This window comes from Equus quagga, chromosome 15 (genome assembly GCF_021613505.1).
Source record: "Equus quagga isolate Etosha38 chromosome 15, UCLA_HA_Equagga_1.0, whole genome shotgun sequence".
Lineage (NCBI taxonomy): Eukaryota > Metazoa > Chordata > Mammalia > Perissodactyla > Equidae > Equus > Equus quagga.
The window spans coordinates 87,669,936-87,814,114 of NC_060281.1; the positions used below are offsets into that span (position 1 = coordinate 87,669,936).

The 144,179-nt window shown below is 41.2% G+C and overlaps 3 protein-coding genes across 7 annotated transcripts in view; 2 read left to right on the forward strand and 1 right to left on the reverse strand.

The window, feature by feature from the left end:
• The first annotated feature begins 27,909 nt into the window (after positions 1-27,909).
• DRG1 (developmentally regulated GTP binding protein 1) lies at positions 27,910-48,515 on the forward strand. The gene is made up of 9 exons (XM_046641376.1): positions 27,910-28,038; positions 28,815-28,938; positions 30,385-30,560; positions 36,337-36,406; positions 38,987-39,156; positions 41,945-42,075; positions 43,226-43,393; positions 43,875-43,997; positions 48,221-48,515. Exons 1-9 carry the CDS (start codon positions 27,997-27,999, stop codon positions 48,318-48,320), a joined length of 1,104 nt encoding a protein of 367 aa, XP_046497332.1. The 5' UTR covers positions 27,910-27,996; the 3' UTR covers positions 48,321-48,515.
• A 9,534-nt stretch (positions 48,516-58,049) lies between these two features.
• Positions 58,050-103,211, reverse strand: EIF4ENIF1 (eukaryotic translation initiation factor 4E nuclear import factor 1). 5 transcript variants are annotated; one of them, XM_046640065.1, is made up of 19 exons: positions 103,193-103,211; positions 101,937-102,059; positions 88,979-89,052; positions 86,770-86,897; positions 83,899-84,185; positions 83,422-83,623; positions 78,975-79,150; positions 73,368-73,503; positions 72,982-73,161; positions 71,996-72,228; positions 69,154-69,225; positions 68,507-68,690; positions 67,477-67,556; positions 66,990-67,132; positions 64,328-64,406; positions 62,375-62,507; positions 60,681-61,025; positions 60,232-60,396; positions 58,050-59,622 (listed from the first exon to the last, which is right to left on the reverse strand). In XM_046640065.1, the coding sequence occupies exons 2-19, from the start codon at positions 102,030-102,032 to the stop codon at positions 59,381-59,383; spliced, it is 2,955 nt and encodes a 984-aa protein (XP_046496021.1). In that variant the 5' UTR covers positions 102,033-102,059; positions 103,193-103,211; the 3' UTR covers positions 58,050-59,380. The 5 variants fall into 5 exon arrangements, with proteins under 5 accessions (XP_046496021.1, XP_046496020.1, XP_046496019.1 ...); XM_046640064.1 differs by lacking the exon at positions 103,193-103,211 and adding an exon at positions 102,881-103,016; XM_046640063.1 differs by lacking the exon at positions 103,193-103,211 and adding an exon at positions 102,725-102,852.
• Positions 103,212-115,370: 12,159 nt separating this feature from the next.
• The window catches only part of SFI1 (SFI1 centrin binding protein), a 77,213-nt gene continuing 48,404 nt past the window's right edge, over positions 115,371-144,179 (forward strand). Inside the window, 7 exon segments of the mRNA XM_046640061.1 lie at positions 115,371-115,396; positions 115,398-115,466; positions 122,684-122,857; positions 124,335-124,406; positions 132,590-132,700; positions 134,053-134,147; positions 142,949-143,066. Of these exon segments, the coding sequence (XP_046496017.1) occupies positions 115,371-115,396; positions 115,398-115,466; positions 122,684-122,857; positions 124,335-124,406; positions 132,590-132,700; positions 134,053-134,147; positions 142,949-143,066 (665 nt within the window).

Here is a 144,179-nt window from a genome sequence, read left to right on the forward strand (position 1 = left end):
TTCGGCCGCCTGAGGCCGGGAGCATCCCCAGCGCCCGCAGCGCAGCGAGTCGCCGAGCGCTCAGGCCATGGACCCTGCCGGCAGGCCGGGGCGCTTTGTCCCCGGCCGGCCCGGGGATGCTGCAGCGCGCGGTTTGGACACCGAGGTTCGTCCTCTCGTGAAGCGCTGCCGGCCTCCGCCGGGCAGCTCTACTTGGAGCCATGGGCTGCAGGCACCGCGTGTGCGGGCGGGAAGTTCCCACAGTTGCAAAGAGGCAGCAAAGTATTTGTTCCAAACTTTCCACGGTTCCAAACTGAGCGCTTCCATTAAGAGAAGCGGTGTGCGGGGGAAAAGCATTCTGGGTATTAGCATGCAAATGAACGGGCCTGGCTTCCAACTCCGCTCGGGATTCCCACCGCCGCGCGCCGGATTGCGCTGCGCCGCGCGCGCTGGGGGGCTTCCGGGCGTGGCGCCGCAGGAGGGCCCGAGTTCGAATTCCAGACCTCGGCTCTCTGGTCTTGTGTTCTGGTCCCAGTCATTTGGCCTCTCTGACCTTCAGTTAAACGGTCGGTTTTTAAGACGTACACCTACGACAGCAGCACCTGTCCCATGCGGTGAAGAGGATTAGAAAGCCATGGCTGCACAGCACCTGATTCTGTGCCGGGTCTCTCTCCCTACACAGCTCCGCCCTTTCTAGAGCGTAGTAGGTGCTAAACGCCTGTTGGAGAGAATAAATGAAGCTTAGAGAGTTGAGGAAAGTTCTGAGTTTCTTGGGCAGATTCCTGGAACCGCAGTTTTGTGTTCGGTGGGTGCTGCTGGGAGGAGCCACAAAGAAAGAGAAAAGGGATCTGATTATTGAGTGCCTGTGCTATCCACACATCCTCTCTCCAAGTTATAGATTTTCTTATTCTGCCGCTGAAGAGACAGGAAAATGAGTGACTTGCCCGAGGCCACACAGATAGTGGTGGAGCCAGGAATCCAACCGGTCAACTGGAAATTAAGGTAGTGTGCCCCTTCCTTCCCAGTGGCTTCTGAACTCCCTCAGTGGCTCCATGTGAACCAGAAACTGGCTCTCAACCTGCCGTGCTTTGCAAACAGGGTGCTATGATGAGCAGAGGCTTCATCCCAGAGGGTTCACCCTGTGAAGATGGGTTCACAGAGTGCTCTCAGGACCCTCATCCACAGTGCTCTTAGGAAAACAGGGAAGGTGCATCAGCCCCATTTTGCAGATAGGAAGCCTGAAGCTCAGGGGGCTTGAGTGGGTGGCCCAGGATCCCACCCTTGGGAAGAGGCCAGAGACAGATCCAGGTCCCATTTCTGACCCCAGGTGGGAGTTTTGTTCGTGCTTGACACCTTGGCCGTGTAATTATGAGGGAGGCGTGTGATCTCAGCTTCATCCGTAACCATACCTTCAATCTTGCCCATCCATCTCTTAGGCTCCCAGGATTCCATTCTGTAATTTCGGGATACAAGGCATGCTTACAGGACATACACCTTTTTTTTTTTTTTTTTTTTTTTTTTGGTGATTGAGGTGAAATTCACACGGTGTGAAATTAACCATTTTAAAGTTTGTAGTTCAGTAGCACAAATTACATTCCCAATGTTGTGCAAACAAGACATCTGTCAAGTTCCAGAACATTTTCGTAACCCAAAAAGAAAATTCTGTACCCATTAGCAGTCACTCCCCACTTCCCCCTTCCTCCAGCCTCTGGCATCCACCAGTCTGCTTTCTGTCTCTATGGACTTACCTGTTCTAGATATTTAATATAAATGGAATCATACAATATTTGATCTTCTGAGTCTGGCTTCTTTCATTTCGCATAACATTTTCAAGGTTCATCCACGTTGTAGCACATATCGGCACTTCATTCTTTTCTATGGCTGAATTCCAGTGTATGGATATACCACCTTTTCTTTATCCATTCATCCATTGGTGGCTTTTGGCTATTGTGTATGCTGCTGCTATGAACATTTTATGAAGTATTTGTTTAAGTACCTGTTTTCAATTCTCTTGGGTATATACTTACCAGTAGAATGACTGGGTCATATAGTAATTCTGTTTAACTTTTTGAGGCACCACCAAACTGTTTTCCACGGTGGCTGCACCATTTTACATTCCTACCTCACACGTCTTTTTATAAGTAATCTCAGAGCTAGTCAAACCTCCCATTTTATGAATGAACATGCTGAGACCCAGAGAGGTTAAGTAACTTGTCCAAGGTCACACAGCAGGATCCAGGCTAGAACCAAACTTTCCTGAGTCCCTGGCCTTACACCCGCTACGAGCCTCCCACCCTCCTTCAAAGACCTGAACTACCTGCCTGAGCTTTTATTGATTGATTTGACAAACCTATCCAGTGAAAAACTAAGTTAATCATGTTTATGAAGCTCCTTCTTTTCCCTTAACATCTGTTGAAAGAACTCATCACCATGTTCCCAATTTCCAGTCTGCACCTTGGAAAGATGCAGAGCTCACAATCCCTGCATCTGCCTCCTGCCACTGGCCCTCTTCTGTTGCCATGGAAACCACACACCTCCCTTTTGGCTGTGCACCAGCTGGACAGCGAACTGAGCATCCTTGTCTCCCAGGCTAAGTGGAGCTGTCAAGGTTATTCACTCACTAGATCCATATTTGTTGAGCACCTACTAAGCACCAGGCTTTTTGGGGGGGTTTTCTTTGGTTTTTGCTTTAGATGCCAGTGATACAGCAGTGAACAAGCTAGACCATGGACTGTGCCCTCAAGGAGCCCACGGCTTAGGGGAGGAGACAGATAAAAAAACAAAGAAATAAAAAAGGCTCCCCTTCCCCGTTCTTCAAATTCTCCCATCCTTCCAGGCCCTACTCAAATTCCACTTCCCCTGGGGCTCATGCTCTCTACGAGCCCAGATCCAAGTGATAGCTCCTCTCAGCTCTCACGGCACATTTCCCTTTTTTTTGGTCTGATTGCAAAAGTGATATGTGCATTGCAGAAAATGTAAAAAATATGTGAGAACACAAAGAAAAATAAAGATTCCCCTATAATTTCACCACCGAGAATTAAGTGCTGCCAATATTTTCTTCTGGTCTTTTGCCCTTTTTACATATGTATAATGTTTTTGTTTTTAACATAACTGAGTCTTATTTTACATACTGCTTTATAATCTTGTCTCATAACAATGTGTTTTCCACAAACACATTTCAAAGTTCCCAGGGTGGGGACAGGACGTTGATAATAACGACGAACATTTGTTGAACACTGGGCCAGCCGTGGTGCTGACAGCATTCCTTGGTTTACCCTCTGTAATCCTGAAAACACTCCTATGAGGTACCTATTCTGGGATTCTCATTTTAAAGATAAGGAAACTGAGGAATGGCCAGGTGAGGAAGGGACGGGGATGGCCCAAAGCGTGTTAAGACAGAGGGGCACCTGGACCTCGGCCTGCCCCTGAGGCCTTCCCCACCAACCCAGGCCAGGCTTTGTTGAGTGAGTGGCCATGAACCAGGAACCCAATGGGAGGAGGTGATGGAGAGAGGCAGGGGAGAGGGGCATCCTCATTTCTGCCAGACAACAAGAAACCATCCCATTGCCTTTATGGAGCTTGCTTAGACAGCATGTGAAGCCACCTCAGCTGCTTGGCTGACTCTCTTCAGTGCAGAGCTGTTTGCCTCCCAAATAACGAGAGCGACAAGATCATTCATTGAGCAATTGAGGCGCCTTGTGCGAGAGCAGAGCTCAGGGTTTGGAGCCAGACAAACCTGAGTTCAGATTTCTGGCTCTGACCCTTGCTAACAGTGTAGCTTTGGGTGAACTGTGCCAGAAGTTTCCTTAGTGCCCCCAGCCTTCCTCTGAGGGTAGGATCATTGCCCCCCTCCCCCTTTTTTTTGAGGAAGATTAGCCCTGAGCTAACATCTGCTGCCAATCCTCCTCTTTTTGCTGAGGAAGACTGGCCCTGAGCTAACATCTGTGCCCATCTTCCTCTACTTTATATGTGGGACGCCTACCACAGCATGGCTTGCTGAGCTGTACCATGTCTGCACCCAGGATCCGAACTGGCGAACCCCGGGCTGCTGAAGCAGAACATGCGCACTTAACTGCTGTGCCACTGGGCCAGCCCCATTGCCCCCTTTTCATAGGTGAGGTAACGGGGGAGTTAGGTGGTTCGTCCAAGCCTGCACCATGAAGGGTGGGGTCCAAATTGAGCGCAGGCCTCCCTGACTCCAACAGCCGTGCTCTTTCCACCAAACCCTGGGCCTCTTTTCTTTCTTGATAGTTGGGTTTCCTTTGTGACTGGGAAGAGGGTGCAAATCCTCTGCCTGTTCTGGAGGCCCAGCTCTTTGAGCTTCATCAAGGATCCTTCAAGAGGCGCAGGCTCAGGACTTCCTGCCTCCCGCCCCCAACTGAGTTATCTCGGCCCCTCTGTGCTGTGGTCTTCAGGGCCTGACAGGGACCTTGTGGGCCCTGGTTTATCAGCAGCTGTGTTTCCTGCCTCTGTCACCAGCAGGACTTTAGCTCTCTCTTTTTCAGTTCACCAGGAACAAAAAAGAAAAATATCCTTCATATGCAATTGTTTTATAATTTATGTTTATTTATTTATTTTTAATTTTATTTTTTGAGGAAGATTAGCCCTGAGCTAACATCTGCTGCCAATCCTCCTCTTTTTGCTGAGGAAGACTGGCCCTGAGCTAACATCTGTGCCCATCTTCCTCTACTTTATATGTGGGACGCCTACCACAGCATGGTGTGCCAAGCAGTGCCATGTCCGCACCCAGGATCCAAACTGGCGAACCCCAGGCTGCTGAAGCAGAACACGTGCACTTAACCGCTGAGCCACCGGGCCGGCCACTGTTTTATAATTTCTATATTCAAATCTATGAGGACTTCTTTTTTGTTCCTGATTAACAGAAGGAGAGTTAGGGTGGCCCTGGTGACATGGGGCAGGAAACGTGGCAGATGATAAACCATGGCACACATGCACCACAGCCCTGCACATATACACACGTGAAACGCAAATGACCAACTGAAGAAAATTGGCTACATATGACAGAGAAAGAGTCAATATCTTAATAGAGTTTAGAAAGAGTTCTTAAGATCAATTAAAAAATAAACACCTTGAAAATTAGGGTATATTATTTCTTTTATTGCTTTTTAACCATTCTGTGAATTAGAAGATTTTAAAAATAAATAAATAAACTTAAAAAAGAACTCCCTACTGCACAACATTGTGAATGTACTAAATGCCTCTGAATTGTGCACTTCAAAATGGTTAAACTGGTGAATTTTATGTGATGTGAATTTTACCTCAATTTAAAAAAAATTTTTTAGGGCCTGGCTCTGTGGCCTAGTGGTTAAGTTTGGCACACTCTGCTTTGGCAGCCCAAGTTCACCGGCTCGGATCCTGGGTGCACACCGACATCACTTGTCAGCCATGCTGTGGCGGCAACCCACATATAAAGTGGAGGAAGACTGGCACAAGTGTTAGCTCAGGGATAATCCTCCTCAAGCAAAAAAAAGAGGCAGATTGGCAACAGATGTTACCTCAGGGCTAATCTTCCTCAAAAGAAAAGAAAAAGAAAAAGAAAATTTTTAAAAGCATACCCTAAAGGAAAAAATATACACACAAGCAGGTAACTCTCAAAAGAGGAAATACAAATGGCCTATAAAAACCAAATACTGGGGCCGGCCCGGTGGCGCAGCGGTTAAGTTCGCACGTTCTGCTTCTCGGCGGCCCGGGGTTCGCTGGTCCGGATCCCGGGTGCGGACATGGCACTGCTTGGCAGCCGTGCTGTGGTAGGCGTCCCACGTGTAAACTAGAGGAAGATGGGCACGGATGTTAGCTCAGAGCCAGGCTTCCTCAGCAAAAAGAGGAGGACTGGCAGTAGTTAGCTGAGGGCTAATCTTCCTCCAAAAAAAAAAAAAAAACAAAAAAACAAAAACAAAACAAATACTATTTCCAACATACTAATAGGTCTCTGTTTAAATGCAGCTTCCTCAAAGAGGCTGCCCCACACACCCTAAGTAGTTAAATCCTTCTGTTACGTTTCCAATAGTGCCCTAACCTTTCCCTTTCCTCTTTCACAACACCTCTGACACACTACTCCTCAAGGTAATAATTACCTCTTAAATTGTCTTCTTTCTCTCTAGACAGAGGCCCCAGTGGCAGGGACCCCTGCTGTGTTGTCCTCACAGTATCTCTATTGCCCAGCACAGTGCATGGCGCTCATAAATATTTGTTGAATGAATACATGAAAGAATCATTTTTGGCTATCAAATTGTCAAATATTTTGCTAACTGCCGTTATGGCTGGCGAGGGCCGGGAAGGATGCAGTGTTCTCGTACCCTGCTGCTGGGAGCATACATTGGTGTAACTTTCTAGAAATTGTCCGGCAATATGTTTTAAAAGCCTAGGAAGTACTTTTACCCTTTGATCCAGCAATTTCATTTGTAGGAATCTGATGAAATAAGGACAGCTGTGCTCCAAGATGTAGGTTCAAGAATGTTCGCTGGAGTGCTGTTTCTAACAATGAAAACTGGAAACCCTCTCAATGTCCAACGGTGGGGGTTGGTTGCATGAACAAAGGTGATGGTGCTTGGGTTGAATTAAGCTTTTAGCTGAAGATTCCGGGGTGGTGTATGGTCCAACCAGCAGCTCCTTTTGAGCACTTTGTAGTCCGCACAAGCAGACTATGAGAAGGCAGAATGGTCCCAGGGTCGCTCCTGTTCCCCAGCCCTTGGTACAGGACACAGAGCCTGGTGCACTGTCGGTACTCAGTACGTTTCATGTTTGTTGAACTGAACTGACCTCAGTGGAGAGACCACAAGACATGGGCAAGCATGACCTCCCATGGATGTCCATGCTGGGTCTCTATCTCAGCTTTTCTCAGAGCACTGCCCCTCTCTGAGCCTCAGTTTCCTTACCAATAAGCTAGTTCAAAAATGGCACTGTCATTAGTATGGTTTACCACAGAGGTAGTCAGCCTGGCTTGGATGCAGCCAAATTCCACACAAACTGAATCTGGCCCTAGCACTCATCCTTGGATTAAATAAGATGAAGAAAGAGAAAAGATTCCTTCATTTTTAGTTTTATGTTTGTTTTGTTCTTTTGGGGAGGAAGATTGGCCTTGAGCTAACATCTGTTGCCAATCTTCCTCTTTTTGCTTGAGGAAGATTGTTGCTGAGCTAACATCTATGCCGGTCTTCCTCTATTTTTTGTATGTGGGATACCACCACAGCATGGCTTTATGAGCTGTGTGTAGGTCCTGGCTCAGGATCTGAACCTGAGAACCCTGGGCTGCTGAAGCAGAGCACACAAACTTAACCACTACACCACTGGGCAGGCCCCATCCCTTTTATTTTTAGTCTTTATTTTTTTCATAAAGGATTATTTGGAAAATGAAGAAAAGCAGAATGAAAAAGAAAAAAAATACCCACAGCTACACCACCCAAACAGAAGTGCTAAAATGTTGGTATATTTTTGTCTAGCCTTCTTTTTTTCTTTTTTTTATTATGGTGAAATGCACATAACATAAAACTTACCATCTTAACCACTTTTTTTTTTTTTTGAGGAAGATTAGCCCTGAGCTAACATCTGCTGCCAATCCTCTTTTTGCTGAGGAAGACTGGCCCTGAGCTAACATCTGTGCCCATCTTCCTCTACTTTATATGTGGGATGCCTGCCACAGCATGGCTTGCCAAACGGTGCCATGTCCACACCCGGGATCCGAACCAGCAAACCCTGGGGCTGCCGCAGCGGAACATGCGCACTTAACTGCTGTGCCACCGGGCTGGCCCCTTAACCACTTTTAAGTGTACAGTTCCATAGTTTTAAATACATCCCGAATATTGTGCAACCATCACACCACCATCCGTCTCTATAGGTCTTTTCATCTTGTAAAACTGAATCTGCATACCCATTAAACAATAACTTCCCATTCCCTCCTCCCCTGAGCCCCTGGCAACAGTGGTTACGGTTCTACCTTGTCACTATGATTTTGAATCCTCTAAGTACCTCATGTAAGTGGAATCATACAGATTTGTCTTTCTGTGACTGGCTTATCTCACTTAGCCTGATGTCCTCCAGGTTCATCCATGCTGTAGCATATGTCAGAATTTCCTTCCTTTTTAAGGCTGAATAATATTCTATTGTGTGTATAGACCATATTTTGCTTATCTATTCATCCATTGAAGGACACATGAGTTTCTTCTGCATTTTAGCTATTGTGAATAATACTGCTATGAACGTGGGTATACAAATAGCCTTTTTTTATATTCCACTGCATAGGTTTTAAAAAAATACTAATATGTATACAATTTTATCCTGCTTCTTAAACGTACCATCAGTATATCATGAATACATTGCATGTTAACACTGGGACGGTTAACATACTGTAGGTATGTTTGTGGGGCTCTTTCAATTTTCACCCAAACACTTCTATAGTGTTTTATTTTATTTTTATAATAAAAAGGGATGACTTTTGTAATTTGGAAAGCAATAAAGAATCCATAATATCGTGAGTGCTTATCAAGTCATTACATAAACATTACAGATAAAATAAGTGAATATTATTTTCATTGGCTGCAGAGCTTTCCTACTGGGTAGATGGTTGCACCTTGATTCCTTAATCAGTTTTCTATGTTGGACATTTAGGTTGTGTTCTTTTTCTTTTTCTTTGCTGTTATAGTCAACACTGAGATGAAATCTTTGCACATCAAATGTAGCAGAAATCTTAAAATGATCATCTAATTTGATAGCACGTTGGACTGGAAATAGAGAGAGAGAGTTTTTGGGGCCAATGGTATTTTCACAAGGAGTTTTCTACTGGGGGTGGGAGATGAATAGATTTGGACAGGGGGTTTAAAACAACCGAAATTGGGGCTGGCCTGGTGGCGCAGCGGTTAAGTGCGCATGTTCTGCTTCGGCGCCCCTGGGTTTGCGGGTTTGGATCCTGGGTGCGGAACATGGCACCGCTTGGCAAGCCATGCTGTGGCAGGCGTCCCACATATAAAGTAGAGGAAGATGGGCACGGATGTTAGCTCAGGGCCAGTCTTCCTTAGCAAAGAGAGGAGGATTGGCAGCAGATGTTAGCTCAGGGTTAATCTTCCTCAAAAAAAAAAAAACAAAAAAAACACACCAAAAAACCCCGAAATTTATTCAGAAGTCCAAAACTTAGATTTTAAAATAAAAATTATTATATAAATTCCTGGAGTTTAGCTAAATGAGCCTCAGGTCCACCCTGGCTCAGGAATTTGGGGCATCAATCCAAACGGGCTAATGGTCATTCACCTCAGACCGGGGCTGGGGTGAGGGGTAGGTGGGGATACGAGCAAAAGCTTGTGATCCACAGTCCATATTTACAGAAACACTGCCAAGCCCCGTGGGGTTCCTTACTTGGGTTTCTCCCATCTGTGCAGACCTGTCACTGCAAGATTCATGTGGAGAACCTGGAAAGTCAGCGTGATGGAGTAAACCCACATCCTCAGGCCTTTAGGTCTCACTTCATTCTGAAAATCCATTTCTAGGAACTGAGATACCAAACAATAGGAAGAGCATCAGCTTCTTGTCAGAAAAGAGGTCTGAATCTACTTCCAGCTGTGAGATTTGGGGTAAATTTCCTCTACTTCCCAGAACCTAAGGGGTTCTTACAGAGATTCGTGAGAATATTATTATGCATATTGTAAATGCTTAATTAATTTGTTGTTGTTGTTTGCAATTCAGTGTTAAATGCTGTGATGAGAGAAGTGCAAGGATTAGAACTCCCATCAGGGATGATGGAACCTAGCCTGGGGGATCAGGGCAGGCTTCCTACAGGAAGCCACGGACAAATTCTGAGTTGTAAAGAAGAAAGGCCCTAGAGTTTTTCTTTTCTGGCAGCTAGACCTCTCTGAGGTCTATCCCAATGCCAGGTGATTCTTTTTTTTTTTTTGACGAAGATTAGCCCTGAGCTAACTACTGCCAATCCCCCTCTTTTTGCTGAGGAAGACTGGCCCTGAGCTAACATCCATGTCCATCTTCCTCTACTTTATATGAGGGACGCCTACCACAACATGGCTTTTTTTGCCAAGGGGTGCCATGTCCGCACCCAGGATCCAAACCACTGAACCCCAGGCCATCGAGAAGCAGAATGTGCAAACTTAACCACTGCACCACTGGGCCGGCCCCGCCAGGTGATTCTTAAACCTGGCTGGGATGGGAGTGGGGAGGAGAGAGTGGGAGGGGGTGGTGGGTTACACGAGATTCTGGAGGCACCAGCCCCCAGTGGGAACTGCTATTCCATTCTGTGTGAGGCACCTGGCACACAGTAGGCTCTCGGTCTTCACCTTGGGCATGATGATTCCTGGTTTGCTGATGCATGGCTTGTGCTCAAAAAAAACATAGGACTGGGAGTTGGACCTTGGAAACTAGCTGGAGTCTCTAGGCCCTGTGACCCTAATTCAGTTCCCTCACCTGTAAAATGAGAGAGTTGACCTTGATCAAGGGTCTCAAATCGTGTGCTCCAGGGCCCAGGGTAACTTGGTGAGGTGAGGAGGCTGAGTGGAAACTCCAGGGCCGAGGAAGGCATCGCAGCAAAGGGGCAGCCAGAGTCCAGCCAGTTGTGGGTATGTGGGCCCAGTGTTGTCGGGTCTTCCTATTTTACAGAACAATCTAGAAATCTGGAAATCTCCCATTTTTAAATGTTTGACAACTCATCCCAACTTTTCAATAAATGTTGTGCTGGCCAAATAAAACAGGCCAGTGGGCCAGAGTGGGCCTCAAACCTCCAGTTTATCATCCCTGGAATGGCTGTTCTCAGAGGAGTCCTCTGACTCACAGTTGCCATTTTATGTGACTAGAAATTGCTTTCAGGATTCCCGGGTGGGCCTTTCTCTGCCAGTGGGATGTAATATATGACCTTGGGCAGTGAGGTCAAATGCTTTGAGCCTGCAGGCTGTACCCCACCACAGAAGCACTCTGAGATGGAGCCTGGGCCTTGAGACAAGTCCCTGGTACCCTCCTAGAAACTCAGTGCTTTCTTAGAAATTCCTAAAAAGCCCTCAGGGTCTCCCACCCTTGGCAGTCTCATCTGATTCCCCAGACCCAGGGTGGCCGACAAACAAATTGTGGTAAGTCAGAACCTGGATTCACAGGAAGTAAGCCTGGACTGAGCCTTAAGTATCATCTACTTCAATTCCTTCATTATACAGACCCAGAGTGGGAAGCAATTTGCCGAAATCCAGGAGAACCCAAATGTCTGCAAAAGGGGCAGTGGTTACTAGTGAGCACTTAGGAGCCAGACAGGCCTGGGTTCAAATCCTGACTTTGTCGCTTGCAAGCTCCTGATGTTAGGACTTTTTCTAGATAAATAAATCTGTTCCATAATCCCCTTCTGTTTCTTGCCTCTGTACCTTTGCTTATGCTGTCCCTCTGTTAGGAATTCCCCCTTCCCTACATTTTTCACTTCTGAAAAAAAAAAATCCTGCTTCTTTTTTGACAGTCAGCTCAGATTTCAAGTCCTCTCTGAAGACTTTCATCCGTTTATTCATTTGAATAGGTAATACATTCACAAAGTTCACGTGGAATGAAGTCTTTCTCAATCTGTAGCCTTTACCCCAGCATCTTCGACCTCTCCTGCCATTAAACTGCCACAATGCCCAGCATGGGGTCTTTCAATGAAGGGGGAATGGTTGTGAAGATTAAAGATTTTTAAAAAAATTTTTTCCTTTTTCTCCCCAAAGCCCCCCAGTACATAGTTGTGTATTCTTTGTTGTGGGTCCTTCTAGTTGTGGCACGTGGGACGCTGCCTCAGCGTGGTTTGATGAGCAGTGCCATGTCCACACCCAGGATTCGAACCAATGAAACACTGGGCCGCCTGCAGCGGAGCGCGCAAACTTAACCACTTGGCCACGGGCCAGCCCCTGGTTGTGAAGATTAAAATTAATCTATGGAGCGAAATACTACGCAGCCAGTAAAAACGAAGTAGAAGAATTCTGGAAAATCTTCAGAAATTGTTGTTGAGTTAAAAGAGTAAGTTACAGGGCTGGCCCCGTGGCCGAGTGGTTAAGTTCGCACGCTCCACTGCAGGCGGCCCAGTGTTTCGTTGGTTCGAATCCTGGGCGCGGACATGGCACTGCTCATCAAACCATGCTGAGGCAGCGTCCCACATGCCACAACTAGAAGGACCCACAACGAAGAATATACAACTATGTACTGGGGAGCTTTGGGGAGAAAAAAGGAAAAAATAAAATCTTTAAAAAAAAGAAAGAGTAAGTTACCACTTCCCACAAAACAGTAGCATCCTAATTTTGTCAGGAAAAAAGAAGGTAGACATAGAAAAAAGATTTGAAGACATGTAGCAAAATCTTACTAGTGGCATTTGGTGGGGGGCAGAATTACAAGTGAATTTTTTTCTACTTCCCTTTTCATTTTATTCTTCATTTTCAGAATTTTCCACATAACCATTTATTCAACTTGTAGTCATTATAAAATAACAGTTCTTTACACTGTTGAATCCCTTATGCTCTTTGACCACCCAATAACTCTGGGTGATCAGGAAGGTGAGGACCATTATTCCCATTTTAGAGATGCAGAGACTGAGGTTAGAGGGGCGTCTAAGACTTGCCCAATGTCTACAGCTAAGGCATGGAGCCAAGACTCCCAGATCCTCCCAAGTCCTATTTTTGCCTCTTTAGGGGAAACCCCTCAGTCACTTCCTGCGTTCTCCTGGCCATGCACATGTGGCATCGAAAGATTGCGCATGGGGCAGAGAGACCAGAAAAAAACCATAGACGTGAAGCAACATCTTGAATAGGGCAGGGGGAGCTTTGTCCAGTGTTGACTTCCCCATCCACACAGGCGTATGTCCATACCTTCACTGATACAAGCGTGTGTTGTCTCAGTCAAAGCTCTTTTGGAAGCAAACAGCAAAGAGCTGTTCACACTAGCTTAAGTGAACAGAATATAAATTTTCAGAAAGGGCACTGTCACATCTCACTGAATCCTAGAGTAACGGAGCCTCAGGAGGCCTGGAACGAGAGATGGGAAGGAGTCAGGAGCCCTGAGAATCAGAGCTCTTTGGTTGCAGGTAACAAGGTCAACTCAAGCTCTGTAAATAAGAAAAGACTTTTATTTGGGGCCATCCCAGTGGCGTAGTGGTTAAGTTTGCATGCTCTGCTTCAGCATCCAGGTTCGGATCCTGGGCGTGGACCTACACACTGCTCATCAAGCCATACTGTGGCAGCATCCCACATATAAAATAGAGGAATTGGGGCCGGCCCAGTGGTGCAGCGGTTGAGTGTGCACGTTCCACTTTGGCGGCCCAGGGTTCACCGGTTTGAATCCCAGGTGCGGACATGGCACTGCTTGGAAAGCCATGCTGTGGCAGGCGTCCCACATAAAATAGAGGAAGCTGGACACAGATGTTAGCTCAGGGCCAGTCTTCCTCAGCAAAAAGAGGACTATTGGCAGCAGATGTTAGCTCAGGGCTAATCTTCCTCAAAAAGATAAAATAAAGTAAAATAGAGGAAGATTTGCACAGATGCTAGCTCAGGGACAATCTTCCTCACCAAAAAAAAAAAAAAAAAAGGACTTTATTTGAAAGATATAGGGGGGTCTCCTGGACCCAAAAAGAAATACCAGCAGGCCCAGAAGGATGGAGAAGAGCACTCTGGGGACCAAGAAAGTCCTTTTCTCCATCGTTTGTCTTTGACATGCTTTTCTCAGGCTGCAGACCTGCTTCTCTGGCCTTGATGGGGAGCAGAATGTGTCGCTCCTCAGCTCCCCAGTGTCACATGTATAGTTCCAGCATACAGAAAGACTGGCCCTCTCACCAAATTCCTGGGGGAAGAACTAACTGGCCAGACTTGGATCTGCTGCCACTTGGGTCCACTCAGCTGGGGTTAAAGGCGGGATCACATGGTACAAACACAGCTGCCAAGAGCCAGCCCTCATTTCTTCTTTCCCCTGAGCATCCTTGCCCTCTACAGATTGGCTTTCTCAAAATTTTTCCAAATTTCATCATGTTCCTCATCCCAGCCACATTGGTGCCATCCCCTGTGGCCACGAGCAGGGTCCTGTCCTACCAAATGGCTACCCTGGCCCACACTGTGAGGAGAGGGCAGTTCTTGGAAAATGTGGATTGTTATGAACTGGTCATAACCTCACAAGATGAGGGCACTTCCTGATGCAATTACATTGTGTCATGGCTGCTAAGCTTGAAAGCATCTTCATAAATGAGGGACTGGCTTCGCTATCTTTCATTGAAGCCCCCCGAAAAACCAAGGTGTCTTTTCCTTTTAAGGACATCAGGACTAGAAACTTTTATGCACACTGACTAATTCAATTTGGCTAACATATTGAACACTTACTTTGAGCTAGACACTGTGTCAGGCACCTGACAGTCCAGAGATGGTCAGATATTATCTCTGCTCAGTAGATCCTGCTCTGGCCCCCAATATTGTGTTTATATCAGTCAAGCTCATTTAAAAATCTGTTATTTCCGACACTGCCTGCTTTGGAACTTTCATCTGACTGCATTAGGAGGCACTAAATTGCATGAATTCATCGGAGAGTTGAGATCACAGGAACTAATAATGTACTTGATCTCCTTACTCCGAATCATCATTTTTTAAAACAAAAATATTATGAAGGCCATTGATAGTGGTGAAATTAATATCCGGTTGGGATTTCCCAAGCAGCCGCGGAGGCCTGTCATTATGGAGCGGAATCTGGGCCAGACACACTCGTGATGTGCTCCAGCGTCTGCCTTGGCTTGTCGTGTTATTAGTGGTTCTGCTGAAGGCATGAGGGGAACACACTCAGTGTGGGAGGCAGACCCATCTGGGCGCAAGTCCCGATTCTTCCTTTTACTAGCTGGGTCACTGTGGATGGCCCACCTCCCGTCTCTGAGCCTCAGTTATCACCTCCCTGGAAAGGTGCACAGAACCGCGAACTAGCTGCCGTTACTTCCCAGAGGAGCCGGGATTTCAACGAGCAACGAAAGGAAATTTTCACATATTGCTTCATTAGATATTGTCTGAATTAACTACAGACAGCTTGTGTTTCTCTTATGATTTTTAAATTTTAAAACAGAGTTAAATGGACAAAGGCAAATTAAAAGAAGTTGCCTATCAGCTTTTAACACGTCCAGGCACATGCTGCTGCTAATATCATCTTGTCCTAAAGCTAAGCAAACAGTGCTACTGTCTCAGCTGGGTTTTTTCTCTTCTTTCTACCTCGAGCCTCTCACTCAGAAGCAGAGATTCTAGGATTTCTCTCTTGGCTGCTGCCAGGGCCAGCTATATAATTTGTGGGACCCCATGCAAAATGAAAACATGGGCTTCTTGTGTAAAAAGCAGAGAAAAAAGTGCTGTTGAAAGTATTAACATGTAAAGCTTTTCCTTTCTTCCGCAATCTCTCTCTCCACTTGACATGGTGTTTGTTATTTACTATTTAATGTCATTCTAAGGAAAGAAAAAACAAAATTTTAAACTTTTAGCATGAATTTTACCATTCATGTTTGTATTGTGCAATGCCAGTTTTAAATGCAAAAATTATAAGAGAACTTAACTCGTGTGTGGAATCACCCAACTTACACAATTTGCATTTTATAACTTGTACATGCATTTGTATTTCTTGCTACGGCAGTGGAAATGCTGCGCCAAACAAGCTCAACTGTTTTTATTTCACTTCTTGGTACATGGACAGTCTCCAACACTCTCTCTCTCTCTCAGCCTAGTGATGAGTAAGGAAAGATTGAAAGGAAAAGGAACTGTGGGTTGCCCTATCTTTCCCTTTTCTTCTGTCATCATTTGCAGCGTAAGTAGTTAGTTAATACAGAGAAGGCACATAAGTAAGAAAGAACATGATAAGGTTCCTTGGTCATTCATGTTTCTTAGAACATTAGTGTCTTCTTTCTGTGTTCATGCAAGTTCTGATTCAAATGGAAGGCATGGCCTCTCAGAGCTGTGCCCCCGTTTACTCAGTCTTAGAGTCACCCATTTACCTTAGACTGGCTTTGATCTCTTGGAACTCCCATGCAGCGGGGGTCCACTAGAATTCTGTGCTCATGGGACATGGAGAATGATAGGAACATTTTCGATATACAAGCATATATACCTACACTTAGGCACACACATATGGTGCTTATCTCCTCTGCTCCATTGTCCCATGGGACTTCATTTACAAAACTCCAGTTCAAAGATAAAATTATTAAGAATTTCAAGATGGTGACAGCAAGTACAAAGCCCTTCTGGGTGAGGGACCCTGTGGGACTGCATAGGTTGCAGACCCATGATGCCAGCTGGTGGCTGCCCCCTCCTCCAGCACAGTGGAACCCACACTGAATGGGCAGCAGTCAAGGGCGGAGAGCTTTGGATGGGGAGTTCGGATTCGTGTTCCGTTTTTGGTGGGACGTTTGATTAAGTATCTTTACCTCACCAGGTTCCAGACAAATCTATAAGATTATTTCCTTGCCAACTCCAGAGCCTACCCCACCTCCTCTTGGTCTCAAGTCTCAGCTTAAATGCCACCTCCTTACAGAGGCCTCCCCTGACCACCCTGACAAGTGCCACCCCCAATATCGTTTTTATCACTACCCCCTCTTTATTCCCTTCAAAACACTTTCTCCAAATTGTGATTACATATTGATTTGTGCATTTGCGTTTTTTTCTGCCTCCTCCACCAGAGTGTAAACTCTACCAGGCCAGGCAATCTGTTGGGTTGGTTTCTGGTTGTAGCACAGAACAGGTGCTCCGAAAATATCTGTTTGAATGAAAGTTCAACTCCAGAAGTATTTCCCCAGAGGGATTCTAATGAAACCAAGATTGTTAATGGACAGAAAAGTGCTCATAGTATAATACTGAGTTCAAAGAAATAAAAGGTACAAACCTGGATATAAAGAACGACCCCCAATTTTGTCTGGGAAAAAAGTCAATGCAGAGAAAAACGTCCGCAGGATACATGTATAAATGTGAACAGTGGTGGGATTATATGTGATTTTCATTTTCTTCTTTTTGTAGATCTGTGTTTTCTGAAGTTTCTGATTGAGTATTTATTATTTTTGTAATAAGAAAACAAGTTTAAATATAAACTAGTACATGTGCATTGAAAGAAGGCCTAGAAGGAAATGTGCAAAAAATAACAATAGTGGGTGATGGAGCTGTAGGTGTTTTATATTGTTTTCCTTATGCTGTGTATGTTGCCAACTGACTACAAGGGGACATTTTTAAATTATAATAATTTAAATGTAATTTTAATTAAATATGATTTAAAATAAATAAATAAATAGAAATTGAACAAAGAACTAAAGAATCCCACCTTTACCAGGAATGCTTTCGTTTGTTGGTTCTAGGCTCAATGAAGTCTTGTGTTCCTATGGCGACAGCTTTGGGAAAGAGGATGGTTAGGTGATGGTCGTGTGATTTCACGCTTGTCACAGAAGGGCAACATGGGACCATCCGTAGAGGTGTCGTATCAAAATCTCTCATTTTAACTCACTCCTTAAGGCACACACTTATATTCCATTGCTATTTGTATTACTGTTTTTTAATATATATTTTTAAATTTCAGAAGTAATAGTGTACAGACTTATTTAACAGGTGAAACCAATCTTAATAATCTTTTCCCACCTGCCTCCATTTATACCCCATTGACGTGACCAGGGTTGCAGCCTAAGTATCTATACTTTTACCTCTTTGCCCACACTCTTACACATATTTATGGGTAAATATAACTACATGTATATATAGGGTTTTTGAAACACAGACTTTAATTTTTTAGGACCGTTTTAGATTTCCAGAAAATCTGAGGCGATAGAGAGTTCCCATTTACTCTACACCCGCTTTCCCCTATTATTGACATCTTACATAAGTATGGTACATTACTACAATTATTGAACAAGATTGATACATTATTATTAACTAACATCCACAGTTTAAGATTTCCTTAGTTTTTACCTAATGTCCTAGATCCCATCCAGGATAGCACATTACATTTAATCATCATGTCTCCTTAGGCTCCTCTTGGCTGTGACAATTTCTGATATGTTCCATGTTTTTGATAACCTTGACAGTTTTGAGGAGTACTTCTCAGGTATTTTGTAGAATGTCCTTCTGTTGGGATTTGTCTGATGTTTTTCTCATAATTAGACTGGGGTTATGGATTTTGGGGAGGAAGACCACAGAGGGAAAGTGTCATTTTCATCATGTCATATCAAAGGTATATACTATCTACACGACTTACTGTTGATGTTGACCTTGACTACCTGGCTAAAATAGTGTTCATCAGGGTTCTCCACTGTCGAGTTACTCCCCCCATGCGCACTTTACTCTTTAGAAGGAAGTCACTATGTACAGCCCACACCTAAGTAGTGGGGACTTACGCTCCCCTTCCTTGTGGATGGAGGGTCTATATAAGTCATTTGGAATTCTTCTGCACAGGGATTTATCTCTTCTCTCCCATTTATGTATTTATTCAATCATTTATATCAGTATGGACTCATGGATATTTCTTATTTATACTTTGGGTTATAATCCAATACTTCTTTATTTACCCTGTTGCTCAAGTTTTCCCAGCTTTGGTCCTTGGGTGCTTGTATCTATAGGATTTTATATAAGGTTTCCTGTTTGTTTGTATTATTTCAAAATTAGGTAAACTGTACATATTACTCTATAAATTGATTTTCCACCTAAAAATAAAGTACATGTATATCCCTCTGAGTAAAATAATAAAGATCTTCCTCATTCTTTTTTAGTAGCTATGTAATATTCCATATTGATCATATATATAATGGATTCTGCTGTTCCCCTACTGGTGGACATTGGGTTGTTTCAGGCTTTTCAGACTCTTTTTTTTCCCCCCCTCCTCATAGCCCCAGTACAAGGTTGTATATCCTAGTTGTGTGTTGTTCTAGTTCATCTGTGTGAGCTGCCACCACAGCATGGCAACTGACAGATGGGTGGTGTGGTTCCGTGCCCCAGAAGCGAACCCGGCCACCAAAGCAGTGAGCACCGAACTTTAACCACTAGGCCATCAGGGCTGACTTTTATTATTATTATTATTATTTTTGAAGAAGAAGAAGATTAGCCCTGAGCTAACTATTGCCAGTCCTCCTCTTTTTGCTGAGGAAGCTTGGCCCTGAGTTAACATCCGCACCGATCTTCCTCTACTTTATATGTGGGACGCCTACCACAACATGGCTTTTGCCAAGCAGTGCCATGGCCACACCCGGGATCTGGACCGGCGGATCCCAGGCCTCCGAGAAGCGGAACGTGTGCACTTAACCACTGCGCCATTGGGCCGGCCCCTTACTATCTTTTTGCTAACTATAAACGATACTGCCGTAAACATTCTTGTACTTATTCAGGAATTATAGGATAGATTCCTCAAAGTGGGAATGCAGAGTTAAAGGGCATGTATGTTTTAAATTTTAGTAAATGTTATCATCTTATTCCCCAAAAGGATTGTGACAATTCACCTTTCCAGTAGCAAGGAATGCGATTGCCCTTTTTTTCCCACATTCTTTTTAGCACTGGATGTCATTTCTCTATTTTTATCAATACGATAGGACAAAATGCTCTGTCGTAGTTTCTCTAATTGGAATTTCCCTGGTCAGTAGACACGGTAAGCAGTTTTTCACATTTATTGACAATTCGGGTTTCCTCATCTTGGAACTGCCTGTTCATATCCTTTTTTTTCTGCTTTATCTCCCCAAACCCCCCAGTACATAGTGGTATATCTTAGTTGCAGGTCCTTCTAGTTGTGTCATGTGGGACACCGCCTCAACGTGGCCTGACGAGTGGTGCCATGTCCCCGCCCAGGATCTGAACCAGTGAAACCCTGGGCCGCCGCAGCAGAGCATGCAAACTTAACCACCGGGCCACAGGGCCGCCCCTGCCTGTTCATATCCTTTGCTCACTTCTCACTTGGACTGTTTATCTTTTTTTCACAACAATTTGTAGAGGCTTTTTTGTATAGTGGGAATTGTAAACCTTTGTCTTTCATATGTGTTGTAAGTATTTTTTACCAATTGGTATTTATTTTTGACTTTGTTTTTGGTATCTTCTGCAGTCCAAAAATATGTGGGGTTTTTCTTGTAGTTAAATTTGCCAAGGCCCCTGGATTTGCCTTATTTTAGAAGGCTTGTCTCACCCAAGGTTTTATAAATGTTTTCCTAACATTTCTTCTAACACTTTTAATTGTGGCCTTTTAGAAAAGATTTAATATTGTACCATTTCAGGTAAAATGTGAGACTCTTACAACAATACAATTCCATTTACACTCCCAATTTTGTCCTTTCTGCTATTATAATCTTATATTTCATGTGTATATACAAACCTCACAATACAATATCACTGTTTGTGCTTTAAACAGTTGTCTTTTAAAGAAAATAAGAAAACATAAAAGACAAATTTTTCCGGTTTTATTGAGATATAATTTTTAAAAATATTTATCTACATATTTATTATTTCCAGCGCTCTTCATTCCTTACTGCAGATCTGAGTTCCATCTGGTATCATTTCCCTTCAGCCTGGAGAATTTCCTTTAGCATTCCTTATGACTGGCAATGAACTCTCCCAGGTTTTGTTTATCTGAATGTGTCTTTATTTCACCCTCATATTCAAAGGATGTTTTTACTGGATAGAATTCTGGATTGACACTTTTTCTATTTCAGCACTTGAAAGATCTTGCTCCAGTGTCTTCCAGCATCTGTTTCTGATGAGAAGTGAGTTGTCCTTTGTATGTTTTCCTCCTGTATATAAATACGTCTTTTTTCCTCTGGCTGCTCTTTAGATTTTCTCTGTATCTGTGGTTTTCAGCACTTTGAATATTATGTCCCTAGCTATTTGTTTGTTTGTTTGTATTTATCCTACTTGAGATTTGCTGAGCTGCTTGTATCCGTAGGATGTTTTCTGCCAAATTTGGGGAATTTTAGCCCTTACTTCTTCACGTAGTTTTCCTACCCCCTCCTTTCTCCTCTCCTTCTGGGCTCCCATTACACGTAACTTACAGTTTGATACTGGCCCACGGGAAACAAAGATTCTGTTCATTTTTTTCCCCAACTGTTTTCTCTCTGTTTTTTAATTTAGATAATTTTTATTGATCCATCAAGTTTTCATTTACCCTGCACTTTTTAATCTTTTGTTAACTTCATATGGTGAATTTTTCTTTTCAGATATTGTACTTGTCTGTTCTAGAAATCCCATTTTTTATATTTTCCATTTCTCTATGTTCCCTCATTATGTCCATTTTTTTTCCTTTAAATTCTTGAACATGTTTATAATAGTTGTGTTAAATTCTTTTCTGCTAATTCCAAAATCTAGGTCCTCTTAGGGTCTTTTTCTATTGACTTTTCTCTAGATTGTGTATCTCATTTTCCTGAATCTTTGCCTTATTGTATGGTAAACATGAATGACACATTGTAGACAGTTTGGATTTTGTTTCATTCTTTTCAAGGGTTTTGAGTTTAATTCTAGTGGGTGGTTAAATCACTGGTGGAGCCTCTTGCTCCTATCAGGTTTGATTTTCAGTTTTGTTTGGGAGGGTTTATTTTGGTTTTGTCTTTGGTCCTAGGGCATGGCCCTTGCTTTAGGATTTAGTCCTTACTCCTAATGCATAGCCTTTTGGGGATCTCAGCTGAAGGCCCAAAATGTTCAGCACATCCACTCTGGCTGGGCTTGAACTCCAGCATGTTCCAACATTGAGCAAACTCTGGTGTGTCTGTTAGCTCTCAGCCCTGAGCAATTGTTCTCTGCTAAAACTCACAGAGTCTCACTCTGTACACACACAGCCCACAGCCCAGCCTTCTTTGGCCAAAGACTCAAGAAGAATTCCTGTGTAAACTCCCTCCTCCCACCCGTTGTTGTGGTACTCCCTCCGCTTCTGTACCCTGACCTGTGAGTCCTGCTGCTTCAGCAGCCCTAAATACCGATTTCTGCCTCTTCAGCTCAGGGAGACTGCTCCTTTGCTTGGGATCCACCTCTCTCCACTGTAGCTGGGAAATTGTCCTCAGGCAGAAAGCCAGGACAAACATGGGGCCCATCTTGTCTATTTCCCTTTTCTCAAGGCTCCTAGTCTGTGTTGCTGTTTTCCATCACCTCTGATCTCATCCAGTTTTATAGTTGTTTAGGATTAGAGGATTAGTTAGTGCCTCATCATTGGAGGTGGAAGTCCTTCTTTCTCTGTCTTTTTGTAAACATCTTTTTAGAGGTATAATTGACATAGAATACATTGTATATATTTAAAGGGTACAACTGATGAGTTTTGATTTATGTATATTCCCATGGAACCATCACTAGAATGAAGAAATGAAGATAATGAGCATATCGATCATCCCCAAGTTTCCTCTTGTTCTTTAAAATTCAAGCCATCTCAGCTGTAAAACCATCTGAACTGGTACTTCTAAAATGATCGATGCTTACTTTTCCAATCTCTATTATAGTTATCAGTCTATTTAGGCCTTCTTTCTCTTCTTGGGGGAATTGTAGCATTTTATTTTATTTTGTCAGGAAGTTGTTATTTCCTCCAGATTTCCCAATTATTTGGCGTAGAGTTACTCATAATAACATTTTGTAATTCTTTTAATTTCTATTATTAGTGGTTATATTTCCTTTCTTGTTCCTGATTACTGTTAATTATTATTTTTTCTATCCTTCACTCCTTGTTCAGACTTGCCAGGATATTTTTCCTTTCTATTTTATTGGCCCTTTTAAATCGTTTCACTATTTTTGACAAATTATTATTTTGTTAGTTTTAGATTTTAATTTGTTTTAGAATTTTCTTTCTACTTTATTTTGGTTTATATAGTTCCTGTATTAATTTTAAAATTTGAATATTTAATTCATTCAGCTTTTTTTAAAATAATAAAAACCTTTAAGACTACATAATTTCCTCTGAGTGAAGCTTTAGCAGTATCCTTATGGTTTGGGCATGGCTTTATTCATAAGATTATAGATGATTTGAAATTTCACTTTTTCTTTTTATTTAGGAGAGTGTTTCTTAATTTCTGAATGGTTACATTTTCCTCCTATCTTGGTTGCTGATATTTAGTTTTATTGGATTGTGTTCAGAGAATGCAGCCTATGTAATCTCTACTATTTGGATTATTTAGAAGATTTTAAAAAATATTCTTGTATTTTTTTTTACTACAATTCTGTGTTTTTTAGTATATTCACAATGTTGTGTATCTATCTCCACAGTCAATTTTATAACATTTTCATCGCCTCAAAAAGAAATCCCATACCTTTTAGCAGTCATTATCCCACCATCAGTGTTGTCCCAGGTAACCACAAATCTACTTTCTGTCTCTATAGATTTTCCTATACGGGACATTTCATATAAATGAAATAATACAATATATGGTCTTTTGTGACTGGCTTCTTTCACTCAGCTTAATGTTTTTAAGGTTCATACATATTGTAGCAGGTATCAGTACTTCATTCTTTTTATTGCTGAATAATATTCCATTTTATGGACACATTACATTTTATTTATCCATTCATCAGTTTATAGACACTTGAATTATTTCCACTTTTCACCTATTATGAATAATGCTGTTTTCTTTTTGTTTGCATTTATCTGATATATCTTTGGCCATCTATCTCTTTTTATTCTTTTATTTTTAATTATTCTTGGTCACATTGTTTAGGTGTTTTTTTCCCTTGTTAAGATTCAGCTAGATTTTTTAAAAATCCAATTTGACAATCCTTTTTTGAAAGGGGAATTCAGCCTGTTTATTGTGTGATAATGGATATATTGGATGTTATTCTTTTCATACTATTTTATGTTTACTATTTATTCTACTTTATTTTTTCCTTTTCCTTATTTTTGCTGCCTTAATCAAATTTCCCCATCCCCCCTGTTATTTTATTTTGTTTTTTCTCTGAGGAAGATTTGCCGTGAGCTAACATCTGTTGCCAATCTTCCTCTTTGTTTCCTTTTGCTTGAGGAAGATTAGCCCTGAGTTAACACCTGTGCCAGTCTTCCTCTACTTTGCATGTGGGTCACTGCCACAGCATGGCTGATGAGTGGTGAGGGTCTGCACCTGGGATCCAAACTGGTGAACCCCTGCTGCTGAAGGAGAGTGCGCCAAACTTAACCACTAAGTCACTGGGCCATCTCCATCTCCCTTTATTTTAGAAGCTCTACTAAGCTTTTCAATTCTATTATGGTTACCTTCCCATTGCCAACATCGTAATCAAATGTATATTTATTTAACATACCACAATTAAATAATGACCAAGTCTTTAGAATACTTTTATTTCTCTATTCTGCCCCCTCTCAATACCTTGATTTTGCTAAACTAGATTGACATTTCTAGTTCAGGATTTTAATTAGATTTCTCTTTAGTTCATTTCTTCTGTTTGGAGCATACTTACTTAGAACAAATAATACAAGTTTTTGGACACTTTTACAACTTTCTCGGAAGAAGGCTAAGGACAGAAAGTGAATTATCTTTCAGCAAAGTGCTATTTGCTTTCTACCCCAAAAAAGACTGCCCAGGCTGACCATATTCATGATCTCTGTTGAGCAGGATGTGTGTTGATGTTCAAGAATAATTTTCTCTTTCAGGATGTCCTTAGCATGTGCACTCTCCCTCCAGCCTAGGGGCACTGGTGGAGACTGCAGACGTGTGCTGTGCTTTCCTCTGCCCTGGCTTTGCTCATCTGCCTGGAATGTTTTTTTCTCTTTCATCTTTCTCCATCTTCCCAGGCCCATCTCTTTCAGAGCCCTTTTCTGACCCAAACCAGATGCGAGTGCTTCTTCCTCTGACCCCTACAATGTACCTTGTTTATATCTCTCTGACACTTACCTCATTCATTGGCCTTGTATTACTGAGGTTTGGGTATTTTCATACCTTCACCTCTCTCCTCTTTTCTTCTGGGAGTGAGGGGACAGGGGAAGGTATCTTGTCTTTGAATTCCCAGTGCCTAGCACAGTCCCTGGCAGATAATACATACTGAACTGAAAAGACTAGAATGGATTAAGGAATCATCCACGTGAATGGCAAAAGAAGCAGATTTTGATTTAGTGAAGACTTTTTTTTTTCTTCTTCTCCCCAAAGCCCCTCCCCCCCCAGTACATAGTTGTATATTCTAGTTGTAGGTCCTTCTAGTTATGCATAGTGAAGACTTTTGTGTACCTTTATTTTTTGCCGTTTGTAGAGAAGAATTGCCCTCATTGTGCCCTAGATGTGCACATTCTCGAGAATCCCCTTTCTAAAAGCAAAACGTGTATCACTCACTAATGATCTTAAAAACTCTCCTTCATCCAGGGCTTCCCACTCTCTACTGCTACAGTATCCCAGGAATTTTGATCTGTTCAGAAGCTAAGCTTGAAAAAGTGGTAACATGGATTTTTCATGTATCATTATCCTGTTACTGCTCGTTCCATCAACCAGATGCAAGTGTTTAGCTCTCAATTACTATGGTGTCTGTAATAAGGTATAAATGCTCATTTAGAAAAAAAAATTTTCAATACCTCTTCTGCTTCTTCCTTAATTTTTTTTTCTGTATCCTTGTTTTTGTTTCCATGTGTTTAATAAATATGTTTCAAGAGTTTGCTGTAGCTGCTCCCATGCTGACGCTGGAGAAATATACTGCTCCTCCCTCACTGGCTCATGGGTTAATGGCTAGTCAGATAAGTAAACAAGCAGAGTGATTTCGCTCTGATGGGGTGGGAGCCTGTGATTGGGGAAGGCAGAGGCGGTCCCCTACCCAATCTTGAGTACCAAGGAATGCTTCTCAAAGACTATAGGGACCAGAAGACTGTGAGGATGAGGGAGGTAGCCAGATGTGGGTGGTGAAGGAAAGGGTGGGAGAAGAGTATGCTGAGCATAAAAAATGAGTGTCAGAGAACTGCACATTTGTAGAAGTGCAATTATTTCAGAATGGTTGGAGTGTCCCTGCAAGAGATGAAGCTTTTCTGTCTTTCCTCGTTTCATTTTTAACTTTTTTTTAGAAATACAGTGCTAAGGCACTAGTGGTTTAGCCATATGGCAAAACAGGGCCTCTGTTCTGCTTAGTACCAAGCAGAGCTGGGCTAGCTGTGGCTCTTAGGAGCTGAGTTTAAAGGTCTGGCATTGGCCTCCCAAGCTAGATACTTCATAGGTGCAGAGACAGTGTCTGATTCACTCTCTGCTCTGTCCCCAGTGCTGGTACAGGGCCAGGCAGCAGTCGGAGCTCAGTAAATATTCGTTGGATGAATACGATGGCCACCCAGGACCCTAGGGAGATGACTATTACTCTTTGGCACACTCTTGACAGCTTGGGGCCCCCAAGGTAGGTCCTGGGGTGTCTTTGAGCAATGAAGTAGTTAACTTAGCTGCAGGCCTCCTATGATACATTTGCTAAGGAGAACCTCCTCACAGAGCAGTGATACCCTTGATATTGTCAGCCAATTAATTCCTTAGGTACTCCAAGTTAGGAAAGGCCTGCTGATTTGATTTTATCTGTCTTTTAAGACTGATCTTTGATCATATCCCATTCCAGCTGGACTTCCTCTCCTCTTCTTCCCGCCTCCATTACTGATGGTGCAGGATCTAATTACCTCATCACCTCTTAATTTATTTATGAAAGGGCTGAGGTTAAAGAAAAGAAGAACGAAACTCCTGGCCCCTTTGGGGACCTTTGTAAAAGCTTTTCTGTCCCCATTCTCTCCCTTATGCCTGATAAAACCTCCTTTTCTGTCTATGGCAAGTTGGAATTGTTCTATTTACAAATTCATCTAAATGAACTTCCCTCTCAGGGCTGAGTGGAGCCCAGCCGTGTGGGTTAGGCATAGCCTGCTGAATCCCGATGGATCAATCAATCAACAAGAATTCATTGATCTTGCAGGAAGCAGCTTTCAAAACCAGTGCACAGCTCCTAGACGTCCTGGCTCCTTCACAAGACACTTGGGTAAGTGGGGTCTTTTGAAATTTTTAATTTTATTATCACACAAATAATATATATATAAACATTCATGTTTTAAAAAATTTGAACGAAACAGAAATATGTGGAATAACAAGTGAAAGGCTTTCTCCCCCTTTCCTTACATCCAATCCCACTTTTAAGAGCTTGAGATTGTATCCTCTTATTCAGACCTTTGAACAATGCACTTTCATACATGTACACCTAAACATCTAATTTTAAAAATAACAAATGGGATCATAACGGAGGTGAGGTTCTGCTTTTTTTTTTTTTAAATGTCTTGGACATCCTTCCAGTCAGACCACAGAGATCTATATTTTAACGGCAAAATAGTTATTTCACAGCATAGAGGCACCATCATTTATTTATCCATGTCCCTACTGATAGGCGTTAACACAGTTTCAAAATTTTCAGTATTACAAGCTATGTTGCAAGTACTGGTTCTTCGGGAATTGTCCATTCAATCATGCATTTATTGTGGGCTCACCATGTGCCGCGCACTCTACTCGCACTTGGGGTTAAACAAAACAGACATCTAAAAACAGTTTTGAGTGATGGAAAGGGGGCAGTTTCTTTTTCAAAGAGGGCAAGACAGGCTAAAGATCAGACAGGCTGGTAAGATCGGTCTCTACATCAACACAGGAGGCTGAGGAGTCCGCCGGGGTGTCTCCCCAGCTGTGAAAACGGGGCTCCAGGACCCTGAGGTGCCGGCGAGGAAGATGGCAGGAGGACATGAGTGCGCCCAGGGTCTGAGGGCCGCGGTTCTGGAGAGCTGTAGCGACGAGCCCCTCGTCACACACCACGCGCCGGGCGCGGGGCCAGACGCGGAGCACAAATCCGGCGGGGCGGGGCCGAGCGGCGCGCGACCCTCGGCGCGCTCGGGGAGGTACAGACCCGAGTGGCCTCTCTGGCCCCCGCTCCCGCGGGCTCTATGACACCGCGCAGGCTCGCAGGACGGGGCGGGGTTGGTTGAGGGGGAGGAGACCGCTCCACGCTGTACATCTCGCGATGAACCTCGTGCGGCACTCTCTCGCGAGAAGTAGGAAGTCCCGCGCTTGCGTATTGCAGTAGCGCCTTGTGGCGGTGGCTGGTTAGCCGGCGGGTGTGTGAAGGGGGTCAGTCAGTGCGGCGGCCGCTGCGCCCACCGCGATTCACCACCATGAGCAGCACCTTAGCCAAGATCGCGGAAATCGAAGCCGAGGTAATGGGCGTAGCTGGCGCTTCACTGTGCGTCTGAGCGTTCCTTCTTGGGCCATGTCGCTCCTGCCTGAGCTTCCTTCAGGACCGGGCCCGCGTTCCCCGGCTCCCCTCAGTCCGGGCCCGCGTTCCACACCCCCTGCACCTTGGTCGGTACCCCCTTCCAGTGTCCGAACATTGTTTCTCTGTCTCTTCTTCTTTTTCTGCCAATCCTGTCCTCCTACTCCAGTCCCGACCTGCTCATCTATTTCAGTATCTTTCTTATCATCCCTCGACCACCCGCCCACCCTCCCCAGTCTCTACCTTGACGGCCGTCTTTCCCAGAGTATTGCTCCCGGGAGTAGGATCTGGAAGTAAATTGACACCTGTGGTAGCTGTTGAGTCTGTCTGGATTATTGTGTGATTCTGTTGTCTAAAGCGCTCAGGGCTCTTCCATATCGGGGAAGTGGTGACCGTGTATCAGACTGGGCGTACGAGGTACAAGCAGTAGAAGAGGCGTCAGCGGCTGTGTTAGTCTAATCTGTGGACGCTAATTGTAATGATCTTGGTCATGTCTCTTCTTCTTGGGCCTCAGTTTGCTCTGGAATGAGGGGAATGGGCTGGGCGACGGAGAGAATGGATTGTTGCTCTTTTTTAAGTCTGACTAAAGTAGATACACTGACATTAGTAGGACCTAGAAAGAAAAGATCGTTCTCTCTCGGAGCTGGGGGAGCGTTCATTCTGGATATCTTCCGCTGCAGGAACTGCTTCTGATTTATGGCTGTGATTCCTCTCTTATAGATGGCTCGGACGCAGAAGAACAAGGCCACAGCACACCACCTAGGGCTGCTGAAGGCTCGCCTGGCTAAGCTTCGCAGAGAACTCATTACTCCAAAAGGTGGTGGCGGTGGTGGGCCGGGAGAAGGTTTGTGTTTTTCATCATTTTTTTTTAATGTGTAATTTCTATCAGAATAGTACAGGTATATGGTTTAGAAATGATTTTGAAATTTCTGTCAGAGTAGATTTCTATTTTTTTAAGCCAAAATTCTTGAAATGTGTTTATATCCTTCTGCCATTTTAAAGGCAGATGAATATCGTCCAAGCGAACGAGGGTTTTATTTATGTATATCCTGTACTGATTCCAAAATAGATTACATTGGCTTATAGGAGTATGTAAATATATACAGTCAACAAGGTGAAAAATAAGGAAATTGTTGCAGAGGGAAATGAAGTTAAGAAGAATAAGCTGAAGCCACAGAGATAAGATTAGGACGAAAAGTAATGTCATAAAGTCTGTATACTTCCTAGAGAAGGGCCACAGATTTGGCTTTGAACTCGTTTCCAGCCATTGTAAAAAAGAAAACCTGGTCAATCACAAGTTCCCAGGATTTGTAAGGCAAAAAGAAACCCATTTTTTAGATCAATTATTATCTAATATTTGGGCCTTAAATACTATGGGTACTAGAAAGATAGATAACAGTTTTAGTGATAGAAGAATAAAGGTTTTACATCAGACACTCTATTAGACATTGTGAATTGCTATAGGGGGAGTTTTGTGTGCTTAAGTTTTACTTAAGCCGGTCCTGGTGGTCTAGTGGTTGAAGTTCGGTGCTCTCACTCAGCTGCCTGACTGTGTTTCCTGGTCAGGGAACCACACTACCCAGCTGTGCGTTGTTATACCACACAGTGTCAGCTGTGTGGTGGTGTGATGCTGAAAGCTGTGCTACAGGTATTTCAAATATTAGCAGGGTTGCCTCTGGTGGACATGTTTCATCAGAGCTTCCAGACTAAGACAGGCTAGGAAGAAGGACCTGGCCCTCACTTCTGAAAAAAATTGGCCATGAAAACCCTGTGAATAGCAGCAGAGCATTGTCTGATACAGTGCTGAAAGGTGAGAGTATCGTGCAAAAAGGGTTCTGCTCTGCTGTATACAGAGTTGCAAGGACTTAGAATCTACTGGAGGGTACTAACAACAGCAACAACAAAGTTCTACTCTAGAGGTGAACTGTAAAAAGTTGGAGAAATAGGGGGCTGGCCCCGTGGCCGAGTGGTTAAGTTCGCGCGCTCTGCTGCAGGTGGCCCAGTGTTTCGTTGGTTCGAATCCTGGGCGTGGACATGGCACTGCTCATCAGACCACGATGAGGCAGCGTCCCACATGCCACAACTAGAAGAACCCACAACGAAGAATACATAACTATGTACCGGGGGACATTGGGGAGAAAAAGGAAAAAATAAAATCTTTAAAAAAAAAAAAAAGTTGGAGCAATAGGTCCTAGAGGGATAGGCAACCAGAATGTGAATGGAATTACATGAATCTCAGCACTGTTTTGGGTAACTTTCATCCTCTTTTTGATATTTATTGATATTTTAGGTTTTGACGTGGCCAAGACAGGTGATGCTCGAATTGGGTTTGTGGGTTTTCCATCTGTGGGGAAGTCAACACTGCTCAGTAACCTGGCGGGGGTATATTCCGAGGTGGCAGCCTATGAGTTCACTACTCTGACTACTGTGCCTGGTGTCATCAGATACAAAGGTGCCAAGATCCAGGTGAGTCAGGCCTGCAGGCCAAGGAAGGGAAGAAATCCATTCTTTGATTCATTTAAAAAGCGCTTATTGGGAGCTCTGTGTGTGCCAGGCCTGATCTTTGATATACCAGGCCCTCACTGTCTAGCAGGGGAGATAGAGCAGTACATAAAGACAGTAATGCAGTGGGGGGGCTGGTCCCATGGCCAAGTGTTTAAATTCGTGTGCTCCACTTTGGAGGCCCAGGATTTTCCCAGTTTGGATCCTGGGCGAGGACATGGCACCGCTCATCAGACCATGCTGAGGCAGCGTCCCACGTGCCACAACTAGAGGGACCTGCAACTAGAACATACAACTCTGTACTGGGAGCGTTTTGAGGAGGCGGAGGAGAAGGAGAAGAAGAAAGATTGGCACCTGAGCTAACATCTGTTGCCAATCTTAAAAAAAAAAAATAATGCAGTGGGATAGTGCCTGTGAAAATGCAGAGAAAGAGGGAGTACTGTTTCACCTGAGGATGGGGGGGAAGGTCTGGAAGACAAGAAAAGTTTCTTGGGGAAAACTGACAATGGAGGTGAAAGTTGAAGTTCAAATAGAATTTCACCAGCCATTGAAGGTAAAGGGCAATTTCAGGCAGTCGTAATGGTGAACAGCCTGCTGTGCTGCGTGTTTAGGTGTGGGACAGAGGGTGGTAGAAACAATCTGGAAAGGTAGGCTGGAGCTGAATTATCAAGGGCCTGAGTGTCTGCTAAAGAAGTTGAATTTTACCTTGTACATAGCTAGGAACCATCAGAAACTTTTTAATAAAGAAGTAACATGATCAGACCCTTTTTAGAAGATAATTCTTGTTTGGGGGGCCTAATGAAGTTGGTGTCCTGAGAATTTCTTCTTAGATGATAGATTTAGGGCTTCCAAAATGGAGAGTCCCCTTGGATCTGAAAGGTGTGCATAAAGTATAATGGAACATATTCTGGTTGGCTGCACAGCTAAGGACGCAAGGTTCTGAATTCCATGACGTTTGAATCTAGGTTAGAGGTTCCTAAGCTTTCTTGGTTCACAGCACCCTTAGTGTCTCAGCAATTTTTTCATGACATCTTTTCTTGTCCCAGTCATTTTTTATGGTGCCCCAGGCCAAAAAGACCCCGTAATGATTCTCTTCATTCAATAGGTCCACACAACTTAAGTGTTTATGTTCTTATAGCCACAGTTATTTACTAATGGGATATGAGCACTGTTGGGTACCACATAACTTCTCAAGCCTTGGAATCAAATTGGATAGCGCCACATTTATTTCCTTTCCACACTGATTTTTGTGTGGATTTTGTGATTTTGCTTTTTACCATAGCAACTGCTCAGAAAGCCAACTTGCCGAAGATTTGGATCTGATGTAACTGAAAGCAGTGTAGTAGGATGTAAGGAAATTGTGAGCTACCTGGAGCTAGTCGTTCCCTCAGTGCCTGACATATATCATGAATTGCTCTTTCTCTTGAAAATTTAGACTATCCAGTGGCACACCTAAGTTCTCCATGGTGCCCCAGCGTGCCTTGGCACGTCATTTGGGAACTGTTGGTGTAAGCATTTGTTTTCCCTCCTGAGCTACACAGTGAGTTGTGAGGCGCAGTCGTGCTTCTTTATTATAGAATCTGAAGTAGGAAGGGACCAGTGTCCTGGTAGTATTTTCAATGGCTTTTTTCCCTGCTGGGTAGGTGCCCATGCAGAGACTGTGTTGGGACATGTACCTTTCTGGGACTCCAGGTCCAAATGTAGATAACAAGAATGAGGAGGGGCTGGCCCTGTGGCCCAGTGGTTAAGTTCGCGCGCTCCGCTGCAGGCAGTGTTTTTTGTTGGTTCGAATCCTGGGCACAGACATGGCACTGCTCATCAAACCACGCTGAGGCAGCCTCCCACATGCCACAACTAGAAGGACCCACAACGAAGAATATACAACTATGTACCGGGGGGCTTTGGGGAGAAAAAGGAAAAAATAAAATCTTTAAAAAAGAATGAGGACACTTGGTCATATCTGGAGCACTGCTTGATTCCTTCTAGTTTCAGAGTCTTGTTGATAGTCACAGCTTTGCCAGCTCAGAGAGTAACCTCTTTCCTGATGGGATGCTAGTAACACCTCTGAAGGGTTCTGAGTATGTCAGAATGAAGAGCTACTTAACTCCTCTCTCTCCATCTCTTTCCCACAAAGCTTTCATTCATTTCAGCCTCCTGGCCTTTCAGTGTTTTCTGTTCTCCGCCCCCCACCCTTTTTTGCATAGTGCTTGCTTTTCTGCTTATGCCCTCTGCCTGTTTTTCCTTCCCTTCTGACTTTATCCAGAAACCAAGTTAAGTAAGCATACTAGTAGATGTGCTTAGCTAGATTAAGATGACTGCCCCTTGGATATTTTTAAATGGCTGTTTTGCGGCAGAAGACTCAATTATCTATGACTTGGTGGGGGAGGTGTACAAAATTAGAACCACTTAATAAGAATTATAAGGAGGGAGATTTCTGGGTGTTTTTGTTTAGGAAGGAAGATCTTTTTAACAGTAATGGTGCCTAAAAATGGAATGGTACCTCTTGAGGTAACGAATTACTGTGTCTGGAGGTGTTCAAGTAGTGGCTAAACCACCACTTTTACCAGGGACGTTGTAATGAAAACTGATGTGTCGTACAGGCAGAGATTGGCCTGTAGAGTGGATATATAGTGTTTTAAAAATTACAGGGCTTGTGTTTCAGCTTGCCAGGGTCCCTAGGATTCCTATTGTCCTTTTTATGTAATTGACTTGCACATTTAAGTTAACTGCTTTAACCTCTAAAGGATTCAAGTAGGTTAACACCCAGTCCTTAAAAATCTTACAATTTGAGTTTGAGGTCTGTTAACACCCAGTCCTTAAAATCCTACAATTCCATGATTTAAAGAAATATTTTTTCTTATCTCTTAATTGGTTGTAATATGAAATTCAGCATAGGCTATTTTTATTGAATGAAATTTAGTTGCCACATTTAAATAGTTCAGTGTAACTTTAAAAATATTTCCCTCTCAAGAAAATTTAAATTTAACTTTTTACTTTTATAGGAGCCTCAATAGATTTCCCTGCTGTGTTCACCTGCCATAGTTAAAAAGCTCTTCCTTTTTTCTCTCAGTAAAATATTCTCTCTTTCAGACAATCTTTTATTTGATACTATAGTCATATTCTAGATGTAGAAGTTTTGGATTATCTAGATGGATTTTCGAGTTCTTGATGACATCACTTAGGCAGGCTCAGTATGCAGTAAGTCTCAGTATGCAGTGAAAGCTTTGCTGATGAAATACTTTTTTTTTTTTTTTTTTAGCAGAAAGGGATTTATTAAGTGGTAAAAGTAGATTACAAAATCTTTGGGAGGACTGAAGAGAGAGACTCTAGACTTAATTTCCAGAAACAACTAATGATGAATTGTTTTGTTCTCTTTTTTCAAACATCTTTATTGAGGTCTATTTCACATACAATAAACTACACATTAAGTATACCACTTGGTAAGTTTTGACATATCTATACACTGGTGAAAACCGCCACAATCAAGATCATGAACGTATCATCCCCAAAAATTTCCTTATGCCCTTTTCCTCCTGTCCTTCCTTGTCTCCTTCCTCTCCAAGCAGTGACTTATTTTTGTCGCTGTAGATTAGTTTACATGTTAAGAGTTTTATATAAGTCAGACTGTGAGTAAATATAAATGTACTCTCTTTTTTTTGTCTGGCTTCTTTCATTCAACATAATTATTTTGAAGTTCTCTTATGTCACTCACCCTACTGCCCCTAATGTTAACATTTTGCGTAGCCATAGAATAATTATCAGGGCTAGATTAACATTGGTGCAACAGTATTCACTAAACTACAGACCTTATTTGAATTTTTACTAATTTTCTCACCGATGTCCTTTATACTTTTCCAGGATTCTATCTGGGATCATCCCATGTTGCATTTAGTTCTTTCCCCTTATTCTCCTGCCATCTGTAATAGTTCCTCAGGCCTGTCCTTCATGACTTTGACACTCTTTTTTTTTTTCTAAAGGTTCGCACCTGAGGTAACATTTCTTTCCCATATTTTTTTTTTCTTCTTCTCCCCAAAGCCCCCAAGTACGTAGTGGTTTATTCCAGTTGTAGGTCCTTCTAGTTTGCTGTGTGGGACGCTGCCTCAGCATGGCTTGATGAGCGATGCTAGGTCTGCACCCAGGATCCAAACTGGGGACACCCTGGGCTGCTGAAGCAGAGTGTGCAAACTTAACCACTTGGCTGCGGGGCCGGTCCCTATTTCTCTTCATTTATGGGTTATAATCCAGTACTATTATTATTTTATTACTGAAGTTGTTTTAGCTTTGACCATTAGGAACTCCTTCAGATTGGCCTGTGTTCTTTCCATAAGCCCCTGTCTTTTTGTGGGTACTTCCTTATTTTCTGGCACCACATAATGTTCCAGGCTAATCTTATATTTTCCCTGCCACAGCCCTGGAATCATCCACTTCTGAGGGAGCTCTAGTTCATTTTAGTGGAGAATAGTGTTTAGAAATCAAGCTCTGTGCTTACTACTCCCCATGTAGCCTTTTAAATCAATGTTACTAAAGTTTCTGTGTCAAGGCCAGTGTATTCAAGATAAATTATGTTTTTTGAAAGACAAAGCGTAACTCAATTTGGTGTGTTGTATCAGTCTTAGAGGAGATAATGTTATTTATTATGGATTGAGGAATAGGGAGGAGCTTTTGAGTAGGTTCTTGAGCTGAAAAGTTGAACTAAGCACCTCCTGAATTAGTTCTTTTTCATGGTGGTCTATTTAATGTGAAGTATATTTCTATAATGTCAGCTATACTAATTTCAAAGGCTAGTTTTAAATAATGTTTTGATAAGCTGCAACTCTGTTCCCTGTCCATTCATGTGGATAATTCAGTATTTATACCTACATACATACAGTAGGCCCTTGGTATTTTCCGATTTTATATATGCTGTCTTAACTGTTTTTGACAGACTCTTAAGGGCTTATAACTGTATAACTTTACTGAGATGTGAATTTGAATTAGTGTGCTATGGAGTTGGTTTTGATTTTCTCATTATTAGGTCCATAGACTATGACGTCTGTGAAGGTTTACTTTACTGTATTTCCTGGGCAATTGAGCAGTCATTTTCAATGGGGACACACATCAGAATCACCCATGGAGCCTTTTGAAGTACAGATCAATATCTGAACTCTACTTTGGCCCTTCCAAATCAGAATCTGCAGGGATGGGGCTCAGATATCTGCATTTTTAAAGGCTTTACATGTGATTCTTAGGTGCTTGCCTGGTTAAGAATGATTGCAGAAATTTTTGTGAATTGGGGAATTTGGGAGATTTGTGAAGGTCTCAGTAAGTATCATGTGTGAATGTCAAGATCCAGCTATTATCTATAGTAAAGAATTTGTGTGGAGGCTCAGCCTTCTGAAGAGTGGGAGAATATTGAACGATATTAATGTACAATAAAGGATTTGACCCAAAAAACGGGTTATAATCTTACTTAGTTTATTAGGACTGTGGCCTAGGGCAAATCACTTAACCTCTATCTCTTAGCTAATATTCTTATCTCACAGAGTTGTTAGGCATTTTAAACTATATAAAGTCTATAAAAAGCTCGTATCTGACATTTGTAGATGCTTAGTAAAGTAATATTCACATGCTCACTTACAAGGAAGATTGGATTTGGAGCTCCTAAATTTTGGATACCTGAGAAATAAATCATTCTGTTTGATCTATTCAGATTTATAACAGTTTTTTCCTTTCTCTCCTTTCCCCTGTCCTTAATCGTCAGCTCCTGGATCTCCCAGGTATCATCGAGGGTGCCAAGGATGGGAAGGGTAGAGGCCGTCAAGTCATTGCAGGTGAGTGGTCCAGGGTTGCTTCTTGGGATATCATCCCTTTACTGGGTCCTGTTCCTTTAGATGGGGACTGTTGGGCTTGGAGATGATACTGCAGGGCATGATTTTACCTGACTTCTTACTGGAGTACAATGTCAGAACTTGAAGGGACCTCAGACAGTAACATTCCAGATCCCTGTTTGAGGAGAAACTAAGGACAGGAGAAGTGAAGTGCTATGGTCCAGCGTCGCACTGTTTGTGGCTGATTCAGAACTAGAACTCAGGTTTCTTGACTCCCACCCATGCCTTTCCTTCTTTTCTTTTTATTTAAAGTAAAATGTTGTAAAAGGCTAATCAAATTGCAACAATCTGCTACCCCACCTCCCCTCACCTCTACTGTCCTTCTGCATTGGCAGCTACTGTCAATTGTTCAGCTGTTCCTTCTGCTACTTACCTTCAGATTTTTAAATGTTATGCTTCTATTTCATGATTAGTTAATTTTAGATATTTTCTGTTGGTTATGGTAGAGAATTGGTTCTCTTATTTTCCATATCTCTTTTCCTATTCTTTTAAAGAAGTTATATCACAGGTTTTAGTTAACTTGTCAGTCATGGTTTACATTATTATGTAATGACTATGTAACTTTTGTTCAGTGCTGAGATAGGTGGTATATTATGACTTGGTTTCTTTTCTCTTGAAATCTGTTTTTGAAATTTGTTTTTCATGGAGTTAATAGTTGGTTCTGTTTTGTTTTGTTTACTTTTCTGTTTGCTAATATTTTTCAAATGTTCCAACGGATCAAATGCCTATCAATCAATGGTTTTTTTTTTTAAAGATTGGCACCTGTGCCAACAACTGTTGCCAATCTTCTTTTTTCTTCTTCTTCTCCTCCTCCTCCTCCCCAAAGCCCCCCAGTACATAGTTGTATATTCTAGTTATAGGTCCTTCTGGTCATGCTGTGTGGGATGCTGCCTCAGCATGGCTTGGTGAGCGGTGCCATGTCTGCACCCAGGATCCAAACCGGTGAAACCCCAGGCCACCAAAGCGTAGTGTGTAGACTTAACCACTTGACCATGGGGCTAGCCCCTCAATCAGTGTTTTTGTAGGTTGTTAAATACAGTTCCACATACAATCTTAATGATTTCATTCTCTCCCCTCAACACTGACAGTACCTTCCTGTACCCTTTGTCTTCATGCTTCAGTTTGGATTGGTGGTTCTCCACACCAGCAGTGTCCAGTAATGGAAAAGTTCTGAATCTGTGCTGTACAGTATGGTAGCCCCTAAGCATATGTGGCTATTGAGCACTGTAACTGTGCCTAGTGTAATTGAGGAAATGCATTTTAAATTTAATTTAATTTAAATTCGAATAGCCCCAGGTGGTGAGTGGAGTCTGTGGTGGACAGCTCTAAACTTTTTGCATGGCTCTCATCCTGAGATTTTCTACTGTGTTATTGTGTCGTGGGATTCCCTATTTCCTAGAGTGAGTGTCTTACTTTTTTTGGGTGATTTTCATGTTTTGCTGAAGCACATTCTTTAGTAAATTCTTGAAGAGGGGTGAATAACAGGTAAATTTTGCTATGTTTTCATGTTTGAAAGTATTTTTATTCTACCTTTGTATTAAGTTATTAATTTAGCTGTTTTTAGATTTATAGGTTAGAAGTCATTCATGGATGAATATCAGAAACATTATGCTTGGGGCTGGCCCATGGCTGGGTGGTTAAGTTCGTGCGCTCTGCTTTGGTGGCTCAGGGTTTCGCCGGTTCACATCCTGGGCAAGGACATGGCACTGCTCATAAAGCCATGCTGAGGCAGCATCCCACATGCCACAACTGGAAGGACCCACAACTAAAAATACACAACTATGTACCAGGAGGCTTTGGGGAGAAAAAGGAAAAATAAAATCTTTAAAAAAAAAAAAAAAAAGAAGCATTATGCTAAATTAAAAGAGCTAGGCACAAAAGACTGCACTTTGTATGATCCCATTTGTGTGAAATTCTAAAAAATGTGAACTCACCTATGGTGATAGAAAGCAGATCAGTGATTGACTGGGATTTGAGTGGAAGATTGATCACAAAGGGACACAAGGGAGCTTTCGGAGGTGATGAAAATGTTCTGTATCTCAGTTGCTGTGGTGGTTACACAGGTATATATATTTGTCATCAAACCACATTCTTAACATGGGAACAATTTGTTTTTAATAAATTATACCTCAATAAAGTTGACTAAAAATATACTAACCATATTATCTTATTCTTTTAGAATTCTTACTGTGTTAAATCTTTCTAAACTCTTTCAGGGATTTAGGTTATTGGCCTGGTTTGTATCTTCATTCTGACTTGTTTTTCTGCTAGTTTATCTAGAAGTTGACACATTCTAGATAAACTAGATACACTAGTAGAAAACAAGGCATACGGTGCAAATTGACTTCTGGCATAAATCTTTGGTAACCTTAAGAACTTCATGTGTATCTTTGTATTTATAAAAAAATCCTTTGTCTCTTTAAATGTTGGAGCTCCACCCCTCCTCCCACTTTTAAGTATTTGGATTAGTTAAGTCTTTAATGAGCTTTGCCTGGGTATATATATATTTTTTCAATTCTTCAGTGGCCCGAACGTGTAACTTGATCCTGATTGTTCTGGATGTCCTGAAACCCTTGGGGCATAAGAAGATAATTGAAAATGAACTGGAAGGCTTTGGCATTCGCTTGAACAGCAAACCCCCCAACATTGGCTTTAAGAAGAAGGATAAGGGAGGCATTAATCTCACGGCCACTGTAAGTGGAGAAGGTGATATGGGGCAGGCTGCTGAACTAGGGACTAGGGTGAGGAGTGGATTGAGGTACAGGGACCTTGACATTTGGAAATTACCTGGCTTCTTCCAGCACTAATTGAGGTAACACAGTGATCTTGTAATGACTGACAGAGTAGGACAAGAATCAGAATAGGACAAGAGTCAGTCTCAGCCTTAGCTTTGCAACTTCATTTCCCCTTTTCGGTTATCTGTTTGGGATGGTATCGGGGTATAGACCGATCTTATGCTTGTGTGAAGTGGATGGCTGCCAATATCATGTGTTTTCATTCGTTGAGTACAGATTTATAAAGCACTTACCCTGGGCCAAGTGTTGTGTTAGCCTCTGGCGGGGATGGAAGAGGGAGAGAGACAGATAAAAAACCCTGCTCTTATATTCTAATAGTGGAAAGTAGCAGACAGAATTAATGAGTGAATATAGTATATTAGATGATGATAAATCTAAGGATAAAAGTAAGCTAGGGAAATGGGATGGAGAGTGTTGGTGGGAGGGTTGCCATTGTAAGTAGGTTAATGAGAGAAGTCTTTGTGAGGTGACATCAAGGAGTGAACCAAATGGATATCTTGGGGAAGAGCATTTCATATAGAGGAAATACCCACGTGTAAGGCCCTGAGGTAGAGCATGCCTTTGCATGTTTGAGGAACAGCAGAGTGAGCAGGTAGGAGAGTAGTAAGAGATGAAGTCATAGCATGGGGCCATATAGACTTTTGCTTTGCAGGAGATGGTTAACTATTGGTTGGGCTCCAAACTATTGGTTCCTAACTATGGAGTAAACATGATTTGACTTAGGTTTTAATGGAATCAGTCTTGCTATTTGTTGAGAAGAGACTGAAATGGGTGAAGAATAGAAGCAGAAAAATTATTTAACAGGCTATTGAATAATCCAGTTAAGAAGTGATGGCTTTTCAGCGAGAGAAGGATAATCTGTGTATGACTCCACTCATATGAGGAATTTAAAATTATGGACTAAGAACAGTTTAGTGGATACCAGGGGAAAGGTGGGGTGGGGGGTGGGCACAAAGGGTGAAGTGGTGCACCTACAACATGACTGACAAACATTAATGTACAACTGAAATTTCACAAGATTGTAACCTATCATTAACTCAATTAAAAAAAAAAAAAAGAAGTGATGGTTTCTGAGACCAGGCTTATAATAGTGATAGAGACAAGAAGTGGTTGATTGTGGAAAGATTTTGCAAGTAGCTGGCAGCTGGCAGGAATTATAGCTGTAGTGGCTGTGGTTTGTGAGAGAAAGAGATGACTGAATTTTTTGTTCTGAGCTTGAAAAATGGGCTCTCATTACTAAAATGGTAGGACTTTGGGTGGAATAGGTTTGGAGGGGAGGGGAAGATCAGGATGTTCAGTTTGAGATACCAGTTAGATATCCAAGTGTTACTGTCAAATAGGCATATGAGGAATGATCTGGGCTAGAGATATAAATGTGGTTGTTACCAACTTTGTTTTTTATTATATAAGTTTCTAGGTGTACGGCATTATAATTTGACATCTGTATGCACTACACATTGATCATCACCACAAGTCTAGTACCATCCATCACCGTACAGTTGACTCCCTTCACACATTTCACATGCCCCCAAACTCCATTCCTCTCTGGTAATCACTAATCTATTCTTTGTCTCTATAAATTTTGTTTTGTTTTATTTTGTTTGTTAGTTTGTTTTGTTTTCTTAGAGTCCACATATGAGTGAAATCATACAGAGTTTGTCTTTCTCCATTTGACTTATTTCACTTAGCATAATACCCTTGGTGGTTATCAACTTTAAAGCCATGAGCTTAGCTAAGATCATTATGAAGTGAGTGTAAATAGAAAAGAGGTTCAAGTATTGAGTGTGGTGGCCCCCTCAATGATTAGAGGTTGGGAGATGGGAAGAATCAGCAAATAAGACCTCTCAAACAAAGAAGGAGAAGGAAAACCAGGAGAGTTTGGAATCTTGGAAGGCAAGTAAAGAAAGTGTTTCAGAGTAGAGGAGTGATCAGTTCTGTCAAATGCTGCTTCTAAGTCATAATTGAAGACTGAGAATTTCATATAAGATTGAACATTCTAGAGGTCCAGAGGATTTGACTGGCATAGGTTTAAGCTGTCCTGCCAAAAAGGTCTTTCCCATTATCCTGTCATAATGTTTGAATTTGAGCATTCGATATTCTTTCTATATTGGTTTACTAAGGTTGCCATAATAACGGTACCATGGACTGGGTGGCTTAAACCACAGAAATTTATTTTCTCTTAGTTCTAGAGGCTAGATATTTGAGATCAAGGTATTAGCAGGGTTGGTTTCTTCTGAAGCCTCTCTCCTTGGCTTGTAGATGGCTGTCTTCTCTCTGTGTCTTTACATGGTCATCTGTCTGTGTGTCTGTGTCCTAATCTCCTTTTCGTGTAAGGACACCAGTCACATTGGATTAGGGCCCACCCATATGACCTTATTTTAACTTAATTACCTCTTTAAAGATCTATCTCCAGACAGTCACATTCTGAGATGCTGGGGTTAGGACTTCAACATGTGAATTTGGGTGGGGGGCTGGGGACACAGTTCAGCCCATAGCACCTTCTTTAGAGTTTGGAAAAATTTTTAGTTTCTTAATATTTCCTACTAAAAGTGAGTTACTCTTCATCCAGGATAACAGTCTTTAGAATGAGTTTGCACCTTAGCTGGGATTATCCAGGTACCTCGATACATATTCTTGGGAGATTTTTTTGTTCCCTGACCAGTCATTTTCTTCTATGCCTATTCAGTGCCCTCAGAGTGAACTGGATGCTGAAACTGTGAAGAGCATTCTGGCTGAATACAAAATTCATAATGCTGATGTGACTCTGCGTAGCGATGCCACAGCGGATGACCTCATTGATGTGGTGGAAGGAAATAGGTACTGATCGAGTGTGCAGTCTGGTGCCTGAGTTTGAATTTGAAGCCTTGTAATGGGAACAACATTGGATCGTGAATCTGGCAGGCATTGATTCTAACTCCACTTGTGCTACTATTTCAAATAATACTGGGCCTTGGTTTCTTTAGCTGTAAAATGAAGGGTTGGTCTTGATTTCTGACACTTTTCTTTGCTCTGAAATTGGATTATGATGGTCACATTCCCCATTTCAGTTACTTGCTGAGAACTAGGCTGTCCCCTAAGCTCTGTGTCATGTGGTGGTTGAAGGGAGTATGTAGGTTCGCAGTCTGCTCTCGCGGAATTAATCCATCTGAGAAATCCTGTAGGCTGTCCTACAGAACTTAGAGCAGACTGGGCTCTGTTCTCTCTAAGGACAACCTAAGGGTACATAGCTAAAACCCTAATCTATGAAATACTGCTATTATTAATATTTGAAATTAAATAATTGAAACCACTGTTAAAATTATTCCTGGCATTTCGATATACTATTTTCTAGTTGCTTTCCTGTTCACTTGTCCCTGTTTGTTGTATGGATTTATTTGATCCTCATTTGAAAACAAACAAAAGCCAATACTTTGAGTTAGGCATTTTATAAGTGAGGCAGATGAAACCTGAGAAGTTGTATCTTGCCTAATTATTGGTAACTTTACCTGCCATATTGACTGGATATTAGGATTGTGACACGGGTAGATAGTGTGTTAAAAAAGTCTTTTTTTAATACTTTAAAAATTATCATGAAATATTTTATTAGAAATATATTCTTAGAATTCATAAGACACCTTTATGGGAAATCTATTCCAAAACTTGAGCAGGGACATATCTAGAAAGTGACAGAGCCAGGAGTAGATTCAGTCTGTGTGACTCCAAAGCTGTGTTCTTTCCACTGCAGCATGCTCTCACTCATTAGCTACATGACTGAGCCTAGGGCCTGAGTTTTGTTACTTCTTAACCCATAGTTCACTTTTAGGATGTTCTGCCTTATTTTGGTGGGAAGCTTTTTTTGTTTGTTTGGCTGATCTACCTCTTTGAGAGTCTCTGATTTGGGGTTCTGGGTGAGGGGGTGCTGATAATCAGACTAACAGTCTTGTCAACAGCTCCAGACTAATGTCCTGTTTTTCTTCTACTTCTGTAGAGTTTATATCCCCTGTATCTATGTGTTAAATAAGATTGATCAGATCTCCATTGAGGAATTGGATATCATCTATAAGGTGCCTCACTGTGTACCTATCTCTGCCCATCACCGCTGGAATTTTGACGACCTGTTGGAAAAGATCTGGGACTATCTGAAACTAGTGAGGATGTAAGTCTTAGTGGACAGGATATTGCTGTAGAAATTAAACCAGACTGTCCTAAAATGATAACTTGCTGGAGCTCATTAACATAATCTGTCTGTTTTTGGAGATATAAATACAGTCACGTGCTGCATAACAATGTTTTGGTCAATGATGGACCCCATATATAACAGTGGTCCCATAAGATTAGTACCATAAAGCCTAGATGTGTAGTAGGCTATACTGTCTAGGTTTGTGTAAGTACACTCGATGATGTTCGCACAATGACAATATAGCCTAATGATGCATTTCTCAGAAAGTACCCCATCATTAATTGACGCACAACTGTAAATTAATTCCTATCATCTGCTAGGCCGTATTGAGGGCGCTTCTTCCTCAAGTTGGAGGTAATCTGGATCTGATCTTCTCAGGGGTGGTGGAGGGTTGACTTGCATTCAACACATGAAACGTTCCAAGAAGTAGGCAACTTCTGCTTCCTCCCTCTTGTAGTTACACCAAACCCAAAGGCCAGTTGCCTGATTACACATCCCCTGTGGTGCTGCCTTTCTCCAGGACCACGGTGGAGGATTTCTGCATGAAGATTCACAAAAATCTCATCAAAGAATTTAAATAGTAAGTATCATGAGCGTGTGGTGCCTTCTTTTCCCTGTGAGCTAGTGATTCCACTAACTAGCAGTTCTTGGGATAGCATTAAAGAAGTTGGACATCAGGGAGGCTTGCTTGGTAAGAACTTTGTAGTGTCTTCTTGAAACCATGCCATGTTGGAGCAGGAAGAGCTCTAGAAGCCTCTTCAGGTTGAGAGGGCTGACAGTACAAGGGGCTCTGACTTTCCCTCTTCTTGGCAAACACAAACGTTAATTCTTCCTGCCAGCATCATACTGATCTCCACTGGGTATTGAGTCCCTCTCTAGAGTTGAAGTATGGGTAAAATCACCCTAATCTCTTTCTCATACTTTTCACTGCTGATACATGCTAAAAAAAATTTTTAACATCTTATTTTGAAATAATTTTGGAATTACAGAAAAGTTGCAAAAATAGTACAAAGGGTTTCCTTATATCCTTCACTCCACTTCTCCTAACATTAGCAGCTCACATAACCATAGAACAGTTACCAAGAACAGGAATTAGCACTGGTACAATATTATTAACTAAACTATAGATCGTATTTGAATTTTAATACCTTTTCTACCAATGCCCTTTTTGTGTTTCAGCAATCTACGTGGCATTTAGTTTTTACTTCTCCTTGGTCTTCCAGTGTTTGATTCTCCCAGTAATATTTCCTTAGTCTTTTGCTGTCTTGATGGCCTTGACAATTTTGAAGAGTACTGATCATTGTTTTTCTAGGATGTCCTTCACTTTGGGTTTCTCCAGTGTTCTCTCATGAATGAAATGAGGTTATGCATTTTTGCTAAGTATATCACAAAAGTGGTATGTCCTTAGTGTATCATATCACAGGATTCGTGATGGCGATATGTTTTATTGATGGTGATATTTACTTTGATCTCTTGGTTAAGTTGGTGTTGGCTGGGTTTCTCTACTGTAAAGATAGTATTTTTCTCTTTGTATTTGATAAATATCTTGAGGGAGATAGCTTTGAGACTATGCAATGCTCTTTCTCTTCAAACTTTTGCCTGCTAAGTTGAGCATCTATCAGTGGAGCTTGTCTGCCAATATTTATTGCTGTGTTTGCCTAATGATGATTCTTTATTTCCCTCTTTTGTTTTATGTTTATTTATTGGAATTTTACTGTGAGATAGAGCTGTCACTTCTCCCCTCTTTATTAATTTAATTCGTATTGTATTTATATCAGTATGAGCCCTTTGATATTTATTCCATGGTATAATCCAATACTGTCATTGTTTTGTTGCCTAGATTGTTCCAGCTTTGGCCATTAGGGTAGGGACTCCTTCAGATTGGCTCCTGTGTTCTTTTGATAAGCTGACATCTTTTTTTTAGCATTTCCTTACTTTTTGGCATTATTGGATATTCCTCATTCATAGTGATTTTCCCTGCACCAGCCCTGGAATCAGTCACTTCTCCAAGAAGCTCTTGTTTACAGCATTGGTGTGCTAGGCTTGCTCAACTGGGCTATCATTGCTTGTAGGCCCTCTCAGCAGACAGAGCTAGGAAATAAATATGTGAATACTAACCTGTGCTTACAAACATATCTTTATTTCTCTCTCTCTTGTCCTAATTTATCTAATTTATCTATCCATCCATCCTTATCTATCTTAAAAATCATGAGTTTATTGTTACCTCTGATTCTGTTCAACACTACTTTCCCCTTTTTCTTATTTTTAACTTCTTTCTCCATCTGTGAGAAACCTCTCATTATCTATAATCTACTTAGTTATTTAATTCTAGAGTATATATAAAGTAGTTCAGAGTTGAGAGATATAATCCTGTGACAAATATTTTAACTAATTGGATTACAGTATTTCTGAATAGCTCTTTTCATCTACACAGGCTGAAACTTAAATTGTTTTAAAAACAAAAGAAAATAATTGTAGAAAATCAGGAATGCATAGAAATTGTGATATTTTAAAAATACTTTTTTTTTTTTTGCTGAGGAAGATTTGCCTTGAGCTAACATCTGTTGCCAATCTTCCTCTTTTTTTGTATGTGAGCTGCTGCCACATCATGGCTGCTGATGAGTGGTGTAGATCCATGCCTGGGAACCAGACCAAGGCTGCCAAAGCAGAGTGTGCCAAACTTAATCACTAGACCATGGAGGCTGGCTCTAAAAATACTTGTTTCTGATCCTAAGAATACAGAAAGAGTGAAGTCTTTTATTAAGTTTCACATTCCTTTTATCTAAAATAACTGTATTTCACATGTAGGTGCTAATTTCCGTGATTCTCAAAACGTTATATTTTGGCACATAGTTGAATTAGTGAAGGAGAGTCTTGGGAAAAGTTAGACATTTTCTTTTTTCAAACTTCATAGATTTCTGTATAGCTCCTGCCTTCCATGGTGGTAGAACACTGTTCAAAGCCTCTAGAACTAAAATTAACTGTGAGTTACATGAGATAGGAGAAAAATATTTTGGAGAAGAGATGTTTCAAAGCAAGTAGAATTTTATTTGGTCACTATCTGTTTTTGGTTTTAATTATTGTGTAAATTTTGGCTATCTTAATAGAGAAAAATTCAGCTTTAGGCCTACTAATTATAACATTTGTCCCTTGTCTATTCCCTTTGTGTCCTTGACCACAAACACACATCCTTTGATTGTTTACCATATAAGATTCATATATATCATTTTACAACCATATTTTTCCTATCTTTTGCTACTTTATATAGTTTTTTAGTCTTCATGCACATTTCCTTTATTTATTTAATCTAGAAGTAGAATTAATGATTATATGGCTTTTGATATGTTTTGCTGCCTTGTTTTCCAAAAGGGCTGAACCTGTTTACGTTGCTGTCAACAAAATGGAAGGCACTGACTTTACTGCAGGTGTTGAGTATGACTGCTAAAAACTGATTTTTTAGTTTAAGACAGTAAAATGGTCACCTTGCATTTATTTTGCATGTTAGTGCATTTGAAAATTTTTGTATATGTAGTCACACTCCACATAATGACATTCTAGTCAACAATGGACTGCATATTGGACAGTGCTCTCATAAGATTAGTGCCATGTAGCCCAGGTGCGTAGTAGGCTATACTGTCTAGGTTTGTGTAAGTACAGTCTGTGATGTTCTCACAGTTATGAAATCATCTAATGACACATTTTTCAGAATGTATCTTGGTTGTCAAGTGACACATGACTGTATTTGTTTTATTAATGCTGTTATATCTGTTCTTGTTATTGTTTATCTGTTTTTAAAAAAGTGAAATCTCACTATTTCTGTTTGGAATATAGATTTGTTAAAGAAATGTTGGTGCAAGACCATATAATAACAACATGGCCACCATTTTCTACCCCTTAGTACATAGTTCTTAGCCTCTGTGAGGCAAGTCTCAATGTCTTGTTCACTAATTTCCATTACTCGCACAACATAATCTTAGTATTTAAGGCATGTGGATAAAAATTACCTTCATATATTCTATGAAGATATGTGTTCTTGACCATGTATCGTATCAGAAGAACATATCACTATGCTTTCTTTTCTTTTCATCTTTCTTCTCCCTAAAGCCCCCCAGTACATAGTTGTATATTCTAGTTGTAGGTCCTTCTGGCTCTGCTATGTGGGATGCCACCTCAGCATGGCTTGATGGGTGGTGCTAGGTCCACGCCCAGGATCCAAACCCGTGAAACCCTTGGCCACTGAAGCGGAGCATATGAACTTAACCACTTGGCCATGGGACTGGCCCCTCAGTATGGTTTCTTGATAGGGAGGGTAGCCCTACATTTCTTATCAGTACCCACCAATGGTTTCAGTAGACCTAATAAAAACTAGTCTTCTGTAATAGTCTATAAAGGACATTTTATCTGTAAGAATCAATTTCCAATCTGAATTATTTCAGGGCATTTCTCTGTATCAAACCAATGCTTTCTCCTTTTAATGTTAAACTAGTCTTGTCACACTTCTCATTTGCATTTTTTCTCTTTGCCCCTCTTAAACTGGCTCTGGAACAAGAGGAACCACACAATTTCTGAAAGCTTTGCCACTTTGTATGTGAAGGCTCTATCCAGTGTGCCACAGTGCTGGGGAAGCTGAAGCCTCTGGTCTTTGAGTGTGGTCTGTGACTGGGGAGAGGGGACCCTGGCTGTTGCAGGCCTGTAGCTCTTAAGAGCTGGAGTGCTAAATCGGGAGAAATGTGGTATGCAGGTAGGTAGGGCAGAAGTTAGGTAATTATTTACACTGACTGTTCTTTTTTCCCTTCCATACAGTGCTCTGGTCTGGGGTCTCTCTGTGAAACACAATCCTCAAAAAGTGGGTAAAGACCATACGTTGGAGGACGAGGATGTCATTCAGATTGTGAAGAAGTGAAACCTTCCCTTTTCCCCATCTGCCGGACCAACCACAGCAGCTTTCCCCATGACCAAGCACCCTACCCAAAACCCTTCTGGCTTTGGCAGCCACTGGATCAGGATTCAGGGGAGGGAGATGAAGGTCCCCAAACTTCACTTGTATTAACTTGGTGTCACCTTGTGTGTTGAACTGCATAAAGGACCTTGTGGGCGAGTTGGCTATGTGCAGTTCATGTGTCATTTTCAGAATTTGTTTTGGCATGGGCTGAATGAGGATGGGTATGTACAATGAGGCAGCTGCAAAAGGGGTATTTGGGAGCTTGGTCCTGAGTGTGAAATGGATAAAAATGTGATTGCAACATCTTATGTGATGTTTAGTCATGGGAGACCCTTCCAACTGGATGTGGTTTTCAGTCCTTTCAAATGGTCTTTCCCAGATGATACTGGAGAAAGGAAGGACTTGATGTGTTAACTGATTATTCCCTGCAAGGCTAGCCCATTTGGGAGGTAGTGTACTGTGGCAGTTGAGTAAATTATTCTAACCAGGCACAACAGAGTTTGAATTGCAGGCCTACCTCTAATTAGCTGTAGAACTCTGCATAAATTACTCAGTCTCTTTAAGCTTCAGTGTTCTCATGTAACATGGAGATGATAGTAATAGCACTTACCTTTTAGAGTGGAGATTGTTAGTATTAAGGGAGATGTACATGTAAAATGCTTAGCACACTATCTGGCATGTAAGTACTTGGTGAGTGTTGGCTGTTGTTCTCGCCAGTCCCTTTCCTTTACCAGGGTTCCCTGCCTGCCCTAGTCAGAGCACAGCTGTATTTCAGTGTTGGGCTGAATGTTGAGCTGAACCATGCTGCCTGCTGGGCCATTAAGCGTCTCCTTTCCTGTAGCCCAGCTTTTCTACTTGAACTGCCATGGCAGTCCTGGCCTCAACCGTATAACCTGGGCTAAGGCAGGGAGGCAAAACATTGAAGTGAGGCAACCAGTGTAATCAGAGCAGGTTTGTGTGTACACGTATGTGTATATGTTGAGGTGGGAGGTTAGGTTAGGAGGAGAGGTGGGGTCAGGACTATTTGAGAAGGTACTAAGGGCATAATCAAAGGTTTGGGGCTGGAAGTAAGGGAATTTAAAAGGATTGTTCTGATAATGGGAAATTGATTGGCAAAAATCTTTGTGCAGTGGACTGGGCTAGTAGGAATATGGGCAGAGGGAGGGTGTGGGCACATAGGTGCAGAGGAGAAATCTAGACTTGGTAACAGACTGAGTTGCTCTTTGGGAGAGAAGTCAAAGGTTATTTCAGTATGGATTACAGGGATGATAGAGAAGGGTTGTCCTTGAGAAAGTCAGGAAAGGAAACAGATTTTGCAGGAAGTCAGTTTGATTTTAGATGAAATGAGCTAGAGCTGGAGGGATGGGGATGTGGGATTATCCACATACTCAGCTTTTCCAGTACTTGTTACTCCTGCTTCCTTAGTGACAGGTGTTTCTAATAGTCTTCCTGGAACTTGGGCTTATAGTGTCCCCAGACCCTGGAAATAAGTCTCTCAGGCCTGGTATCCTATTCACTTTGCCAGGATATAGACCTTGATATCACTGGTGCATTCATGATAGAGGCCATAACCTAGAGCCTGCCCCAACTCTTTGGAGAAACATTGGCTTTCTGAGCTATGGGATTTCCAGCAAGGTTTGCTCTCCAGCCAGAACATATATTAGGTTTTGGGGGAATCCTCATGTTCAAATTCACTTTCATGAGCAAGAATTTAGTACTGCCAGGATGTTGGGGAGAGAAGGTTGCTGAAATCCAGTTCATCCAAGGCCTCAGAATATGCTTTGGATAGGCCTTCCTTCCATCATTGAACCCCTCCCCCCTTGGTGGGTCCCTGGTGCCTGAGGAGAGCATTACCCTACTTTTCCTTTTGCTTCATTTTGGGCTCGGACTTGGGAGTTCTCGGAGAGGGGCATGGTTTTGAGTTAGGAATGCTGCCTAGGGGAGGGCTGCCAAGGGGGGGGGGGGCATTCCTCCAGCTAAAGGTTTTCTTCGCTGTGAACTCCAAGACTATAGTAGTTTGGCTGTGACAGCATGGCTTGAATTTCCTGTGCTGTTACATATGCTGTTTCTTTCATGATCTTTTTTAGCACAACTAGACAGACCTACTGTCCTGTGCCATTAATTAGTTAGAATGCTTTTAGCTGTATTTAACAGCAAACCCTAATTAATCAGCTGAAATGGAAGGAAACTTGGTCTCTCACGTAAGTTGTCTGGAGCTCAGATGGGCTTGTGGGAGCTGTGATGTCACTGAGGATCCAAATTCTTTCCATCAAGCTACTCTGTCTGCTGCAGTTTGTTGGCTTTGCTGGGCAGCTGGCTCCCCTCACAGTTACAGAATGTCTGCTATAGTCCCAGGCTTTACATCAGCATCCAGAGGATAATAAAGAGGGCTGAATCTTTTTGGGAAGCCATTTCCCAGAAGCTGCCCAGCCAGTTTGTCCTTTTGTCTCGTGGCCTAAATTGGGTCACATGTCCATTCTTGAATCAGTTGTTGGGTAAAGGGAATAGAATTACTGAAAATCAGTTTACCCCTATTAAGTTATCTTTGTTCCTGGATTGTGTTTGTGCTCATTTTCAAAGGAGGGCCTTCCTAGCCCCAATTGCTTCTAAACTCATCTCATGCCTTCTAGACTTTCCAAGTTACTCCATGAGACATCTTGTTAGCTGAGATAGCACTACCTTCTGCCCTTACCCTATATGTATCAGGCTCTTAGTTCCTGGAAGACTGCATTAGTGGCCTCTTTTGCCTTTACTCCCTCCCATGTACCAAAATAGTTTTAAAATCTGTACATCTAGCTTCTGTGCTATTCTTAGCAGCACTCCCTTATTTCCTTCTGGCTCCATCTCACCAAAGCTGATGGCTTTGCCCTTTGCTTGGTGCCTACATTTGTTCATTTCTGTCCTACTAGCTTCTAGTCTGAAAAGGAATCCTTTACTGACAGCTCCAACCCCGTCCTCCCCACCTTACACCTACAACTGTTGGTTTAATTCGAAGGGGAAAGAAGTGAAAGAGGACACATAGGAAAGGGAGAACTGGATTCAGGCCTGTGTTTTGCCATTGTTACTTGAGACTGCTTTCTAGCTTCTACTTGTGGAAACAAAGCATTGGCAAAAATTCTAAACGTAGGGTCTATTTCTGAAGCTGAAGAATCACACAGAACAAATCCACTGTGGGGAAGGGAGGACTAATGAAGTTGAAGTACCATGAAGAGATAGGCCCTCATGCTCATTCCACAAAGGCAGGTTTTGTTGAAAGACGACCTGCTTTCTTGTGTACCTGGAAGTATAGGGCAGGGTGGGCAACTCCAGGTTTATTGGCAACACTCCTAACACTCAAGACTCAGGCTGTTTTTACCCTTGTGGTCAAAATCCAACCACCTTGGAGAAGGGGCGGAGCAAAATGGCGGGGTGAGCTGACCCGGGACTCTCTCCCCTCCAAACTACAACAAAGGACTGGAAAAACTGAATTTCAGATAATAAATCTAATGCCAACACATCAGAGACCTACAGTACCAAGAAGACGGAGGACAGAGATCTTGCTGCCGGCCTTGGAGGTAGCTGGAATAGGGTAGGAGAGAACTTCGCACCCTCCCCTAGAGTCTGGGATTGCTGCGTGGGTCCGGGAAGGAGTGGGGGAGGGGCCACGCAACCAGGGGATCATCCAGGACTCCCTGCACTGGTACAGTGGAAACTCGCTGACAGGGGAAAGCTTCTGTGCGCAGGGACCCCATAAACCCAGGGCCCCGGGAGACCAGAGAACAAAACTGATCCAAATCCAGATCGGTGCACAAGAAAAGCAGCCGCTCCCTCCTGGCAAAGCACACTGGGCGCTGCCATCTTGCCCGAAGGCAGAGAGCTCAGAACGCGCGGCTCTCGACCCCCATCTAGTGGCGACAGGCTGTAACTGCAACCGAATTCTACCACTATGCGAAAAAACCGCTCCTCTACCATCCAGCAATTTATAAAAAGCTCCAGACCAGAAGGAAAACAATAAAAACACAGAATTAAGTCCTGAGCACTTGGAATTAGGCAAACTAAGTGAAAATGAGTTCAGAGCAGCTATAATCAAAAAACTCAATGAGGTAGAGAGAAAGAGAAACAAGCCAATGAGTTCTGGAGTTACTTCACAAAAGAGACTGAAATTATAAAGAAGACTCAAACAATTACTAGAGATGAAAAACACAGTGGACCAGATAAAACAGAATACGGATTCCCTGAATGCCCGTGTAGACACCATAGAAGAGCAAATTAACATAATCAAAGATAGATAGGCTTGAATGGCTCCAGACAGAGGAAGAAAGAGAACTAAGAATTAAACAAGAATGAGGAAAATCTCCGAGAGATAGTGGATTCAATGAGGAGAAAGAATTTAAGGATCATAGGAATTCCCGAGAACGTGGAAAAGGAAAATGGAGCAGAAAGTGTGCTTAATGAAATTATAGAAGAGAACTTCCCAAATCTAGGGATTGACAGAGAAATGTGTGTAGAGGAAGATTTCAGATCTCCTAGATTTGTCAGTGTAAAAAGACCTACTGCAAGGCACATAGTAGTACAAATGGCAAAAATGAAAGACAAAGAAAGAATACTCAGCGCAGCAAGACAGAAGAGAATAACCCACAAAGGAGCTCCTATCAGACTTTCAGCGGATTTCTCTACAGAAACCTTACAAGCTAGGAGAGAATGGAGTGACATATTCAAAGCTTTAAAAGATAAAAATCTTCAGCCAAGAATACTCTATCCAGCAAGAATATCCTTCAGATATGAGGGAGAAATTAAATCTTTTCCAGACAAATAAAAGTTAAGGAAATTTGTAACTAAAAGTCCTCCACTACAAGAAATCCTGAAGATGGCTCTCATACCTGAAAAGAGAAAAAAGGGAGAAAGGGGTCACAAACCACAGAGTAGGGAGACAGATGGATGGTACCAGAACAGGATAGCAAATATTCAACTATAGCATTAGGGTAAAGGTAAGGAAACTACCAAAGCAAGGATGATCTTATCACCCTAACTACAAATTCATAACATGAGTTGGAATAAGAAATGAAAATAATTATTTAGGAGGGGAAGAGCAAAGGGTCTAAATCAGTCTAGGCCAAGTAAGTAAGAGACTACCAGAGAACAGACTATATTATATATGAGATTCTAAATACAAAACTTCAGGGTAGCCACTAAACTAAAAAACAGAACAGAGCCACAAAACGTAAATAAGGAAAAATCTAAGAAACCCAGCATAAGAAATTGCAGTATTAAATGGGTAGGGTAAAGCACACAGGAAAAGAAATGCAGGAAAACAAGATAATGAGTGACAGATTGACAGCATTAAGTCCACATGCATCAATAATCACTCTCAATGTAAACGGATTGAACTCTCCAATAAAAAGACACAGAGTGGCAAAATGGATTAAAGAACAAGATCCAACAATTTGTTGCCTGCAGGAAACACACCTCAGCCCCAAAGACAAACACAGGCTCAGAGTGAAGGGGTGGAGGACAATACTTCAAGCTAATAGCAAGCAAAAAGAGGCAAGTGTTGCAATTCTTATATCAGACAAAGTGGATTTCAAAATAAGACAGGTAAAGAGAGACACAGAGGGACAATATATAATGATCAAAGGGACACTTCATCAAGAAGAAATAACACTTATAAATATCTATGCACCCAACACAGGAGCACCAAGATTCATAAAGAAACTATTAACAGACCTAGAGGAAGATGTTAAAAACAACACAATAATAGTAGGGGACCTCAACACCTCACTCAGATCAATGGACAGATCATCCAGACAGAAAATCAACAAGGAAATAGTGGAGCTAAATGAAAAACTAAAACAATTGGACTTAATAGACATGTATAGATCACTCCACCCTGAAAGAGCTGAATACACATTCTTCTCAAGTGCACATGGAACATTCTCTAGGATAGACCATATGTTGGGAAACAAGGCAAGCCTCTACAAATTTTAAAAAAATGAAATAATAACAAGCATCTTCTCAGATCATAGTGCTATAAGGCTAGAAATTAATTACAAGAAAAAAGCTGAGAAAGGCACAAAGATGTGGAAACTAAACAATACACTACTGAACAAGCAATGGATCATTGAAGAAATTAAAGAAGAAATCAAAAAATACCTGGAAACAAATGAAAATGATAACATGCCATACCAACTCATATGGGATACAGCAAAAGCTGTATTAAGAGGAAAATTCATCGCAATACAGGCACATCTTAACAAACAAGAAAAATCCCAAATAAGTAATCTTAAACTACACCTAACTGAACTAGAGAAAAAAGAACAAATAAAGCCCAAAGTCCGCAGGAGAGAAATAACAAAAGTCAGGGCAGAAATAAATACTATTGAAACGAAAAAGGCAGTAGAAAGGATCAATGAAACAAAGAGCTGGTTCTTTGAGAAGATAAATAAAATTGACAAACCCCTAGCCAGACTTACAAAGAAAAAAAGGGAGAAAGCTCAAATAAACAAAATCAGAAATGAAAGAGGAGAAATAACAACAGCCTCTGCAGAAATACAACAGATTATAAGAGAATACTATGAAAAACTCTATGCTAACAGAATGGATAACCTAGAGGAAATGGATAAATTCCTGGACTCCTACAATCTCCCAAAGCTCACTCAAGAAGAAGCAGACAATTTGAACAGACCAATCACAAGGAAAGATATTGAAACAGCAATCAAAAACATCCCAAAGAATAAAACCCCAGGACCAGATGGCTTTCCTGGGGAATTCTACCAAACTTTCAGAGAGGATTTAATACCTATCCTTTTCAAGCTATTCCAAAAAATTAGGGAAGATGGAACACTTCCTAACACATTCTATGAGGCCAACATCACGCTGATACCCAAGCCTGACAAGGACACCACGAAAAAAAGAGAACTACAGGCCAATATCACTGATGAACATAGATGCAAAAATTCTAAACAAAATTTTGGCAACCAGAATTCAGCAATTCATCAAAAGGATCATACATCAGGATCAGGTGGGATTCATACCAGGGACACAGGGATGGTTGAACATCCACAAATCAATCAACGTGATATACCACATCAACAAACTGAGGAATAAAAACCACATGATTATCTCAATAGATGCAGAGAAAGCATTTGACAAGATCCAACAGCCATTTATGAGAAAAACTCTGAACAAAATGTGGATAGAAGGGAACTACCTCAACATAATAAAGGCCATATATGACAAACCCACAGCCAACATCATACTCAATGGGCAAAATCTGAGCACCATCCCCCTGAAAACAGGAACGAGACAAGGATGCCCTCTATCACCACTCTTATTTAACATAGTACTGGAGGTCCTGGCCAGAGCAATCAGGCAAGAAAAAGGAATAAAAGGAATCCAAATAGGGAGAGAAGAAGTGAAACTCTCGCTGTTTGCAGACGACATGATCTTATATATAGAAAACCCCAAAGAATCCATTGGAAAACTCTTAGAAGTAATAACTACAGCAAAGTTGCAGGGTACAAAATCAATTTGCATAAATCAGTAGCATTTCTATATTCTAATAACGAACTAACAGAAAAAGAACTCAAGAACAAAATACCATTCACAGTCACAACAAAAAGAATAAAATACCTTGGGGTAAATTTAACTAAGGAAGTGAAGGACCTATACAATGAAAGTTACAAGGCCTTTCTGAGAGAACTGGATGATGACATAAGGAGATGGAAAGACATTCCATGTACATGGATTGGAAGAATAAACATAGTTAAAATGTCCATTCTACCTAAAGCAATCTACAGGTTCAACGCCATCCCAATCAGAATCCCAATGACATTCTTTACAGAATTAGAACAAAGAATCCTAAAATTCATATGGGGCAACAAAAGACCCCGAATTTCTAAAGCAATCCTGAGAAAAAAGAACAAAACGGGAGGCATCACAATCCCTGACTTCAAAACATACTACAAAGCTACAGTAATCAAAACAGCATGGTACTGGTACAAAAACAGGTGCACAGATGAATGGAACAGAATTGAAAGCCCAGAGATAAAACCACATATCTACGGACAGCTTATCTTCGACAAAGGAGCTGAGGGCATACAATGGAGAAAAGAAAGTCTTTTCAACAAATGGTGCTGGGAAAACTGGAAAGCCATATGTAAAAGAATGAAAATTGGCCATTCTTTTTCACCATTCACCAAAATAAACTCAAAATGGATCAAAGACCTAAAGGTGAGACCTGAAACCATAAGGCTTCTAGAAGAAAACACAGGCAGTACACTCTTTGACATCAGTATTAAAAGGATCTTTACAGACACCATGTCTTCTCAGAGAAGGGAAACAATAAAAAGAATAAACAAATGGGACTTCATCAGACTAAAGAGCTTCTTCAAGGCAATGAAAACAGGATTGAAACAAAAAAACAACCCACTAACTGGGAAAAAATATTTGCAAGTCATATATCTAGAAAGGCTTAATATCCATAACATATAAAGAATTCTCACAACTCAACAACAAAAAATCAAACAACTCAATCAAAAAATGGGCTGGAGACATGAACAGACATTTCTCCAAAGAAGATATACGGATGGCCAACAGGCACATGAAAAGATGCTCATTATCGCTGATCATCAGGGAAATGCAAATCAAAACTACACTAAGATATCACCTTACACCCATTAGAATGACAAAAATATCTAAAACTAATAGTAACAAATGTTGGAGAGGTTGTGGAGAAAAAGGAACCCTCATACACTGCTGGTGGGAATGCAAACTGGTGCAGCCACTATGGAAGACAGTATGGAGATTCCTCAAAAAATTAAAAATAGAATTACCATACAATCCAGCCATTGCACTACTGGGTATCTATCCAAAGAGCTTGAAGTCAGCAATCCCAAAAGTCCTATGTACCCCAATGTTCATTGCAGCATTTACAATAGACAAGACATGGAAGCAACCTAAGTGCCCATCAACAGATAAATGGATAAAGAAGATGTGGTATATATATACACAATGGAATACTACTCAGCTGCAAAACAGAACAAAATCATTCCATTTGTAATAACATGGATGGACCTTGAGGGAATTATGTTAAGTGAAATAAGCCAGCTAGAGAAGGATAATCTGTGTATGACTCCACTCATATGAGGAATTTAAAAATGTGGACTAAGAGAACAGTTTAGTGGATACCAGGGGAAAGGTGGGGTGGGGGGTGGGCACAAAGGGTGAAGTGGTGCACCTACAACACGAACGACAAACATTAACGTACAACTGAAATTTCACAAGATTATAACCTATCAAGTCAATAAAAAAAAAATCCAACCACCTTGCCCTTCACCTGTGAATCAGAATGGCCTAATTATTTGACCCTCTAGCATCAAGTCAAAGTAGCTTTCATGGCCCTAAATGGACAAATATTGAGAACTAGGGCAAACTGAGGAGTCTGAGAAATAAGTATTGTCACCTCAGGTCAGTAGGACCTTCAGTTAGGAAAGGGGACTCAAGATCACAGTTATTATATTCTGACAGAATCCTTTTTGCCAATGCTGTGCAGGTAGTTAAGGTGAATAATGAACATAACTGTGAGCTTGATACCAAACAGCTTAATCTCAAATTCGTGTGCATGATGTGCAATAAGCCAAACACTGAGACAGTGGTGCTTGGAGATGGAGAAAGATTTATTCGAATTGGCCAAAATGAGTAGTTGGCAGCCTGGGTTTGCTCAAATCTACCTCCCCAAGAACAGAAAGCAGGGGGGTTTTACAGAGCTAAGGAGCTTGGCAGGAGGAGCTTCAGGGAAACAATGGAGTCACTCCCGATAAGCCCCTGGGCAATCTGACTTCTGGGCTTCAATGGCTGCTGGCTGCTGAGGGCGGCTGCTGAGGTTGGGCCATTCCCTGATCCCAAGAAGGCATTCTCTTTTGCAAAACAAGCTCACAAAGCCTCAAGACCCCTGAGTCACCCCAGCAAATTGGTTTAAAATTTACAGTACCTCTCAGGTATCTGGCTTCAAGCTGAAAAATGAGATACAAAATACAAGGAGTCTGTTAACACAGGCATCAGAGTCTTGAGGGAAGTTCTATATGGAAAAAATTAGATTTTAATGGATTAAATCAGAACTCTAAGGCCCCAATTTTCCCTATAGGGGACTCTGAGCTGGAGAACAGGATGCCAACTAACTACTAACTTCTGCCCCAGTAAATGTAGATTTGTTTTGGAGAAAACACCATATACATGATTACCTAATGAACTGTTTTCACTAGGTGGGTTTAATCTTACAAAGTGCATTCTATAATCTAGTATTAGCTGTAAGGCTACATATTGGGTCAGCCCAGCCAGTAAACTGGCCCACTGGGGTCTTTAAGACTCAAGAAAGAAGACCATAACTTCCTCCTTCTAGATGAGATACGAGTTCAGTTCCATGAGTTTTAAAGAAAAAACGTCAGATTATTTCCCTCAAGGAACCTACTGAGCCTCACTGGACAGCTGGTTGGAAACGAGGAGGAAGGGATTCAGAAGAAATAAACACAGCAATGCCATTCACTTCATTCACACACTTAGCATATGCAACTTTAATCAACCAAAGAAAAAGTCCCAAATGTACAAGTGAAAAAAATCCAAACTGTTGACACAGGCTTAACTAATATCAGCTACTTTTATGTACAGCTGTATAAGTTCAAAAAAGCTATCCTATATGTATATACAAAAGTTGTTTATACACAGGTCTGTACATAAGGGTCTATACATTTATTTCCTCAGAACCCTTAGGTGCCACCTCTTGGTGACACCAACACTTCATTCACATATCTTACAAAAAAAGACTGTTTCCAGGATTGACCATACTGTGCATCCTGTATTTAGACTCCACTCGATTGGTTAAGATCCTGCTGTCATAATGCAGACCACACCAGGTGCCTGGGCACCCCCAAGAGCTTCGCACAGAGTGCTCCAAAGTAAAAGCCCGTGAACCAACCCGAGATGAGGGAGCAGAAATCCTGTCCAGGTGCCACCATGGGTCTAGGCTTAGGTGAGCCTGCCTGCCCTGCTCACTGTCGGTATTCCAATTCATCTACACTGATGACTTTGGCGGGCATGGAGGGCAGGGGCTGCTGTAGCACATCTGAGCCAAACCATTTGGCAAGGCCCACCGGGGAGCTGCTCCTCTGGTTGGGGCGGTGCTCCAACTGGGAGTGCATATGGGGCAGGCCTGACCGGCTGGGCACATTCTGAGGGGTCGTCTGAACGCTGACAGCTGCTGCCTGGGAACCAGAGCCTGGAGGATGAAGAACTGCAGGGATAGGAAGGAAGGATTATCATTCAGAGTATCAGGGGAAAAGTAGTCCTATATCAGGCCCTGCTTCACTCAAACTCTATCCATACAAGTCCAAACAGACTTCTTTACCAGATAATTCACATAGGGCTTCTGTAGGAAATTCCTTTGCAAAATGCCAGAAGACAGTAACACCTTGGAAAGCTGAGCTATTCAGAAGCCATCCATATTGAGAACCCATCCTAGACGACATAACCACTACTTCCCATAGCAAGCAGCCACATCACAGAAGCACTAACATTAGCTGGTCAGAGGGCGTCTACTCTGGGCAGTCCCTATGCTGAACCTCTGTCGGAAGGATTCTTGGCCGCCTCTCCTAAGAGGCAAAGCACAAAAAATGTCAGAGCAAACTTGGCTCTCCCCCCATCTTTACAGGAACAGGAATTCCACACACCATAGAGGTTGGTTTACTTCATCCTATTCTCTGGTTACACCCTTATCCCAATCTTGCTAGGATAAATTAAAGAATGAATCATCAGTGTCAATTCCCCTCCCCTGGAAACTGGTCCAAAAGCTTTAAGCCTGTGCAGCCCATCCTCAGCTCACTTGGCCCATTCCTAAACCCACCTGAGCGCTGCAGCTGCTGTTGCATCATTGCCAGATGCAGAGGTGTCCCAGGACGAGGGTTTAGGAGAGGGTGACTAGCGGCAGGTAAAGGGTAAAAGGGTTGACCCAGGATTGGGCCAGATATTCCCTGTAAGTGAGTCAGGTCCATCCCAGCAGGAAGCACACCTTTTTGGCAGAAAAAAGAAACTAGTGAGAAGTTATCTTAATCTACTTGGAGATTTTCAAGCTTGACTTACAGTTTTACTGATCTGAAAGTTAATTAAGAATAAAGAATGCTCAAGCTAGGTTCCTAATCTTTTAAAGGACTAAGGGAGGATAGATTAGATTGGATCCACTGCTCATCAGTGAGATATAAAGGTCTAGTAACATCTTTCTAGGGATGAAAACCTCTCACAGTATAGCACTTCATCAGTTTTAGCAACTGTTGTCATGCCAGGTCAGAAACTCACCAGCTTGCAGCAAACTTGGAAGATGCTGTGGATGTACTCCCTGGGCCAGCATCCTTTGGACCAACCCTGGGTGAAGCTGATGAGCAGGCCGAACGATTGGGACATGGGGGACAAGAGGAACTTGGTGGATAGGGCGGAGAAAAGGTGTTCCTGGAACTGGGGTTGCCAAGGTGGGTGTTTTTCTTCCAGTTGCTTTAGGTCGATAATCTTGTTCTTTGGTGTAACGGTTGGTCTGGGATAGCGGGGTTGAACATGAAGACCGTTGCAACGTTGACAGTTTGGGATTTGTGGTGGGAGAAGCGTCTCGATCAACATTGGGCACAGAGTTGGATGACAGGAAGTTCTCTATAAGGATTGAGACAGAGAATATTTTAGTATTGGCAATCTTCTCCCAAACACTTTGTCCTCCCAATGATCCAGCAAATCTCATTTCTTAAAAGCTCACAATCCTTATTTGAGCCCCTAAACAAATCAGAGAATTGCATCCTAGGGACTATCACTTTGCCTTATGAACAGACTCAGTCAAGGTCACAGGGATAGTTAGGGAGAGAGCTGAGACCAGACCCGAAGTTTTTCAGTTTTCCAACACCTTTCTGTAACAGAGTCTATTTTTGCTACACTCCAAAAGACCAAAAGCTCTGAAGTTATACATGATGTAACTCTAAAAAGCCCATGTCTTTATTCTTATAATCCTCCCAACCCAGGAATAGCTATGGGCAAGTGACCTGACATGTCAGGTCTGGTGGTTTAATTCAGTTGGCCACCTTGCTCTGCCCATATAGCTGTGGTCTGGATCCCTGTGGGAACGAGTCTCATCCTAGTCAGCTGCTTGGGATTAAAAATCAAGTGAGTAAAATTATGCAAATCCATCAGAACAGAAAGTTGAAACAGCAATTACAGTCTGGTGAAGAAATCAGAGTGGCCTAAAATTTTAATTGGACCAACAGGATTTCCTTCTGTTTCCCTCAGAAGCTTTCTCTTGGGCAAAAAGCTCTCAGATCAATACTCTAGACCTGTGTAAACCTAATTTATGAGAATTTGTTTCACCATGTCCTTAACAATCCCAAGTGTCCTTAATCCCAAAGCCTCTCTCACATTTTCTATATACTCTTTCTTTTCTTTTTTTTTTTTTGCTCAGGAAGATTCACCCTGAGCTAATATCTGTTGCCAAAAAATCTCTTTTCTTTTTCATGTGGGCTGCTGCCACAGCCTGGCTGCTAACAGTCAAATGGTATAAGTCTGTGCCAAACTTAACCACTAGGCCACCGGGGCTGGCCCATCACATACCCTATATACTTTTAAAAGGCTCTCCACACCTCCTATATGCTTCACCCATTGCAGTTCTCTCCAGTGACCACAGACTGGAGAGAACCTTTTAGAAGTAATACTGGTTGAACTATATTAATCTGCCAAATAAATGTACCAATAATTCAACTTTGAAGCCTAAATAAGGACTCTAAACTAAAGGTTATTCTTCCTAATACTAGCACTCATACCACTATTAGATTGGTCAGCATTTCAAGTGGCTAAGCGACTGTGAGCTGGTCCAACCCTTCTGTCAGACACAGAACTGTGGTCCAGAGCAGCCCAGGGTCTTGCCCAGGGCTTTGCAGAGAATCAGGTGAGGCTGGTCAGCACTCAGGCCCATACTCTCTCTGTCACATACTTTCTTGGGCAGTATAGCTCTGCAGTACCTTCACTGGCCTTCTGAATGTCCTCTTTATTGTCACCAAGAGCTGCTTTTCCAGATGCTGGCTCCTCCTTGCTTTTCTCTTTGCTCTCGTACATCTTACGAATCACTGAGGTAGGGGTAAAGGAAGGAGAAAGCTGCAGAGAAAAACAATTAGTATTAGCACATTCTCTAAATGCTTTTCCCTAATCAAGGCAGGCTTAACTGGACAAACTATTCAACAAGCTGCAGAGTCCCTTTATTGGCCACACATGGCAGAGGCCAACTCCCACGTTTCTGTCTCTAGTTGCAGGAGGAAAAGAAACAGGGGGGGCCAAACAGGTGGTGTCCCAAGTGCATCACCCCTTGCTCACAACTCACTTTCATCAAAACCTAGCTTTAGTTCTAGCACAAAGGTAGTTAAAGCACAGAACTTCAACCTACCTGTGTGGGTGGTGATAGGGACCTGCCTGTGCAGCCTCCACTTTAGCCACTTCCCCAGCTTGGGCCAGAAAGAGGGGAAGAACATTGCCAGAAGTATACCCTGGAGTAATAGACCTTCCATCTGGGAAAGGACATTTCAGAGGCAACCTCAGAACCTAAATTTCCCTGTATTCCTAATATTTCCCATCTTTTTTTTTTTTTTTTTGGAAGATTAGCCCTGAGCTAACTGCTGCCAATCCTCCTCTTTTTCCTGAGGAAGACAGGTCCTGAGCTAACATCTGTGCCCATCTTCCTCTCCTTTATATGTGGGACGCCTACCAGCATGGTGTGCCAATTGGTGCCATGTCTGGACCTGGGATCCAAATTAGCGAACCCCGGGCTGCAAAAGCAGAGTGTGTGAACTTAACCACTGCATCACTGGGCTGGCCCCTAATATTTCCCATCTTAAGTTGGCTACCAGAAATCCTAATTATCATAATAGTCTCCTCAGTCCTTACGACTCACCATTTGAGGTCATTTGTTCCCACCTCCTGTCAATTTGTACTATTTTTTTGGTGAGGAAGATTGGCCTTGAGCTAGTATCTGTTGCCAATCTTCCCCCTTTTTTCCTCCCCCCCATCCCACAGCCCCAGCACATAGTTGTATATCATAGTTGTTAGGTCACTCTAGTTCTTCTACGTGGGATGCTGCCACAGCATGGCTTAATGAGTGGTGTGTAAGTCCATGCCCAGGATCTGAACCAGTGAATCCTGGGCTGCCAAAGCAGAGCACGTGAACTTAACTACTCAGCCACAGGGCCAGCCCCCTGCCTTGAATTATTATGTATATGACTTTTCTCATTAAACCACCTCAAATTCTTGATGGCAGGTAACAGGGCATGAAGTGTGAACAGAAAAGCTCCTTTTAAATGCTGCCTTCAAGGTGCTTTGTGCAAAGACCCACCTGGAGTCCTGAAGCACAGAGTAATACTTTCTTCCCCTTGTCTATCAGCTCTAACTAGGTGATAAAGGTGTATGGGGAATGAAACTTAAAAAAAAAATAATGCTGGTAAACGAGTCAGTTGTAAACCTAGACTTGTCACCACAAATAAGCAAACCCCTCTGTCCAGCCTTAATTCATAGCATTGAGATACAAATCTGAATTTGTGAACTCCCCACCATATTTCACTGGACTCCCCATGGTCTGACCCCAGTTAGCCCATCCGCTTCACCTCCTGTCTTTTACCAGTCTGTCCATGTCTCCACCCCCACCCCCACTGTTCATTTGTTTGAACACACTGTATCTCCTGTGTACTCTGGTCTATACTTTAGATCTGCTGGAACACACTTTGCCCAATGTTGGGGCTTCACTAGAATCCTAAGAGACTATCCTGAAAGGGGAAGACCTAATAAATAGGCAGGTGTGAAGGATTATTAAATCAGTTATTCCCGTGGAAGGCACTCAAGAACAATTTAAGGGTGCACCGTGATACAACACAGGCACAACCACAGGGGGAGAAGCCTAGAAGTCATTCACAAAGGCAAAGGTCACTCACCATGCTTGTGATGGAGGCAGCAGGGGAAGAGGAATTCCCTCGGTGCACGGGTGCTGGTGACTTGGTCACTCGCTGTTGCCTGTGAACAAACCAAGTATCAGTGTGAGCCCCAAGTTGCTCAAACTCCAAGTCCTAAAACCACATAATACTCAAGACCACCCTCGGACTTTAACATCCCGTTTCCCTTATCCAATTCAATTTCCCATGCATGTAATAAGTGCCTAATATATGCAAAACCACATGTTAAGTTCTGAGGGAAGACAAAAGCCTAACAAAACATGGTCCTCGGACTTGTAAGTCTAGTGGGGGAGACACTTAGTAACCTAGGGCAAACCAAGGCATGTAGATAGTAAGTACCAACAAGGTCTAATGGGAAAATGAGGGGTAGAAGGAATGACAGGATACTCCTAACTGAAGGGACTCTGGGAAGGAACTGCATTCAATTGGGTGTGACCAATGAGAAGCTACAAGATGGAGAACAATGATTCAGGTAGAAGGAACAAGTACAGGGCCTTGGGAAGGCCTTGGGAATGCAGGAATATCCAGGGAAGGTGTATAGTTTATTGCAGACTATAGCAGTGATGGAGGCTAGGGAGGGCCTTCATTCTGTGTGCCAAACGGTAGGCAACACTGACAAGCAAAGTGCCTGCAGAGAACTGAAGCTCTGTGAGACACTGGTTCAAATCAGATAGAGCGCCAAGAGTCTCAGCTATTTTAACACCCAGTTATATGTGGTACTCTCCATCACTCCTGGTCTAGACACAAGGTTGATCACAGGCCTCCCAAATAAAGTTTAAAAGAACACACCTCCCTTCTCTCCCCAGAACTTCTACTCATTCTCCCTTAACTTGGAAGAAAACAGGAACCAGCTGATGAAGATGTAAACAGGCTGAGAGAAGAATGAATTATGTGAGCTCACTAGCTAATGAAGGCTTCACTGCATTTCAGCCATGTCAGACCTTGTACCACAAAAGCCAAAGCCCAAGTACAGTCAGTGATTCTGGAACTTCTCTGACTCATATAAACAGATGGGAATTCTAAACCCATGGCTTCTTTCCAGTGTGTACCAGGCAAGCCTCAGTGCTGTCACGCTGAGACTCTGAGTATGACAATGAGGGGAGAGACAGATCAGTAGTATTTGGAGTGACTAAGAAGTAAACCCCAAATCTGGTGGTTCCACATGACCTATCACTTATTCCTTCTGATAAACATATCTGAGCAACTACTATGTGCTAGACACTGTTTGAGGTGCTGGGGATACAGCAGTAAACCAAACAGACAAATCTCTGGCCTCGTTATATTCTTGTGGTGCAGGCTAGAGAGGGGTTACTATGGGAGACAGAAAAAAAGTAAATGGTGTGCTAGATGATAAGTACAATAAAAAAATAAAGCAAGGCAAGGAGAAAGTCATGTCTGTTGGGGGACACAACTTATAGGGTGTTCAGGCAGGACCTGAGGGGCTGACATTTGATCCAAAATATGAAGGCTCCACTACACTGACTTGCATCTCCTTGCTAGTTTTTAGTAGGTCACATTTTAAAAACCTAAGTTTCTATATCTGTAAAAGGCAGTTATTTACTCCATCTACCTCACAAGGTTGTTGCCAAGAGCAAATAAAGTTCTGGATATCAGCAGTGCTTTGAAAGTCAACAAATCATGTCAATGAATATTAGGTAACTACATTATATTATAGACAGAAATCCAGTGACGGGAGCTCAGCAGACCAGTTGTGAGCTCTCTGTTTAGGCTGAGGGCTACTATAGATAGGATGCATTCATGCATAGGTACAGGGTACTAACTGGTCTCAATGTTTTCTGAAAGTGTCAATGTATAAAACCAGATGGAGCAAAACATTGAGACACTGGTATCGTGATTTTAAGAATCGTGTCAAAACAAATACTTCTTAATTACCAAGTACAATATGGGCAGGACTAAACTGTAGTGGTTCAGGGATCTACATTTAGGTGATAAAACCCAAAAAATGAAGGTGGTGATTACTCCTAAAGGCTGGACAGTGGTCATTTCTGGGGGAGAAAAGGGATGTCATTGGGACAGGGCACATGGGTAGTTAACAAGCGAGTTTGCCTTATAATAAGCCAGACATTTGTTCAATGCAGTTTTCTGTATCTGTTTTATTTTACAACAAAAAACAATATGGCTACCTCTTTCTCCTCTATCTTATGGTTCATTTCATTACTTGTTGCAACTAGCAAAAAGAACAGGAGGAGAGTGAAGCCAGTAATCATTTGTTAACAGCTCTGACCAAAAAGAGGACCCATCAGCTCCTTGATCAACAAACCTGCATCAAGGGACAGTTTGATAACTCAACAAGGAATCTGCTGGGGAAGAAGCCAGGTAGAGTTTTACTTTTCATCATCTCATAAGCACAACTGCAAATAAGGAGTTATGCTAGTTACATTTGTAAAAACAAATCCTTTAAATCGAGAATATAAATAAAATTATACAGGATAAGAAATCTATGCCCCTGCAGTAGAATTCAATCATGTTATTTTCCTCTACTGACCATTTGGAGTGAGAGAGAATTCTCATCACAGATTGTATAACATATCAGTGTGAACAGAATCACACTGTGGATAACTGATCTGCTAATCTGAGGAAAACTAATTTGCAAATCCCCACAAAGGTAGGATTAGTAACTTACCTGTTTCTGAATCCATCCCTGGTTCTGTCTACCTGTGGTTTGCCAAAACCAGGCTGGTAAAAGTTTGCTGCCTGCACTGCAAGGTCATGTGGTAGGGCCAGCCCCTCCAAAGCTGCCTGTTGCAATTCTAGCTGGTTCATCTGCTGAACAGAAGTGGCAGAGGAGGATCAGCAGAAGAACGAGGACAGTCAATGAACTTTTGTACAAATGTCTCTCTGCACTCTCTTAGAAAGGTATGTTTAAACAGCAGCTGAGAGAGATTAGATACTGCAAACCTAACTAAATTGTGCTGCCATCCACTGAACAAGATTTTAACTATTTAAGTATGACTTCAATTGTTCACCAATTTTTTAACCTTCCCTGAGCTTGAATTATATAGTTCAAAACCACTTCCAAGCATTGCAGCAATTTAACTCTCTATCCCAGAAGCAACAATAAGGGTGAAAAGCAAGCTACAGATTGAGTTTGAGAAAGAGCTCAGCCGGACCTGGGCTGTGACAGGGCTCATGGGCTTGCGCATGCCTTGGAATGGATCTCCGAGTAGCTGCTGTGGTCCTGATGTGAAACCTGTTGGGAAGTTACAGTTATCAGTGAGCGTCAAGAAGCACACGTCCATCAGAGAGGCATTATAACTAATGCATGCTGCTCCTTGTTGAACACCGTCTCTTTCTGGAAGTACTGACTTCCTGGGCTGATGATGTCCCTCCCCTCTTCTTCTTTGCACCCACAGTGGGCTAGTGAACCTTAATCAGAGCACATTCAATGACTCAAATTGCTGGTGCATCCATCTTCCCCACTAAGCTGTCAGCTTTGTCCCTTTCAGAGCTGACTCTATCCAGGAGAGAAGAACCAGTGATTTGACCCCTTATCACAAAACTAGCTGATACCAAAGCAGAGGTCAGTGCTCTGAGGTTCACACTCTTGCCATTCTATCTCACTAGATGTGGAAAGAAGATTACAAAAACTTCCTCTCAAGGTATGACAGGCAGGGGCCAGAGTGGCCAGCAGCCTAAAGTAGTCCAGGGGGGCAGGGACACTATGAGATTCTGCCTAACACTTTGCTAAGACAGCTTTCTGAAAGTGGTTTTTCCATTTACATTCTGAATTAGTCACAAGACCTCACAGCTGATTGTGTACCAACTTCATCTGGTTGGTAGAGAGCCACTAACTCTTGACTTCTATCTAGGAAAAACCTAGGAAGCCAAATTAACTTTTTGGATTAAATTATCAAAATAAGGAAGAAGACTAACGAGCTGGATCCAATTTAGATCAATCTCAAGAGAAAGAAAAAAACAGAAGACTATAACATGAGCATATTTATCTAGAAGGGCAGCTGGATAATAAACTATATTCCACATTTGCGTCCCCACCACTCCATGAAAAAAGTATGATAAATTCACATTTCTTTTTAAACCCTTCAAGGATATCCATGAAGAAGACTTTGCCAGTTCTAGGGGACAGACCTTTGTGTGGCAGGGAGGGGAGATGGACAGACATCGATACACAAGAGTATTTACCAATTGGTGATGGTATTCTAGGACGAAGGTAATCTGCTGAAGCTGCTCGTGTTTGAAACACCTGTGACAAGGGAGGAGAGGGTGCTCTTTGGCCCAGTAAAGGTGTTGTAGGCTCCAAGCTCCCCATAAGGCCACTCAGAAGATTGGAAGAAGCAGGTCTCTGAACTGGTGGACCCAGAAGTTCCTAAAGGCAGAAAAGTCAAATCCTCCTGAATAAACCTAGTTCTTTTTCCTTGCCAGAGGCTAGGGACTATGGATTAACTTTTGGAAGTCAACAATGAATCTCCATCATGCTCCACTGAAGGACTTGGCACACGTACGTGCAATACATTTCTCTGAATGTTCAGCTGGCAACATCTGCTTTAAATTAGTGCTACAAATACAGGTAGATACTTTAAGTTTTCATATAAATTACAAACCTGCAAACTGGAAATCAAGGGCTGACTTTGTCATTTTTTTTAGCCACTTCCCCAACCCCACACTGAGATTAACAGTGATACAGAACTATGTCAGGCAGCGACATCATATCCTTGATTGCCAGGCAACATGGATCATTCTCTAAGGCCCAAAGGTGGACCACTACACACAACCAGTTCAGAGGACTACTGTTTAGGGCTCCGAGGCCTTGGTAGAAGATTGTGAAGTACCTGCAAGATGTTCTTAGGGGCAGGCTGGCCTGGAATCTCAGCAGGGGACATCAAATGGCTTTCAAGGTTTCGCTAAAAAAAGTCAAAGGAAAACTGGTTTTAACCTTCTTACATACTTATCTTGCAGATTAATTGGGGACCACAAGAAAGCATTAAAAATTCCCCAGGGAGATGGCACTTAATAGCAGGATGATGTACCACTCTCTCATCACACAGGTCCCAAAGATCTGGGAATGAAAAGAATCTTCACATGTACATGCAAAGTCCACTCAGAGACCCTCAGACAAGGTCTTTTCCTCCCTGTAGTAACTCTAGTCCATTTTCACTGTTTCTAACACTGTGACCAAAAGAGAAAAGGAACATGGTGAAACAGCGGAGCACTTACTTACTAAGAAGCCACAAGTAGGAAATTTTAATAATTCATAACATTTCTTTTTTTGCTTGAGGAAGATTAGCCCTGAGCTAACATCTGGGCCAATCCTCCTCCATTTTGTATGTGGGATGCCTTCACAGCATGGCTGATGAGTGAAGTCGGTCCCCACCTGAGATCTGAACCAGCGAACCCGGGCTGCTGAAGTGGAGCACAGAACTTGAACCACTCAGCCACAGGACTGGACCCTAGATTTTAATTTCTGAGACAACCTTGGCTACTACTATCTTTAACAAGATTTAGAGACCACAGATGGTACTAAAAACCTAGCAAACAACATGCCAGTTTGGCCAGAACTGTTATATTTCAGAGTCTCATATTTTAGAAAATTTAATCTTTATTTTTAAACAAGCTGTTCCAAAATGGGTCTCATATACAAAGGGAAATTCAAATCCTTCAATTTTTGCTCTTTTAATGAGCAGCAGTTATGTTTTGTATCCAACTTGCATTATCTCCTGCACTTCAGGACATCATCCTTGTGCTCATTTAGCTCTGCCTGAAGTGCTTTCTCTGGTACTAGATGGAGCTGCCAAGGTCCACAGCAATATCCTCGGGCATGACAAATAGCCCAAAGATATCCAAGTGTTTTATTGTTGGTTTTGGAATTGGGATTGACCACAGATGATTTTAGTAAGAGATCTCTTCAAGAGTCATTTAATTCCATCTAACAAAAACAAATAGGCAGGTTTATATTACATGACTTACTATATTTGGAAGAGAGAGTCTACAATTCAATTTGAAATGGAGTTTAGATTCAACCAATATGCCCTATGTTGGGTATGAAACAATATGGTTGAACGTAAACGTATGGAGGCAGATCAGAAATAGTATACATGATACACACAGTCATAGTAATTCAAGAGTTGATTTTAGCAGCAGACCATGACTCAACATGTAAATCAAGCAATAATTCGGGACAATACCTGGTGTGTTTTATTACATTACTCTCCTTGATGCTTTCTTTTCTAGGTTAGATCGAATTTGTGTTACTCTTTGCCTACCAACTTGAATTATATCATCCATCCCTTTATGCAGGTGTTTGAGGCTCATTCCCTTGGCTGAAACCAGACATATTTCAGAGCACTGAAACCCTAACATCAAACCAGTTATTCTCAACTCAGGGTCAACTGTGTTAATATGAAACCCTAGAATCATATCTGAAACAAAATGTTCAGGTAAACTGTTGAATCCCCTGCTCGCATTTCTTAGTCACACTAAAGGAAAGAAGCTACTTACAATATTCGACCCTTACCACGGCAGTCAGCACTCAATCACCAAGACACAAAGGTAACAAGAAAGGAAAACAGGATAGTTTGCAATCTCAATCTGGTCCTCCTTTGAAAGCATTTCTACTTAATAATTCTCTGTATGGAAATAACTCTAAAGCAGTTTACAAGAAACATCCCCCTATAACTGGCATGGTATGGTGCTGAGTGAGTCAGTCCTAGCAGTAAGGCCAGGAACAACAGCACCTCTGTCAGAATCTCTGTTGCTAACCGCTGGTCAGATAAACACCAAAAATCAGCTGCCTTCCCTCGGTACAAGACACAATATCAAACAGCTATTGCTACCGTCGTTAACTTGTAGTTCCCAGATAAAAAGGTGTCAGAAGAAAACAAGAGGCAAAACTCAGTTTGGTAAATTTGCTAGAATTTAGCAACTAGAATAAGTCTATGTTTATGTTTTTATTATTCAGATTTACCCTGCTTCCCCTATCACTTTGTATCATCAAGGGATAGCAATACTGACACACAGGCCATGGCTGAGAACCACTCTCTAAGGTGTTATGACAAAGACCAGCATATGCTACACACTTGCATTTACTGACATGCAATCACTTTGTAATCCAATTTCATGCCTAAAAGTGTTTTACAAGTTTGGAGTCACAGCTTTTTCTATTAGTAAATTAACAGAAGGCAACTGTCTTGAAAAATCCATCTCAGATACTTCACAAATGATTTGTACAACTGCCAACTGCCTAATCAAGAAAGCAGGTAATCACAGGTATCTGGGTGTAATTAGAAGGTGTGACAAGAAAGATTTTACTAGAAAAACGTAGTAAGTTATTTTAACTTAAGTAGCTGAATAAACAAAACTTTCTCTGGCGCTCATCCAAAAAGATATTTTTTACACTTTTTTTCAGCAGTGACTTAAAGTTAATAAAGTTACATCTGCATCTCTCAGTCTTTGTGCTGTCACCCACAATACGGAGATTAACCAGAAGCCTACTTTTTCTAGTAACAAATAGCATAGCAATAATTAAAGAACACACAAAAGCGTCACAGACCAAATGACTACTGAAGAATTTCCAACTTACTCAGAATACCTTTTTAAAAATCCATTTATTATGGTGGGAAGTGGGATAGAAAGAGGGAAAAGGAGAAAAGGTTGGGGTTTGTGCCAAATACTTACGCTGACTTTGGGCTGAGAAGGCAAAGTCCCACTTGCCTTCATGGTGCTCACTAGCTTGTTGAACGCAGTCATATCTCCATCTTTTTTGAGTTGTCGATTGCTGGTTACAGCACTCAGGGTCTCCTCTAAGTGTTCTGCCATGAAGGGAGTCGAATTCTTCACTTGCTGGTCCACCTTCAAGCCTTTGAGCCCTGCTTCTACCTCTTCCACTGAAAGCACAACCCCTGAATGTGCTGGAAGGTTGAAAAAGTACAGGTTAAGCCAAGCAGAGGAACATGTGGTAGGAATTCTCTTTGGCTACCAAGTTAAAGTGAGAATAATTTATTTCACAGTTCACGTGAGCTTGTCAGAAAAGACTGACACATTGAAGACACTTAAAATCATGGTTGCTCAGTGGGAATAAGGCTGTAATTGCATATTTAGTAAGAGATGGCATAAACTAAACTTAAAATGTTTAGAGGCTAGAAACTGGGGGACCACAACCACTGGGTGCTATGCTTTAAGACTTGACAGGATCCTGCTGCACATCCTGCAGGAGCGCCTTTTATAATGAATCTTCTGGAGACTTTTTACCAAGGACAGGAATCCCAGATAGCCCAACATCACAAGGTTACCACCTGTTCTATAGTTATGAATTACTAAGGTTTTCTGTTGAGGGCTTATAACCTAAGCAAAAACATGGCAGACTGGGGCAAAGGTCTGAGGGGCTACCAAATTAGGCTTGGGAGGACTCCAGCTTTCACTGGAGTGTTATAATCAGGCTCCAGGTGAGGAGGAGGACTTGGAGGAAAAGTTCTTATGGGGCCCATGACCTCCTAACTACCAGATTCTCAAAGAACTGGTATTGTTTAATAAAAACATCTTTTTGAAGAACACTAAACAAAACCCATCATCTATTTGCCTTCTGATGAAACAGCAGAATCTTAGAACCAACTGCCTTAAGACTTAGCATCAAAACTTTTTCAAATATCTAAACAAACACTTACAGCTCTCTTTAAGTTTTTCTTTATTTGCAGAAAGGCTGGAAAGAAGAGGTTTTAAATCCACTTTGGCTTTTTGTAGCATTTCTAAAATATCCACTTTATTTTCAGCATGGTCTTCCAATGGTATAGGAGCAAAATAATTCCCCGAGTTCTGTCCAGGAGAGAGGATGGCTTGCTCCAGACCTAATATTTAAAGTAAATATATTCATAATTAATTGGTCCAAATACAGCACAGGAACATATTTTCAACAGTATTAAAAGGACACAAATTGAAGACTTTTTTCAGTATTTACACACCCTTTAATGCCAATGTTCTAATGAATACAGAATGAATCAAAACAGAGAAAGCTCAGGCCTATATCCAAGGCCAGAATCTGAAGCCACTTTACCTGCCAGTCTCTCCAGTTCTTCATGTGGTGTTGACCCAAGACTGCTGGATCGGCTTCCTGATCGGCTGGGGTTAGAGAACCACCTACTGAACCGACTGGCAGAAACTGAGCCTTCTCCCAAAACATCTTCAATCATCTAAAGGGAAAGACAAAAGGAGTTAAGATAATAGTTTCTGGGTGAAAAGGACAAGAAGGTTCAAATTTTAAGGAAGGGTCACTTACTTTGAAACTTCCTTTGATGCTGCTGACCTGAAGGTAAACACCTTCAGAATTTAGGATTTGAACATCTTCCCCTCGTGGGTCATTTCTGAGTAACCCAAACTTGGGCATAAGCAACCATGTACTTTCTAAGCATGGAAAGCAAAACCTCTGTGCCACAGAGAGTGTTTTGGTTTCCTTTACCTCATTAGAAAATCCATAAACTACTGAATGTTCTCAGAGCACATAGTTTCAAAATCAGGACGAGAGTAAAGCGTTCCATTGCCAAGCTAACGAACGGCCTTCAACTAAACATCAGATATGGAGAGCCGATAAAAGAAAACCCTTGTTTCAAATTTTGACATTCTCAAGGTTGTAATGATCATCATAAAATTCAATGCTGACAATTTCAGAAGCCCAAAGCTAAAATGTAGAACTCATAAAGATCATAATTCCAAGTCAAAGTTTAAAAAATGTCAGAATGTGAAAGATGAACTTTTTAACTGATCACCAATATCTGTTTGAACTTAATGGGGAATTTGCACGTGTTTTTTTCTTTTTTTTTTTTTGAGGAAGATTATCCCTGAGCTAACTGCTGCCAATCCTCTTCTTTTTTCTGAGGAAAACTGGCCCTGAGCTAACATCTGTGCTCATCTTCCTCTACTTCATATGTGGGACGCCTGCCACAGCATGGCTTGCCAAGCAGTGCCATGTCTACACCTGGGACCCGAACTGGCGATCCCCAGGCCACTCAAGCGGAACATTCGCACTTAACCCCTGTGCCACCAGGCTGGCCCCTCAGGTGTTTTTCTTTTAAATCTGACCTCCACAGTTTTCGGTTTCATAATAAGGGCAATTAAATGACGCACTGCAATCAGAAATAATTTCAACACCATTTCATAACAGTAATTTCTATTACCAATCCTTAAAAACTAGATTTAAGCATTTTTTTAAAAATGAACTTTTCAATTCTACACTATCATAAATCTAGTTAAATATCCGAATTAACTTTATGCAGTGTTTTATCAATATTTAGAAAAGAAAAAATGAGGCACATCCTTGAAAGGCATGAACTTTCACTTCTATACCAATGATAAACAGAAAACAGATTTTTCCCAAAACTGGTACATGGATGATAGAGTTAGTGACCGTTTCATCTGAAGTCTTGAACCCAGTTTCCAGTCAACGTTCAGCAGTGGAAGGTTAGAATTATTCTTTCATTCTTGTCTGGAAGAATTCTCTCAAAACACATACCCAAGTTAAGCCACAAAATACTTCTCTTGAATGTAAGAATAAGGGATTTTAACTCAAGACACTAATTTGATTATTACTTGTGGTACTTCTATTTTCTGAGATATTATTCAGTTTCAATCACATTCCATGTGTAGACATTCAGACCTTAAATAACACTGACTTTCAAGTGCACTAATTTTGCAATTAAGAGCATTATGAATGATGTCTGTGAAAACTGGTAATTATACCCAAAATACAACCACCTTAGTAGTAGGAATTATTTTAATAGTAACTAAGAGCTACAGCTACTAAAAATATTTTAACATTGAAAAGAATTTGAAATTTTACAAATAGCAAAAACGGCTTTGCATTTTAATCCTTTTATTTCTTCTGATCATATTGTATAGGAAAAAAGTCAGAAGATACACAGGAGGAACATGAAAAAAGTAAAGGACAGGAATATAAAGTATCTGGACCTTTTCTCAAAATATGACAGTAAGTGTTGAGAAAGAATTTCCATATTTTGATCAGTGACCAACGTTTTTTCTGTTAGAGAAGCTAAGTTTTATAGCTAAAACATAAAAAATAGAAACAAAGTTACTTTTACACACATTTACTGGAAATGCCAATTTCAAGAAACTAAAGCATTTTAAACCTGAAAAGAATCCTAAGAGTTTATCTAGAGAGTCATCTTCACCACAGAGCAAGCTGTGATGCTCTAACAGCAGTACCTCCCTCCAACACCTTGGTACAGGAAATGGAGACCTGGACCCATAGCTCTGACTTCTAGTCAAGACATCCTCTGCTACATCCTTGTCAGCCATCAGCTGATCGGGAAGAGGAGCCTGTGAACTGTATTCTGGTATGCTTCAGCTGTTCTTACTAGATTAGATTTTCATCGCATTTTTTTAAATTTATCTTTTATTTTTCCTTTTTCTCCCCAAAGCCCCCTGGTACATAGTTGTATATTTTTAGTTGTGCGCCCTTCTCATTGTGGCATGTGGGATGCCACCTCAGCGTAGCTTGATGAGCAGTGCCGTGTCTGTGCCCAGGATCTGAACCTGCGAGACCCTGGGCCACCAAGGTGGAGTGCGTGAACTTAACCACTCGGCCATGGGGCCGGCCCCTTTAATAGCATTTTTTAACACAACCTATATGACTGTTAGCCCAGTCCTTCAAACAAAGGTCATTTAGACAAGTCATATCCTAAGATTCAAATTATTATTCTCATTATCAAACAGATGTTGTGAAATATTTTTGCCCTTTGACAATTACTAGGTTTTACTGATCAAAGCTTTTCTTTTATTGCTTTTCACTTTTATGGAAATTTCTGTATGTTTGTATTTGTTTCACTCTAGTTTTTTTTTTTATTTCTAATGAAGGCATTTAAGGCTATATGCCTTCTTCTGAGCATACTTTTGATTAAACCACCAAGGTTTTTCTATGTCATGCTCCTGTTCATCATTCTAAATAGTTTAGGATTTCCATTTTGATTTCCTTTTTCTGCATTCAACATACTTAAGGACCTGTTAAGTGTCAGGCATTGTAGTAAGAGTTGCATTATCTAAAATATACTTATTTTAAATTATTTATTTAACTGAAATTATTTGCACGTGATCCAAATTTTCAGTTTGTGTAGATTTTTGTGGCTGTCAACTTCTAATGTATTGCAGTGCCAGTAAACACAGCCTACAGATATAGGTATAATTCTGTTTATACCTATTAATACCCAACATCTGTGGAGCTAAGTGTCAGGGACTATTTCAAGCACTTTATATAATATTTGTCAATAGATATTCAAATCCTATATAGTTCTTACTTATTTTTCCCAATTGACTGGTCATTTTCTTTGAGCATTGTATTCGAGTTCAGGTAGTTATATAGCACAATCACAGCATCTGTTTTCACTGATTCCAGTTTCGCTTTTAAGTGAAGCTATTATAGAATACACACCTTAATGAGCAGTATCTCCGTGAAAAACATGGAGATATTCCTAGCCTAGTACCTCCTGCTCAGCATTAGCCAAGTTTTGATTGAGGGTGAGGGCCAAAGGATAAGATGGTGCTGAGTACCTTTTCCTCCCTTTTATGCTTTAGAGGCATTATAGTTGTGGGGAATTAAGAGCAAAGACTCTTAGCTGAAACTCCATAAATTAGAATTCATTTTCCACCACTTACTAGCTGTGTAACTTTGAGCAAGTTATTTAAGCCTCTCTATGCCTGTTTCCCCACCTATAAAATGGAAACAGTAGGAATCTAACTTCTAAGGGTTTTGTGAGGATTGAATGACTTACTATATGTAAAGCCTAAAACAATAGCACCGTATGCATGTTACCTGTTACTAAAAGTTTAGTTTTGAATTCTTCCTCTGCCTAGGTACGCTGGTAAGTTTCACAGGTGATCACATTTGGAGCTAAATGCAGGCCTCTAAATTTTGACCTTTTACTGGGAAAATTTTTTAGAGTAAGATTGTCACCTGTCTTCTAAGAGAATGCAAAAAACAAAAGTCACCAAACACAGATGGTGTAAAAAATAAAAAATTACTGTCCCCTCAAAAGCTAACAATTTGAGAGAACCACTTAGTTTTATGTTAAATAAATTACATCTGGATGCAATCCTTCTGCTTGTAATGAGCAAAGGACTACTGGCTAGCTGACGGTTAAGTGAGGTATCTGGCTATGAGACTTACAATTAAAATTGCTGCTAGAACTTATGGAACAAAACCATGCAGTTGCCAGTTGATTTGAAACTGCAATTCACACGCTCCTAACAGTGCTATAGACAAGTGTGGTCTTGGACCATGCTGGTCCACATGGAGTTAAGTTCAGAGAGTGAGAGTAAGTGTTTAGAAACTTTAATAGCAACTTGGCATTGCTATGACATTTGTACTTTTATACTAAAGTATCAGTCCTCAATGGAGTCGAAATAAAGTCTGGCCCCTCACCACAGAGAATTTAAGAAGTACTGCCCTAGAACTCACCTGCGGCCCTGTACCTATCAGGGCTACGCAGTGTCTGCTCACCTGTTGTGCGTGGCCATCTTTTGGGGGTTGGGAAGGCAGGCAAAAGACAAAGGAGGCAGGCCAAGGTTGCCTGCTCTGTCGTGCCCAGTTATGTCTGTTCACGCAACAATCAAACAAGGAGTGACAGTCAAGTAGAGTCATTTAAGTTAATTTCCATGAACCACCAACTCTAAAGGACTGCTCAAACTTACTGTATTTGCTGCTATAAATGAGGCATTTGAAATGTAGAGATGCTTTAGGTCAAACGGTTTTTAAAGTTCCATTTCATCATAGTTCTGTGTACTCTTTCAGCAACCACAGAAAGCCTCATTTCTGTGTACATAGGCCACAGTTACAGCTTTTCTCCAAAAATGTGATGAAACTATATTAATCCTTAAATGGCTGACAGGAGATAAGAGCAAGGGCAGGTAGCAAGTGAAGATCTGGGATGTCTTACTGTTTCTACTTTAAAAGTCAAGAAAGACTAGACTTCAACAGTTTAACAGCAACACCGATAGTATCCCAAGTTCCTTTTCACTAAAGGTTTTTGGAACCATCCCATCACAAAGGTACCACCTAACAATCAGCCTTCTCAAAAATGCAGATCAGCATGATTCCAATCGCCAGTTATAAAAATCCACCTCCACCACAATATACACTTAACTACTTAAAAGTAGACAATGTTCTTAAACATCTGAAAAATTCTTAGTCCAATGCCACCAGCCTGGAAAAAGAGTTAACTGGTACAGAATTCTCAGTCATTTCTGTTAAGCCTCTCAAAACAAAGCCAACAAAAATTCAAGTAATATTTAAGAATAAAAGTCAAAAACCCCAAAGAATCAAGCAAAATAATACTTTAAAAAGAAGTATCTTTGGGCCAGCCTGGTGGCGAAGTGGTCAAGTTCGCACGCTCTGCTTCGGCGGCCTGGGGTTTGCTGGTTCGGATCCCAGGTGGGGACCTACGCACCGCTTATCAAGCCATGCTATGGCATGCCTGCCACATATAAAGTAGAGGAAGATGGGCACAGATGTTAGCTCAGGGCCAATCTTCCTCAAAAAAAAAAAAAAAAAAGAAAGAAAGAAAAAAGAAAGAATAAAGAGGTATCTTAAAGACTCAGGTCAAATTTAACCATACAATTGCTTCATCCACATTTATAAGTGTGCTGCTACACTCACCGAAGCCAAGCATGGCACCTTATCAAGGTTAAAGAACTCATTAAAGTCAAATTCTCCTGGGGACTGCTCAGGCAAGACAGCATCCCTTGGCACTTCCTGATCAGCAGCAGGCTCCTGTGTGAGGATGACCTCCACCTCATCCTCTTCGGCCACTCCACCATTGCACTCGACTATGCCTGAAAACAAAACCAGGACAAAAACAGTCTGATCAAGTGAACTGCTCCAGACTTACTCTGTGGCCTCAACCATCATCGCACACACAGAAGGGCCACAGTTGACTTTAAAAGCAGACTCCTTGTGCCAGTCCAGCACGCGCAACAGTAAAACAGTTCCCTTCCTATGGGAGCTGGAGGAGGAACAAAGCCTTAACAACAGGCCAGAACCCTAACACATGGAGGAAGACTTATGGTCCCTCCTCCACCCATTCTTCAAGTTTTCTACACTGTAGTGGATTCTTTTTGTAACGGGAATTTTTTTTTTTTTTTTTTTTAAGATAGTCTTTCTAAGTCTCTTACTGCTTAAAAATGGGACCAAATTAATTTGGCTCTGCCTTCACCCATGCATCTGCACCACCACTTTTAAGTCAGGGTTCAACAACCTAAGGTATTTATGTGAAACCTAGCATGAGGACAATTTTCACTTGCCTATAGACTGGTTTTAGCTCATCCTTCAAGGCAAAGCCCCAATGTCACCTCCCCTGGGAAGCCTGCCCTGTCTACCTATTTTTACCTTATCTGGCAAAATTAATTGCTGCCTTCTCTATAATCCTTGTGTTATCTCTCACAGTTCTAATCACAGTATATTCTAGTAACCGGTGATACGGAGCTCCCTGAGGACAGGTAACCTGCTCTATCAGCTTTGTCTTACTCTGTGATGCCTGGCACATTTAAAACTTAGTAATGTTTGGTTGTTGTTAGGATGAGAAGGTAAGGTTTAAGTGAAGGTACCCAGTGCTAACACTTAAGGAATCTAACATCTTAGTTTTAGCCAGAATACAGAAAAAGCAAAATCCTTTACGATAAAAAAAGAATCTTTTCTTTTAAATATGTGCACTGAGATATATACTAGGCATTCAACTTTTTAATTCAAAGAACAGAACTCCCAAAGCCCCACTCTACAAAAGCACCTATATAAGAGCGCCTGTTGTTTCAGTATCACAGTAGACATGAAGTCCTCTGAGAAAAAAAAGCGCCAAAGCCTGGAGCCTTCCCTTCTCAAAAGTCCTCAACAATTTCTGGAGTGTCATTATTAATCAGCCAGCATATTCTAGACCAAGAGAGGCTAAATGCTATCACCTGCTTTCGTCCCAATAACACTTGAAAAAGTTAGACAGCAAAGCAGGAGACTACAACTGAAAGGTTACGTGACTTGCTCACAGAAGGTCTCAATACTAGCAAGTGGCAGAAGCTTCAATCCTAGGAAGGCCACCTATGCTCCCTGCACCATGCTGTGCATACGAGGCAGCACTGCTCCTCCACAGGCATGCCTGCCACCTAAGAACGCTGAGCCTTCTGAGGGCCTAAGGCAACCAGTGAGATAGACATTTGTGAGCCACGGACAAGGCAATGGGCAGTCTCTCCAGGTCAGTACATGCTCACTGCCAACCACCAGAGGCAAATGCTGTTTCTTAAAGACTGACATTTAAACTAAAATGACTGCTTTGGTAGACTCATTATCTTCATGTTACAAAGTGAGCCCTAGAAAAGTAAACAACTTAATAACCTAATCAATGCCAAGTTCATGTCCTTTTCCACTACAGCAGTGCTTTTCCCCGACCCATTTTACCCACCAGAACCTGACTGTCCACTTCAGGACTGACAAGCAACATACATTTTGCTGCACTTTTGTGTCCCAATTTAGAGATGAGAGCCAGAAGAGAGTCTGTACTTGGCTCATACATTTACAAAAGAAACGAATATTTCTCCCATTCACTTTTATTTTGTGCTGAGATGGGGACATTTCTTAATAGATGAACAGCTGCTGCAAACAGCAAGAGTGCCCCGCATGCAATTCTATGCCAGTTTCAAGTTCTCTGGAAAGCAGAATGGGCCTGACAACTGAAAGTGGGTCTGAGTGGGTAGGAATACGCACTAGTAGACAGACAAACACAACTGGCCATTTACTGTGACAGACTCAAAAGCCAGGGACCCAGGAAAGAACTAAGGGCAAGTTTTATAACATTTCAGAATGAGCATGTATTTTTTTTAGATTGCCCCTGAGCTAACATCTATTGCCAATGTTTTTTTTTCTTCTTCTCCCCAAAGCTCCTTGGTACACAGTTGTATATTCTAGTTGTAGGTCCTTCTAGTTGTGCTACGTGGGACGCTGCCTCAGCATTACTTGATGAGTGGTGCTAAGTCCGTGCCCAGGATGCAAACTGGTGAAACCCTGGGCCACTGAAGCCGAGCGCGTGAACTTAACCACTCAGTCACAGGCCGGCCCCGAACATGTATTTTCATTAGAGAGAATGCAAATTAAAAACTTTCTTTTCTATCAATAGAGGGTTTTAACTATTTCCCCATTCTACATAATTTTTTTCTGGTATAACACATATTCTAATTATTTCATTCATCACCCAGCACTGTATAGAGTGGGAACTTGATACTGATATGTTTTAAAATCATGCAGGCAAGGAACACGTCTGTCTTGCTCATTTACTATACTCCCAGTACTAGTCCGTACCTGCCGAGAACTGCTACATAACAAGTTCAGTAGAAAGCTAGAATAGAGACACAAAAATGGACTGAAAGGCACTCACCCTTCCTTTCATTTTTGCAGCCAAGATGAAACTACAGGGGACCTGTTTATCTCAAATACAGTAGCTAGTACAGCCTAGGGACCTTTTGCAATTAACTAATGGGGTGAGTGAGCTAGGACCCCTGGATGCTACTCGAGGCTCTGCCACAAAATCCACGTGATAGGGTCTTGGGTTGTCCCCTTTTTCCAGGCCTGTCTCTCTTTGCATCTGTAGTGAAGAGGTGACACTACTGATCTATCTCACTCCTTCTGGCTTCTCTACTTGTTGATACAAGAATGGCTAAAACTCAGATTTCATCTCAGTTAGGGAAAACACGTGCTTTTCTCACCAGAAGCCTGATTTTTATCATTCGATGAAAAGACTGCACTTGCTGGTGCTGTTTAGTCTAACAGAGAATGAGACAAACTCATATCTCAAAGACAATTTAATAGCAAAGTCTCCCAAGTTATCCATCAATTTCCTGCATCACGCTAGGGAAGAATGTGTAACAGCACAAAGATAATGGTAATGTCTACTGCATTTTAAGGACTATACCAAAGAAAGACAAGTAATATGATTTCTCCTAGATTCCATTAGCTTATTTCTGCTTAAATATGTCCTAGCCTCTTAAGTTGGCACCGGTTAAACATTCATATATTAAAATAAAATAGCTTTTCCCTTTTGTTGCCTAGTGTCTGCCAAAAGATTTTTTTCAACTAAACCTGAAGGCTGGAAGGAACCAGAATTTACTGAATAAGTGCCTACAAGAGACTGAGTTCTGATGCATATGTCTTATCTTCAATGCTAAAAGTAACCCTTGAAGTTATGAGGCACTGTCTTCACCTTAGAAAGAAATAGGCCCACCTGTTAAGAGTTTTACAAAGATTATCTTTTTTCTAAGCTGCAGCCCAATACTCAAGCCCAGGCTAGCTCACCTGGCTCTTGAGCATGGTCCTACACTGCTTCTTCCCAAGACCATTAGCCCAGGATTGGCCACCTCAGAGCCAAGTCACTGGCCTGAAAATGACTAATGGGCTCCCACTCTGCACCAGGCACCTCTCACACATTAGCTCCGGCTTCTTCAGTTTAGTAAGGGAAATACCTGACCTTACCTCATAGCTGAGAAAATTGAGTTTGGGAGAAGCCAAGTCATAAACAAAGACCTACGAAGGTCTAACACCATGGTAAAGAATGTGGGCTCTAAAGTACAAAAGCATCTTGCTCAACTCCCAACTTCATTAATTACTTCTTCAGGGCCCACAGACAAATCACTTAAGAGCTTTGTGCCTCCATCTGCTCATCTATAAGATGGGCATAAAAGTGCCTACCCCACAGGGTTATTAGGAGAAGTTAGGATTATATAGACAAAACACTCACCACTATGTCTAGGACATAAGTGCTCGATAAATTAGACCCCTCATTATTCCTACCATGCATTTCTTATCTTTGGGGAACCCTTTCCTGTACACAGTACTCTTATAGGGTAATGTGAGACTTTTCTCTTTAGTACTGCAGGCAGAACAAGTTGAGGAGATAGTACAATCTACACCTAGTAAATTCACACTTACGAAGCAGTTTCAAAATCAGGCTGCAACATTAAAATCTTGCCACTTCCCAACAACTGCTGCCCATTCCTAAGTGTACAATTAAGTCAACTATAAGCACCTTTTATTTTAGAACAGCGAATTTCCCTCCCAAGTTTTTGCTGACCTTCCTTCACAGAGGCTGTCCGTCGCCTTGTTCTTTTTTTCCCCTTGTGATCTTCTTCCAGTATCTTATCATCAAAGCCAGTCAGCTCAATGGTTTCAGACTGACTTGTGGGTCCAGCAGAGAACCACTCTGGTTCTTCTTCTGTGTAGGAATCATTTCTTCTACGTTCACTAAAGACACGCTTACTATCCCCAAACTCCCTCTGGAAAAGTACATAATGCAAGATAAAAAATAAGACTTTCATTAAGGCATTTCTACCTCAATCAAAGTCTTGATGAATTAAGTAATGCTCAACAGTGCAAAGAAGATACCAGGCTGTAGACCTGAAGCCCCTCCCCATCCCCAGCTCTCTCTAGTCCTCCTTAATCTGGCTTAGAATGGGCTATGTTCACCCAGGATAGCAAAGTAACCTGGTACAAATGAAGCGTATGTCGAGTTTCTAAGCACATGAGGTGCCAAAGGATCTAGAAGACAAACCCTGAAGCGCTTGTCCTTGTAGTCCCTCTCTCGGTCTCTGTCTCTCAAGTCTCGCAAGTCCTTATCGCTAAGACGGTGATCCTTCTCAAAGGTCCGAGCAGAGATTATCCTCCCACTGCCAATCCTTCGTCCACCAAGCAGGCGAAGCCCATCACTGTCTTTCTCCAATGGGCTTCCTGAACGCCGAGAGCTAACAGCAGCGGTCACATGGCAGCCCCCTCCAAAGCTTCGTCTCTGTGGGCTGAGAACAACATCTAAGTCATCTTCTTTCACACGCTCTCGTGGATCTGGAAAGATGCCGGAAAAAGAAAGTTAAGCAAACCAACAAGGGCATTTTTCCTCTTTAGGTGGTCTGTCCATGACTGGTGGTGGGGAGGGGTATTGGAAAAGAGTCACCACCAAAACAGATACAGAGCAATATATACATTACATATTTAAATAAGACTGAGCCTTCGGCCTTTTCTCGGAGCAATAAATGTTCTTCTAAATGAGTGATTTTCCATGATTAGTCTCCACAATCTCTTTATTTGACTAAGTCCTTAACTACGTAATAATTAGCAAATGTTTTGTCAACTAATACACTATAGCAGGTTTCACTATTTGAAAAATAACTACATAAAAAATTAAAGTGTCTCTTCAATAAACGGTATTGAACAGTTGCTTATCCATGTGCAAAAAACATGAACTTGAATTCCTACCTGGTACTATATACAAAAATTAATTCAAAATTATCATAAATCTAAATGTAAAACCTTAAACTATAAAACTTCTAGAAGAAAACACAGGAGGAAATCTTTGACATTGAATTTTCTTAGGCATGACATCAAGAGCACAATCCATTTAAAAAAAATGATAAACTGGGCTTGACGAAAATTTAGAACTTCTGCTCTTTGAAAGATACTGTTCAGAGAATGCAAAAATAAGCCACAGACTGGGAGAAAATATTTCGCATGTTATCTGAAAAACGACCTGTATCTAGTATATATGAAACTCTCAAAGACTCAAAAAACAATCCAATTAAAAAATGGACAAATGATTTGGACACTTCACCAAAGAGGATATATGGATGGCAAAGAAGCATATGAAAACATTATTAGTCATTAGGGAAATGTAAATTAAACCATAATGTGATACCACTACACACCTAATAGAATGGCTAAAATCAAAGAGACTGACCATTCCAAGTGCTGACGAGGATGTGGAGCAAGTGCAACTCTCACACACTGCTGGTGGAAATGTAAAATGGTATAATCACTTTGGAAAACAGTTTGGCAGTTTCTCAAAATGTTAAACATACATCTACTATAGGACCCAGCGATTCCAGTCTTAGGTATTTACCCAAGAGAAAAGAAAGCATATGTCCATATAGAGACTTGTACATGAATGTAATAGCAGTGTTGGCTAATAGTCAAAAACTGGAAACCCAAATGTCCATTAATAGATAAATGGATAAACTGTGGCAAATTCATACAATGGAATACCCCGAGGCAATAAAAAGGAACAATCTATTTATACACCCAACAACACGAACAAATCTTACAACAACTAATTCTGAGTGAAAGAAGCTACCCTAAGAATGTCTATTATATAATTCCATTTATTAAATTCTAGGACATATAAACTAATCTATGGTGACAGAAAACAGGGCTTCCCTGGGGGGAAGAGTGAGGAGGAATTAAAGGGAGGAACTCACAGGGGTTCTAGGGAACTTTTTGGACTGATGGAAATGCTTATTACTTTGATTGTGGTAACGGTTTCACAGGTGTATACACAAGGCAAAACATCAAATGGTACACTTTATGTGCAGTCTATTATATGTCAATTATATCTCAATAAAGGTGTAAGAAAAATAAACATGTCCACAAGAAAAAATTCTTCCTAGAAAAACCAGAAAAGATAAGTACAAGTGAGAAAACTTCTTTTAGTACTCTCACCAGAAACAGTTCCTAAAACATTTTGCTATGTGCTTTTCCACAATTTCCGAGCAGTGTCTCAGTTTTTTCTAACAAGAAGATACAATGTGGACAGTTTTGTATGAGCTGGTAAACATGACTCCAGTGTTTTTACAGTCGAACAATGTAATATTCCCACATGTGGCTATACCGAAGTTTACCCAAACCATCTACTGTTGGACAGTTAGGTTGCTTCTAAGTTTGCATCATTTCATTAAAATCTCTGTGCACATCTTTAATGATTACGTTAGAATAATTTCTTTGCTTTGGGGACATTACTGCACTAAGTATACTGATACACTCTGTGTTGAGGGGTCTTATTGCTCAAATTAGAGTCAACCTCTATCTTTTTTGCTTAGTTCCAAATTTATTTTATGCTGAGTCTCTCTCTCATCTCAAAAGGAGTTCCTTTTGCAACAAGTTCCTTGACTCGCTTTTATATTGCCAGGTCTCCATTTCACTCTTCAATATCTTGTCTAGTTTAAAGGGATAAAGGTATGGAGGATCAAACTTTACTCCAGTCTCAAACCATACCCAAACTCTGTATTCAGATCACAATACAATACGAATTAAGAATTGCCAGAACTGATTTATACCTGACAACTAGTCTCATATATAATACTAAGCATAACACAGTTTTATGCTCCCTCCCACATCTAACTCAGTTATTCATGTCAATGAAAGACATCAGTACTTTTAATTCAAAAGCACGTAACCTAATATAGTCTACTTGCCACTACTATACAGGAAAGCTATGATTTTATTCTGCTAATCAGGAAAAATCCCATTGGTAAATCAGTTTCCTGATAATGACACTTTCCCCCAATGCGTAAAACTCTCACAGCTAAGCATGAAGATAGCAGCAAAGAGCACTGTCTCCAAAACTGCTGCCCCGACTTCTGAGTGACACTGTGCTCACCTACTATCCTGCGCACCAGGGAAGGCCGGTCTGTATCCAATTCTTTCTTCAGACTTTCCACTGGTGAGCTCCGCCCTGAAGCTGGGTAGAGAGAGGCATGCCACTTCTCAGGGTCCCAGACGCCATCACTAAAGGTCAAAGAGTACCCACAGTTAGCACTTGCATCCATGAACTACAAATAGTCTAATTTCTAAACTTTAGGTAATAAGTTACAGAAACCCCTTTCCAATATAAAACTTCATGGTTGCTATCAGAATGGTTATATCTTTTAAGATGAAAACAAAAAGCAACTATTAAGTCAGTAAAATTTTGTTGTTGTTCACATAATACCAATAGTCACTTGCAAACCAGTGGTCTGTGCATAAATGAAACATTCAGACTACAAACCTTGGGGTGCATAGGGATTACAATAACTATGCTTGTCCTACATAAAGAAGATGCTCCATAAATACTGATTACTCAGTTTACTGAAGATTAGTACGAGAGGAAAAAACTCTTTAATCCTCTCATTAGAAGTAGCTCCTGGAACGCTTGGTATGTATTTTTCCAGAATTTCTATGCATAGTCTCAGTTTTTCCCACAAGCAGGACAGACAGTTCTTAAGAGCCTAAAATGTGTGGTTTGAGTTTTATTTCGTTACCCTCTAACGATGGGGTGGCAGGTGGTACAGTGTGCCGAGCAGAGGCTTTGGAGCCCAATCATCTGGAACCAAATTCTAGCTCTGCCACCACCACCATGGACATCCTGGACCCTTCAGTCTTCTGCTGAAAGGACTTCCCCAACCCACAAGATCAGACCAGGCCATGCTACAAACTAGCACTGTACTCCACACTTGTAATTCACGCCTGTAATGCGGGTAATGATCAACTCTTTGAGTATTAGACTGTATCCTTCCACAGACCAATGTTTCATGAAGGTAGTATTTAATAAACACCTGACACAGTATTTGCCACATAGTAGGTAACAACTGAATCCTTGCTTCAGCTGAATTTCTTGAATAAGTGGGTAAACCTCTCAGTCTCAAACTCCTCACAATAAAGGAGACAGTACCTATCTTCTAGTGTGTTGTGAGGAATGCCTGGAGTTTAAGAACCCAACAAATTTTAATTCTCTGAGAGAAGAGAAACAGAAGAATGAGAAACTCTTTCTTCTCTCTCATTTTCATTACTATTATTAGGCACAAAGTCTCCACTTTAGAATAAAAAGAGAATGTGTGTGCCAGTGATAACTTTATTTTATGCCAAGAAGAAATATAACACAAAAAAGTTCGAGGCATAAATTGAGGCATAAAAAAGCTTTACAGCTTTAATGAAAAAACCAGCTTATCTGAGACTTATCAAAAAACCCTAACCAACTGTAATAATCATTATTCAAGTAACACCCTCATCAGGGGAAAGCGGTGAGCAGTCCAGATTTAACAAGCTTCTAAACAGTCCAAATACAAAATGATACGAGTATGTCCTATTCAACCAAGAAATTAAACATAATAGATATTTTATGTTTAAAATACTAAAAGAACCATCTACCTTGACATTTAAGAAATGACCTTAAAGTCTTAAGGTGACCATTAGAAGTGCAACACAGGGTTATCATAAAGGATTTTCAGACCCTTTTTAGCTACTATCTTCTCAAAACAAAGCCTTCTACTTCTTATGAAGGAGCCCAGGATGCAAAAGGACTAATATAAATGGCTAAATGGGTTATTTTGTTTGAGGAGGTGGGGCAAAGATAAAAGGTTCAGAGTCCTGATTAGCCTACTTGGAGCAGGCCCTTTGAAGAAGGACCCTCAAGGCACAGTGTAAGCCACTGATAGAGAGAAAAGACCCTGGTGAGGACTCTTGTGTTCAAGTCTTAATTCTGCTTTCTGACTCTGTACCTTTGATAAAGTCATCTTCTAATTTTAATTCCATCACCAGTTAGTTGAAAAGGAATTGGTTTAGTTGTCCTTAGAGTCCCTTGCAGCTCAAATCTTTGAATTACTGGTGTAAAGCTAATTAATAATGAAACTGACGAAGATAATGCAATGACACACTATTTAGTCATGTTCATACCTTATCCGCAATGTATCTGTCCAGAAGCCCAATGTCATTACCCATGAAACCTCCCCACTCAAAATTCTACCAAAAAACTCCAAAGCAACACAATTCTAAATTTACCAAGTCTAGCGTAACAACAAATTGACTAGAAACACACCCCCTGCCACCAATACCTGTCATATTTTTCAGAGAGGCATGAAGGCCTCTGTTTGGAATGAGGGCGTTCTTTTATATCCAAGAGCTCCTCCTAGAAAGAGAAATCAAATGGTGATTTTAAATAACATTTCTCAGGCCACACACTTTCAATTTATTTTTGTTCTCAGTAATTCTGAGTGTCTACCTTAAACATTTCACACAGTTCTTATTTATATCTTGACATATTCCAGAAAGGACTCGAGTTAGCTCAAAGTTCTGGCAAGAATCTCAAGCAGAATTGGCAAATAACTTAATAGTGATCAGTTTCTTGCTACAATACATTCTCTTATAAATCGCTGTCCAATAATATAGTTATATTACACAACACGGAATGCTCATCAAGGCATGGAAGCTTCAGGCTCACATAAAACCTCCAGCTAATCTTACCACTCTTAAATGCATTAGATGCCAATTTACAAGGAGTTAGATTTTTTTTAATGTATAGTAAAAGTGCCAGAAAAAAAAAACCAACCCAAACATCCATATACCATTTATCTAATTTGCCTGCCATTAACATTTTCCCCTCATTTGCTTTAGCATTTGGGCTCTCTATATGTAACTTTTTTTGGGAACCATTTAAGGGTAAACTGCATAAGTTATGGTCCTTTACTCCTAAATACTTCAGTGTCTATTTCCTAAGAATGAGGATATTCTTTCACAGCCTCTTATCCAGTTCCAGGAGAGAATTAAGCCCCACAGAAAATGATTTGAGTGACTATTTTTCCATTCTCCTAAAGATTATACTTGGCCAACATCATTTTAGATGCATAAGAGATAAGCAAACCCACTACATACAATGGGTGCCTTAGGGCATAAGGGCTCCTCTCTGCAGAACCTGGTAGAGAAGGGCTGTCAGTTTCATATAACCAGTTATCAATAATATTTTATCTAATCAACCCCTCCGGATTCCAGTTTTGTCAACTGACCCGGTAATGTCCTTTATGTTACTTTTTTAGCCTCCAACACAAGATCCAGTCTAGAATCAGATATTGGTTGTCATGTATTTCGGCCTCTAATCTGCAACATTTCTACAACTTCTTTTGTCTTTTATGACTTTGAGATTTCTAGATTACAGCTTAATTTTTTGTTTAAGAGAATATTATCATTTTGGGTTTATCTAATGTTCCTCATGATTAGACTGAGGCTAAGCAACCCTGGGGCAGAACACTAACTTAAGAAACGTTGTGTCCCTCTCAGAGCATCACCTCTGGATGCCCATGTCCACCTGTCCCTTATTACTGATGGTAATTCTGACCACTTGGTCAAGGTGTTCTCCAGTCTCTCTACTGTTCAGTTACTACTTTCCCACTTGCAATTAGTATGCAATCTATGGGGAGATGCTCTCAAGTCATGCAAATATCCTGGTCTTCATGAAAATTTCCCCCTAAATTTAGCATCTATTGATGATTCTTGCCCAAACCAATCTTGATTTTCCAACTCTAGGCCTCTCTGGTTTCTCTCCACAGTTACCAATCAGCACTTGGCATTCCATGTAAACACAAATCTTCCCTTCTCCCCTGCTTATCTGCCTATTTATTATTACCCTGGGCTCAGATTCCTAGTTTCCAATGGTCTATAATTCATTAATGTCCTTAATTATTTTGGTGCTCAAATTGGGAGCCTCTTTAAAGCTGGCTCCTATGTCCCTTTGACATGCCCTACCATTTTTTAAAAAGTACTTCCTTACTTTCTGGCTTATCTTGTACCCATCTGGCCCTAGCCTAGAACTAGCCCTAGAGTCAGCCATTTCTCTGAGAAATCCTAGTTCCTTTAAGTGAGGGAATGGTTAAGAAACCAAGTTCTGGGAACTGGGTATCCTCATTTGCTTCTAGGCCCTTTCAGCAGAACTAGGAAATATATGCAATTATATACATACACAGATATTTAATATATACACATCTGTTCCTAAAGATGCATGCACACAAAAAACAATGCCTCCCCTTTTATGCACATTTAAACATTTTCATAACAAAGTACAAAAAGCAATTCTTAAACTTTCAGTACCAGTAAAATGCTTCAACTGCCTTGTAAAAAAGCATATCCCACTGTGCCATGACCTCTGGAATACCCTCATCACAAGCTTCAAGATACAACGCTTGCTGCTTCTCTGATCACTGCTTCCCATATCTTGGGGTAAATACGGAGGGATAGATTTACTCTCTCAGCCTACACGAATCACGGCACATAAGCATGCCATGAATTCACTCAGGTTACCTGAAGCATTTAAATGTTTTCTCCATGACAGCAAAATGCCCTAGGACTAGATGACATTTTAACTTTAAAACCCAGAATATCAATCAGGCACTTGCATTTATTTAGAATTTATTTATGAATTATGTCTTATTGTGTAGAAATACCTATAAAAATTTAGAAGTCTGAGATAAACAGAATTTCAAATATAAGAAAATGTCTAGAGGCTGCTCAAAATTCTGAAAAAAACCGTCAAAGCACTGACATACCACCTACAAATTGCCAGAAAAGACTGGAGTCCAGTGAAATCTGCAGGGTAAACAGGTGTCAGAGGTGCAGGGGTGACACAAATTTGGCTGGGGGCGGATGGACCAATAGTAGTTATGATGATAGCAGATGTTACGATACAGAAATCCTAAGGACAGCAGGGCTTAAAATTTTCCAGTAGAAACAGGAAGGACGTTGCAATATAGGAAATACTTTTACACATACGCTACAGGAAAAAAACACTATAAAGCAATTTTTTTGCTATTAGAAGCAACCCAAAGATTATTACGTATTCTCTTATATCCACTACTCTCTAATTCAAATATTAAACTAAGAACCCTAGTATACTGCTAAACTGAGAGCAATATATTTCATACTTAAATATGTATATTCTCAATATACAAAAGTTTCTCAACAATGAGGCTTTGTTTGAAACTTTTAACCCCAAAAGATAATAGAGTCCAAGTGATAAGTAGTCTCTATTACTACTACACCTTTTTTGCTAAAACTCTAATGATTTTATCTATTTATTTAGGAGTTAATTGGGAAAGACTAACATTTTAACAAAGCCACAAAACATGTAGGAGGACCAAATGTTCTATATGTGGGGATCAAAAAATATTTTAACAAAGGCAACAAACAGCCTTTCAAAAAGGGAAATAAGGAGGCTAGTGAGAGAAGACAACTAAATGAAATATGCTATCCTGGATGGAATCCTGGGACAGAAAAAGGACATCAGTTTAAAACTAAGGAAACGTCACAATATATGTAAACCAAACCATCATGCTGTACACCTTAAACTTATATGGTGATGTATGTCAATTATTTCTCAATGAAGCTGGAAAAAAACTAAGGAAATGTGACTATAAGTATTGACTTCAGTTAATAACAATGTATCAACACTGTTAATTGTAACAGATGTACCATACAAATCTAAGATATTAATAATAGGGAGCTGTGTGAGGGCTATTTATGAACTGTCTACTATGTTCTCAGCTTAATTGTAAATCTAAAACTGTTCTAAAAAATAAAGTTTACCTCTACCTCATGACATACAAAGATTAACTCAAAATGTAAAAAAATTTAAGTAAAATTAAACTAAGAGTATGCCAAAAGCATAAGCAACCAAAGAAAAAAACAGATAAATTGGACTTCAAAGTTAGAAACTTTCGTGCTTCAAACATTACCAAGAGAGTGAAAAGACAACCAGAGAATAGGAAAAATATTTACAAATCATGTATCTGGTAAGGGTCTAGTATCCAGAATAGAGAACCCCTAGAACTCAACAACAAAAGGACAACAATCCAAACGAAAAACAGGTAAAAGATTTCAATAGATTTTTTTCCAAAGATGATACATAAATGGCCATCAAGCACATGAAAGATGTTCAATGTCATTAGCGAAATGCAAGTTAAAACCACAGTGAGATAACCACTTCATTTCTACTAGGATTGCTGTTTAAAAAAAAAAAAGGAAAATGCAAACTGGGGCAGCCACTATGGAAAACAGTATGGAGATTCCTCAAAAAACTAAAAATAGAACTACCTTACGACCCAGCTATCCCACTACTGGGTATCTACTCAAACAATTTGTAATCAACAATCCAAAGTAACATATGCACCCCTAAGTTCACTGCAGCACTATTCACAATAGCCAAGACATGCAAACAATCCAAGTGCCCATCATACAGATGATTGGATAAAGAAGACATGGTATATAAATACAATGGAATACTACTCATCCAGAAAAAAAGACAAATTCATCCCATTTGCAACAACATGGATGGACCTGGAGGGTATTATGCTTAGTGAAATAAGCCAGGCTGAGAAAGACAAACACCATATGATTTCACTCTATGTGGAATATAAACAAGCACATGGACAAAGAAAACGGTTCAGTGGTTACCAGGGGAAGGGGAGTAGGAGGTGGGCACAAAGGGTGAAGGGGAGTACTTAAGTGGTGACAGGCAAGAAATAATGTACAACTGAAATTTCACGATGATGTAAACTATTATGAACTCAATAAAAAAGGGGGAAAAAATATTGGCAAGGATACGGAGACACTGGAACCCTCTAACATTGCTGATGGGAATGTAAAATGGTGCAGATGCTGTGGACAACAGTGGTAGTTGCTCAGAAAGTTAGTTTCCATAAGACACAGCAATTCCACTTCTAGGCATACACTACAGAGAACTCAAAGATTACGTCCATACAAAAACTTGTACATGAATGTTCATAGCAGCATTATTCACAACAAGAAAAAGTGGAAAGAATTCTCGTGTCCATTAACTGATGAACAGATAAACAAAATGTGGTAAATTCATACAATGGAATATTATTTGGCAATAAAAAGCAATGAAGTGCTGATACATGCCAAAATACGAACCTTGAAAACATTATGTTAAGTGAAGGAAGCCAGACACAAAAAGCCACATGTTGTAGGATTTCATTTATATGCAATGTTCAGATAGGTAAATGGAGACAGAGCGTAGATTAAATGGTTGCCAGGAGCTGGGGGAAGGGGATACTGGGGAGTGATTGCTAATGGGTAGAGAGTTTCTGTTTGGGGTGATGAAAATATTCTGGAATTAGACAGCAGTGATGGTTATACAACTTTGTGAATTTACTAGAAACCACTGAATGATGCATTTTAAAAGGGATAAATTTTATGTATGTGCATATCTCAATAAAAACAAATTTTCTTTAAGTAAATTAAACTAAGAGGTTCAGTTACCAGAGGTTAATATTTTATTTAATTTCTCTTCTTACAGACTCATTACTCTAATCACAGACTGATACATGCCAACTACTCTCAGACACAGCCCGCCCTGGTGGTCTAGTGGTTAAGATTCAGTGCTCTCACAGCCGAGGCCTGGGGTCCTTTCCTGGCCGTCTGTTCCTGCTATACACAGGGTCACCAGGAGTTGGAACTGATTCAGCGGCACTACCAATATAACAACTCTCAGATACGAGAGTCACTCAGGTTGGTAAAAATGTTTTAACTTTCCCTCTATTATTCCAGCTTTCCCTGTGACTTTATATGCTTGGCATATACTAGGTGTGAATAAACGTTCAAGCGACCATCTATACAAACCTGAGAGGCCTGTAAGAGCACAAGGTAGAACAGCAGGCCAGTTGCACACTCGCATTAACCATGCCAGCAGCACCATTTGTGCCTGGGTACACCTGGACCAAGTGCAATGGCTAAAACACAACCCACCTGTACGAGGATGAAGAGTCATTTTCTTCATTAATAGGCTGAGAACTGGGAAAATAAAACAATTCTTGGATTGTAAACGCTGCTGGGAATAGCTTGAAACATCTCAGTAAAACCAAACTTACTGTTCTTGAGAGCAGGACTACTTAAATCAGTTTCATGGCCTCAAGGAGTAGAAGACCCCCTGAAGTCATATACAAAATTATGCATTCATACAATTTCTGTAGTGGGTGTTCATACCTTCAAAAGATCTCCAATGGACACAAAGAGGTTAAGAAATAGTGCTTTAAACCAATGTTTCTCAAAATATGGCCCAAGGTCCACCTGGACACGTAAGAAAAAATGAGATCCTTCTCATGGGATTTAGAGGGCTGAATCTGTTGCCTTCCAGCAATGTTTAAAGTTGCATAAGATGTTATCCCAGCCTAAGAGGATCCCCCATTTAAGTGGGGAGGGGAGAAGCCACAAGCTAAGTCAATACAAAGTTTGCTCTTTTCGTAACTGTCCACAGAACATTTCCTGTGTGCCAGGCATAGCGTCTAGCACAGGCAGATGACTCTTGTCTCTGGCCCCATGGCTCTCCAGTCTCTCAAGAGAAGTGTTCTTGAACTTGCCATCTCATCAAGAGCCCTTAACAGCAATTATTCCTGGAAAGGAACCCCTTTCAGATATTTTCAAAGAAAATCAACTTTGGCTAAAAGCAAAATACTTGGAAAGTGCCCTGTCTGAACTGGGAGTGCTCCTCTCCATGAGTATTTCAGGGGGGAATGTGAGATGACCCTTTTGTAGAATCCTGAGAACCCATAGGAACTTACTGATCATGAACAAATTCACTAAAATTATCATCTGGACAAGGGGAGAGTTACTATCTGAGACCTTACTTTTTGTACAGGTTACTAAAACCTGACCAGGCAGGAACAAGCTGCTAATTGCCCAAGAGACACACACCCAAAGAAGTATAAACAGATTTCCTTAGTTTTAGCAGTCTTTCTTAAAGAAAATTTGCCAAGCTTCCCAAAACAATCTATTTGGGAATTACTAATATGGACACCAACTTTTAATTATCAATATAAAGTAGAAAGCAAATGAATCTGAGTATAAGCCCCAAACAACAGTGGTTAAAATCCTCATCCTGTTTCTTTTGGCAGAAATCCCATGCAGAAGCAGCTATGCATTCTGATGACATTCTGACATTATAGAAGTTTCACACAAGCCACTTACAGGAAGAGATGAAAGGGGAAATATTCTTCACCTTTGTAAGCTGAATTCAATTCACAAGAGTAAAAAGCTCAATTTTTTATAATTAATGTAGATATTTTGTAAAAAAAAAAAAATTGCAGTTTTATTTAATTAATAGTCAAAGCACTCTAGAAGTGACCTAGCACCTCACCTGTGTGTGCACCTGGCTCTTCCTAAAGGCAAAGGTCCAGGGGAGCAGTGTTTGGGTTGGGTCTGCCTTTGACCTTTCTCTCCCAGTCCCCACCCTCCACACACCCACTAGCATTGGGTTTGGCCCATCAGGCTCTCACATGGTTGCTGACTGACCTGATATTTCATTCTACTGAGTCACATGACTTTTCTGAAAGGATTAGAAAGCTTTCAAAAATAGATCACAATAGGGTAATGGCATCCATAGTGGATAGCCAGGGTAATGGTGAACTAACAACATAGGGCACATGGCATACATTCCACTACCCCCCGCCACCTGCCCATTCATGAGGTTTATTGCTAAAGGGGCACCATTTAGAACAGTTCTTACAGCAGGGTCAGGATTCAAACTGGATCCTGCAGAGTTGATAAGCAGGACTTCGCACCTGGATTCCACCCAAGCATCTAATGGTAGCTGATTTGATGCAAACATTTTCTTCTACTGAAAGAACTTATCTGAAACTAAGAAAATGGGACCGGGAGAAACACCCCAGGAAAGCTTGTTTTTTCTGTTGTTCTGGCCAATGCAATAATAATAAAACTTGGCTTTTAAATGTGTTTACACAACTGATAAAATGTAATGTAAATGTACAATGTAAAACATTAAGTAAGCAGGTAGATAAATACTAGAAGGAAACAAATCATTTCTAGGGTGGGGGCATTACATTTTCAGTAGGGCTTTCTGGTTTCTTATTGAAATAAAGATGGTTACCATGACATTCAGCAAATAAGCATCTTGACCTAAAGTTGGTATCGTTTAGTAGCACTCCCTACCCTTATTACAAATATCAATCATAAGTGGTTTTTAGCACTTAACTGTGTGCCTGCTGCTTTTCTAAGCACCTGACGTGCATTTTCTCATTTATTCCCCACAGAAATCCTACCTGGTAGACACTGTTTCACCTGCATTTTACAGAGGAAAAGGATGAGATTCAGAGAAGCTAAGTATATGGCTGAAGGTCACATAGGTTAAGTGGTAGAGTGGGGGCTCCTAAATGAGGCAGTGGGGCTCAACGGCCCTTATCCTCTCCTCTCTACTGCTTCTCGGACAAGGGAAGGTGCATGACCCCTCCCAACAGCTCTGTCACTCAGTGCTGAGTTTGTCTCTATCCAATGGGACCAGTGGGAATCCTGAGCCAAACTGCCACCTCCTTGGGCAGACTTCCCCTAAGCCAGACTCCGCCCAAAGCACCCTTTCATGAATCAAAGGCCCTGCCCACAAATTTCTATTAAAGGTTCCAATTGTGAAACGACTGGCTCCTAATCTAGTTAGAAGTTCCCGCCATGAGCAAGGGTCATGAATCACTGTTTTTCAATATGACTGAGAATTGGAACAGGTAGGAAAAAGCAGTCAGAAGACAGTACCTACGGTGCTGCCAACCAGCCCCCTCTAAGAACTTCCAGTTGGCTAGGTGTCCTGGACAGCTGAAACATTAAGACTGTATAACGATTTTTCATACTATAATCCTGCCTTCTCCAATATAAATAGGCATCCCTATTTTTATACTAGCTTAAGAAGTTTGTAGCTAAGTGTGTCACTGAAATGCCACCTGTTAGAGGTTACTACTCAACTCAGTTTATGAAAGATATCTACTAAGTTATCAAATGAGATCTTTCTACAGGCAAAACTGACCATCTGACTCTTGACTTCAACCTAAGATTTAAATCACAGTACTCTTTCTTCAGAGGCTTGACTTCAAGTCTCACAACATTCTCTCCCAGAAAGCTAGGAGGATTACTCAAATCAGTTCACTTCAGTTGCTTGTCTATTTTCTTAATGGTTTTAAAGCAAAGATCTAAGGGCTGGCCAGTAGTGTAGTGGTTACATTTGTGTGCTCTGCTTTGTTGGCCCAGGGTTCACGGGTTTGGATCCCAGGTGTGGATCTATACACTGCTCATCGGGCCATGCCATGGCGGCATCCCACATACAAAGTAGAGGAAGACTGGCACAGATGCTCACACACAATCTTCTTCAAGCGAAAAGAGGAAGACTGGCAACGGATGTTAGCTTAGGACCAATCTTCCTCACCAAAAAAAAAAAAGCAAAGACAGGGGCTGGCCCCGTGGCCGAGTGGTTAAGTTCACACGCTCCGCTGCAGGGGGCCCAGTGTTTCGTTGGTTCAAATCCTGGGTGCGGACATGGCACTGCTCATCAAACCACGCTGAGGTGGCATCCCGCATGCCACAACTAGAAGGACCCACAATGAAGAATATACAACTATGTACCGGGCGGCTTTGGGGAGAAAAAGGAAAAAATAAAATCTTTAAAAAAAAAAAAAAGCAAAGACATAAACATGGCTGTACCACTGTGACCAACTGCTCATCAACCATAAATTAGGCTGGCTTATGAACAATGATGACTAAAATGGTCCCAATTCAGAACTAGTCAAGGCAATGAAGAGCACATGTGAAATGAATCTCAGATAATCTAACACCTACTTTTTAACTGGTAGATTTCACATGCATGATTAACAGCGGTCAGTATCCAGCTGAATGTTTTGAGTGTCCTCTGCTTTTATTCCCTGTCCTACTAGCAGGTAACAGCATTCAATAAGGAGTCAGTGGCAAAATACAGGAGCAAAGGAGGAACAGCACAAAGTACGTATACTTTGTCATCTAAAGAGGATCAGTATTCATTTGAAGAAAAAAACCTGGATCTGAATAGTGGGATAGTCCAAAGCACTTCTATTTTTGTATTCAAGCAGAAGATGGTATTCTATTAGCGATACTACACGTCAAGAACTGGTGAACAAGGACCTCTGATGAAGGTAAGAAAAAGTTGAATGAGTCCCAAAGGTTTTCCACTAATAAGCATCACTGCCTTCTATTCCTAGAATGGTTCTCAAACTTGCATCAGAGTCAGAATTCCCTGAAAGACTTGTTAAATGCAAATGGCTGGGCACCACCTCTAGAGTTGGATTCAATACCTGAGATGGGGCCTAAGATTTCGTATTTCTAACAAGTTACCAAATGACGCTAAATGCTAGTTCAGGGACCATACTTTGAGAACCACTGTCTAAACCACTTTCAGTCCATGACCTTGAGGTGAAACTCCACTCTATAACCTCCAAAAGTCCTTCAACATAATCCAATCAGTTTATAAATGCACATGTAAATACCTTAGGAATTTGGTCTGGCAAAATGGGCCTGAGTGGGTTTATAAATTAAGGGCTCAAGACCCTCAGGATAACAGGTGCACACAATAAACTCACTTATAATCATCCCAATTAATCATGACCGAGGCTAGGGGAAGGCCTGAAAGTATCCAATGTGACTAACTTGAGCTCCTGAGACATTCATGGAAGCACAACGGACACCACCTGAACGCTGAGGAGTAACTATGCACCTGAGCTGCTTGAAACATCAATACCATCTATCAAGTTCTCTGAGGGAGACTGAAGTCTTGCTACTTCAAGTATGGTCAGTGGACCAGCAGTAATGGGCACCACCTGGGAGCTGGTTAAAAGCCACATTTTAACCATAAAAGCCCAGCCCTGACCTATCAATGAGAATTCACAATTTACCAAGATTCATAGGTGACAGCCAGACACATTAACCTTTGAGAAGCAAGGTGGACTAAAGGATGTCCCAATACACAAGGAAACTCTGGTATGTTAGCCTGAAAAGCACTCGGCCAGACATCTAGACTCCTCGACCTTTACGGGAAAAAAACCTTGAATTCTGAACTATTAATATTATCCCACCTAAAACTGAATGCTAGACTAAGAAGAGTCAACGGTTAAGAAGCCCTCTCATCCGGCCAATGGGTTTTTTTGACCTTGTAGTAAACATCCCACATTTACAAAAGTTCTCACAAAATACATCACTTATAAAAATCACTGAGGATAGTTTTCTTCTACTGCTTCTAAACTTTCTACCCCGTGAACTTGAAGTGGCAGAAACATTACTAAATGCTGTATTTATTCCAACAGTTTGATCTCAGCATGCAGACAGGGAGGAGGATGGCTCAAATATTATTTCAGTTGTGGAACCAACAGACCATTTATAATAATGCTTAGAACACAGGACTGTTTTAAGCTTTCTTCAAAAGGAGAAAGGCTTAGTTTGCCTCAAGTCCTGCATACTGTAAATATAATACAGTATATATAGTACAGTATATATAATGCAATAATGTATAATAAGCAAGCACCACCCTAACACTGCCTAAACACGATCCTAAAGCTGTGATTAACTAAATCCTCTTCAATAGAGTGGAAAGTAAACCTATTTCCAACTAAATTTGGTAGAGAAGACCATTAAATCTAAGCTCTACTGTCATTAACACCTAAAAAATGTTTTTCTTAACCATTTCTTTAAGGCACACTTATCTAAGTATGGCAGAATTCTGAGGTTGGACTGTCAAAAATGGGCAATATTGAGCTTCTTATTCTTAATCTTTACTGCAGACGTACATAAGTTCTACCCTAAAAGAGACCAATATTTTCCTAGAAATGACTTATGCATAAAGATATATACATAAAGATGAAATATACATACCACTCTAATCAGTGTGTGAAAGTGATTCAAAATTCTGCCTGGACTCTACAAAGTAAAGTACCAGTCAGAACTTTTATTCAAAAAGAACTGGGAGGTTTGAAATCACATAAGCTTATAGAAGCAGTTCAAATCAGTTTCCCTTCATGTAATAAGCTTTTCTCCATTCAGAATGCACCTGTCAACATTTTAAATAATGAATTTAAGTTGTGAAACACTATTCAAAGCACTCTTAGGTTTGAGAGAAACATTTGGGAAGACCAAATCTGAATGAAGTAAAATACTTCCTACCAACTCACATTCTATTATGCCAAAACAGACTGTGCTAAGATAGCAACTAACCAAGAACACTTTTACACCTGAAAACATTTTTTTCCTGTAGAGAGTTTTTTAAATGCTAAAAATGGATATTACTTTGACAGCATTTGATACTTTACCAAGCAGGTAAGAGTAGTGGCACAACAAGTATACAAACAAGGACTGGACTTCAAAATATTAAACATTCAGTACCCTGGGAAGCCAGGTACAATAATTACATTAGAGTCCTTGATTAGGTCCATACTAAAGAAATAGACATATGGCCTAGATAGAATATAAGCCTTCCTGTCAACAGTCCCAAGCATACTTTATGTAGTCCAGCCCAACACATCTCAAGGAACCAGAAATGAATTCACAGCTCACCGAGTCCCGTCAACCTCTTCAGAAACATTCAGTAGGCAACAAAATACCAAAGCAATAGCTGCAATAAATAAACGACCGTAAGGTGATATGCTCCCCCACTAGAAAAAGTAGGTATCTAGATGAGTTTAAAATCACCACAAGCTAGGGGAAATATGACTGAGGTCTTATTTTTGTGAGTCCATAGCCAATTTGTAACAGGAAATAAAAAACAATTAAAACATCTGGTTACCCTAGCTAAGTACACCAAAGAGCATTTCTTTGGGGAGTTCGCCTCTCAAGGAAACATCAACACACAGGACACTGATTTTGTGAGGCATCCCAGAGCTGGAACCTTTACCTTACAGCATGCGAGTCAATAAGACACCAGTTACACAGCTGTTACAGAATGTGTGTGCCAACATATACTGATCCACACATTCACATGGGATCTGAGCCATAGTCCCTTCACCTGAAAGCTACTTAGAAGCAAATTCTAGTTTAAACTCTGGGTATTCACACTTCCAGAAAAAGTTCAAAGCAATGCTTTACTAAATCTAGTTTAGTCCATATAGTGAGTCAGAGTTAGACTACCACTTTAGATAATACTAATGAAATACCTACACAATGTTACTAACCTCCCCACCTGGAAAGAAACACTACTTCATTAGTAACAAAGCCTACTTTTGTATATCGATGGGGGGATTTGGAGGCCGGTTGCTTCTTCAGGTCAAGGAAAGCATCTCCGTTTTCTGTTTCAACCACACTTCTCCTATCCATGGCGCCTTGGTCTACAATTCTTTGCACCTGAAAGATAAATCAACACAAAACTGTCACGGAGAACAATAAATTTTCAGAAGTCCTGACTATTTAAGAAACTGAAACTCGTATTTCTTAAAATGACTACCTTTAAAAAAACAACGCCTCACCCAAGAATGAGGCTATAAACCAGAACCCCCTTGGAAATAGAACGACTGGTACTTAGCTATCTCATACAGTAAAATGCTCTAAGCATCAAAAAGGTAAGGAAAGCAGAAGCGGAAGGTGCCCAAATCAGGGTACAGACTTTAAGCAGCTTTAATATAAAAAGAAACCAAGGTTAGCCGCTGTCACCCATAGGGGCCAATCAGGCAGCAGTGGGGAAGTTTCCCGGGTGGGGGCAGGTAGGAGAGAGTTTGGGGCCAGGGATCCGGGAAGTCGAACTGTATAGTAAAGTGCCTGTCACTTGCCAATGGACGGCGCCAGCTGCCCCTTGTTATTCGGGGGCCAGGGACTGGGGACCAAGCCCGAGCGCCGTTCGCCTGGCCAGCCGCACCTGTGGCCATGTCAAGAGCGCCCGTGGCAAGGAAGGGGAGAGCGCCGGCTTCAGCTTCGAAACTCGGCTTCCCCGGGCCGCGACCCCAACCCCCGGCCTCTCGCACAGGCCCCGGCCCAGCGGCCTTCGTCGGAAGAAGGGCGGGGACGGTACTCACGGAGGGGAGGTAGGTTGGAGGGAGCGGAGAGGCCGAACCCCCCGGCCCGGGCGCTCCGAGCTGGAGCCGGCGCAGGCCCACCGCCGTCCGCCCCAGCCCGGCGGCTCGGGCCCCGCCAGCCCGCCCGCTGCCCGCCGGCCTCGCGCCCCTGCCCACCTCGCGCGCGCGCCCCAGCGCTCGCGCTCACGCACGCGACCCCGGGAGAAGCGCGCCCGCGCCCCTTCTCTCCCTGCGGGCCCTAGCGCGCGGTCCCTCGGATTCTGTCGCCGCTGCCGCCAGGCCCTTACTCGGTGCCTCCGTCGCCGCTCCCCTCCCCGCCACCCGCGCCGGTCCGAGGTCTGCTCCGCGCGGCCTCCGCTCTCGCCCCCCCACCCGCTCGAGCTGTCTCTCTTCAGCCGCCGTAACCGCGGCCCAGCCCTCCGCCCCTCCTCCTCGGCCCACTCCCCCTTAATAACTCCCTCCACGCACCCCGGCCCCAGCGCCGCCTGCGCTGCCGCGCGCCCGGATGTGAGGTGGCCGCCGCGGTGCCGGACGGAAAAGAGAAGAATCGCGGCGCACTCCCCGGGCGCCCGCCCCTGTGTGCGCCCGGCGGCGGGGAGGCGGAGGCGGGGAGGAGATGGCGGCGGCTGGGAGGAGGCCAGGGCGGGGGCAGTGGAAGCCGTCCCCGGTGCGCGCAGGCGGTCGTCGTGGGCAGCCCCAGGGAGGGCGCCGCGTTCCCACGCGCGCGGCGGGGCGGGGCGGAGCGGAGCGGGTGGTGCTTGCAACCCGCGACCCCCGCTCGGTAGCTTTCCTGGGAAGGTGGCGGCGGCCGCGAAGCGTGGCCCGGCGCGACCAGGGTGCGCGTCGGCGGAGAACCCTGGGGCCCTGGCACTGCCAGTCTGAGTTAGGCGAACCGGGGGCTTATTGAGCCTTCCGGGTGTGGGCTCGAACCTCAGCTCCTTTCTACTAGTGGTGTAATCTCGGGCAACGCTCTGAGCTCTCTGAGTTTCGTTGTTCTCTTTCCTCAAATGGCCTCTCTATAAATTTATGAGGAATAAACGAGATTACGCGTTGCTACATTAATAGCCAAATTTGCCATGGTTCTTTTTGATTGAGCTACGGGTGACTGACAAATTTATTGAAAGGTTCTTTCGCGTCTATAAGCTGAATCTTTCCTTAGCCTGCACGGGAAGGGGAAGTTCGAGTGTGTTCGGGTGAAAATGAGCTGGCGACTGTCAAGCGCTTAGTATATGGTGCCGAGACTGGCTGACGGGGGCACAGAAATGCAAATACAACTTCCCTTCTCTAAGCAACGAGAATAAGTGCTGCTCCCTGGAGGAGCGGTCGGGAGAGGTTTGCCGGGGATCACATGGGAACCCGGTCTGCGGGAATATCACGAGCCCCACTTTCTGCCCCGTGGGGCCGCCCAGGGTTGGTGTGAAATGATACGTGGGCGTGGAGGGAAACGTAATTTTTCTGGTTGAAGGGTAGCGAAGACTACATTTCTTTGAAGGGGCCTACTTTCTTTGAGCTTCACTTTCGTCCCTTGTGAAATGAGGGGATTGGACAATGAGTGTTCACTAAATTCCCTTCCTATGAATGTTGGCAAGAGAGAAAACAATTATGAAAACGTTTTTCTCTTCGTCTGTAATACTGAATAAGGTGTGTTTCTTAAAAACTATCTTTTCTCTGCAGGCCAGAGGCAGAGGGAAGCGTTTGCATCCCAGCTCTACCACACCCTACAGGCTGTGGAGAATTAGGCCATTTATCTTTAGCCTTGGTTATCTCATCTGTAAAATTGAGAAGATAACCCACTCAACAGGGCTGTTGTCAACATTAAAATAGGATAAGGTAGGTAAAAAGTTTTATACAAGCTCGGTAAAGCTGTTTTTGTTTTTAAAGCCTATACAGAGACACGTTGTAGGTGGTCAAACAATGGCCGTTTTTATTATTATTTTTAAAACTAAGCTGTTTTTAGACTCCTGATGCTGAAGAAATGGTCTGATCCCCTTGCCATTATGGAATAGTGGAGAAGGCCCATTCTCTGAAGCTCTTAAATCCTGGCTCTGCCACTTAGTGTGAAACCTGAGCCAATCATTTCACCTTTCTGTACCTGTTTACTCATCTGTCAAAAAGGGATAGCAGTACGTCCTTTTCAGACTTGCGGGAGGAATTAAAGATAACATTAAAAGCAGTGTTTTTGGTTATTGCTGTGTAACAAACCACTCCCAAACTCAGTGGCTTAACTCAACATTTATTTTGCACCCACATCTGTAATTTGGGCCTGTTCTAGTTGGGATAGCTGGTCTCTGCTCCATTCAGCATCAGCTGGGGTGCTGGAAGGCTGTGGGCTAGGATCATCTAATCACTCACTTATTCATTTATTTGGTGGTTGATGGTGGCTGTCAGCTGGGACCACTGGAGCTGTGGCTGGAACACTTACACATGGCCTCTCTCTGTGGCCTGAGCTTCCTCACACTGTGGTGGCTGGATGGGTGACTGTGCAGAGAGAACAAGAGGGCCAGATGGTTGCTGAATAGTTTTTTTTCTAACCTAGCCTCCAAGTCACTCAGGGTCTATTCCGCTGCATGCCACATTCTGTTCCTTAGATAGGAGTTACTAAGGCTGGCCTATATTCAAGGGGAGGGGACTGAGACTCCATCTTTATATGAGAGGAATATGGAAGAATTTGTGGGCATATTGTTAAATTACCACAAGCCACACACACAATCTGCTCAAGGCATTGTAGCTAGCATGATAGAGCTAGCTCCTCACCTGGAGCTAATTTCTTAGGCCCTCTGGTCTATCCTAGTTAGGACATGCTGTTCCACCAGGCTCTTCTCTTGTGGAACCCTGGTCTCAACTCACTTCTTACCTCTCAGAACCTCAATTTATCCTTGTGAAAGGAGAAGACAATTAGTACCTAGGAATAAAGGTAATAATTTACTAAGGGAGGGGATCTGTAAACTTCTTTAATCTGTGCCATGCAAACCCTAGATACTTGCAAATCCTTGTTTCGTTGTAGCTTTTGAATGTTATTCTCCTTGGCATGAATGATAATTTGTAATTCTAAATGCCCCTTTTTGCAACTAGTAATGAAATTTCAAATATCAGTATGGGAAACCCCTTTGAGAGAGTGAGAGAGAAATGATTTATTCTAGTTCTTTACTAAATATAAGATCTTGGTTTACGTTCATATTGTTCAAAGTTTGTCATAAGGGGACGCAAAGGTTCAGTCATTTGGGGAAATTAGTAGTCCAAGAACGTAGAGAAGCAAATGAAAGTATCAGAAACCTGGAAATTTTGAAAGCAGCCTCATCTCAGAAAGTTGGGAGTACACTTTAATTGCCCTGTACCTCTCTAAAAGAGTTTTTTCCTACTCAGTTTTTCTTCTTCCAAGGGTAATCCCTAGGTCCAAGAAAATAGAATTTGAACAGTTTCACACTTGTGGCATGATGTACTGAGGTTAAGGACTATAAAGAACTTATTAAGAGATTTCTGAAAGACCACACAGCAAATTATTTGCGGAGCCTAGACCCCCTTCTGGCACTTCTTTGATTTTTTTTTTTTTTTGAGGAAGATTAGCCCTGAGCTAACTGCTGCTAATACTCCTCTTTTTGCTGAGGAAGACTGGTCCTGAGCTAAAATCTGTGCCCATCTTCCTCTACTTTATCTGTGGGACACCTGGTACAGCATGGCTTTTGCTAAGTGGTGCCATGTCTGCACCTGGGATCCAAACTGGCGAAGCCTGGGCTGCAGAGAAGCAGAATGTGCAAACTTAACCGCTGCACCACCGGGCCAGCCCCTCATCCTTTTCTAAATTAGTCAAAGCTGATGGTGGTAAATGCACATGACAGGAAGAAAGCATGAGCAAATCATCTAGAAAGAATGCTTATTGATTTATCATCCTGGATCTGTCATAATTTATATAAACGTATATAATTTATATAAAAGTAAAGGCTAATTTTTCAGTAAGCAAATATTAGTTACAATGTTAATTAGGACCTTGAAACCCATTAAACTGTTTTAAAACTACTTGTCCACGTAACTTCAGAAGTGTCGTTGCTAAAAGACTGGCTCCCGTGTCCTGCTAAAGTGGAACTTCTTTTAAACATTTTTTAAAAATTATAAAAATTAACATGTAAAAAATAGGGCAAAAATACAAATTACCTGTGATTCTAATTCCAAGACACGCAAGTTATTTTTCCTCATGTTTTAAAAAATCTTTCAAGCATTTACATACATAATACAAGCCTTTGCTTTCTCCACCAGAAATCTCATGTGCTCTCAAATATGTTACAAAGCACAAGAGAAAAGCATATAAAAACGCCCCACCGACCCTCGCCTACCCTTATTTTTTAAATGATCAGAGTGGACCTAAATTAAAAAATTTAACAACTCTTTACTGACAAGTAGTACTTGTTAATTACATTTTAACGGAAGAGTTGAGAACACATCAGCCTGAGATAATTTTAATTTGCGGGTTGCAGAACGTGGCACCCGCACCCCAGTCCAGACTGACAACTTGCGTGGTCCACGCATGCGCGCGCCCTAGTCCTTGAGGGCCGGCTTGCACTCTCTGAGAACCAAGAGCCAGAGAGGCTCTCGCGCGAACGTGAAGGTGTGAAAGGAGGGTCTTCGTCTGCGCGGGCCTCCAGACGGAACCTCATCCTTAGTGCTTACCGCGCGAAGCCTAACTCTGAGTCCGCTTTGAAACAGCTCCCACTCCAATAAGAGTAGCAGTAGGAGGCTGAGCTTTGAGAGAAGCAAGGGGGCCAGGGAGGCAGAGAGCCCTCGATGGGGATTCACAAACACAGCATTCATCCACGGGGCCAACTCGCCTTGCGTGCGCTCCACGGCGGCCAGAGGGAGGCGTGTCGCCTGCTGGGTTGAGGCTGCGCGAACTCCAGGGACCCTGGCTGGACCGCCCTCACGCACGCCGCGTCGCCGTGGAGATGGGGGCGGGGCCGGCGCGAGACCTGCGTCGAGAGGCGCGGGAAGCGGCGAGGTGCGCGTGGGCTGTGAGGGCTTAGGTTGGTCGGTGCACGTCCGCTGTCTCCCGCCGAGACTCTGCTGAGGCGCGAGTCGGAAGGCTCGGCTTCCCCAGGTACGAGGCCCGGTCCGATCGTCCCCAGCCTCTGGGTGGCTCGGCCTCTGCGGTGGGAGTCCAGCGGCAAGCGCACGTCCCTCCGAACTGGGCCGGGTGACTCCTGTCGGGGCCTCCGATTCCCCCTGCTCGCGAAGTGCGGTGAAGCTGCCTACCCCCGGGGCTCTGGTCGGCGGGTGGAGGAGATGTGAAAAGAGTGCCCCGGACGGCGCCCGGAGTCCCCCGCCCTCGCCTGGCGCCGCGCTCGCGTAGTCTTCGCCGGTGCTGCCTTTCGTCCGTCAGTCAGCATCTTGTCGCCCTCCCGCGAGTCTAGTCCCCTGCAGGCGGGGCCGGTGCCCGCGTCCGTGCGTGGCTCGTTCGTGTGCGCGGATCCGAGTCAGGGGTTTCTGGATCGCTGCTGAGTGGCGAGGCAGGGGACTACTGTATACAGATCTCGGGAGCCCCACCTGAGCCCCGAGGGCGATTACTGCTCGTTTTTATTTGATGGGAGGCCGTTCAGATTTCTTGTTAACCTCTGTGTCGATGTAAATATTTGTTGAATGAATGGTGTTAGGGACCTGAGTACCAGTCCCAGCTCTATCACTTAGCTAGTGACCTGGTGCACTTCGTCTATAAAATGAAATGGCTGCCACCTGTTGGGGTGGTTGTTTTAAAAAGCAGGTAATTAATGAGAAGTCCTTAGTGCTATACCTGGCATAGAGTACCCGCTTCATAAATGTTATTTTGAATCTAATCTATACGTTTTAGATTGCGTGGTACTCGCCCAAGTGCTATGAAGGTATGAGACTTGGAGGTGTCAGGGAAGGCTTTCTGCAAGAAGTAGGTGAAACTTTTTCTGGGGCTTAAGATATAATTTTAGGTATTTCTTTTTCTTTAGTAGGATCATACATTTCTCAGTCCTTGTTAGAAGCTGCAAATACTGTAGAAGCTTCTTTAAGATACTTTTAGGTTTATATTTTTCAAATTAACATACCTAATTTTAAAAGCTTGTGATAGAAAATAGCCTCCATGCCCCAGTTCTAATTTCCATTCTTCTAGCTGTTTCTCCAGATGTTATTAAAAGTTGGAAGTAAATATCCTTATAGGTGATATTTCTTTTTTTTAAATTTCTTTTTTTAAATTTATTTTTTGTTGAAGTACAGTTGACATACAATATTCTGTTAGTTTCAGGTGTACAATATAGTGATGCAATATATATATACATTACGAAATGATCTCCATGGCAAGTCTAGTAACCATATGTCTCCATACAAAGTTATTAAACTATTACTGACTGTATTCCCTTAGATGATACTTCTTGATTTGTTAGTTTTATACGTTGTTTACTGTTATTCATGGGAGAAAAGAGCTTAGCTCACAGTTTTCTTTCCTTCATCTCACCAACTTGGTTATGTGGTAATTCGTTGTTAAATTGTAGTGTTTACATTATATAACAAATAGTCACTTCTGAACCAAGTAGAGTACTGCAACTATTCCTTTCTTGTACATTCCATCATTTTTCTTAGAATTAATAATTGTCTTATCTCATTTGCCTAGTATTCTATGCATAGATCACTAAATTTGTTTTCTAAGTGCTTCAACATTTCTCTCATGCCTGTCAGTAATTTTTTGCATTCTCTCTAAACCATCAGTTTCGTCTTTTTCCTGGATGGCCTCCTCCTCTGCTCTAATCTGATCTGGTGGCTTTGTGCCTGCTGTACCCAGTTCTAGTCCAGAGACTTCTTTTCACGTCTGTCCTGGGATTTGCTCCTTTTTGCTATTGAATTCACTGTTGCCCAGATCCCCTTTAATTTTTTTTTTTTGTTTGCTTCCTTGGTTTTTGGGGCACATTTTCCTGTAATAACTACTCCTTTTTCCTCTTCCTCCTTTTTTTCTTCTTCTTTTAACAGCTTTATTGTAATATGATTCACATACCATACAATTCACCCACTTAAAGTGTTCAATTCAACAGTTTTTAGTATATTCACAGAGTTATGCAATCTTCAGCATAATCAATTTTAGAATATTTTCATCACCCAAAAAAGGAAACCCTTACCTGTTAGTAGTCACTTCTCATTTTCCCTCAATCCTCCCAGCCCTAGGCAACCACCACTTTACTTTCTGACTCCATAGATTTCCCTGTTCTGGACATTTCATATAAATGGAATCATATGACAATACAGTCCTTTGTGATCGGCTTCTTTCACTTAGCATAATGTTTTCAAGGTTCATTCAAGTCTTAGCATGTAACAGTACTGCATTTCTTTTTATGGCTGAGTATTTCAGTGTATGGATATACCATATTTTGTTTATCCATCCATGAGTTGGTGGACATTTGGGTTTCCCCTTTTTGTCTATTTCGAATAATGCTGCTATGAACGTTCAGGTACAAGTTTTTGTATAGATATTTGTTTTTGCTTCTCTTGGATATAGACCTAGGAATGGAGTTGCTGGATTAAATGGTAACTCTGTATTTATCTTTTTGAGGAACTGCCAGACTATTTTCCAAAGTGGCTGCACCATTTTACCTTAACACTAGCAGTGTATAAGGGGTTCAGTTTCTCTGCGTCTTCACCAAGACTTGTTATTATCTTTCTGTGTTTTTGGTTATAGCCCTCCTAATGGGTATCTCATTGTGGTTTGATTTGCATTTCCGTGGTGGCTAATGATGTTTAGCATCTTATAATGTGCTTATTTGCCATTTATATATCTTCGTTGGAGAAATGTCTAGTCATATCCTTTGTCTACTTCCCAGTTGGGTTGTCTTTTTGTTATTGAGTTGTCGGAATTTTTAAAAATATAATCTAGATGTAAGTCCCTTAGCAGATTTGGGAATATTTTCTCCCGTTAAGTTGTCTTTTCACTTTCTTGATGGTGTTCTTTAAAGCACAAATGTTTTTAATTTTTTTTTTTTGAGGAAGATTAACCCTGAGCTAACATCCACTGCCAGTACTCCTCTTTTTGCCAAGGAAGACTGGCCCTGAGCTAACATCCGTGCCCATCTTCCTCTATTTTATGTGGGACGCCTGCCACAGCATGGCTTGCTAAGCGGTATGTCCGTACCCGGGATCGGAACTGGCAAAGCCTGGGCTGCCAAAGCAGAATGTGCAAACTTAACTGCTGCGCCACCAGGCAGGCCCCTAATGTTTTTAATTTTAACAATGTCCAGTTTTCTTGTAACTTCTCAAGAAAGGAACATCGTAAGCTTTTCTCCTTGTATGTTGGAAAGAGTGTTTGATCTATGCTGACATTTGGCCTTGGTGCAGGACCTCTCATCTGAGTGTTTGCATCCTTCAGTTTTGAGAAACTTTCTTCTTATTTCTTTGATAATTTCTTCTTCTTTCATTCTCTTATCTCTCTGGAATTCCTGCTAGTTGTATATCTGGTCCTGTGGATCGAGCCTCTGATTGTCTGACTTTTTCTTTCTTTTTGTCATTTTCTCCCCCTTCCTATTTCCAGGACATTTCTTCAGCTTCATCAGCCACATTCTAATGTTTTGGCTCTCCTATCTGTTTCTTGTTCTTATTTTGTTTTTTTTTTTTTAAATGATATCCTCATTTTATTCTATGGGTATGTGATATGTTCTCTTATCTCTCTGAGGATATTAACTATTGGGTTTTCTTTTTATGTTGTTGATTTTGTTTTTCTTCTGTTCTCCATATTGTCCTTGTTTCCTCCAGAATTTTAAAAAAACATTTTGTTACTAAATGAAAAATTTCAAGCACATATAATATGTACCTATTACCCAGTTTTGAAAATTATCAACTCATAAACTATCTTGTTTCGTCTATACCTCTGTCCACTCTGTCCCCACTGAGTTATTTTTGTTTTAATTTTTACTTTGAGATAATAATAAAGTCTTACGGAAAAGTTGGAAGAATGATATGGAGATCTCCCATATACCTTTATCTACATTTACCACTTTTTAACTTTTTTGCCCCTTCTGTTTTTTTAATCGTTTTCTCCATGATGGTTCAAAATGGGGGTTTTCCAACTCTACAGTTTCCTCCACGTTTCTCAGTGGGCATTCTGTGTAAGGATGAACCCTCCCTTCTCCCCCATTTATCTGTCTTTCAGTTTACTTCTTATTATCAGCCTGAACTCATAGATCCCCTTTTTATTTAATGTGTTATAATGTATTACTGTCCTTAATTACTTTGGTGCTCAAATTTATCTGTAAATTTTTCTGTATAGTCTGTAAAAGGTAAGGTATCCTTTTAAAAGAACAGCCAACACCACTGTCACAACAAAAAATTAATGATAATTCTTTAATAACTCATTAAAACATTTTTAAGTTTAAAAAAATTTAGGGCCAGCCCTGGTGGCCTAGAGGTTAAGTTCAGCACGCTCTACTCTGGTGCCCTATGTTGGGTTTGGGTGCAGGCCTACACCACTCATCTGTCAGTGGCCATACTGTTGCGGTGGCTCACATACAGAAAGAGGAAGAATGGCAACAGATGTTAGCTCAGGGCAAATCTTCCTCAGTAAAAAATAAAATAAAGTTTAAATTTCCTTGCTTGTTTCATCTTTTTTGTTTGACCGTTGATTTGTAGTGAGTTTAAGATCAAGATCCCAAATCAAAGTTCACACATTGTATTTGATTGATATGCATCTTAACTCTCTTTTAATGTATAAGCTTTTCCCTCTTTCCTTTTCGGTTTTTTTATTGAAGTAATTGGGTCATTTGTCCTGTAAGTTTTCCTACATCATTGATTTTGCTGATTGCAAAGTCATTTTTACTGTCCCCTTTATTTTTTGTAGGTTGGTACTTAGTTCTAGATGAGGTTTGATGACACTTAGATTCCAGTTTTTGGCAGTGGTGATGTATTCCTTTGTTTGTTTGTTTTGGTCTCTTTCTTGTTGGAAGCCATTTCCAAATGTCTTGTGATTCTTGACTGTCCATTCATACTTACGTGTCAGCAACGTGTCACACAATGTGTCCAAAGTAGTTGGAAGCTCCCAGTGTCTGAGCAGGGCTCATAGGTCTGTGAGCTTCTCTCTGGGGACAAGCCTGCTTTTTCATTGATGGAGGTGAGCACAGATGTCAGAATCTGGAGATCTGTTAGTTCTTAGCTTCTTCTGAGGAGACTCTTCCAGTCTCCTGACTGGGAGGTACCAGTTTAGCTGCCAGAATTCTAGAAGTGCCTCTGTGGGGAGAGAGCTGGGTACACGGCCTGGCAGGGTTGGGGAGGACAGCAGGGGCTCCAAATGCTCACCATATAGACTTCCATTCAGTGTCCTCATTTGTGGCCTATGGCTTCAATTCTAGGAGCCATTCCTTGTTTCTTCTAGTTGTGAGCTCTTCTGAGATTTTGTGGGCCTGCTTTTCTTTGGTATCCCACTCTGCAGGTTTTCACCTCCTAAAATCTGTTATGTCGGTTATTTTCCTCCTTCTACTTTCTTGTTGCAAAACTTTGTAGAAATCTTCTCATTTCCTATGATTTCTTCTCCCATCTCTTGGACCTTATGGTTTATACCCTTTTATCCTTTACTGTCATCTTAGGAGGTCAATCTGTAGGTTTAACTGGGAGCCCACACCTAATAATCTTTATTTTTCTTGGGCTGTCTTTTATATTTGGTTATCATTGTGTGTATTCCAACCCAGAAGCAAGTTCGTATTCATATATATCCTTACTGAGATCAATCCTATGTCCTAGTCTTCCCAGTATTTATATATCTCACTTGTCAGGTTCTAGACATTGTTTTAGATGCTGGAAGTGTAGTGATGAGAAGGTCAGATATGGCTCCTGATTTCATGGAATTTATATTCTAGTGGGGAAGACAGATCTGTGCAAGTAGTTAGAATGTTGGCACAGAGCGTATAACAAAAGGGAGTCTGACCACAGATGACAATCTGTAGATTCGTTGCAACACGACATAAAACCCAAGGTAGTGACCCATTTATTATAGCAGTATTTCACCAAAAATCCGTATTTGAATCATCCTTCAATTTAACTTATTTACAGAAATAGTCACTAATGATGACCTTTGTTACTTGGAGTGCAGTACCAGAAAGACTAGGACATAGGTTTGATCTCAATAAGGACTATTCATTTTGTATGGATAAACTCTCTTTTCTGGCTAATTCCTCGTCTGATTTCATTGAAATGTGTGATCTTGATAAGGGAGACCTTGACTATAAAGGGTGATTTCATTCTTTTAGAATGAATGTCTCATTGATGCATCACAATTACTCAACATAGGACACGTCCGATCTATCAGCTTTCCTCCACTATGTACTTAAATCTTACTCCTTTGTCTGACTACTTATATTAGTTTCCAAAGGCTGCTGTAACAAAATGCCACAAACTGGGTGGCTGAAAACAACGGAAATTTATTGTCTGATAGTTCTAGAGGCTGGAAGTCTGAAATCAAGATATCAACAGGACCATCCTTTTTTCTGAAGTCTCTGGGGGAGGATCTGTCCCATGCCTTTCTCTTAGCTTATGGTGTTGCCAGGAGTCCTTGATGTTCCTTGGCTTGTAGATGCATCACTCCAGTCTCTGCTTTCGTCATCACATCCCATTCTCCCTGTGTGTCTGTGTCCACATGGCATTCTCCTCTCTGTGTGTATCTGTCCCTATGTCTCTGCTCCTCTTTTTGTAAAGACACCAGTCATATTGGGTTAAGGGCCCACCCTATTCCAGTATGACCTCATCTTAACTTACATCTTAATTATATCCGCAAAGACTCTATTTCCATGTAAGGTCACATTTATAGGTTCTAGGGGTTAGGAATTCACATCTTTTTTAGGGGACACGATTCAACCCACAATAGCAAAGAATTGCTATTCTTTGCACTAAGAAATACACAAAAACTGCTTTATTTATTCAGTTCATAATGAATATTATTGGTAGAGATTATCACCAAATGAAAATGAGAACTGTACATAGTAATCTATTACTGATCAAAAACTGCCTGAAGATTCTTATAGGTAACATTGACAACCATAAAAATTAATCTGGGGAACAAATGAGAAATCTTGGCCTAACTGGTATTCTTGTAAAGGGAAGTGTAAGGCTTTGGAGCATCACCTGGACAGGAAGAATGTGCCAGTCATAACATTTTGAGTGTGGCTCATTCTCCTCTCAGTTTCCTTTCTTAGAAAATAACTTGTTAAAAATACAATTAAGGGGTTGGCCCAGTGGCGTAGTGGTTAAGTTTGCATGCTCTGCTTTGGCAGCCTAGGGTTCACAGGTTCGGATCCCAGGAGTGGACCTACACATGACTCATCAAGCCCATGCTGTAGCAGCATCCTGCATATAAAAAATAGGGGAAGGTTGGCACAGATGTTAACTCAGGGACAATCTTCCTCAAGCCAAAAGAGGAAGATTGGCAACAGATGTTAGCTCAGGGCCAATCTTCCTCAGCCCGCCCCCCCCCCCCAAAAAAATACAGTTAAATATTTTAAATCAGAGACTCCCCATGTACATCTAGTGTTGAATTAAGGAGGGGCAGGAGACTAGGAGCTGGCATGTAGCTGTTCAGAAATGTGGCTCCTAAGAGGCTTCATATAATTTACTTTCTCTTTTATTCCCCTTTTTCCTGTAGTAACAAGGGGAAGATAAAAGACTTTGATTCATGAAGAATCTGCTCATTAAGAAGTGTATCAAGCCACTGGTTGAATTTCCATCAAAAAGGGATTAAGCAGAGAATGGAAAGAAAGTTTAACTCCAGGTGAGTGATGGGACTTGACAAAAAAAGTAACTGAAATTATAGTCTATATAAAAGCCAGTAAACATTTTGTGTGTAAAAATAATAATTAAAAAGTAATTTTTTCCTAAATTATGAATGGTAACATAAGAACTTTGGGTAAGGATTTCTGATGTTGATATTTTGCGTTTCTCATCTAGAGTATAGAGTATAATGCACATTTCATACCCTAACCCTACAGTGAAAAACCATTTTGAGTATGTGGAAATATCCATCATTAAAATTTTGATTTTAAGTAGGAATGAGGATGCTTTTCCTGAGGATGGAAGTTATAATATCGAGGCTGGCTGGCTATTGTATCTTTCCCGTACTTTTGATCATGGTTACTTGCAGCCTGCATTAAGGTTCTTTTGATTCCGAATAGCAGAATCCAAATCTAGCTAGCCTAGGCAAAAGGGAGGAATTTATGAGAATCTGTGGTTTACTAACAAACCTCAGACTCACAAGGGTGGGCGTTTGACTTGGAGCTGGCCTGTTATGAATATCCCACTGCCCTAGACACAGTGGTTCAGGAGTGGGTGTGTGACCTCATAGGCCTAATCAGAGGTTTTTCTCTAAACTGAGACAGCCATGTAGAGAGAGAGGCCCACCTAATGCTGAGGTTTCTGTGACAGCAGTTGCAGTCTCCACCATGCAGAGGCAACAGGGAGCCTGTGCTAGAGGAAGTAAGCAGGTCAGCACACTGAGAGAAGCAGGAAGACCTAACAGCATTGAGACACCAGTACTAGTTCTCGAGGCTTTGGTTCAGAATTCCAAAGTGGCAGGGAATTACCTGTTTGTGCTGGATAGCTTCAATTTCATCTTCCAGGTCTAATCTCCATTCATTGACATCCAGGGCTTCCTCTTGGGTTTGGCCAGAGAGGAGCCCTGGCAGGAGATAGGAGGGAGGGATGAGAATGAGGCCAGATTGTATTCCCTTGGCTCCCTTCTTCAAGATGGCTTGCATCGTCTGTGTCCCTCCACTGAAGCTCACAGCACCTTGCAAGGCAGCAGACTCTATTTGGCTCTCCTTCTGGATTCTGGTAGTTGTTCCCTCCCCTTATCTCTTTGGGCCTAGAAGTGGCACCATCTTAGCTTTTACCAGCTCAGGTTCCTGCACTGTCCCTCGTGGTTCCTTGACACCCACACCTTTGTAAATACGCCATCCTCAAGTTATCCTATTTTTAATATGTCATCTGTTTTCTTTGGGACTCTTGGGAGTTTTTATCACTACTGTGTTAGATTTTGTCAAATGATTTTTCTACATCTGTTGAAATGATCATATCGTTTTTGTCCTTTCTTCTATTAATAAGATGTATTGCATTAATTGATTTTTCAGGTGTTAAGCTATCCTTGCATTCCTAGGATAAATCCCTCTTGGCCATGGTGTTTGTTACATGGTTTTTCTATGTTGGATTTGAGTTGCTAATATTTTTTGAGTATTTTTGTGTTTATGAGTCATGAGGGATATTTGGTATGTATGTGATATGTATTTAGTATGTATGTGATATCTTTGTCTGCCTTTGGTATCAGGTTGTGATACTGGCCTTAAAGAATGAATTTGGAAGTCTTACTTCCTCCTTTGTTCTCTGGAAGAGGTTGTAGAATATTGGTATTTATTTATTTATTTATTTATTTATTTATTTATTTATTGCTGAGGAAGGTTTGTGCTGAGCTAACATCCATGCCAGTCTTTCTCTCTTTTTTAGTATGTGGTCCACTGGCACACAATGGCTGCTAAAAGAGCAGTGTAGGTTCACACCTGGGAACCAAACCCGGGCCACCAAAGTGGAGCACACTGAACTTAACCACTAGGCCACTGGGGCTGGCCCAGTATCATTTGTTTTTTTATTTATTTATTTTTTTGAGGAAGATTAGCTCTTCTGAGGTGGAACAAGGCACTGCTCTGCCTTCTTATTTTAGCCCTCATACAGAGATGACCAGAGGATGGAGACAGTGCATATGTAGTGTGAGAAGCCCCTGCTCTGGGGCCAGCTGGACAGGATTTGAGACCCAGCTCTGTCACCTGTGTAGTGAGACACATTCAGGCAAGTCACTTAACATTTCTGAACTTCATTTTCTGTTTTGTAAAATAAAGAAAATAGAATTTAACAGGATGAGTTGTTTTTAGGATTTAAGGTTATAATTTATGTGAGATATGTATATGGAGAGAAATGTGTATATATGTGTGTATATGTATACATATATACTTATTTCCTTTAGGAGCAATGGGTTCAGTATTCACTAATTGAATGTTTAGGGTGACTTTGTAGAATATGAATACTGCAGATAAGAGTTGACTGTGTATATGTTGACTTTGTGCCGAACAGTCTTGCTAGATTCTCTTATAAATTTTAGTAATTTACCCGTAGATTATTTTGCATCTTTTCTGCATGCATAATCACATCATAGGCAAAGTGACACTTTTTTCCCCACTTTCCGATCTTTATGACTGTAATTTCATTTTCTTGCCTTACTCTGCTGGCCAGGACCTCTAGTACAATGTTGAATAGAAGTGATATTAGTCTCACTTGTCATGTTCCTAATCTTAAAGAGAAAAGCTATCAATGTTTCATCTTAAGTATGGTATCTGCTATAAGTTTTTCATAGATATCCCTTATCAGATTAAAGTTTCTCTTCCTAGTTTGCTAAAACTTTTTTTCATAAATGGATATTGAATTTTTAATCTGCTGTCTTTTCTGCATCTATTGAGATGATCATATGATTGTTTTGATGGTTGATTTTTCTAATATTAACCTTCCCTTTCTGGAATTAATCCTCCATCGTGTTATATTATCCTTTTTCTGTATTGCTGACTTCAGTTAGCTAATACTTTGTTTAGATTCTTTCGTATGTATTCATTAGTGAGGTTGACACGTAATTATCCTTTCTTGAAATGTCCAGTAAGGTCCTCATGGACCTGGGACCTTCCCCGTCTTCACTCCACCATCCTCGGATGTGGTCCTCGTCCTCCTGGTCCAAGTTCACAGCCATTCCAGGCAGCACAGTGGAGGAAGATAGGAAGAAAAAGTGTGCTGGCTCTTAAGGCAGATTACAGGAAGCTGCCACCTGATGATCCTACCTACGTTCGTAGTCAGAACTTAATTTCACAAATTAGTAGCAAGAGAGCCTGAGAAATGTAATCTTTATTCTGGGCAGCCATGTGCCCAGCCAAACATTCTATTATATGGAAGAAGGAGAGCATAGATATTGGATGTGTGTTGGTGTCCTGTACCTACTGTAAGCTATCGACATCTTGTTTTCTCATTGTACGACATCTTAACATTGAATACATATTTGTTCTTGCATTCCCAGGTCTCACTTTGTTCCTGGTTATATAGCAGCTCCTTGATACTGGATGGATAAACAAACACACTGCAGAATACACCTGCCGAGTAAATAGTTAAATGAATTGGCCAGGGCATGCTTTCCCCTTGGCACTTTTGGATGAACATTTTAAAATTGTCTTTCTTCTCACTTCGATTTTTCTGTATTTTTTGGCTAATAATACTCTTCCTATTGACATTTTAAAAAAATAGTAATTGTATTCCTATGTTTTTTATTAAGCCAGTCTCCTACCCTGTTCTTCATGATTTTTGGCCTACTGATATTATGTTTTTAAAGTTCCTTCTGTTTCATCTATTTCGTATTTCTTTAGTCCTTTCCATCCTTCTGCCCTTCCTACCTCTGACAATTCAACAAAGCTTTTATGAGTACCTGCTATGTGCCTGGCAGTGTGTTAGGGGCTGAGTATATATTAGCAAATAAAAATGGTCCTTGTCATCATGAGGCTTACAGACAGGTTGAGGGAAATAGATACACATGTAAATAGACAAATATGTAGTTTTAGTTTATGTTCTCTTCCTTTAGGTCTTGATTTTGTTAGAATAACTTAGATATCTGGGGCTACCTGACTTACGCCAGTGTTGATATTTTTATGCTTTTAAACTTCCAGAGATGTAGGTAGTTCATCTGTTGCTGGAATTGCTAGCTGGTAAGGAGGAGCCCAGAGAGACTGATGAGAGGAGAGAGCAGAGGGACAGGGATGGCTTTAGGCTTGGGCTCGCAGTCTGTGGAGAGCTGCCTACCTGTTTGATTATGTCGCAGGGCTTCAAATCCCAGCATACCTCCCACCAATTTGCTGTTTCATGGGCTTTTAACCTTTAAAGGTCCTTTTTCTTTTTATTTTAAAGTGGATGGGATGAAAGCCTTATTTATTTTTGAAGTTTTTATTTACCTTTATTTTAAAATAATTTCAAACTTAAAAATTGCAAGAATTGGACAAAGAACTCTATACCGTTCTTCTCCAAGATTCTCCTGTTATTAACATTTTACCACATTTGTCTGTCTGTCTTGGTCTCTGTCTCTCTTTCGACATTTGCATGTCATTTGTGGACATGTGCACACAGGCAAAAAATTTTACTTACCCAGTGCACGTGTTCCCAGCTGAGGTCTAACAAGGCGATGCTCTGCCTTCTCATTTCAGCTCTCATACTGTGAACAAGTGTCCTTGTCACAGTCTATGTAATGCCATGTTTTCAAAGTTTTGTGCTCTTTGTTGATGACTTTGCTGTTTAAAATGGCCCCCAAGCATAGTGCTGAAGTTCTATCTAGTGTTGCTAAGCGCACGAAGGCTGTGATGTACCTTATGGAGAAAATAAGTATGTTAGATAAGCTCTGTTCAGGCATGAGTTATAGTGCTGTTGGCCATGAGTTCAGTGTTCATGCATCTCTGTATGTATGAAATAAGGTGTCTTAAAACAGAAGGACATGTAAAACAAGATTATATATTGATTGATTGATTGATGAAAATGTTTTCAAAGGTTTACAGGACTAACTATGTATTTCCCCTAGGGACAATGGTTCAGTATATTCATTAATTTGGTATTTATGGTGACTTTATAGAATATAAGTACTGCAAAACAAGACTCAATTTTGTCTAGACCTATATTTTTTTTCATGGAACCAGATGAGAGTAAGCTGAGGCCAGTTGTCCCAAAAATGTTATTTATAGCAAAAAGAAAATAAAATATAAGAAAAACTTCTCTTTTTATTCCTTTCCTTTCTGGTCCAGGATTACATATTGCATTTATCTTTTTAGTCTCCTTTAATTTGGAATTCTTTCTCAGTCTTTCCTTATCTTTCACGACGTATACATTTTTGAAGAGTTCAGACCACTTACCTTCTATGAATATTTCTCAATTTGGGTTTGTTGAAAGTTTCTTCATAACTGGATTCAGGTTATGTATTTTTGGCAGGAATATCACAGAAGTGAGGCTGTGTTCTTCTCAGTGCATCAATATCAGTAGATACCTCATGTTGAATTGGTCCCATTACCATTGATGTTAACTTTTATCACTTGGTTAAGATGATGTCTGCCAGTTTTCTCAACTATAAAGTAATAAATAAGTATTTTGTGGAGACATACTTTTTTATTTTTTTGGTGAGGAGGATTGGGCCTGTGCTAACATCTTTTGCCAATCTCCCCCCCCCCCCCTTTTTTTTGTGAGGAAGATTAGCCCTGAGCTGACTCCTGCCAATCCTCCTCTTTTTGCTGAGGAAGACTGGCCCTGAGCTAACATCCATGCCCATCTTCCTCTGCTTTATACGTGGGATGCCTACCATAGCATGGCTTTTGCCAAGTGGTGCCATGTCTGCACCCGGGATCCGAACCGACGAACCCCGGGCCACTGAGAAGCGGAACGTGCAAATTTAACCGCTGCGCCACCAGCCCTCCTCTTTTTGCTTGAGGAAAATTGTCGCTGAGCTAACATCTGTGCCAGTTTTTCTCTATTTTGTATGTGGGATGCCACTACAGCATGACTTGATGAGCAGGATGTAGGTCTGTGCCCAGGATCCTAACCCACAAACCCTGAGCCGCTGAAGCAGAGCACGCAAATTTAACCACTACGCTGGTCCCTGGGGAGATACTTGTGAAACTACATTAATATCCTGTTCCTCACAAACTAACACCCAATTTTTTTTGCATCCATTGATGATTCTTGTCTGAATCAATTATTGCTATTATGGTTCCTAAATGATGATTTTCTAATTCTCTCATTCCTTCTAAATTTATTAGTTGTCATTCTACTACAAGTAGAGCTTTCCATTCTCCCCTGTGTATTTCTTTATTCACTTATTTACTTATATCAGTATGGATTTATGGATTCCTATTTTATTCAGTCAGTCTTAATCTGTTACTGCTCAAATTGCCCCAGATTTGACCAGTGGGAGCACTTTCAAGCTGGCAACTGTGTCCCTTTGACACCCACCCCCCGCCATCATTCTTTGAACGCTTCTTTATTTTCTGACCCAATAAGATATTTCAGGCTCATTTTGTATTTTCCCTGTCCCAGACCTGAAAATCAGCCATATCTCCAAGGAGCACTGGTTCCTTTTAGTAGAGAACGGTATTTTAGAAACAATATTTGAGGGCCAACCCTGTGGCCGAGTGGTAAGTCCACGCGCTCTGCTTCGGCGGCCCAGGGTTTTGCTGGTTTGGATCCTGGGCGTGGACATGACACTGCTCATCAAGCCATGCTGAGGTGGCGTCTCACATACCACAGCTAGAAGGACCCACAACTAAAAATGCACAACTATGTACCGGGGGGCTTTGGGGAGAAAAAGGAAAAATAAAAAATTTTTAGAAACAATATTTGAGCTCTGGGTATGCTCATTGCTAATGGGATGTCGCTGCTTCTAGGTATTTCCTGCAGGCAGAGGTCTGACGTATATTTTTTTAAAATCATGCATTCATACCAATAAGATAATCTCTCACTGTTTCTGAAATGGGATTAAAAGTCAGAAATTTAGTGTGTAGTAAAGTATGTAGTTTCATATTGATATAAAAGTCACATTATCTGAAAATCATTCCTAATTGTTTTTTATATAAAGGAACCTGTTTCCAGTTTATAAATCATTCCCCTTAAAATGACACACTAAAAAAATGTGTGTTAGGACTAATGACTCCAAGGTACCCTCCAACTCTGTAGTTCCTGCCTAGAGCCAACCCAGCAGTACCTACCTCCAGTGGCTGACAGGTATTTCTGTCAGAGACTGGGCTACTTATTGTCCTTGAGGCATAGTTATCATCAGTTTCAAGGACCTTATCTATTTAATTTCATCTATATGTTAAAATGTATTTACGTCACAGGCAGAGGTAATTTGATTCTCTCCTTTCCCTCTTACTCCTCAAATTTAAGGTCTTTTAGGGATGGTGCAGTTAAGAAACCTTATTCTCCAAAGATATTGTCCAACAAGAAGTCTTCTGCCGTCTCTGTGATCCGGAGTGAGATACCTAGTCCCAGTCATCCAGTACAGTATCGTGCCTCACATGCTGGGACCCGAAGGGGCCGGTTAAGAGAATTACGCATCAGGTGAGCATGTGAGTGGTCACCTGTCTGCAGTGCGTTTCTATTGTTCTCCTTTGTTGGTTAAAATGAGGGCATGATTTTTATTCTCCTGTCTCAGTTAGTTGGATATCTTGATACCTGCTCTTCATGGTAGAATGTTCAGAAGAAAAGGATACAGTCGTGTATCACTTAACGACGGGGATACATTCTGAAAAATGCATCGTTAGGCAATTTTGTCATCGTGAGAACGTCATAGCTTGTACTTACACGAACCTAGATGGTGTAGCCTACTATACAACTAGGCTATATGGTACTAATCTAATGGGACCACCATTGTATGTGCAGTTTGTTGTTGACCGGAATGTTTTTATGTGGTGCATGGTTGTATTCAGGAATCTGCAGGTAAAAATCTGTTAATGAGTGTTTTCATTCACGTTCTCCAGTTGTGCCCCACATTGTGTAAGCTATTAAAAGTCTTCCAGAAAAAGTCTAAACATGGGCCAAGAAAAATTACCGTTTTCTGTTACTTTTGATTAGATCTCTCAAAGGCGTCCATTTTTTCATTCAACAAACATTTATCAGGTACAGACTTGGCCAGGTGTTATGCTAGATGCTGAGCATACCAGGTGAATAAGACATTCCTGGTCTGTGACCTCATGAAACCTTAAAATCAGGTAGCCTTGACAGACTTTTAAACAAGCCACAACAATGAAGTTTGATAAGTGCTATGAGAGGAGAAGGATGCAGTACCATAGGCCCACATGGCAAGAACAGCCCCGCTAGTGTAGCCATCAGTGACTTCCTGGAGGAAGTGGAGTTTAAGCAGAGTCCTGAAGGATAATGTAAGAATAAACCAGATAAAGGGCAGGAGGAAGAAGAGCATTCCAAACTGAACCTGAAGATTAACTGGCCAAGACAAGCCATCTTTTTGTGTGTGTACCAGGCACTCTGCTAGGTACTGGGGATACTATAAGACATGGTTCCTGTTCTCAGGGGCTCACAGTGCAGAGGGAACAACAGGCACCCTGCGAGCCGATTACTATGATTTAGTATCATAACATTACACCAGGGACAGAGTGCTGAGAGTACAAAGCAACTCACTGTGTTTGGGTTGGGGAAGGTCCAGGAAGGCTTCACATAGGAGCAGGCATTGAAGATGAGCCTTGATGGGTAGGTGGGCATTTGCCAGATGTTTTAAGCAGGAAGAAGGATATTAACAAAAGCGTTATCATGTACTTTCTTCTTCTCAACTCTGAAATCTTCATTGACTGAATACTTTATGTTGAAAGTATTTAAAGAAAATGGTCTGCTTGATTTTAGCTTTATAAATCTGTCCCATCCTGTGCTCTGGTTGATGCAAGATCAGGTATGATTCACCTTTTGACTCATACTGGCATTTCTCCCCCGGGGACCTTAAAGTTTCCCTTTCCTTTCCAGAAAATTGATGACATAAGCCAAATGGAGTTTTAAAATGTGTATATCCTTTCTTTCCTTCTTTCAGATGTGTGGCCAGAAAGTTCTTGTATTTGTGGATTCGAATGACTTTTGGAAGAGTATTTCCCTCTAAAGCCAGGTAGTATTAGCTCAGAACGTCAAGCTTCTGCTGAGTTCATTCTAGGTTTTTGTTTTGTATTAAGCCCATATATAACCTTCATTATTTGTAGCATGTGTTACCTTCCTTCCCTGCGCCTCTTGAGCCTCCAGCAGGCATATAATACAATGGTACCTTAACGTGTATTAGTTTGACTGAATGAGTATATGAAAGAATCTTAAGTAAACCAGACCCTCTGGGAAAAAAAGCATTTGCCCAGGAGAAGTAAATGAGCTCTTTCAGGGAACTGGTGAGACTGATAAATTGGCTGGATCTAGGGCAGAACCTGGGGAATTTTGGCATTGGCAAGGGAAGTGAAATTTTAGTCGAGAAAGTTGCTCTGCCATGGTTTCACTTGTGTAGGCCGCTACACGCTGCTGCGGTTTTGGTTAAGATCACTTCAGCTGCAGCGCCCAGAGTGGACTGCAGGGAGAGCCACCAAGGTCAGGGATACTGTACAGGATGCAGTGGGAGAGAAGGGCCCAGTGTGGGGTGTGTTTCAGAGGGAGGGTTGGCAACCATTGAGAATGTAAACGTTTTTTAAAAACGGAAATGTTACAGGTTCTCACTTCCTCCTCTCTTCCCTGACCTACAAGCTTTCCTGTTTCATTTTTCTGACAGTGTTCCTAACCTGGAACATTACCCAACGCCTCTTGGTTCAAGGTCTCTCAAGCACACTTGGCCTGCGTGTGTTTTCTGAAGTCTTTCTTTGTGGGAGGCCCTTTGTGTGTCTCCTTTGTGAATCTCCTTTGTGAGTCTTTACCAGTGAAGCTCCCAATGTGGCAACGGCCCATCCCAGCAGCAGCTACTAGGCAGAGTTCACCTCTGCTTTTCCTTCTCCTGGACTTTGGCCCTGTCCTTCTTCACTGCCGTAGTAGCTCTTCAGTGCCTTCAAATAAATTTTTCTTTTGTCCTGCTTTTCTTGTTCTCAGTGGGAGAATTGATTTGAATTACCTAGTTTGCCATTATCAGAAGTCTCTTGTTTCGTTTCTTCTTATTCATTTGAGTAACTCATTTTTCCCCATTAGCTTAGAAGTTATATCTTTTATTCTTTTACTGACTGCCTTAAAAAATATAACATGTATCTTTAATTTCTCCGTCTAATGTTAATTGGTTCCTTTGCTCTCTTCCCAAATGAGGCAAAGTCCTTAGACCACTAACTCTCCTTGCTCCCGTCCCACTTATATGCCCTTACTGTAATGTGTATTAATTTTGTTTATATTTTAAAATCTATAAAACATTATTTTTCTCATTTTATACAACCAATATTCATTTAGGTTTATTCACATAATTACCCTTTCTGTTGCTCTTTTTTTCTTCCTGCATCTCCAGGTTTCCATCTGTGATTATTTTCATTCTGTCATAGAACATCCCTGAGCATTTCCTTTAGAGTAGGTCTAGTTGTGATGAGTTCTCTAAGATTTTGTCTGTCTAAAAATGTTTTTATTTCACCTTTTTTTTCTTTTGAGGAAGATTAGCCCTGAACTAACTCCTGCCAATCCTCCTCTTTTTGCTGAGGAAGACTGGCCCTGAGCTAACATCCGTGCCCATCTTCCTCTACTTTATACCACAGCATGGCTTTTGCCAAGTGGTGCCATGTCTGCACCTGTGATCTGAACCAATGAACCCCGGGCTGCTGAGAAGCAGAACGTGCGAACTTAACCACTGTGCCACCAGGCCGGCCCTTCACCTTTGTTTTTGAAGGCTGTTTCACTAGGTGTAGAAATCTTGCTTGCCAGTTTTTTTCTCAGCACTTTGAAGATATTCCATTGTCTGATGGCTTCCATTTGTAAGCTGTTAGACTAATTGTTGCTTTTTTGAAGATTCATTCTTTGTCTTAGTTTTCAAAGACTTTAATGAGATATGCCTAGGCATGGATTCATTTTCTTAAAGTCCTTTAGCTTATTTTGAGATAGTAGGTTATAGGGGATTTTTTGTTTGTTTGTTTCTGTTTTGTGGGCACATCTTTCTGTCATACTTTCTTTGTCTGTAGGCATGTTATTCTGCTGCTTTTCTTTTCTCATACAATAACTTTGTATAGGATTTGACCTCAGATACTTTTCTGTTGCTCATTTTTATGTGAAATTAAGTTTTCTGAACTTTTAGAGTGAGGCAGTCAGTTAAGCTTTCCCCGTTTCACAGAGCTCCCTCTTCTGTCTTTTTTGTAGTGTTCGTGGCATCTATGGGATGTCTGGGTTCTGTCTCCTTACCACACTTGGTCTGATCCTCTCTTTCCTTGTCGCTATAGTCTCTCTCCTGCTCAGTTTCCATTCTACTCCCAGCAAATTTCTCCTCAGTAGAAAGCCCTGTCTCAGAAGGGAGCCTGGCGGGTCAGTTTTTAGACGATAGGGGCTGGGCTGCTCCAGCTGTTTCAGTTCTTTGTATGTGAGCCTTGGTAATAGGACCACACTTTCCGTTTCAGCTACTGGTCTGGAATTGGGCTTCTGCATTTTCCAGTGATGACTTTTTGTCTGTTTTGAGGTTTTCCCATTCTCCGGTTCCTCAGATACCACCCTCATTGCTCCTCCTTCCTCCTGTACCATGCAGGTCTTTTGACTATGGGTGGTCTTTCATTACCTGCTTGCATTTTGGATTTGTGGGGATACCTTGTCACGTAGTTTTGTTATAATTGATACATGAGTTTTTGATTTTGCTTCATGGTTGCTCTGTGTGTTTTATGGGGCTTCAGAGATTGAAAAACTATACTGCTGCCCCACTATCTTCCTCAAATCCTTTTCCTACTTAGTTTATTTAAATTATATTTGACCCATATTTAACTGGAAACATCTTTTCAAATAATGCCTATTTATATTCCAAGTACTTGGGAAATGCTGAATGTATTAGTTAGAAGTACATTTGACTCCAAGTAAGAGAAAGTCTGACAATGGCTTACACAAATTGAGATTTGCTTTTTCTCACAAGCAGTCTGGAGGTTGGTATTGATTCAGCTGTTCGTTGATGCCATCAAAGGCTCAAGCTTTGAGTAGCTTTCTAGTTCATCATCCTTATTATATTGGCCCTTTGTCCTCAGAGGTGACACACTGCATAGTTGCAAGATGACTGTCCTAGCTTTACACAGGAAGAACGGGGGACGGGTGGTGTCAGCTCAATCTGTCCCTTTATCAGGAAAGCAAAACTATCCTAGAAACCCGTAGCTGCATTCTGCTTCTGCCTCACTGGCCAGAGCTATGTCACTGGCCACTTCAGCTACAGCGGAGGTTGGCAAAGCAGCCTTTCCATCCCCTGGAGTGAATGCTGGTGAGGAAGCAAAGGCTCGGCAGTGTGTGTTGGGTTAACAGTGACCGATGTCTGCCACGCTGCTTTAAAACATTCACATCATATTCTTTTACTTTCTTTGCTCTTGAGTGGTAGCGGGACATAGAGGAAAGAATCCTGGAATGGAACTTGGGAGGCCTGAGTTTGGGTTCTAACCCAGACCCTAGCTAATTGCTTGATCTGGGGATAAGTTATGGCTTTGGGCCTCAGTTTCTCAAATTGTAAAGTGAGAGTGAGAACATTTGCTCTCTAAGCATCTATCAGAATTAGAATTCTATACTGTGTTTCCATTGACTTAGAAACTTGTGATGGGGTGGTGGTTTTCAAATTGCAAAATGGATTATTTGTTACTTTGGTTATGATCTTTGCTTTTTTTGTTCTTTTCCATACTGAATTATTTATTTCTCACTTTCAGGAATGTTAGAGAGGAATGATATCATACCAGAAACTGTAGAATAATACTTTTATGTTCTTGGAGAATGTTTTAACTTCTATAAACTGGAGTTGTTTTGTCATTAATAAACTGAACCAAAATGACCATTGAATTAGTAGGTCAAAAATAATACAGTACGTGTCTGTATATAAGGCAGTCTTAAATAGGAGGTAGTCATCTGTTTTTTTGAAGAGAAGATCTGAGAAAAATTTTTTGGCAAATTTGGGAAATAGATAAAACAGTCTTGTTCATTTGTAGCATTTAGTTCATCAGTACTTCCTCCTCATTTTTAGCTAATGGCCTCGCTTCCTATTTTCTGGAGAAAAGAGAAACAACTAAAGAGACCTCCACAAGCTCCCTCCAATACATCTCCCCACCTCCAGCATCTGTTGCCATGTAACCTGTCATCTGTTAGGCAGATGAACTGTCTCTGCTCTCATCTGTGGCAAGATTCTTGACTTTTGCACTATATTCCCCTACTCCAGAGCATCACTCTCAGTTTTCTTCTCTTTTCTGCATCATCAATTTTTCCCTCTTTACTAGATTGTTTGTGCTAGCATATAATGCTGTTGTTTTTCCCGTCCTGGAAAAAAAATTCTCTTTGACCCTGCTTCTTCCTGCAGCTAGGCCTCCAACTCTTCGTTCTCCTTTATATCGAATCTCCTGGCCATACTCAATGTCTCCAGCACCTCTTGTTGTAGTCTCTCTTAAATTCGTCCCATGAGGCTTTGGATTCCACTGCTGCACCAAAACTTTTTGTTAAGGTCACTAAATTTGCTAAAATCAGTGGTGAATTCTTAAACTCACTTGACCTGCCAAGCATTAGACAGTCCATCATTTCCTTCTTCAAGAAGCCCTTTCCTCTCCCAGCTGCTAGGTTACCGTCTTCTCCTAGTTTTCTTTATACGTCTTTGACTGCTCCTTCTAACACTCTTTTGTTGGTTCTTCCACATCTAAATACCCCACACTCAGTCCTTGCGCTGGCTCTCTATCTACCTCACAAACGTGGCAATCTCATCAAATCTCATCATGACTGCCAAAGGTACACACCCAGCCCAGACCCCTCCCTCGAACTTAGACTGCTACATATGTGACAGCTCTACTGTGTGTCTAATAGACGTCACACCTCAGTAGGTCCAAAACCAAAATCTGAATCTTCCCCACAAACCTCCCTGCTGAGTCTTTCCCCTCTTAGTTAATGGAAACTCCCATCCTTCTAGGTACTCAGTTCAGAAACCTAGGAGTCATCATTGACTCCCCTTGTTCTCTCACACCCCAATTTAAAATGCCATATGCCAATTATATTGATTCAACCTTCAAAATATATGCAGACTCCAACCTCTTTTCGGCGCCTCCAGTTGCTATCACTATGGTCCAAGCTGTCATCATCTCTCCCCTGAATGACTCCACTAACCTGCTCACTAGTCTCCTGCTTCCAGCCTTGCCCCTAGTTGATCTCTTCTCAACAGTGGTCTGAGTAAATCGTCACATCACTGTTCTGCTCAGACCTTGTGGGGCTTCCTGTACTGCTGAGAGTAAAAGCCAGAGTCCTTACTGTGGCCTACAAGGTCAATTAACTTTTGTTTTACCTGTCTGTGGATCTTTTTTTTTTTTCCCTTTTTGCTGTCACATTTTTAATTTGCAAGAGCTCTTTTTTGTTCTGTGAATGTTTCTTTTATTAAAAAACAGAATCCTGGAGACTCATAATTTTTTGAGGATAATGTAGTGATTTGTTTGTGTTTAAGATTTTTGTCTGCTCCTATTGTCTCTTTCTTCTGAGCTTCTGCTTTCTATGTGTTCACTGCCTCATGTTGGAACCTTCCCTCAAATGTCAAGAGGTCCTTTTATTGTCTGTTCATCTTTGAATTAGGCATTAAAACGCTAATTTTAGAAGCTTTGATATGTATGCATAGGGACTTGTACGAGGGCTTCACTTCAGGCTTTTAAAGCAGAGACCAGACGCTTTCACTGAGCCACCTCCAGCTGTCAGTGTCTGAAGGCCTTTCTCCTTAGGTTGGTCGGTTTTCCACAGAGCAGAGGAATCCTCCAAACGCCTTCTGGAGTAGGGTGGTTATAAGCTTGGTTGCAAGCAGAGGAGAGGGAGTGTAGGCCTCACTGTTCAGTAGGTAGACTCTCAGTTTAGGACCCTCTCCAGAGCTCTGCCTGGATTCTAGAGTCCAGTGCCCCTCTGGTTCAGCCTCTCCAGAGATAAGCATGAATCTCTGCTTGGGTGAGAAACAGGATCCAGAGGCCTAACTGCTTCCTACACACAGGCTTGGGAACTATCCTGTGTTTTCGTCTTCACCCAGGGCTCCCCTCTTCCTGATGCCTCTCGTCCCCACACCTTTTTGGGGTCTGTGCCACCAGCTGGTTGCTTCCTGACTCCCCGACCACTTAGTCCTGTGCCTTCTCCGATCTCTTGCTTCAGTTGCCACTTGCCTGCCTGCTTTCCATCATCTAAAATTTGTTGACATCTCTTTCTATCATTGTTGTTCTTATTCTCCTTGTCTTTATGGGCTTACACCTTTTGAAATGTATTTGCTATTATTTTAGTGGGGTTTTGGGAAGGGAAGGAGGTAGAGGGATAAAAAGTAGATAGTAGAAGGAAGTACATGTGCAAATGGCAGTGGTTCTTTTCCATTAAAATTTTTAACAATTATGAACAAAACTGTTGTTAAAAAAGCTTTCAAGCTACAGAAATGTGTAATGTAGGAAACACTAGTCTCCTATAATCCCACCTGAGAGAGAACCACTGGTAATACTATGGTATTCTGGAGATCTTTCTAGACGTTTAACATGTGTAATATAATCATTTATATATGTAAATACACATACACACATTTATATGTATATATACAAATATGTATGTGTGTGCATACATTTTATGTATATATATTTGGTGTATGTTATATTAATTAAGAAAGGAGAAAAGAAAAAAGGAAAAAAAAAGACTCTTAGGATTTGCTCTCTTCACAAAAAAAAATTATTAATTTTTTAAAAATGGTATCATATTATAGTATACAAACCATGAGGTAACTTCATTTTTTCACCTACCAACTTTTTTGGGCATCTCTCCATTTCAGTGTCTTTAGCACTACTTCAGTCATAAAAAATGACTGTGTGACACTGATTGAATGTAACCTGTTCTGTTTTATTGGGCGTTTGTGGTATTTTTTTCTCTCTTTTTTTATTATTAAGAATAATAGGTAAATTTCCCCATATGTTTCTTTGCAGGCCAGTTTTTTAAAACTATAAGTAGGTGAGGATGAGGACATAATATTAACCTGCAGAACCATGAAAGGAAATTGAAAGTGGTTGACAGGACCAGAGATCTCAAGTTATCAGCCACCGTGACAGTGTGCTTTGTTAGCGTCAACACAATCTGTCACTGCTATTCTGTTTTCTTTCTTATTACCTTTTTACCCTCTTTATTTTCTCTTCTTTATCTTTTGTTGTTATAACCCCCTGGTGGACTTCAGTTAAACTAATATGCTCTGTTCCTGTTAGGTATTAGGAACACCTTTAGGCATCTGCTTATTTTATAACTTTTAATCTCCTAGGTATGTCAATGAGAAGTGTAGCTACTACTTTTTACTAATCAAAAATATTTTTTAGGGGGCTGGCCCCGTGGCCGAGTGGTTGAGTTCACGCGCTCCGCTGCAGGCGGCCCAGTGTTTCGTTGGTTTGAATCCTGGGCGTGGACATAGCACTGCTCATCAAACCACACTGAGGCAGCGTCCCACATGCCACAACTAGAAGGACTCACAACGAAGAATATACAACTATGTACCGGGGGCTTTGGGGAGAAAAAGGAAAAAAATAAAATCTTAAAAAAAAAAAAAAATATTTTTTAGTCTGGTGAATGAAAAAGATTGAAAATGATAGTTCTCAACTCATGGTATTTGAAAAGTCAGATTTTTATTTTTATTTATTTATTTTTTTAAGATTTTATTTTTTCCTTTTTCTCCCCAAAGCCCCCCCCGGTACATAGTTGTGTATTCTTCGTTGTGGGTTCTTCTAGTTGTGGCATGTGGGACGCTGCCTCAGCGTGGTCTGATGAGCAGTGCCATGTCCGCCACGCCCAGGATTCGAACCAACGAAACACTGGGCCGCCTGCAGCGGAGCGCGTGAACTCAACCACTCGGCCACGGGGCCAGCCCCTGAAAAGTCAGATTTTTATTTTGCTTTAACATCTTTAGTTGGTAAGATCTGTAGTATGAAATTTCTTAGCTCCATTTCCAATTTAAGTAGCCCTAAGGTTTTGATCTGAAAAAGTTAAATGTGTCTATTTTTAATCTATTTTACTGTTACCAAATAATGAGTCACACTGTGTTACTAAATAGTGAGCCACACTTTTCTCTGAGAATGCAGTGGCAATATGAAACTGGGATTTGGGACTAGATGTCAGCTCCAGCATCACCGTATACCTCTCCCTGATTTTTTTTCATTGCCCTAGGCTTTACTATGAGCAGAGAATACTACGGAAGGTCTTTGAGGAATGGAAAGAAGAGTGGTGGGTTTTCCATCGAGAGTGGAAACTCTGTGTTCGAGCTGACTGTCACTACAGGTCAGATTTCATGTTATATTACTTCAATTTTACTGATACACATTATCAAATAATTACTTGTTGGCATGTTTCTGGTCAAAAGGAGAAAAGTTTTTAATCATTTTCTGTTTTTCTTCAAATTCATTTTAGAGTAAGCAAGATCAAAGTCCTAAATTAAACCCAAGCGCACACACCTGTGAGTGCACCTGTGCACAAGTGCACACACAGAGACACCCCTCTAATTCAAGTAACCATGGTGTGTTGGTCACCCTAATGATTTGAATAGGGTTTTCTCACTGACTCTCACTTCTCTATCATTTCTAATTCTGAGAGTATTCTGTTTTTTAAAATAATAAGTTTTAATTTATATGGATTATAGGAGAAAATATATGCCCAATATAGGACATTAAGAAAATAGAAACAGGCTGGCCCCGTGGCATAGTGGTTAAGTTCAGTGCGGTCTGCTACGGCGGCCCAGGTTCATGGATTTGAATCCCCGGCATGGATCTACACTACTCGTTAGCCATGCTGTGGTGGCAATCCACATACGAAATAGAGGAAGATTGGCACAGATGTTAGTTCAGGGCTAATCTTCCTCAGCAGAAAAAAGAAAGAAAGAAAATAGAAAGAAAACACTCTTAATCCTTGACATTCATATTCCCAGGGATAGGTGGAGGAAAAAGTAAAAATTGGGAATTATATCAAATACACATTTTTAGACCTTTCAAAAAATAAATGTCATATTTAATATAATAATTAATAAATATATTTTATCATTTAATAAGTATGTCTTATGTCTTTAAAATGGTATTCACTCATTATAATCACTCTGTATTTAGGTATTTTGGGATAGGGTTTCTGATTTATGGATATTTCAGATAAAATATAGATATTGAATAGTTCTAATAGCTGATAGAGTATGAAATCAAATCTTAGGAAATGGGATAGTGAAAATATGGAGGGATCGACAGTGTTAATGTGTGTAGTGTATGTATCAAGAAGGAAAAGACAAAGGAAAAAGTGGTATTGACCATGTTTTCATGCAGGGGAGAAGTAATGTTTTACATGATGTGGATGATTAAGATATGACTGTCATTCTAAACATCACAGCTTTGTGGATGCTGAGTTATTCTGGGAGTAATCAAGCTTTTTTCCCTCAGTGATACTGTAAGGTGTGGAGAACTATTCTCCCTGAAGGAAAATAGGTTTCCCCGTGATTGCAGGAAATGAAATTTTAGCTTAGGATGTTGATACGCCTCTTTTGTGTCAGAAGTGTCCCTGTTAATTTCTTCTGAGTATGGAATGGACTGGGACTGTCAGATTAGGAATTGTTTTGTTTTAAAGAAATGCCATCTGCTTTTTTGACTCCTCAGATATTACTTGTACAACCTGATGTTCCAGACCTGGAAGACCTATGTGCATCAGCAGCAGGAGATGAGGAACAAGTACATGAAATCTGAGGATCATGGTGAGAAAAGGAAATGCATGTCTAAAGAAAATGCGCACATTTACTTTTTCTTTCCTTTATTAAGACTTTTTTTTAGAGGAGTTTTAAGTTCACAGCAAAATTAAGGGGAAGGTACAGTGATTGTCCATATGTCTCCAACCTCCACACATGCACAGCTTTCCCTGTTGTCAACATTCCCCACCAGAGTGGTATATTTGTTACAATTGACAAACCTACATTGACACATCATAGTTCCCCAAAGTCCATAGTTTACATTAGGATTCGGTCTTGGTAGTGTACATTCTGTGGGTTTGGACTAATGTATAATGACATGTATCCATTATTATGATATCAGAGAGTATTTTCACTGCCCTAAAAATCCTCTGTGCTCCATTTATTCATCTTTGCCTCCATCTTCAACTGCTGGCAACCACTGATCTTTTTAGAGTCTCCGTAGATTTGCCTTTTCCAGAATGTCATATATTTGCAATCATACATAACCTTTTCATATTGGCTTCTTTTACTTAGAAATATGCATTTAAAGTTCCCTCATGTCTTTTCATGGCTTGATAGCTCATTTCTTTTTGGTGCTGAATAATATTCCATTGTCTGGATGGACCACGGTTTATTCATTCACCTACTGAAGGACATCTTGGTTGCTTCCAAGTTTTGGCAATTATGAATAAAGCTGCTATGAACATCTTTGTGCAGGTTCTTGTGTGGAAAGTTTTCTACACAAAAGTTTTCTGCACAATTAATTTTTTGACTACTTTGGGTTGATACCACGGACTGCAATTGCTGGATCGTATAGTAAGAGTATGCTGAGTTTTGTAAGAAACCACCACACTGTCTTCCAAAGTGGCTGCACCATTCTGCATTTCCACCAGGAATAAATGAGAATTCCGGTTGCTCCTCATCCTGATGAGCGTTTGGTGTTGTCAGTGTTGTGGATATTGGCCATTGTAATGTGTGTGAAGTGGAATTTCATTGTTGTTTTAATTTGCATTTCCCTGATGATACATGATATGGAGCATCTTTTCATCTGCTTGTTTGTCATCTGTATATCTTCTTTGGTGAGGTGTTTGTTAAGGTCTTTTGCCATTTTTTAATCGAGTTTCTTTTTTTGTTGATAGGTTTAAGACTTCTTTCTATATTTTAGATAACAGTCCTTTACCAGATATGTCTTTTGGAAATATTTTCTCCCACGCTATAGCTTGTCTTCTCATTCTGTTGACATTGTGTTTCACAAAGCAGAAGTTTTTACTTTTAATGAAGTCCAGCTTATCAATTTTTTCTTTCATGGATTGAGTCTTCCTATCCAGGAACATGGAATATCTCTCTATTTGTTTAGTTCTTTGATTTTCATCAGAGTTCTGCAGTTTTTCTCATATAGATCTTGTACATATTTGGATAGATTTATGCCTAAGTATTTCATTTTTGGGGGATGCTAATGTAAATGGTATTATGTTTTAAATTCCAAATTCCACTTGTTTACTGCTCGGATATAGGAAAGCAGTTGACTTTTGTATATTAATCTTGTATCCTGCAACATTGCTATGATTGCTTATTAGTTCTGGGAGTTTTTTGTTGATTCTTTTGGATTCTCTGCGTAGACAATCATGTCATCTGTGAACAAAGATATTTTATTTCTTCCTTTCCAATCTGTGTATCTTCTATTGCCTTTTCTTGTCTTGTTGCATTACTAGAACTTCTAGTACGATGTTGAAAAGGAGTGGGGACATCCTTGCCTTGTACTTGATCTTAGTAGGAAAGCTTTGAGTCTCTCACCATTAAATATGATATAGGTTTTTTGTAAATATTCTTTATCAAGTTGAGGAAGATCTCCCTCTTTTCCTAGTTTACTGAGAACCCACATTTACTTTTGCAGAAGCTCTTGGGAAGAATGAGCGTGTTATCTCTGACAGAGAATTATTCTAGGTCAAAGGGAAGATTTTTTTTTTATTCCATTTCATATTTTCCAGAATATGTGATCTCTGAGTGGGGACTCCTGTATGATCAGAACTCTGTGGTTTTCTCCATATGGCATGGTTTTGGCACCTACAACTCATTTAAGCACAATTTGTGTGAACTGACTGTTCCTGCCCTGCTGGTGCAGCATGCGGGCAGTGTTTCTCCCATGGTGCCTGGGACTGTTGTCTGTGTTGCTCGCTTCTGATCTGCTTTGCCCAGGTTGCCCCTTAGTGATCTTGTGGCCACTTTAGCTCTGGTCAGTGTCTGGTTTCTCTGTGAGTTGAGCCCAGAAACCCATGTGGGGAGTCTAAGGGAAAAAGGCACTAAGTTTCAAAATGATAATGCAGCCTTCATTAGCAGCTGCCTCTTAGCCTTTCCACATGAATGCCCTGCAGGCACCTCAAACTCAGCAAGTCACAAATACAACTTGTCCGCTCCCCCCCCATTTAGACGTGCTCTTGCTCCTACTTTTCCTGGCAAAGTGAGAAGCCTTACATAGGAATGGCTTGTCCATTCCTCGTGCCTCATATCATTCAGCTACCTACTTTTATAATACCTCCCTCTGAGGTGTCACCTGCACTCATCTTCTTTTCTTTGCGACTGCCTGAGATTAATCCTCTTTTTCTCCCAAAGTATTACTAAGTACTACTTCTTTCATCTCCCTGCATTTATTTTCTCCTCCTCCTCATTCTACACAGGAGGGCTAGGGCATAGATAAGATCATGTCACTCCTGTGCATAAAAATTCGTTTGAGGGGCTGGCCCCGTGGCTGAGTGGTTAAGTTCACGCACTCCGCTGTAGGCGGCCCAGTGTTTCGTTGGTTCGAATCCTGGGCGCGGACATGGCACTGCTCATCAAACCACGCTGAGGCAGCATCCCACATACCACAACTAGAAGGACCCACAACAAAGAATATACAACTATGTACTGGGGGGCTTTGGGGAGAAAAAGAAAAAAATAAAATCTTTAAAAAAAAAAAAAAAAAAATTCGTTTGACTCCTCTTTGCTTCCAGAATTAAGTCAACACTCTTTGGTACAGCAGGCAAAGTCTTCACCTGCTCTCTTGCTGTCCCTTCCCATACACCCTACGCCTTTGCCAGACTGAATGTGCACTTCCATATCTTTCCATCTTTACCCCTACAGTTCCTCCATTGGGCTCATTTTCAATGTCACCTTCCCCATGTAGCTTTCCTTCATCTCCTTCCAGCACAGTGGATTCTTTCTTCCCTTGTCTGTGCTCCCAAAATTTAAGGAGCTCTTACCCAGGCCCCTTAGTTACAGCACCAGATGCATTGTTTCAGTATTTAGCTAGTAAGTGACTTATGTTGCCTTGTTGTTTATTTTTTTAGTTTACGCACAGACTTACTCTTTTTGGTATACAGTTCTGTGATTTTTGATGAATGCATGGTTATGTAACCACCAGTACGATCAAGAGAGAGAACAGTTCCATCATTCCTGATAGAATTCCCTTGTGCTAACCCTCTATAACACCCTCCCTCCATACTTGACTCCTAGAAACCACTGATCAGTTCTCTATCACTATAGATTTTTCCTTTCTAGAATATCATATAAAGGGAATCATACAGTATATAGCTATTTGACTCTATCTTCTTTCTTTCAGCATAATGCATTTGAGATTCATCCAAGTTGTTGCATATGTCGGTAGTTCTCTTTTTGCTGAATTGTATTCTTTTGTATGGATGTCCCAAGGTTTGTTTATCCAGTCACCAGTTGAAGGACATCTGGGTTGTTTCCAGTTTTAGACAATTATGAATAAAGTTACCATAAACATTCATATATAGGTTTCCGTGTGAACTTCTCTTGGGTAGATTATCTTGGCATAGGATTACTAGATCATATAGTAGATGTATGTTTAACTTTATAAGAAACTGCCAACTATGTTCCAAAGCCGCTGTACCATTTTGCGTTCCCACCAGCAATTTATGGGAGTTCTTGGTCTGCGTTCTCACCAGCACTTGGCATTGCCATTTAAAATAAAATGTTAACTATACTAATGGGTGTGTAACGGTGTCTCATTGCAGTTTTAATTTGCATTTCCCTAATGATTAATGATGTTAAGTATCTTTTCCTATGCTTATTTGCTATTTATATATCTTCTTTGGTGAAGTGTCTGTTCAGGATCTTTTATACTTATAAACTGAGTTGTGTGTGTTCTTGTTGAGTTTTGAGAAGTGGTTTTTTTTTTGGTGAGGCAGACGGACCCTGAGCTAACATCTGTGCCAATCTTCCTCTATTTTTTGTGTATGGGATGCTGCCACAGCATGGCTTGACAGGTGGTGTGTAGGTCCACGCCTGGGATCTGATCCTGCAAACCCCGGGCTGGTGAAGCAGAGTGTGAAACTTAACCACTATGCAACTGGGCCAACCCCTTTTTTTTGGTGAGGAAGATTCGCTCTGAGCTAACATCCATTGCCAATCTTCCTCTTTTTTTTTTTTGCTGAGGAAGATTCGCCCTGAGCTAACATCTATGCCAGTGCTCCTCCATTTTGTATGTGGGATGCCTCCACAGCATGGCTGATGAGTGGAGCAGGTCTGCACCTGGGATGCAGACTTGTGAACCCAGGCTGCTGAAGTGGAACATGTGGAACTTTACCACTCGGCCATGGGGCTGGCCCCAAGAGATTTTTTTTTTTTTTTAAAATACATTCTAATTACAAGTCTTTTGTCAAAAGCATGATTTGCAAATATTTTCTCCTAGTTGGTGGCTTATCTTTTCATTCTCTTAACAGTGTCTTTTGCGGAGCAAAAGTTTAATTTTGATGAAGTTCAAATATCAATTTTTTGTTTTATGGATTGTTGTTTTTGTTGTATCTAAGACCTCTATCCAACCCAAAGTCACAAAGATTTTCTCTTACGTTTTCTTCTAAAAGTTTTAAGGTTTTACATATGGATCTTATATATCCTGCAACCTTGCTAAATTCATTTATTAGTTTTAGGAGCTTTTTTAATAAATTCCGTGGGTTTTTCTATGCAGAAAGTTGTCTGTAAACAAAGACAGTTTTATTCCTTCCTTTCCAAATTCTTTTTATTGCACTGGCTAGGGCTTCCAATATGATATTGAACAGGAGTGGTGAGAGTGGACATCCTTGCCTTGTTCCTGATCTTAGGGGAAAGGCATTCAGTCTTTTAACCATTAAGTATGATGTTAGCTGTAGGGTTTTTTTTTGAAGAAGAAGAAGATTAGCCCTGAGCTAACTGCTGCCAATCCTCCTCTTTTTGCTGAGGAAGACTGGCCCTGAGCTAACATCCCTGCCCATTTTCCTCCACTCTATACATGGGACACCTACCACAGCATGGCGTGCCAAGTGGTGCCGTTTCCGCACCCGGGATCTGAACCGGTGAATCCCAGGCCACTGAGAAGCAGAATGTGCAAACTTAACTGCTGCACCACGGGGCCGGCCCCTGTAGGTTTTTTCTAAGTGTCCTTTATCAAATTAAGGAAGTTCTCTTTCATACCTAGTTTTCTGAGCATTTTTATCATTAATAGATGTTGAATTTTGTCAAATAATTTTTCTCTATTGAGGTGATTATGTGGCTTTTCTTTTTTAGTTTGTTGATAATGGTGAAGTATATAGAGTGATTTCAGTTTGAACCAGCCATGTATTCCTCAAATTGATGCCACTCTTTATATATTGCTGGATTTAATTTGCTAATATTTTGTTGAGGATTTTTGCATCTGTGTTTATGAGGGATATTGATTTATGGTTTTCTCTTGTTGTAATGTCTTTGTCTGGTTCTTGTTCAGGGTAATATTGGCCTCATAGAATGAGTTGGGAAGTGTTTCATTTTCTTCTATTTTCAGATTTGTAGAACTAGAATTATTTGTGTCTTAAATGTGTGATAAAATTCTCCAGTTGAAATCATCTGGGCCTGGAGTTTTCTTTGTTGACGTGTTTTAAACTTTGAATTCAAGTTTTTTAATAGATGTAAGACTATTCAGGTTCTTGAATGAGGTTGGTTGTGTTTTTCAAGAAATTGGTCCGTTTCACATGTTCTTGAATTTATGGGCATAGAGTCATTTGAAGTATTTCATTCTTACAATTTAGTGTCTTCCAAGTCCGTAGAGGTAGCCCCTCTTTCCTTCCTGATATTGGTAATTTGTGTCTTTGGTCTTTTATTTTTGGTCAGTCTGGCTAGAACTCTGTCAGTTTTATTGATCTTTTCAAATAACCAGCTTTTGAAATCATTGATATTCTCTTGTTTTTCTGTTTTCAAGTTCTTTGATTTCTGTTCCTATCTTTATTATTGTCTCACTTCTGCAGGGTTTGGTTTTAATTTGCTCTTCTTATTCTAGTTTATTTTCTTTTTTTTGTTTTTGGTGACCCTGGTGGCATTCAATTTAGTTTCTTTTTTTTCAAATTCCTTTTTTTTTTCAAAGATTTTATTTTTCCTTTTCCTCCCCAAAGCCCCCTGGTACATAGTTGTCTATTTTAGTTGCGGGTCCTTCTAGTTGTGGCATGTGGGATGCCGCCTCAGCGTCGCCCGATGAGCGGTGCCATGACCACGCCCAGGATTCGAACCAGCGAAACCCTGGGCCGCCGAAGCAGAGCACATCAACTTAACCACTCGGCCACGGGGCTGGCTCCTCGATTTAATTTCTTAAGGTACAAGCTGAGATTATTGATTTGAGACCTTTCCTTTTATTCTAACGTAAGCATTTACTGCTATAAAGTTCCCTTTAAGCACTGCTTTCACTGCATCCACAAATTGTTTTTTTCCTGAGGAAGTCACCCTGAGCTGACATGCACATGCCATTCCTCCTTTATTTTTTGTATGTGAGACACCTCTGCATTGTGGTTGATGAGTGGAGTAAGGTCTGCATCCGGGATCCAAACCTGCAAATCTGGGCCGCTGAAGCAGAGCACGCAGAACTTTAATCACTCAGACGTGGGGCCAGGTCTTACATCCACAGATTTTAATATTTGCAGTTCTGTTTTCATTCAGTAAAAAATGTTTTCTAATTTCCTTTAAGACTTCTTTTTTGACCTATAGATTGTTTAGAAGTGTGTTTAGTCTCATATTGGAGATTTTCCAATATCTTCTATTATTGGTTTTCTAGTTTATTCATTATGATGAACAAACTTAATATGATTTCAGTTCTTTTAAATTTGTTCAGGTTTGTTTTGTGGCCCAGAATATACTCTATCTTGTAAACGTCCCATATTTACTTGAGGAATGTGCATTCTGCTGTCTTATATTGTTATTTATGGTTACAAGGAATACAGCTATACTACAGAGTAGAAGGAAAAGTCACTGGAATTTTTAAGATAAGAGTTATTTCTGACATATGACAGCTGTTTCAGCCCATACCCACAGACACGAAGGAATGTCCATTCACTCTTGCTCTGCTAAATAAAAAGTCTGCAAGTACTTTCAGGCCTAGGGGAGAATGGTTCTCAAATTGTCATCAGAATCATGGCAGAGGTGGTTAATGCAGATTCCTGGGTTCCACACAGAAAATAACAGCTTGCATTTATTGTAGATACTTTTCATAGATAATCTCATTTACTCTTTGCAAACATACCTCAAAAGGAGGCACCATTTTACAGATAAGGAACTTGTGCAAGTTTACTTAGCTAAGAAGTGACGAAGTCAATATTGAAACCCAACTTGTCATACTCAGGAGCACAAACTCTAAACCACAGCACCATATTAGTCCTGGTTGCTCGAGGTGTGCTGATTGCTGAGGTCTGGGGTACTCGAGAAAGCTACATGTTAAATTCTCCTATTTTGGCTTGTCAACAGCTATGAAATATAAAGTTATAGCTATAGTCCTGCTCACCACATTTTGGGGAGTGTCTTGAAAATAATTTACATACTTTTATTTTTTCTTTTGTGTTCTAAAAGGAAAAGAAATTTACTTTATTAGTGATGACTTTCACAATGAAAATGGAATTTACCACAAAGGGAGACCTGCTGACCTTTGCACTGCCCATATCTAGTAAATTGTCATTCCTCCAGGATCATTTCTGCTCCTTTTTATTGTTTTCCAAACAGATACAGATAGCATCCTTTCCTTTTGTCTTGTGTATTCGACTTTACAATTATTGTTCCAAACAGCAAGTTTTATAACATGATTTCTTCTACTTCAACTTTATGTTATGGAAAATTTAAAATATCTACAAAATTGAAAGATAGAATAATGAACCTCCATGTACCCATCGCCCAACTTCAACAATTATCAATTCACACCAGTCTTGTTACATCCATATCCCCACTCACTTCTCTGTTTCCTCTGTTATTTACATCATTTCATCTGTAAATATTGCAGAACATATCTCTAAAAAATAAGGGCTTTTAAAATAAAAGATTTCTTTTCTTTTTAGAATATTTTCTCTCTCTCTCTCTCTCTCTCTTTTTTTTTTTAAAGACTTTACTTTTCCTTTTTCTCCCAAAGCCTCCCGGTACATAGTTGTGTATTTTCAGTCGTGGGTCCTTCTAGTTGTGGTATGTGGGACGCCGCCTCAGCATGGCCTGATGAGCAGTGCCATGTCTGCGCCCAGGATTTGAACCCTGGGCTGCCGAAGCGGAGCACACGAACTTAACCACTCGGTCACAGGGCTGGCCTCTAGAAGATTTCTAAACGGTGCGGTACATTGATTTTCCTTTAAATGTTTTGTAAATGTCTTCAGTTATTCTTCCTATGCGCTTGCATCCTTACTAGTTTTGTAGAGCTTCACACAGCTTTTCCAGCAGGGGGCACTTGAAGGCTGGAGGAATTTAGATACTCGCAGGAGGGATGCGTAGGGAGAGCCCTTGAGCTTTTATCATAACCCACAGTAACCCCTCTCTTCCCACCCCTTTTTGAAAAATCTCTTTGGTGCATCTAGACGCAAAGCAAAAGATGCGACAGGCCTGGAAGTCCTGGTTGATCTACGTGGTTTTTCGTAGGACCAAACTTCAGATGCAGACCACTGCCCTGGAGTTTAGGCAGCGGAGTGTTTTGTGGTGAGTGCACTCAATTGCCCTACAGATCAGCAGGTATCATTTTACCTCAGCCTTGCTTTATACTACTGTAAAGCAGCGTAAAAACTCATTTTAAAACAATGTTTCGAACATAATTGATGCCTAATAAATATTTATTGATAACTTGTTCAACTATAAGATAGGTTTCACATAATCCTAAGTAACACTAATTGAGTACTTACTGTGTTCTAAACCCTGTTTTAAATTTGTGTGTTCATTTTTTAATGTAAAGTGTCTCGTTTAATCCTTACCATAAACTGTAAAATACTGTTATTGTACAGATTACTGTATACTTATACAGTAAGTCTCAGAAAGATTGAGTAACTTGCCCAAGTTCATGTAAGTTGTAATTGGCAAGACTAGGGCTCACCCACCCATCTCTCTGATGCCCAAGTGCATGCTCTGAACTGTTGCCCTGCACTGCGTCTTAGCAGTGTTGTCTGCACATTGGAGGGACCTGAGTTAATCTACTTGGAAAGCCGGACGTGCGTAACAATGAGCTACTTTATAGTGGGACTGATTCCACTGTACATTGTCTCTAGTGGTCTGCTGGTGTCCTGAATGGTAGCATATTAAAAGCTCAGTTCTTGCCCAAAAGAACTGGGCCTTGTGTATAGTATGGATAAGAGCAGAGGCTTTGCAGCTAGATCACTTGGGTTCACATCCCTGTTCTGACATGTATTATTGGGTCATTTCACCTCTCCCAGTCTCACTTTCCTCATCTGTGAAATAGGCACACAATTAAGTACCTTTCAGAGTTCTCATGGGAAATAAATAAGGTAATGTCAGTGAAGTATTTAGCATAGTATCCAGAACGTCAATAGACATAAAGAAGTTATTTAAAATAAAAAAATTTTAAATTATTTAAAATGTATTCAGCAAATTTTTTTTTTTTGAGATTGGCCCTGATCTAACATCTGCTGCCAATCCTCCTCTTTTTGCTGAGGAAGACTGGCCCTGAGCTAACATCCGTGCCCATCTTCCTCTCCTTTATATGTGGGATACCTACCACAGCATGGCTTGCCAAGCACTGCCATGTTCGCACTTGGGATCCAAACCGGTGAACCCCAGGCCACCAAAGCAGAACATGCGCAC

Coding starts and splice junctions, on each gene's coding strand:
- EIF4ENIF1 (XM_046640065.1), bottom strand. CDS start 102,032: ATGGATAGGAGAAGTGTGGTTGAAACAGAAAACGGAGATGCTTTCCTT. Junction 69,226..71,995: donor CTTCTCAGCCCAAAGTCAGC/GTAAGTATTTGG, acceptor GACTTTTTTTAG/CGAAACCTTGAAAGCCATTT. Junction 67,557..68,506: donor TAGAATACCATCACCAATTG/GTAAATACTCTT, acceptor ACTTCCCAACAG/GTTTCACATCAGGACCACAG.
- DRG1 (XM_046641376.1), top strand. CDS start 27,997: ATGAGCAGCACCTTAGCCAAGATCGCGGAAATCGAAGCCGAG. Junction 39,157..41,944: donor GCATTAATCTCACGGCCACT/GTAAGTGGAGAA, acceptor ATGCCTATTCAG/TGCCCTCAGAGTGAACTGGA. Junction 42,076..43,225: donor GATGTGGTGGAAGGAAATAG/GTACTGATCGAG, acceptor CTACTTCTGTAG/AGTTTATATCCCCTGTATCT.